This window comes from Artemia franciscana, chromosome 11 (genome assembly GCF_032884065.1).
Source record: "Artemia franciscana chromosome 11, ASM3288406v1, whole genome shotgun sequence".
Taxonomy (NCBI): Eukaryota; Metazoa; Arthropoda; class Branchiopoda; order Anostraca; family Artemiidae; genus Artemia; species Artemia franciscana.
This window is the reverse complement of record NC_088873.1, coordinates 27,378,482-27,484,690: the sequence shown is the minus strand read 5'-3', so window position 1 is coordinate 27,484,690 and position 106,209 is coordinate 27,378,482. Positions and strand designations below refer to the sequence as shown.

The 106,209-nt window shown below is 35.5% G+C and overlaps 2 protein-coding genes and 1 pseudogene across 6 annotated transcripts; 1 reads left to right on the top strand and 2 right to left on the bottom strand.

Moving 5' to 3' along the window:
• Window positions 1–15,299: 15,299 nt before the first annotated feature.
• On the bottom strand, window positions 15,300–40,028 carry LOC136033036 (probable inactive protein kinase DDB_G0270444). Of its 3 annotated transcripts, none has more exons than XR_010618841.1 (2): window positions 39,905–40,028; window positions 15,300–15,514 (listed from the first exon to the last, which is right to left on the bottom strand). XR_010618841.1 is itself a non-coding variant. In XM_065713598.1 (2 exons), the coding sequence occupies exon 2, from the start codon at window positions 17,418–17,420 to the stop codon at window positions 16,692–16,694; it is 729 nt and encodes a 242-aa protein (XP_065569670.1). In that variant the 5' UTR covers window positions 17,421–17,806; window positions 27,119–27,199; the 3' UTR covers window positions 16,609–16,691. The 3 variants fall into 3 exon arrangements, 1 of the variants encoding a protein (XP_065569670.1); XR_010618840.1 differs by lacking the exon at window positions 39,905–40,028 and adding an exon at window positions 27,119–27,199; XM_065713598.1 differs by lacking the exons at window positions 15,300–15,514; window positions 39,905–40,028 and adding exons at window positions 16,609–17,806; window positions 27,119–27,199.
• LOC136033037 (uncharacterized) lies at window positions 20,080–34,380 on the top strand (annotated as a pseudogene).
• Window positions 40,029–58,152: 18,124 nt separating the features above from the next.
• Window positions 58,153–104,455, bottom strand: LOC136033034 (ubiquitin carboxyl-terminal hydrolase CYLD-like). 3 transcript variants are annotated; one of them, XM_065713596.1, is made up of 11 exons: window positions 104,426–104,455; window positions 93,570–93,705; window positions 88,471–88,649; window positions 79,119–79,341; window positions 78,067–78,223; window positions 75,696–75,892; window positions 72,852–73,039; window positions 71,277–71,385; window positions 63,884–63,999; window positions 60,931–61,147; window positions 58,153–58,552 (listed from the first exon to the last, which is right to left on the bottom strand). In XM_065713596.1, exons 2-11 carry the CDS (start codon window positions 93,592–93,594, stop codon window positions 58,359–58,361), a joined length of 1,605 nt encoding a protein of 534 aa, XP_065569668.1. In that variant the 5' UTR covers window positions 93,595–93,705; window positions 104,426–104,455; the 3' UTR covers window positions 58,153–58,358. The 3 variants fall into 3 exon arrangements, with proteins under 3 accessions (XP_065569668.1, XP_065569667.1, XP_065569666.1); XM_065713595.1 differs by having other exon boundaries at window positions 104,299–104,447; XM_065713594.1 differs by having other exon boundaries at window positions 93,647–93,705; window positions 104,299–104,435.
• Window positions 104,456–106,209: the final 1,754 nt, after the last annotated feature.

Sequence of the window (106,209 nt, the reverse complement as noted above, 5' to 3'; positions counted from 1 at the left end):
TAACACTTAACATTTGCCATTTAGATATATGATGAAATATTTGGGAAGTAGCTGGGCAAATCAGATTTTTATTTTGTGCTGTATGTCAAAAAGGCAATAATAATTTTTTTTTTTTTTTTGGTACTTCGGGACTTAGTAAGAAGTTGAATTAGAGAAGAAAAATTTTCCAGATTGGTTGAAAGAAGGAACAAATTGATGTTAAATTAAAGTACAGACATTTTTCTTGAGAATGGAAACCTTGAATCCGGTTGTTTGTTGTGGCAATGGCACACAGAGATCATTTCCTTTTAAGTTATTTTTTTCCTTTTTTTTCATTTGAAAATAATCGCCTATTTTGTCGTTTATAGTTAATAAATAGCTTTAGAATTAATAAACATCATATTAAGAGCCAGATTTGACTTTGTATCACTCATAGGGTCTGATTTTTTTGGCACTCTAATTTATAATTTCTCACCCTAAAGTTTATAGTTAATCAAAACAACTCTAAGCATTAAACTGACGTAAGAACTTTATTCAATACTGATCAATCATTTAAAAAAAAAGAAAAAAAAAAGATCACTTCAAAGTGAAAAAAGTGTGTATCAATCTGAATTGCAATGATCAACTGTTTCTGAAAATTCTAATTAGCAAAAGAATTGCCCGCATATGGCACCGTAAATTATAGTGTCCTTGGGTAATGGCCTCAATTTTCCTCATTGTAAATATAGCTGGGAGCAAATACACAGGGACTCAAGCCTGAAAGGTACAAGTCACAAATACATATACCAATGATGACAAGGGAAGCAGTTTTTGTGGCATTGCTAAATGGGCCTTGTCAAGGAGCCACCAAAAACTATTTTTAACCTAGGATCTAGCTTAGTTGTTGATGGCTCTCATTGGGGGAGGTTACAACTAAAATACTTTTCAGAAATGTTAGTCAAATTTTGTAGAACGAGTTTTGTGGAAATTACGAAGTGGAAAATATGCAAATTGTTTTTCATACACCATAAGAGACAATTGGTGAAATACAATAATTCAAATCTTCCAACTTCCTTTGATTAAATTACTTACTTTTATGACTAAAATAAACATTTTATATAACATGTCCCTGAACTCAGTCTGATTTTAGTATATGCTATGTTCAATATAATTCGCCTGACTTAAGGTTTTTAACCATCCCCCCCCCCCCCCAACAAAGTGAAACTCATGAACCGATTCCCGTCTGCCTGCCAGCCATGAAAATCTTAAAATTTATAATTTAGTCACATCAGGCTTTTCCAAAAATACATTAATTTTGAAAACATAATTGGAAAATATTTTTATTACATCATCTATATCATGATTACATTATTTATACTACATGATTTAGAAAGCTTAATTGGGGTGGTGGTACAGAGGAAAATGATTCCTTCACTTCCTCATGAAAAAAAAATAGATATTATCTATAACCCTAAGGTTTTATACTCCTTGTGATACTCCATTCTGAGAGATCGGACATTAAAACAAATCTCTAACTACATCTTAAGAAGATAATCTCTTTATTCCTCCAATATAACAGCTTTAGAGATCCCTTTTACCCCTTGCTCAAAGAGAATGGGTAACTTATATGAGTGAAAATTGGCACTAGTGATGAGAAAAAGACTATCAGCATCATCTATCGTTGGGCTAGAGTTTTTTTTTTTTTTTACTGTGATAATGAGAATCATCAATTTAACTAGTGTTAAATTAATTATTCGAATTAGTGTTTTAATAGTGTTAAAATAGTGTTAACTAAGTGTTTTAAGTGTTTTTTCTAGTGTTAGCGTTAACTTAGTATTAAATTAGGGAAAGTTTAGGAGTTTCAATTAAAGGAAAAAACTGAAACATATGAATGTTTTTAAAAGGGCATATAAGCAATATCATAGGCAGCACCACTCTATAATAGCTTAAAAATATCACTGAAAATTTTAAAGGAGCTAATTTGATACAAAATTAAAAGTTGTGTGTCCTGTTTAGGAGTAAAAAGAGATTGAAGTGATACGCAAACAGTCCTTCTCTCAAAGCCATTCGTTTTCCAAACGCATCCAGTCAAACTTTTAAGAGAGCAAATTTGTTCAGCATAGTAGAATGGTACAGCAACTATGTCTCTAGGGATATGGGTCATCTCAATCCCCAACAATTATGCAATAGGCCCATTACACTTTGAAACTAAATGTCACTTTAAACTAAATCAAAAGGCATTGCGTTTCTGGTTACCCATAAGACACCTCAGCAATATATCGAGAGCAACTGGGGTCACTAGGTTGAAACTTTTGGGGCTACTACTATTACTACTTTTGCTCTTACAATTTAAATAAACAACAAGAGCTAAGAGCTCATATGGCATTGGTGACGAGGGAAGAAGAGCCAAGAGCTCATATGGTATGAGCTCTGACTAAATTCTAAGAATCAATAGATTAATTTAAAAGGAAAATCAGAGGCTTAATGCCGGTCAGGATTTAAAATAAGAGCTCTGAGTCACGATGACCTTCTCAATATCAAAATTCATTAAGATCCGATCACCCACTTGTAAGTTATCAATCCCTCATTTTTCTAATTTTTCCTCTCCCTTTAGCCCCCCAGATGGTCAAATCTGGGAAAACGACTTCATCAAGTCAATTTGTCCAGCTCCCTGACACGCCCTAAATTTTCATCGTCCTAGCACGTCTAGAAACACCAAAGTCGCCAAATCACTAAGCCCCTTCCACCAACTCCCCCAAAGAGAGCAAATCCAGTACGGTTACGTCAATCACGTATCAAGGACATTTTTCCCTCCAACTCCCCCCAATGTAAAAAGATCTGGTCGGGATTTGAAGTAAGAGCTCTGAGACATGAATTCCTTCTAAATATCAAATTTCATTAAGATCCGATCACCTGTTCGTAAGAAAAAAATACCCCAATTTTCACGTTTTCCAAAAATTCTGGTTTTCCCCTCCAACTCCCCCCAATGTCACAGGATCTGGTCGGAATTTAAAATCAGAGCTCTAAAGAACAATATCCTTCTAAATATCAATTTCATTAAAATCTGGTCACCCTTTCTTAAGTTACAAATGCCTCATTTTTCCAAATTACCCCCCCCCCACTCCACCAAAGATAGCATATCCGGTCCGGTTATGTCAGTCACGTATCTTAGACAGGTTTTTATTCTTCCCATCCAGTTTCATCCTGATCTCTCAGCTTTAAGTATTTTCTATTTCCCCCTTCCCCCCCAATGACGCTGGATCCGGTTTAGATTTAAAATAAGAGATCTGAGTTACGAGGTCCTTCTAAATATGAGTTTCATGAAGATCCGATCACTCCTTCGTAAGTTAAAAATACGTCATTTTTTCTAATTTTCAAAATTAACCCCCCCCCCCCAATAGAGCGGTTCCGTTTCAATTATGTAAATCACGTATCTAAGACTTCTGCTTGTTTTTCCTACCAAGTTTCATCCCAATCCCTCCAATCTAAGCGTTTTCTATGATTTTAGGTTCCTCCCCCCCCCCCAATGTCACCAGATCCGGTCGGGATTTAAAATAAGAGCTTTGAGACACAATATCTTTCTAAATATCAAATTTCATTGAGATCTGATCACCCGTTTGTAAGTTAAAAATACCTCATCTTTTCTAATTTTTCAGAATTACCCCCCCCCCAAATTAACCCAAAGAGAACGGATTCATTCCGGTTATGTCAATCATGTATCTAGGACTTGTGCTTATTTCCCCCCCCCCCCCAAGTTTCCTCCCGATCCCTCCACTCTAAGTGTTTTCCTAAGATTTTAGGTTTCTCCTTCCCAACTCCCCCCCAATGTCACCAGACCCGGTCAGGATATAAAATAACAGCTCTGAGACACGATATTTTTCCAAACATCAAATTTCATTCAGATCTGATCAACCGTTCACAAGTTAAAATACTTAATTTTTTCTATATTTTCCAAATTAATGGGCCCCCTACTCCCTCCAGATGGTCAAATCGGGAAAAAAGAATACTTCAAATTTAATCTAGTGCGGTCCCTGATAAACCTGCCAAATTTCATCGTCCTGGCTTACCTGTAAGTGCCATAAGTAGCAAAACCAGGACCGACAGACTGACAGAATTTGCGATTGCTATATGTCACTTGGTTAATACCAAGTGCCATAATTAGTACAATTTGTTCCGACATCTTTGGGTTAGTATTATTTTTTTTGTATTCCTCATTAATCAATAAGAAAATTGATTTTTTAGTTAACAAGGAAGATTTTGTTTAGAGATTTTATAAGTAAACCAAGCTGTAGTATTTGTTTTCCATGATATAAAAAGTCAAAATTTTGTATTCCTGTAAAACCAAAAAGCTATGCAAAAAACATTCATGGTTGCATATGCTCAGGAAAAAGTATAAACCTACTTTATCTCATTAAAATCTAAGACTATAGGTATCATGCCCTGGCTGATTTTATATAGAATGACCCAAAAGCATATTCTACTCAAGCATTTAAAATATTATAACTAGTGACGAATTGGAACCATGGAAATTGTGGTTTTCAAAGGATCATGATTGTACCCAAAATGGAGTAAATTTTCCTATTTCTGAATTGATTGCACTGCGTAATTCAGCATTTTGTAAACTATGCCTTTCTTTATGGCCAAATAAAGTTATTACTCATAATTCTCTGAGATCCAATAATCTAATGTGTAAGAAGTGCATACAGCAATGCACATGAAGCATTATGCCTAATTATTTATTTACTTAGGACTTCCCACTCCGGTTGGCAACAATGCCTCTCTATGATGACCTCTCCAGCATCTACGGCCAAAGATCATCAAGATATGTTCTTGAAAGCACTGCCTCTTTTTCTAGGCATCATCCAAGTGTAGCCTTCTGTCATCTTTGCCATCAAACTCCTGGAGGAGTCTAAGACCAAACATCATCAGGCAGGCAATTACTGCCATTTCTAACCATGTGTCACCAAAATTGCCACTGACTGCTTATGATTTTATCAATAACGAGTGGTTGCTTAGTCTTCTCTCTGAAGAATGAGTTGGTAATTTTGTCCATCCAGTCAATTCTGATACTCCATTGAAGACAATTATTTTCAGAACTACTTTGGATTCTTTTCTCAAGCTGTTTGGTCACCACCCAGCTTTCAGAACGATACATTAGACCTGAAAGGACATTACTCCCTCAATTTCAGCTTCAAAGAAAATGTGACACCTCTCCAAATGTTTATTAACTTATCAAAGGCACTTCCTGCACATGCAACATGTGTGGCTTATGACTAATTAGAAACTACCACTATTACTACTAACAACTCACCTCAGTTGTTAGTAAGTCATCTTAGAAGAAAAGACAAAAAACAGTAAATTTTGCATCAACCAAATTTTGCCAATTTTTATACTACTACTAACAACTCGCCACATCACCGAGCCACCTGAGACCAACACGGCTACAAACACTCCTCCATCCCAATCTATTAAAAGATTCCCTCTTTAAACCGTCCCAGAAAGTTCCCATTCCCTTAAATCTGTCTTCATGACATCATCCCACCCCAACTGCAGACAACTTGCTTTCTGTTTAGTCTTAGATGATTGGCTGAGAAGGGCGATCTTTGGCAATCTGTCATTATTCATCTACAGAATGGGCCCTTGCAATTTCAAATGTCCTCTCATTAGTCCTAGAAAGCAGGATTGAAGCACACTTTTTGAACACGCTTTGAATTTGTTCTGATATAAATACAAAATCCATAACTACAGCCAGGTATGTACACACGATTTTTACATTGGATAGGTCAAAGCTTCAAAAGCTGAAGAAGCCACTTGCCTAAGCATCCACTTCCCCTTTGTATCTCCCTCATTAACTAATAATAAGCCAATAGTCCCATGATTTTGGATAAACAGATGTTGGTTTTCTGTCATTTATTTGAATTTCTTAATCAAGCTCTACGAGTTATGTCAAGACCACCCAATCAATTCTAAACAAGTTTATAATGGACAAGATAGGATGATTCCTCAAATGCCAAATTACTTTAAGGTAAAAGTAAGCACTATCAAGCAATCATTTACTTATTTTCAACTGACCCATTTCATTTGAGGGCAGTAAATCAAGTAATAATGGATATTTGACTACTCAGCTGTGGATAGTTCAAGTAATAAATTTATTTGAATGAAAGAGACAACATAATGTTGACATTTTAAACAAAATGCTGAATTTCACTGTGAAAATGATTCAAGAATCAAGCAGTTTGTGGTAATGAACTGTAGTAAGGAGCAACCCAGCTTAATAGTAAACAAAACTCTAAAAACGGAATTTTGATACCATACTAAAAGATATATAAAAAGAATTGGATTTTTATGCTGATTTTAAATCTATAGATTTCATCAAATTTAGTCTTACTTATAGAAAGTTACAAGCCAGAGAAAATTTGCCTTACTTTAGAAAATACGGAGGGGGGGAACCCCTAAAAGTCATATAATTTTAACGAAAATCACATTCAGCGTATCAGAGAACCCTATTGTAGTAGTTTTAAGCTCCTATCTACAAAAATGTGGAACTTTGCATACTTACTGTTAATAAAGTAGAATTGACAGAAAGAGTCAAACTTTAGTGTAAAGAGTGCAGCATTGAGAAGAGAACAGCCCCTTTCATACACAGAGTAATTTCTGTTAGTTGTAAGCTTTAATGTTGGTCATTACTTTCAGTTACAAAAAAAAAACGAGTTTTTTTTATTTAATCAGAACAAGAGCCAAGATTTCATATGGCACTTGTGATGAGGTCAGAAGAGCCAAGAGATTCTTCCCACCAAGTTTCATTACGATCTCTCCATGACGTCCTTCTAAATATCAAATTCCATTAAGATCTGATAAACCATTTGTAAGTTAAAAATACCTCATTTTTCTATTTGTTCTGAATTAACTGTCCTTCCACTATTTCATCATCCTAGCTTATCTGGAAGTACCCAAAACTACTAATACCAGGACAGACAGACCAACAGAAGTTGCAATTGCTATTTGTCACTTGGTAAATACCAAGTGCCATAATATTGATTCAATCTCCAAACAAACCAAATATAATGTAATAACCTAAATATAACATCAAAATCTCCAAAAAAAACTACGTGTCTCCTAAAGATATATATAATCAAAAATATCTGAACTAAAGTTAGATAAAACAAACTAATATCTCCTAGGGAGATATTTGTGAACTAAAAATCTCCTAATAAAAACTAAATACTGAAAGCAATACTTACAGATTTTCAAATGTAACAACAATTTCTGTATCAGTAACATCTGTTAAGAAAGCCTAAAAAATAAAGAACAATTGAAAAGCAAAATTTTACACTGGCCAAATAATTTTTTTTTTTCAAAATCACACCCCTCCAACTCAGGATTATTTAGATCAGGATATTTTTGTTTTAACTTGTGTATATGTAAATGACATACCCTAATCTATCCAAAATGTGATTAACACAAAGCTTTTTAGATTCAATGAAGGACAGCAGTTACTTGGAATGGATGGATTATCATCTATGACTAGAAATTATTAACTTTTGAAACTGCTGTTGGACCGAGAAAAGATGGTGCAGTCAATTAATGTTTTCTGAAAACCCAATGAGCAAATGGCTAACCAGTGTGTCAAATGGCTAACCAGTGTGGAAAGAAGTAAAAATTTAAGCAATGTTTAAGCTAGTAAATTAGAAAAAAATGACACTTTTTTTTATTCATTTGATAATTGTGATTTATCATCCTGTAAATAAATAAATAAAAAAAAAAAAAAAAAAAAAAAAAAAAAAAAAAAAAAAAAAAATCAGACTTAAAAGGTTTAAAATAATATATTATTATTTAAGAATTAACGACGCTTCTTGACTACTAAGGTCCCTGCGTCGGCCCTGCAGTGCATTCCTGCAGTGTGATTCAATCTCTGGGTCCCATATTACCAAGCTAAGGTCAAATCCACTATGCCACCACAGGACTTAAAATAATATAATAAATACTACTTGTTAAAATACAAAAAAAAGGCAATGTTGGTTCAAAAATACTGAATTTTAATACATATAAAACTATATGAAATGAACCACTGAATAGGTTTTTTTCTCCTTTTTTAGGGTGGAATTGTCTTAAAGCTACAAAAGAGACAGAAAAAATATTTTATTTCATTTTAGATGGCATATTCATATGAGAAATTAATGCAAGACTAAGAAAGAGAGTAGAGAATATAAGAATTGATACAGCTGAAGCTACCAAGTATATTATTGAAATTCCAGATGAGATGTTGTCCCACTCATCTTGTAATAATGGTGAAAGCATTGAATATCCAGTTTTCAGCTTTGGAGGAACTTCTTTATAACCATGGAGCTGAATTTCAGATATACTAAATGACAGTCCCTTTTATTTACAAAAAAAAAGAAATGAAAGTGGAAAAGAATACAACTGGACAAAGATTGAGAGGGAAGATATCACTTGGAAAGGAGTTTATTGCCCAGTTTCAGAATCTTAGAAGCTACACTGGGGCATATGCAAAAGTTCTTTGACAATGAGCTTCTTGCACTCAATGTTGAACAAAGCAATATTCTTGTATATGAAACTGAAGGATTCAATTGCAAGAATTGTTTTGCTTTTAGGTGTGGCAAATTCTATACTATCAGAGCACTGGGAAGCAATTACAAGATACTCTCAAACTACTGATACGATGGGCAGACAGGTGTTTGACAGAATTAAATGATTTCTTCATTTTTGTGACAATAATAAAGCTAAGAAACCCATGGAGCAATGGAATAAAATCAAGCCACTTCCTTCAGGTTACCTTCACTTAAAGATTCTTGAAGTTACTCCCAAAGAACAACATTTGATAGATGATCAAATGATTCATTATAAGGGGAGGAGTGCCTTGCAGCAGTATCTGCCAAAGAAACCAACTAAATGGGAAATACAGGTGTTTATAAAAGCAGGTCTCTCAAGTATCATACATGATTTTGAAGTTTATCAAGGAAATTGAACTCTTTCAGACAACAACAAATAGCCAGACCTTAGAATGGCATGAAACAGAGTTCTACAGCTTCTTCTTTTGTGAGCAATTTAATTATACAAGATCTGGTAGGGGATCACTATTTCCAAAGTCTGGTGCTGATGAGTTTGCTCAAACTGAAAGATTTTCTGTTTGTTGGAGCATTGATAAAAGTCCAATTAAAAGGGTTGCCCTGTTATGCTGACAAATATGTGTCAGACAACTTCGGATACAGAAATGGCACATGAAATTTTTTTTTTGCTCATTGATACAGCCATCTGTAACAGCTGGCTACTTTTCAATTCAGATATCAGAGCATTTACTTCAAGAACAAATGAAGCAATAGTACTGCAAGCATTTTGGTCCAAAGTTGCTGCAGGACTTTATACATCTGCTTGTGCAATGTCTCAGCATAAAAGTAGGAGACCTTCAGAAGATTTAGAAGAGTCTGGAGTCCAATGTGTAGCAATAAAAGAATCCAATTACGTATTTCCAGGGTTGTTACTAGTCAAAACGTTTAGGAGGGGGGGAGCAAGGGATTTTACTGAATGGCTGGTCATTTTTACCAACTGTTTTTGTCAACAACTAGTATAATGTCCATTTCAGATACAATATGTAAAATCACTCAAGAAGTCAGCAAGACTGCTACATTTACCATCTGAGATTTAGATTTCAGTACATATCATGCCACTACGCTAATGCTCTTTATCTAACCAAATGGAAAATTATGGTAACATCTGTAAACCTATGGCAGGAGTCAGTAAAACTGCTGTGTTTACAAACATGTCATTATTTTCATGGTCTTTATTTAACTGAAAAATCTTCATTTAATGTTGGAAAAATCACAGTGCTTTGCTTAACTATTTTACTGACTTATTTTTTTATCATGTGACTAAAACATTGCCCCCCCCCCCATGAATGGCAACCCTTTCCATGTCTACTAAGTCAGATTGAATTGATCACTGGCCAAGGAAAACCAAAGAAATCATTGTTTTTTGTTTTTTTTTAGCAATGTTTCTAATAAACCATTTTTTTCAATGATAGAACTAATGGATCACTTGGATAAAATTCAGAATTCTCCCAAGGTCTAATAACAGTCCATGAGGGGTTAAAGACCTGATTAACTAATTGGGAAGTTAAAAACTTCATGAATATCAATCAAGGTAAATGTCTAGGGTTAAAAAATGTTTATGCAATGGTTCTCTAGCAAAGTACTATACAAAGTGTACTGAGATAAACTCAAATACATATATTATAGATCCGAGAGTTTACATTAAGAGACTTCAAACTTCATAGCCTTTCATTTGATCAAGATCTGGAAATGGTGCCCTCAAGTAATCAAAACTCTTTAGTTGCTTTCATCTTGCCTCTTTTTCACTGCTTACAAATTTTTGATGCTGCCACTAGGCCTATTAGAGTACAGTACTTTACTTCAGTTTGATGCTCCTTGAACAAATATGTGTAAAACAGTAAATCATGGCATAAATTTAATACAAAAAAGGTCTGCATTGCATATACTTCTGCCACATCTATACTATTACCTTACCTTAAATCACAGCTTGGAGTGATATAAGGATTTTTCATATACAAAAAAGGTCAGCATTGTATATACTTCTGCCACATCTATACTATTACCTTACCTTAAATCACAGCTTGGAGTGATATAAGGATTTTCCATACTTGTGATGCTCCAGTGATGAAAAAAAAATTGTTTGGTGTAGATTGTGGCTGTTGATCTAGACTCTGCAGCTTCCTGATTGTAAAGGAGCTCCTGGCAGAGCCATTCCTTATCAAGGTGGGACTTGAAAGTATCAGTTGAAGTTGCAGAAACTGTTTCCTTAGACAGTTGATTCCACAGATTGATGACTCTTTGGCTGAAGAAACAACTTCTATGTCTGTTTGTGGAATGCTGCAAGGGGAGCTTCATTGAATGTCCTCTAGTACCAGAATACAAGGGCTGTGTAAAGAGACTGGGAAGGGTGTGTTTAAAAAGGATTTTTTCTTATTAAAATAATTTCACCCCTTTTCCTTTGGTATGTCAGTGTTGGCAGCTTCAAACAATGTAGTCTTTCTTTGTATGGAAATTTATTCATGCTGCTAACCATCTTATTGGCATGATGCTGGACATCCTCAAGCAACTTCTTATCTTTTTTGAAAAGGGGCTACCAATGACATTCTGACCTCCAGACATGGTTGTACAAGTGCCTTATATAACTTCATAAGAACTCTTGGGTGTTGGCTGGAGATGGTTCTTTTTATGATACCAAGGGATTTATTTGCAGAAGATGAAACAGACTTAGCATGGCTGCTAAACTTTAATTGGTGATCAACAATAACCCCAAGATCTCTTTCATCAGAACCAGCAGAAAGGAAGTTGCCTTGAAGGAAATACTTATGATGCTTGTTGTGTTTGCCAAAATGGATGACATGTCATTTGTCAATATTAAAAGTAAGGAGCCACTTATTTGCCCATCTTCCTAGACTGTCAATATCTGTTTGAATTGATTGCTGGTCAGAGGGAGTAGCTGCTTTTCCAGTTTTGAGTATTCAGCACAAAGGATAACAAGATTTGAAAGAAGAGTTGGTCGATTGTTAACATAGAAGTTGAAAAGTGTTGGTCCAAGAATAGTGCCCTGGGGCATGCCACTTAATACAGTTGTGGGAGAAGAATAATGAGGAGTTCCTTGTGAATCAAAAACTCTGACACTCTGTGATCTTTCAGAGAGGAAGCCCATAATCCACTGTACAACACATTCATTGACATCTGCAGCCTTCAGTTTGATTAAGAGGAATTCACAACAAACCTTGTCAATTGATTTGGACAGATCAAGAAGAATCATGTTGACAGGAAGACCCTAATCAGGCTGTGTAGTCACTAATTCATATGTTTGAATGAGTTTAGTGTCCACAGTTCTACCAGATCTGAATCCATGTTGTGATGAGGAGAGGATGTTATTGACCTCAAGATGTTCAATTAAAGCTTTGTTAACAAATCTCTCAAGCACCTTAACAACTGTATAAATAATGCTTATAGGACAATAATTTTCTGCAGAGTCTATTTGTCCCTTTTTATAGATTGGGGTTAAATAAGATGTTTTCTAATCATGCAGTAGTTCTCCACTTTAAAGAGATAACCAGAGCAGCATGCACAGGGGGTAACTGAGATCTTTTCAACACTCCTTAAGAAGATGTGGATGAACACTGTCTGGTCCCTTTGACTTAATTACATCAAGCTTCCCAAGGCTATTGAAAACCATTACTTCACTTATTGCAGTGAATTTATTCAGCAAGGCTATTCAATTCTTAAGTTGTTTCTGTATTTAATGTAGCTTTGTTATAAATTGGTATACTACAATTTTGCAAAACTAACATTTATTAATATTTAAATTAAATAATAATTATCCCAACAACCTAAGCTATTTAAATATAATTATTCTACTTCATAATACTTGCCAAATATTAAGTCTGTATGATATTTTTTTGTAACTGTTGTAACAGATCAAATTAATTAACAAACGTGATCCAGCTTCAACTTTGGCTCATTATTATGATGGCCCCTTTCAGCAGAGACTTGATTTTCCCTTAAAGTAACGGGAATAAATTAGAACAGAACCCCTCAGGACTTTTTGGCATCTTTAATACACATTTAGGCTTGGGCTCACAAGTTTTGTAACAGCCTTTTCCCATAGGTAGTTTGAGAAGAGAGGACATTCACGCCGGGAATAGAAATTTTATGGATCTAAATCTGAAATAAATAATCTGACATTTATAATAATTTTTAGTTTTTGAAATTTTATTTTTATTAAAATAAAATAGAGTTCGTAGTTTGCAGTAAGTAACTTACTTATTGTAACACTTATATAATAATACTTAATACTTACTTTAAGCATAAGCAAAACGAAGAGGCGAAAATCATCATTGCTTCCCCCTATAAAATAACCGATGCCCATTGACCATTTGGATGTGGACCCCCTCTTCTCAATAAAAGATCTTGAGCTACGACCCTGCCTAAGGCTGATGGCACCCAGAATAGAATTAACTCTTCCTTCCGTTATTAGTTGAATAATGAAGAAATATCCAAAAGTTAGGTCTTTGCAGCAGCCCCCTCCCTCCACCTGGTTTTGCCCTCATGATACCCTTTGCTGGCTTATGGCTGATTGAATGTCTTAGATTTGCTCCTGTGTTGCTCGTCGTGAAGCTACTAAAATATAAAATGGTACAGGTTTCCTTGTTAAACATTAAATCCAGGGTTTGATTTACAATCTCATCAAGTGTTTTAGCTATAATGAAATCTCACTGTTTTCAATTTTAAAGTCATTTTTTTATTTTGAGTCCTTCTGTAATTAGATTAGTCGCTACTAAAAAATAAAGTGGGTCCAAGAAATCCGATCTTAATGGCAAAATTAAATTTTTATTTTGTCTTGAATGGTTTTACGAAAATATTGCCAGTAATATCTCTTAGTTGATAAATTCGTTTTTGATCATTTTTGGCAAATCTTAGCATTTTTATGCTAATGATAAAACAAAAATAGGATATGTCTATGGCTTTTGGTTGTTACATGCCACCAGCGTATAAGTTGTTACCGGTGTATCCATAGGCTATATTGAATTCTAGAAACCGATAAAAATGTTTCCCGGCCACTGAATCATCGACACAGAAACCTGAGGCCAAAAACGGATGAAATTTGCCAGATGACGAAAAATGCTGGTTTTTTCGTGAAAGCAGAGCAGGGCAAACAAAGGTCCGGCAAACAAGGTAAAAGTGGAGTTAAATTGGAGGCAAAACTTGGTCTTGCTCATTTTAGGCTTGTTTTTCTTCTAGGGCTCACGATTTATTTATTGTTTATTTCTCGCTTACTAGGGCAAAACTTTGTCTTGCTTGAGTTTCAAAGGTTCTGGTGTATTTTTGGCGTGTTTCTTGGCAATTTTTTGTATCATGTTCTGGCAAGATTGCAGTTGTAAATTCAAACGAATTGACGAAGAAGGAAAAATAACTTTTTTGTATGCTGATAGGTCAAATGAAAATCATGGAAATCTGACTAACTTAATGCTCTTACATTAAAAATAGGCTGCACTTTAGTAAGACAAATATTCCTCATCATTTTTTTCAAAATTTACATTATAGCCTAATAATGTCTCCTTATTTACCAGGGATCATTGCTTGCTGATGGTGTCAATGGTTTCAAACAAAATTAGGCTAGGCCTTTTGTCACCTATTTTAATTGTATTTTGGAAACTAAAGGCATGAGGGTACAATTTTAGCCTAGCTAATTTTTGCTGTCTTGGAAAGGGGCAAGTCTAGGAAAATTAAACTTGGGGATGAGTCTATGGACTAAATTGCGCCCTGAGAAGTTATTTTGATTTACCTACCTCCACTCCTTCCCCCTTTAGAGGACATTGACCTAAGATAACCTTTGAAAATAATTGTGTTATAAAAATGAAACTTAGCTAAATAGAACTGCTGCTTAAGTAAGTTATAACAAAACTGTTTTCAGCTTCACAACTTTGCTCAATCCCAGTTTATGGAGTTTTGAAATCTAGAAATACATTTCCTAAAATTTGAGATTTAAAAATCAGGACAAAGTTAACATATAAGTTTGACAATACCTTCCCTGAGTATTCTTTCAGATTGGTTACTGAAAATTTTCTTTCCCTATCTTACCCACATTCCAAGATAGAAAAAGTGGCTAAACCCGAATTTTACTAACTTGAGTAAAATTCTACAGAAGCTACTTTTTACTATCTTGGGAAAAGGGCTAGCCTATGTTAGGAAAATTAAACTTTCAGTAATAAATCCAAGGCCAAAAATATAATCTTAGAAGGTATTACCAAGTTACTTTGTTAATTGTCTTCTAATTAATAAGTCTTAAAGAATTTCCTATTTGACAATTCAATACCTAGCCCATTATAATTTGACACAATAGCATTCTACAATAAATTTAGATTGAGTAAAGTTGTGAGGCTGATGATACATTTCTTGTGCCGCTTTTCAGGATGGCCAAAAGTGGCTTTTGTAGAATTTTGGCAAGGCTTGAAAAAATCTTGATCTGAGTATTTATGTTGCTATTTGCATGTTTTGTGCACATTTTCAATGTTGCATAGTTAAACCAAGCTTGAATAATAATAAAAAAAAAAAAAATACCTTGAAATCCCCTTGTCTAAAGCAAATCTCCCAATTAGGATATTCTCAAAATATCAGGTTTGAAACTAGCTTGGAACAAAGATCATCCTTGCTATTTGCTTGTTTTAAGCCTTGACTAAAACTGGCAACAAGGCAGAAATAATATTATATATTAATATTCTGCAGGTTTGTTAAGTCAGGGAGCCTTTTAGCCCTGAGACACACTTGGCGTTTTCTACAAACCGTTTATTAGAGAAAGCAACATAAAACAAGGATTAAAAGGTTCTTATCCCAGCTGTTGAGCTAATGCTTGTTGATTCTAACTGCTTGGTTATGGCCTCCTCTTCAATACTCTTCAATTGTAATACCTGTTCACATAGATATTTGAAATGCATATCTTTGAAATTGTTAGCCGCTCTCTCAGACCAATCAGCTCAAGACTAAAAAATAACCAACACTTAAACAATCTTATATTGTATATAAATATATCTTGTCTACATGTATTATCTGTAATAAATCTATAAATATCTTTTGCATAGAAAAAAATATTTAGAGAAGCAATATGCAAATGATGAAGTAGGTATGAGAAAAAAGGAAAATTCTTTTTAGTTTTTATTTAAGTAAACACTCATCAGAAGATTAAGAGCAATGGAAGGACGTGTGTAGCTGTGCTGGACAAACAGTAAAACAAAACATCAATTGAATGCAGTAAAGAATAAGTAACTGAACAAAACCAACAATCATCTTAAATATTTAAGGTACGTAAAAATAAAGTTGCTCAATATTATACATATATATAATAATTTATCAATCACATAGTCAGCATATATTATTAATGAAATATATTAATGCATATATAAAGACAAAATATATTAAAGGAAAAATTAATCTGATGTTAGGATTAAATACCCCAAAAAGCAACAAAAGCTAGTTGCATAAAGGACCATAAAACAGGTGCAAAAAATAAGCAGGGCATGAATAAAGAAAAGAGCCTTTGCTAAATTAAAAAAAAACAACAAAAAACAGATGCAGATGCAGATTAATTGCTTGTTCTAATGATAGTTTGTTTCATTAAAGCTAGACATAGTTGATTTAAAAAAAAAACATAAGACACCAAAAAAATAGTCATTCATACACAGTTACTTATTAATTACATTGTTAGTGTTTATGACATATACTTTTAAAGAAAACAAAGCCCCTACTTTCAGACATAAACACTTCAAAAGCAATAAAAAGTCAATTATATGAATGAGCAAGAAAAGGGTACAAAAAATAAGCAAGCTATGAATATAGAAGAGCTTTTGCTGAATTAAAACAAAAGAAAAAAACAAAACAAAAAAACAGGTGCATATTGATTATTCATGCTAATGAAAACAGGTTTCATTAAAGCTAAACATAGTCGATTAAAAAAAAAAAAGAAGACAAAAAATAGTCATTCATACACAGTTATTGATTAATTATATTGTCAGTGTTTATGACCAGTACTTTTAAAGAAAATAAAACCCCGATTTTCAGACATAAACACTCCAAAAGCGAGCTTCTTGAGGGGCTATCTTACGAAAATGTAAGCCTAATCCAATGAGAAGTAGCTGAAACTTGAATGTATATCAAACTTTATTAACACGAACCACTAAATGTGCAGCAATTACAAAAACAGTTGCACACTTCAAAGCTTTTATTGTTTATTTCAAACCTTTCCTTGACTGCTTCGAACATTTCCTTGACTATTTCAAAGCTTTTCTTGTCTATTTCGAACCTTTCCTTGACTTCTTCGAACATTTCCTTGTCTGTTTCGAAGCTTTTCTGGTCTATTACGAACCTTTCCTTGACTTCTTCGAACATTTCCTTGTCTATTTCGAATCTTTCTTTGTCTATTTTGAACCTTTCCATGACTGCATTGAACATTTCTTTGTCTATTTCAAAGCTTTCCTTGTCTATTTCGAACCTTTCCTTGACTGCTTTGAACATTTCCTTTTCTATTACAAAGCTTTCCTTGTCTATTTCGAACCTTTCCTTCACTGTTTCGAACATTTCCTTGTCTATTACAAAGCTTTTCCTGTCTATTTCGAACCTTTCCTTGACTTCTTTGAACATTTCCTTGTCTATTTCGAATCTTTCTTTGTCTATTCTGAACCTTTCCATGACTGCTTTGAACATTTCGTAGGCTATTTCGAAGCTTTCCATGTCTTTTTTGAACCTTTCCTTGACTGCAATGAACATTTCTATTTTTATTTCGAAGGTTTCCTTGTCTATTTCGAACCTTTCCTTGACTTCTTTGAACATTTCCTTGTCCCTTTCGAAGCTTTTCTTGTCTACTTGGAACCTTTCCTTAACCTCTTCGAACATTTCCTTGTCTATTTAAAAGCTTTCCTTGTCTATTTCGAACCTTTCCTTGACTTCTTCGAACATTTCCTTGTCTACCTCGAAGCTTTCATTGTCTATTTTGAACTTTTCCTTGACTTCTTCGAGCATTTCCTTATCTATTTCAAAGCTTTCTTTGTCTATTTCGAACCTTTCCTTAACCTCTTCGAACATTTCCTTGTCTATTTCAAAGCTATCCTTGTCTATTTTGAACCTTTCCTTGACTTCTTCGAACATTTCATTGTCTATTTCAAAACTTTTCTTGTCTATTTCGAACCTTTCCCTGACTTCTTTGAACATTTCCTTGTCTATTTCGAAGCTTTTCTTGTCTATTTGGAACCTTTCCTTGATTTCTTTAAACAAGTCCTTGTCTAGAAATAAGAGATTTCCACATTAATTAATTTTTTTATCAAGCTCTAAAGGAAAAAAAAGTCTGGCCTACTCATTCAAAAAGTCTCAATGAAGCCATAGTACTTTATTCATAAAAAAATCCGCCCAACTCTGTTGTTAATATGCATTTTACTACTATAAGAAAACAGTATTGGCTTTCAAAGAGGTTTTCTTGGTCATTTTTAATCAGCACCGACCAGATTCACACAAACGAATTGGTCTGACGAAAGAGATATCTACATTCCCATCTTTCATTACGCTTGAATCATATTGGCATCCGTGGTGTGGTGCCTCCCCCCTCTGAGATTTTTTTTTCTAGATCCACCCTTAGCCCAAGCTGAAAATTCTGGAGCACAGGAGAGGAACCATTTTGCAAAAAAAAAAAATGCAATAATAAACCTTCCCACATAAAATATTCTTCCCAAAAGACACTTCCCATCCAGACACCGCTTGCCACGTACTAAACCCGTTCCTATATTTTTCCCCTTCTGTTGCTTTATCTCCAGGTATGAAAAAGCCTTTGTCCCCTTCATTACTGATAAAATAAATCACTAGTTTTCCTTTTTTTTTCTTTTGTACTGGTTTTAACCAAGTTCTATGTTCGTCCGATTCTTTTCTTCCCTCTTCCTTATTTATACGTCCTCTTTTAAACCTTTTAACGCTAATTTTATCTCAATCTTTTTTAGTTTTCATTTGGTTTTTACCTTTTTAACTTTCTGATATTTTGCTGCTTAATGTTTTTTTACTAGTGAATTTTGTCTTTCTTATGCTGTTTTTTTTGGCATTGTTTAGCCAGTTCTTAGTTGTTGTGCTAGAATTAAGATTTTTTTTTTTTGATTTTTTCTATTGAATATCAGTGTATCAGCTCTTTGCTAGTTCTGAATATCAGAAAAAAGCAAAAATGGCATCATCAGCCAGCTCACCAACAAGGCTCGTTAGCCAATGTGTATTAGGCTCTCCCCTTTTAACGTGGCTTGACAGTTTGAGCATAATTTATATACATCTGTTACTCAAATCAAATCAAAAATAACTAAAAATAGCTGTTACATCAACCAAAAAAAAAAACAACAGATTCTACAATATTTAAGCTGTAAACAGTTGAGTACTAACTGTAGAGACCCCTCAAAATAGAAAATAACAAATCAATTATTTGTAAACAGTAATATGAATAATTTTCTTCATTTTTGTATCATCAATCTAGATTCTTATCTTGCATTTAATAGAGCAGCACCGTTAGCATGACGCCATATTCAGTGATAAAATTATTTCAAGTTGTCTTAGCACCATGGCAATGCAAATATTATGACGTCATCTTGGAAAACATCATAAGAATAAAGATACCATGACGTCAGTTTTGCTTTATAACTTCGGCCTCCCACTGGTTGCAATAAGTTAAGATAAAAATGACGCTGCGAAACGTAATAAAAATTGTTATTCCAGTCTCGGCTGCTGGATTAGCTGTATGGTATGGGGCAAAGAGGTACACAAATTTGGCGAGAAGGAGCAACTGAAAGAAATCAAGGCACATTCTAATGGAAAGACAGTGATTGGTTTATTTGAAAACTGGCTGGGACCTGCAAAAAAGGAGAGGGGGTGTGAAAAAGACATGCCAAGTTTACGCCCAGCAAGCTTAGATACAGAAAAAGAAAGCTTTGAAAAAGACAAGGAATGGTTTGAAAAAACCAAGGAAAGATTCGAAAGGGACAAAGAAAGGTTCGAAAAAGACGAGGAAAGGCTTGAAATAGACAAGGAAAGCTTCGAAATAGACAAGAAAATGTTCGAAGCAGTCAAGGAAAGGTTCGAAATAGACAAGGAAAGTTTTCAAATAGACAAGGAGATGTTCAAAAAAGTCAACGAAAGGTTTGAAATAGACAAGGAAAGCTTCGAAATAGACAAGGAAATGCTCGAAGAATTCAAAGAAAGGTTTGAAATAGACAAGGAAAGCTTTGAAATAGACAGGGAAATGTTTACAGAAATCAAGGAAAGTTTCAAAACAGACAGGAAAAGCTTCGAAAAAGACAAAGAAATGTTCATGGAATTCAAGGAAATGTTCAAAATAGACAAGGAAAGCTTCGAAATAGACAGGGGAATGTTCGAAGAAGACAAGGAAAGGTTCGAAATAGACAAGGAAAGCTTCGAAATAGACAAGGAAATGTTCGAAGAAGTCAAGGAAAGGTTCGAAATAGACAAGGAAAGCTTTGAAATAGACAAGGAAATGTTTGAGGAAGTCAAAGAAAGGCTAGAAATAGACAAGGGTAGCTTCGAAATAGACAACGAAATGTTCGAAACAGTCAAGGTAAGGTTCAAAATAGACAAAGAAAGCTTCGAAATAGACAAGGAAATGTTCAAAAAAGTCAAGGAAAGGTTCGTAATAGACCAGAGAAGCTTTGAAATAGACAAGGAAATGTTCGAAGCAGTCAAGGAAAGGTTCGAAAAAAAAACAAGAAAAGCTTTGAAATAGGCAAGGAAATGTTCGAAGAAGTCAAGGAAAGGTTCGAAATAGACAAGAAAAGCTTTGAAATAGACAAGGAAATGTTCGAAGCTGTCAAGGAAAGGTTCGAAATAGACAAGTAAAGCTTCAAAATAGACAAAGAAATGTTCGAAGAAGTCAAGGAAAGGTTTGAAATAGAAAAGGAAAGCTTCAAAATAGACAAGGAAATGTTCGAAGCAGTCAAGGAAAGGTTCGAAATAGACAAGGAAAGCTTTGAAATAGACAGGGAAATGTTTAAAGAAATCAAGGAAAGGTTCCAAATAGACAAGAAAAACTTCGAAATAGACAAGGAAATGTTCAAAGAAGTCAAGGAAAGGTTCGAAATAGACAAGGAAAGCTTCGAAATAGACAAGGAAATGTTCGAAGCAGTCAAGGAAAGGTTCGAAATAGACAAGGAAAGCTTCGAAATAGACAAGGAAATGTTCGAAGAAGTCAAGGAAAGGTTCGAAATAGACAAGTAAAGCTTCAAAATAGACAAAGAAATGTTCGAAGCAGTCATGGAAAGGTTCGAAATAGACAAGGAAAGTTTTCAAATAGACAAGGAGATGTTCAAAAAAGTCAACGAAAGGTTTGAAATAGACAAGGAAAGCTTCGAAATAGATAAGGAAATGCTCGAAGAATTCAAAGAAAGGTTTGAAATAGACAAGGAAAGCTTTGAAATAGACAGGGAAATGTTTACAGAAATCAAGGAAAGGTTCCAAATAGACAAGAAAAGCTTCGAAACAGACAAGGAAATGTTCAAAGAAGTCAAGGAAAGGTTCGAAATAGACAAGGAAAGCTTCGAAATAGACAAGGAAATGTTCGAAGCAGTCAAGGAAAGGTTCGAAATAGACAAGGAAAGCTTCGAAATAGACAAGGAAATGTTCGAAGAAGTCAAGGAAAGGTTCGAAATAGACAAGGAAAGCTTTGAAATAGACAAGGAAATGTTCGAAGCAGTCAAGGAAAGGTTCGAAATAGACAAGGAAAGCTTTGAAATAGACAACGAAATGTTCGAAGCAGTCAAGGAAAGGTTCAAAATAGACAAAGAAAGCTTCGAAATAGACAAGGAAATGTTCAAAGAAGTCAAGGAAAGGTTTGTAATAGACCAGAAAAGCTTTGAAATAGACAAGGAAATGTTCGAAGCAGTCAAGGAAAGGTTCGAAAAAAAAACAAGAAAAGCTTTGAAATAGGCAAGGAAATGTTCGAAGAAGTCAAGGAAAGGTTCGAAATAGACAAGAAAAGCTTTGAAATAGACAAGGAAATGTTCGAAGCTGTCAAGGAAAGGTTCGAAATAGACAAGTAAAGCTTCAAAATAGACAAAGAAATGTTCGAAGAAGTCAAGGAAAGGTTTGAAATAGACAAGGAAAGCTTCAAAATAGACAAGGAAATGTTCGAAGCAGTCAAGGAAAGGTTCGAAATAGACAAGGAAAGCTTTGAAATAGACAGGGAAATGTTTAAAGAAATCAAGGAAAGGTTCCAAATAGACAAGAAAAACTTCGAAATAGACAAGAAGTCAAGGAAAGGTTCGTAATAGACCAGAAAAGCTTCGAAACAGACAAGGAAATGTTAGAAGAAGTCAAGGAAAGGTTCGAAATAGACAAGTAAAGCTTCAAAATAGACAAAGAAATGTTCGAAGCAGTCATGGAAAGGTTCAAAATAGACAAAGAAAGATTCGAAATAGACAAGGAAATGTTCGAAGAAGTCAAGGAAAGGTTCGTAATAGACCAGAAAAGCTTCGAAACAGACCAGGAAATGTTCGAAGAAGACAAGGAAAGGTTCGAAATAGACAAGTAAAGCTTCAAAATAGACAAAGAAATGTTCAAAGAAGTCAAGGAAAGGTTTGAAATAGACAAGGAAAGCTTTGAAAACAAACTACATGCATGGACAACCAATATACATATTAACTGCAAGGGGCCATACGTCCCAAATAGTAAAATTGAATTTTCAAGGCAAAAATTGCCCTAGCTCTTTAAATAGCGATACTACAGAGCTTCCCATATTTATTTGGTGCCCTAGAAGGAAAAGAAACATACACCAGCCCACTCCAACCAACAAGTGAATTGACAAACTTATCAAATTTAATGCACTAAGGTCTCGTAATTCCTACTATCCCCACTTAGGACTCTAACCCGTATAATCCCCTACGTAAGACTTTAACTCCTACAATCCCTTTATGAATAAGTTCCCCTCACCAGACCCCATACCTGAGGAAGGTAATTGCATAACTCTCTGACATAACTCCCTATCGCGTGCCCCATGTGCATCTTTAGCTTACCAACAGGCATTCCCTCCTTTGCCATATAGTTAATTCAACAACCATTCCACCCCAAAAGTATACAATAATCAATGATCTTAAAATAATAAATTTTCCTCAGTACTTGCTTAAACAGGCCAAGTATAAACCATCTAATAAATTTGGAAAGTTTGTTGAAAAATTTATTGCGGAATAACAGGTTCGCAATCTAAGCCTGTGTTTTGACCCTAAGAATAAAATTTTTCAACAATTGACCTGGAAATGGTCATTGAACATTGAACAAAATATTGAAATATGTTGAACGAAACTTTCATACAAATAAGAAAATTGCCTTGTTACTGACCGTTTCACATCAGTTACTTATCCTGACACACAAGTTCACTGGTTCCCCGATATATAAGCTACAAAGCAAATTGGACTACTTACCAAGATGCCATTAATATCTAAAATCCCATATTTTCACCCAAAACAATATTATATTCGTAACTTCTCGTGCAAGTATTATGAAGTAGAATAATTATATTTAAATAGCTTAGGTTCTTGGGATAATTATTTTTTAATTTAAATATTAATAAATATTAGTTTTGCAAGATTGTAGTATACCAATTTATAACAAAGGTACATTAAATACAGAAACAACTTAAGAATTGAATACCCTTGCTGAATAAATTCTCTGCAAAAAGTGAAGTAATGGTTTTCAATAGCCTTGGGAAGCTTGATGTAATTAAGTCAAAGGGACCAGACAGTGTTCATCCACATCTTCTTAAGGAGTGTTGAAAAGCTCTCAGTTACCCCCTGTGCATGCTGCTCTGGTTATCTCTTTAAAGTGGGGAACTACTGCATGATTTGAAAACATCTTATTTAACCCTAATCTATAAAAAGGGACAAATAGACTCTGCAGAAAATTATTGTCCTATAAGCATTACTTAAACAGTTGTTAAGGTGCTTGAGAGATTTGTTAACAAAGCTTTAATTGAACATCTTGAGGTCAATAACATCCTCTCCTCATCACAACATGGATTCAGATCTGGTAGAACTGTGGACACTAAAACATATGAATTAGTGACTCCACAGCCTGATTAGGGTCTTCCTGTCAACATGATTCTTCTTGATCTGTCCAAAACAATTGACAAGGTTTGTTGTGAATTCCTCATAATCAAACTGAAGGCTGCAGATGTCAATGAAGGTGTTGTACAGTGGTTTATGGGCTTCCTCTCTGAAAGATCACTGAGTGTCAGAGTTTTTGATTCACAAGGAACTCCTCATTATTCTTCTCCCAAAACTGTATTAAGTGGCATGCCCCACGGCACTATTCTTGGACCAACACTTTTCAACTTCTTATGTTAACAATCTACCAACCCTTCTTTCAAATCTTGTTACCCTTTATGCTGATGACTATAAACTAGTTGGAAAAGCAGCTACTCCCTCTGACCAGCAATCAATTCAAACAGATCTTGACAGTCTAGGAAGATGGGCAAATAAGTGGCTCCTTACTTTTAATATTGACAAATGACATGTCATCCATTTTGGCAAACACAACAAGCATCATAAGTATTTCCTTCAAGGCAACTTCCTTTCTGCTGATTCTGATGAAAGAGATCTTTGGGTTTTTGTTGATCACCAATTAAAGTTTAGCAGCCATGCTAAGTCTGTTTCATCTTCTACAAATAAATCCCTTGGTATCATAAAAAAAACCATCTCCAGCCAACACCCAAGAGTTCTTATGAAGTTATATAAGGCACTTGTACAACCATGTCTGGAGTTGAGAATGTCATTGGTAGCCAATGACAAAAATACTTTTTTGAAACATAAAGGCTTATAGAGATAACCATCAAATAATAGTCAATTAAAACTCATTAGTAGCCTTAACAAAAAAAATTATTACAAATAGTCAAGTGACAACAAGCGTCCTCGTTAATTGTGGTCAAAGCCAAATTTGTACCAATTTACTTTGCAATATTTTTAATTATCATTCCCACACTCCTTTTTGGCACATTCTTGATTCGCTTCTTACTCTTGAATAAATTTAGTGGCACCAGACAAATTAACTTTTAACAAAAATCGTCTTTAATGTAACTATAACTTGCGTACCTAACAGACATTTACATTTGGCATCGAATCCAATTTGTTCAAGTAAAATTAGGACTCGTAATTCTACTCGAATAATAAACCTTTTGAAATTATTGTCGGAGAATTTACCCGATAGAGTAAAAGCTACTTATTATTCACACTAAAAATTCCCTAAAAACCCCATCCAATCCTCCCCGTAATATTAAGGTCGCGCTTAAATACTTTTTCAATATCAATTTTCTTAGTTACTAATTCCAGCTTTATTGATTAATTATCTAATTTCCTCCGTAATTATGGCCAAAGCAATTATAGACACAGAATTTATTTCAATTATTCACGCCAAAGAAAATATCAAATATTCGGCCGCAATGTTAGTCCAAGACGAAAAGAAATATACGCAGAAAGCTGGTACCTAAATTATGATTTGACAAAATTTAAACCTCACACGTATAAATTTGGGCTAAAATTAGCAAACAGCCCAAAATATTGACCCGCAAGAGGGGAAGTAAAAAACGAATATTCGAAGAAAAGCAAAAAAGTGAAGAACTTAACAAGTTTACAATTAACAATAAGAAAATTACAAAAAAAATTTAATATCTGCTACTGGTTTTGCAAAAGCCCAACCCAAACAGACCTCTTTTAGTTGATAAATGTAAAAACCCAAAAATATGCCATAAGATCGAAGAAAATATAAATTGTACTAAGTACGAAGGGGTACATCATCCATTAGAGGAAATCAGGCACTACGCAAAGTTTTTATATGACCCAAGCGCACAAGAATATGCCTTACAGGGCGATAAAATTTTCTTGAAACGAAAAAAATCTAAACAATCAAAAAAGGACGCATACAAAAACATGTTGCCTTCCAAAAAATTTTAAATTCTAAAGTACAAAATATTATTTTTAGATCCGTAAGCAGAAGGAAACCAAATCAGGTCAAAATCCACTCAACTAACCGCTTATACTAACCGGGGAAATGTCGTATAAAAGTACCTTATACAATACAGGTCCTAATGTTCAAAGACCCCTAGAATTCGTCCAAAACCACAAACCCTCAAGACGAGACTTTTGGCTTCCAAATAAAACCTTCTAACAAACTTTAAATAGCAACGAAGCGTCATGAAAGAAATATTTATATCTGATAATAAGTAATTCTATATAACTCTTAACTTTGTTGTCTATTTAGAAAGTAGATAAGCAAACTTGTCAAAAAAAGCCTTTTGTTCTGTGTGATGTGGGCTTATCAATGCTTCAAGTTATCTAGTACTTTTTTGAAAACGTAAGTTACCAAAAAAGCTGGCTTTTAAGACAACTTTTGTTCCAGGCTAAAAAATTATACAGCCTAACGAATAAAATAATTATTATGTTTAAACATAATAATTAATACTCATTTATAAGAAATACTTAAATAATCTATATTTTGAAAACTTCTACTGAACCTTATCTGTTTACATCAAGGGTCCCAGATTAAATTTTACTGCATTGACCGTCCAGTTAAAGCTTTGGATATGCCTACAAGCGCGTCAATTGGGGAGTAAAAGAGGGAAGACTTGCTTCCAACTACTCACTTTGAAAAATACCTTCTTCGGTATTTTCACTGACTCTCTCCCCAATGTTTTAAAAGAGTTGACCCACCTGTATGGCTGTTCGTCATCTTGACGGGGAGGAAGGCGTAGACCCGTGATAACAAATAACAGATTAATGCATTAGTCTCCAATAGCTAATAGTCTTGAAAGGTACTTGAATAGTAAGAAATGCGAGAAAAAATCTCATCAGAATGAAGACCGAAAATTGCTTAAAACTAAAATAAAAATATTAACAAAAAACTCAAAAAACAAAACACTTATCTTAAACCTAGGCCCGATTATTTTTTTTGCAATTCAAATCAGTCCCCAGTCCCCAAATCAGTCCCCAGTCCCCAGATAAAGAGCAAGGTCTCAATTTTATGGAACAATATAATTAAAAAGGACGCAAGTCTGTCAAAAACAATAATTAAACAAACTTCCTTCCGTATTACATTGAAAATGATTCATCTGAAAAATAACAACGAAGTTGAACCCAATACCTAAGCAAGCTTGGCAAAAGCATAAAGTAATGTAAGTAAAAATTGTAAAAATAATCAAAGTTGATCCTTTTTAACTTTAATTATATTTCACGTGCATAATCTTAAGCAAATAAATTAATCATAGTTCCTGCATACCCTTTAAAAAAAATATATATATATATAAATAAATAAATTTAACGATTCTTGCGATAAACAGTAAAATAGAATATTCCTAATTATTTCAGAATCCAAAAAGACCTATAAATATGAGCGAAATAGCCACTTTTATAACAAGGTGGAATGTCATGACGTAAATAAATAAAACCTTCCAAACCTCCCCCCCCACAAGATAATTCAACTTACCTTAAAGAACTAAATTCTACTTTATGGCGAGATAATAAAGGGTAAAATAAAAAAAATATATATATTAAATTAGAATAAGGATAAAAACTTACGCTAAGTCATATCTAAGATTTCTTTAGATTCATCTAAAGAATCTAAGATTCATATATAAGACTTTCATCTGATAATTAAACGTGACCATCCAAAATATTTATATATACAGTCAAGGATTAAAATCCAGTTTTCTTATATAAGTCATTGCCAACGAGAGAAAAAAACCCGGAAGACTAGTCACATCCATACTTATCTGTAACATGGCATCCGCATAATTAATAAAAAAAAAAAACTTGAATAATGTTCAACAGACTAGGTAATTGCGTTAGGAAGGTGTTTCTACCTAATGGAAAAATGCGTTTTTTTTCTTTGTTCAATCAAATTGAAAATGACACGCTTACCTATTTCTCGACTATCCTAAAATTCTGTATAGGGGAAAACTTAATGAGAACAAGTATTTTATGCGCCGTTCACAAAAGCGCCGCAATCCGATGCGCTATGTCCCGTAAAAGACAAGCTTAAGTGAAAAATATTTAATGTGCCTCTACGCGCTGCGCTATGTGCCGCATAAGACTAAAATTAGACGCGCTGCAAAAAAAGAAAACAAAAAATATTTTTTTAATAAATTTGTGTTTACCAAACTACACTATGCGCTGAAAAACTGTGCATACAGTAATAAAGTAATTTAATTTCCTTTTAACCTAAACAAATTAATACCATACTGTTTCTCAATAATCTTCGACGGAGTAGATATTACCCCGTGATAGCTGACCTCATTAGCAAGTCTTATTAAAGAAAACAAAAATTCTCCTTAAAATCATAGGCCAAAAATTATTTTTCAGAAACCTAAATGAAACAAAAATGCTATTATTTTAAACTATAGGCTATAATGAACAACATGCTTAATATACATCTGTGTATGCTTATTGGTATATATATAATTTTTCTTCGCCTACAAAATTTTAGAAGCCAGAATAGTTTATATAACTTCGTCTATAACTCGGTTTGAAAAGTGTGATTTATAACAAATATTTTTTTGAAAGCAAAAGGAAAAGAGGGGAAAGTTGTAAAAACAAATAAATTTTTTTAATTTTTTCTAATAATTTAACTCTTCTTAAATGATTATGATACAATCACTCCTCAATTATGAGACAATGTAAGACCATAAATATAAAGAAACTAATAACCTACGACTTATCATTTAAACTAGGCTAAAATTCGACCGAATTTAAATTAGTGGTTAAAATTTTTTTTTATTTTTACCAATTAGGCTACTTAATTTTGAGCTGGAAGGAGTTAAAAATACAAAAGAACGCTAACTTATCGGAGGTAACATTATACATCAATATGACACCCTCAGCCAATTGTGCTAATTATTTCCCAAAGTGCATACCAAGAAAGCTGTGATCTTCGAGATAAAGTTACTAGGCCTTATAATCTTATTATGTAATAACAAACCCTCGTTTTAAGCTTTAGACTATATTAAGCCATCTGTAATTGGATTTAAACTAGATTCAAATTTAAACCATAAATCAAAAATTTTGGTAACAAAATAGGGCAATAAATTTCTACTCCATAAGAAATTAGTAACTTAAGCTTTAGGCCAGATGCAACTATGCATCTGAAAATTTTGCCTACCGCCCTGTAACCAACATGGCTATATATATGAAAATAATAAAGGTTTGGCACAAACTACGAATCTTATTTATACTAATCACTGAAATAACTTTTCTCGAAATAATGAAGTTGATAACAATATTGATGACCCTGTGCGTCCATTCCAACACACAAGATATCATAAAACATGGAGTGATTTTCAAGCATGAAAACTCACTTCTGACCAGTAACAACGCGTGGAAAATATTTATGAAACTAGACCCTAAACCATTCGAAACTTTATTCCAACAAGTAATACGGCTAGAGAAGAATACCTATGACTTAAAGGAATCAATTTTTCAATTTCTAAAATCGGGCAAGGGACTGCAAGCAAGCAAAAGCAACCACAAAGAAAAGAAAGATATACCTTCCCCTACCTATCCCAAAGTCAAAATAAAGAAAATAGTTGATGATTTTGATGCAAAAATGGCCGAAATTGATAAAGCTATAGGACTCAGAAAAGCCATTGAAAAAAAGAAAAAAGAGATCAACTAAACTAAAACTCTATATACTATATACTCTATATAATCTATATACTCTATAATCTATAATCTATATACTCTATATACTAAATGAAAACTAAAACTCAGATACCGATAAAGAGACCCAAAACATAATTAAACCAATTAAGACCCAACTTAGACAAGGAAAATTTTACGATGGACAATATGCATTATTAAACGAATTGCCCACAGTATGGAATTTCTTCAAAGAACTATGGAATGGAGCAAAACAAGATATCGACGCAGAGAAGAAACCCGTACAAGGAGAAATAAATTTGTCTGAAATAAAGCCAACAGAAGTTGAAAAGAAAGATATAACAAATATTTCCCCAAACACACAACAAACCGCTGCAATTGAAACCCAAACAACAAACATTGTATCTGACCTTGTAACACGAACAAAAAAATACCAGAGATAATAAGGGGTATAGAAAATATTGAAGTAGGATCAAACTCCACCAATGGTACCAGCAAACCAAAATACAAATTTAAATGTCAATACTTCTGTAGAATGATAAACGTTATAACAGAAGCTACCAAAATAAACACGACCTCCCATATTCCACATCTTCTAATACCGAAGAAAACACAAACGAATTAATGGAGATTTCTAAAAGCACCTCAAGGAAATATGAAACGACTACCTTCTGGAAGTACAATACTCAGAACGAGGAAACCACAGCAGAAACTGAATTTACTCCAACAACGATCGAAACTGAACATACCCCAATAACAGAAATGGAAGAAACATTCCCCACATCAAACCCCCCGATTACTGACCCACAACCAATAGAGTTAGACACCTCAATGTCAGAAATTACTACAGAAACTGTCCCTAGTGTACTAATACCAAGTAGAAATGATGAAATTTTAATAACAGTAAGGCAACCATATCGATCAACTAGCTTAATATGGACGTCAACGTAAAGAGGCAGAATACAAGTTAGATGGCAAATCCCTTTCGTTGACACCGATTATAGCAGAACAGAATGCATGGAAGGGGACAAAAAATGCCAAGATGAAAACCACTGGAGAGAATGTTGGACTATAGACGGTAAAAAAAACTTGCGCACGACTGGCCATGGCTGACGAACCAGCGAAGAATGAATTAGAACCCCTCCCGGAATTAACCATGGAAAATGCTCATAAGATATCAACCCATCAGGCATTCCTCATTCTATATAGACAAAGATTGGAAGCATTATTTGAACTATTCAATACAGAAATACAAAAACTCAAACTAAGCACAACACGTATATTTGAAGTATTTTTCCGTAGGTGTAAATATAAAAGATCAACAAGTTTAATCCCAATAGTAGGGGAGCTTGCATCTCGATTATTCGGTTTGTCAACCGAAGAAGATTTAAATATATTAAGAGATAATGTTAAAAGGCTCAACACAGCCATGAATACAACACTCCATGTACAAAAAATACAAGCAAGTATCGCCAACTATCAAAAATACAAAATTGAGGCCATATCCAAGAAAATCTCAAGAACAGTCAACACAATGAATTATTTAAAAAATGAAGGAGACAGAGTAATCTCCGATTCCAGCCTAACAATGGTGTCACTCGACATTGTTATTATGTCTTTGTTGAACTTAGCTACTGATGTCAGTAAATTTGAATTCGCGTTATTTGAATTAACAGGAGGATCCCTTTCTTACGACTTAATAGATCCCTCTGACCTTAAGAACATCCTAAGCGAAATAAAAACTCACTTAACATTTGGTCACCACTTACCGGTAGAACCAGAAGTAGCTAACTTGTTTTTATATTATACCAAACTAAAGGTGCATATCACCGAAATTAATGAACAACTGTTTGCTGTCGTTACAATCCCACTAATTAATCAACAGTCCATATATGATCTATACAAAATATCTACTTTTCCCATTAATATTAAAGAAACCAACTCCTTCATGAGCATTACGCATGAAGCAGAATATATGCTAATTGATTAAGACAGAAGAAAATATGCACTAGCTAATGCACAGGATCTAAAAGAATGCGTCTCTTTTAAAAATTTAGTCTGCCAACTACCGCTACCTATATATAATGTAAAAAGCGGATCATGCATGTTAGATCTCTTCCTAAGGGAATCACAACAACAAGATATTCCTAACTCAAGTGATGCTTTAGTAGGAAGTACAAAAAGGGAAATCTTCATTAATTTACGAAATGACTTATGGCTGTTTACAGTACCCAAAAAGACAGTAGGAACTTTATCCTGCTACAACAATACAGAAAAGATTGACCCCAGTTATCGAACTGAAATACTATTACAGGACGTTGGAACAATAACAATAAAACAAGGTTGCCGACTCGTGACAAAGGAAACAACTGTACAAACACCTTTGATCACAGCTAGCACAAATGTTATGAGCCCAAAAATAATAAATTTCCAAGGAATAAATTTGTCTTATATAATACCGAACATGAACAACGAAGATTCAAAAATATCAATATGGCCCAAGATAGAAAAAATTAAGGGTACTATGCAGTTAGCAAAAATAAAAGAGGCATTAGACCTATAAATACCGTTGTTCACGACCGAAGACCAAAGATTAAAGTACGTGGAAAGTCAATATGGATTATTCTCACCAAATTCGTGGTACAATATAATAATCACAATATTTATGGTATTTCTTATATCGCTAACAATAAGAGCACTACTCACAGTAAACTATGGAAAGCTCTTGAGACGAAAAAAGATACAAAACGATGCAATTGGTGCACACGAAATGCATCAATTGAACCCTACAGCTCCTGATGATATTTAAGCCATTATAAAGGGAGGATATAACAGTACAGGAAAATCGAGGTCTTTTTCCCGTATATTCATATATCCCGTCCCTACCTTAATAAATATTGTTGGTGTAATCCAGCTAAAAGGCTAAGATGCCATTTAATTGTATTTCTTTTTGGCACAATTACATCAAAAATATAAATATTTGGCAGAAAATTGTTATGTAAAATCTAGACCTTTGACAAGTTTAATCACTTGTTCCTTTTTAATATAAACAAGAGAATGGAGGTTGTCTCTTGTAATTTTCGGTATTGTGTTCCAAAACTGAATATGTCTAATACATGACAATAGAAAGGCTATGACGCTATAAAAAGACGTTAAATTTCTACAAAGTCTTGCGTTGGGAGTATAAAGAATTAGAAATATACAAAAAAAACCTCCAAATTAATCATGTGCACAATTATCGCTTTTAAACAGCATTACTTGTTTAATCATATAATCATATACTTATCATATACTCAATCATCCTTGAAACAAGTGCAATTAAATGTCACAATAATTAATGTTATTTACAATGTTCTATACCATCGCTTTCGTAATTATATACTATCATTGTTATTCTGTTTAATAACCATATGATTCTGCCTAGAAATTTTTATTACAGAATTTGGCATACTCTTGACATTGGCCGACGATACGTCACGGTCAAAAAACTGGAAAACACCTATCATGATTCATCAACCGCCGAAGAATGCCCGAAAACACCTGATTCAACCAGAGAGCTATCACCCACATGACACCTCAAATAGCGCCATCTATCGTACTACAATCATTTTCATCTTTCTGACTGAACACCGTAGACTAGAGAAGACGTAACATCCAGCCAGCGGGTACAACCACAAAATACCCACGAAGACACCATAGATGATAACCTAATTCAACATGGAGACCCAATATCAGCAACATCACAGACCTAGATGAAGATTTAGAACAAAACATTCTAATTCCTAATTTTATAAACTTTGGAATCAACTACAAAGTAAGGCTTTAAATACTACTTCAGGTGAATGAATTAAAGACAATAAGAATAACGCTTAAAATGCAGAAGAGAGCGGGAAAGGGACGGAAGAACCGTAGTACCAGCGGTACTTTTGTACTTAAACTGCTGGGGATAGGTGTTCCAAGTCCTGCACTTCCCATTTTGTAAAAGCGTAATAACAAGACAGACTTTACAATTGCTAAAATTTTAAGCAACAAAAACGCTTACGGGTGATAAATTAAAGAATGACTTTAGTTTAATCAGTAAATAGGGCAAGGACACGAGAATTGTGATTGGTGTAAAAATAATATTCAAAAAAAAAATAGTGAACAATTAAAAGTGCCAAATAGTGAATTAATAGTTTAAATTGAATGAAAGTACAAGTGGTAATTCTTTTTTATATAATGTTGTATATTTTACACTTTATTGTAAGAATACCTGGGATCAATTGAAAACTATATAAATACAAAAAAAAAATTCAAATAAAAGACAAACAGTTGGAATCAGGTATTCGCCTATAAACCTTATTCATGTCAAGTGATGTATTAATGTAATTCAAGTGTAAGGTGTAGGTTCAATACAAGGTATAGGAATATATACGTTTTCTTTCAATATTCATTTTTTTGAGGTGAGAGAATTAAAATAAAAATATTTTTACAATAAGAAACTATAAGAAAGATAAAATTTAAGGACAAGGAATGTTTTGATTGACGAGGACGTCAATCTACAGCGGGATAGGGGATATGTGATATATGGACCAGCAGCCCCCCCCCCTTCCCCCCTTACAGAACTCAAAATCAAATCTCTCATTCGTTCACTTTACAAGGTTTGAAAATAAGAATGTCTTATACATATAAAGATTTTAAAGTGTAAATTCATTATCTCATAGGATTTGTGCTTTTTGGCACAAGTTTTATAGCAAGCAAAAAATGATAATTTTTACCTTTGGTACAAATCTTATAGCAAGCAAAAAATGATACTTTTTAGACTATCAAAATTGGATTCAAACTTTTGAGTAAAGCCAATTAGAAACCAGATTTCTATTTCTGGTCTGGTCAACAAACTAGAGGTGAAAACCCTCGTAGTAATAAATCTTTTGCAAGGAGGTTAGGCCATATGTTGGATAATTAAAGAAGAGTTGTATTGCAACATTTCTGAGGTCAGTCTACCCAGTGCTTAATTTAGAAATCTGGGTTGATTCTGGATATATAAGGTAGACCAAAAGCTAGGAGTATTATTCAGTATTAATTCAGTCCTGATTCAGTCTTTATTCTGTACTCAGTCTTTGATGCGCATTATACTGCTATCTCTCATTGAAGTCATTTTACCTGAAGTTGTATATGAAGTAAGAAATTAAAATTATTGTCAATAATTGTGTTTGTCTTTGAGTCAAGGTACCAGGTACAGTTCCTATTGTCTACTGCATCATTCCCAAGGGAATCTGCCCAACTCGGGAGACCTGAACGTCATGATAATGATTTTGTCTCCATAGTTATAGAGACTTGTCAATAGAACCCTCTCAGTCTATGTCCCTTAACTATAAAGCTCCCATGATATAAACCAACTTAACTTTACAAGAAACCCCCCCCCCGTAACAGATGCACTTCTAGAATTAGCATTTCTAAGTGCTCTAAACTGGATACTATGCTGCTTTACAGCATTGTTTCCAGTTTAGAGCACTTAGAATGAAACTAAACATATACCCAGAATATAAGGAAACATATTTAGAAAACCATTCTTACTTCATAATATGGAAAATAGTCCTAGTTAACATATTTCGAGAGGGAGAACCTTTATTTTCACTATACTTCATAATATGGAAAATAATCCTAGTTAGCATATTTCGACAGGGAGAACCTTTATTTTCACTATTTTCCTTGTATTTTCAGTTTTTATTTATATTTATAAATACTTGTATCTATTCTCTAAGTCTTGAAAATTGTTTGTAAGCAAACACACAAGTGCCATCTAAGTAATCCAACTTAATGTAAATTATCAGTATTTTGCTATTAAAATGTTTTAGGTAGATGGCACTAATGGTGTTTAAGTATGAATATAAATTATTGGAAAATCTTGTTGAATATATATTCATTATTTGGATTTCTATTAAAAATAATTGTACAAACAATGAAAGAAGTGAAGGTAAAATTTTTTCCCATGCAAAATATGGTAGCTAGGATTATTCTGCTTATCATGAAGTAAGATTTGTTTTCTTAACTTGTTTCCTTATGTACTGGACTAACCCAATACTTATACCAAAAATTCTCTTCAACTACAGTTTATTCAAAATTATCTCATCAGCTAAGAAGTTTTAAGTGGTTTATCCTAACCAGAGTCCACACTCAATTATTTTCCTCAAAAATCACATTCTGCACTTTGGAGCAAAATTAAGGTCCATACTGGATCTGTTGGGCTCTATTTATTCTAACTGTTGAATTGTCAATGGTTGTAATAAACTCTCTGAAGATATAGTTACTGCTGAATTTGTTCTTGAAAATTTTGCCTGGCATTCTGATGATTGCCTTATTAACAAAAAAGCTTTTGTTGTTCAAACATTATTACAGCTACAGTCAAAACTATCCTTGACCTGCATATGGTTAATCCTACTAGAGCCAGTTAAGTTTATGCCCCAAAATACACTCCTTATAAAGAATTGACAAGCATCAGGCTAATGGAATGAATTCTAAGTAATACAGGGGTTTTGTCACAATAATGAGGCAAAACAATTGTGCAGCTGATGATTTGATACCTATTCTTAGCTTTTTATGCTAACTATAATAATTCATTTTTAACCTGCTACAAAACAATGAAACAGAAGTGGAGTATTAGGAAAAAAGAAACCCAAAGAAACTTCAATATGAGACAAATATAATGCACAAAAATTAACTACAAAACAATCATATTAGTTGGTGGAAACAACCCAGAGAAAAAACAGCATTAACTACTAAAACAGTATTTAATCTTTTGAATAATCCGGAAATATTGATAGCACCATATTTACTAACAATGACATGATTATGGTAAGAACAAGGCAAATAAAGTAGGTACTTCAGGTACCAAAAGTACATCACTTGAATTGTTTTCAGCTGCTTCTTCTGGAGCAGTTGATACATATCAGATATAAATAAAGCACAGTTGTCACAAAATGTACTATAAAGACAGGCAAGTGCTCTACATGAGTAATGACCACAATTAATGGCAATTTTCCTGTAGCTTGTCTGAAGCTTTTATTTAATGTTGACAAGAGCTTTTACATAGAGCCCTGAGAACATACAGCAAATATGGATACCAAGCTGCTTAATAACATTTGCACAATGAATTGAAGAAGATCCACATGGCAGTGCAATACCAAAGCTGGAGATTTTACATTGAATGGTAGGTACTAACATTTATCAATATTCAGAGTTAATCTAATATTAGAAAAAAGACTAGAAACAAGATCAACTGAGTTGCCCAGGCCTATTTTGTTCTGCTGATCAACAATATATCATCTGTGTAAGCAACATCAGAGATATCAGTATAGGCTAGAAAACAGGTAGATTTGATATTAGTCAACTCATGGTGAATGTACATTTTGAATAAATATGTGGATATTACTCCACCTTGGAAAAGGCTTCACCTAACAGGGATATTTTCAAAGACATGTGGCTGCATCTTCAATATATCATAAGAATCACCATACCAAAAATACAACAATAAATGATTGACAGATTAACTCCTGATGCAGCAAGAGGGTGCCAAAGCTTAGCATGGCAAACATAATCAAATGCTTTAGCTATATCAATTGTACAAATTTGAAGTTCATGACCTTTGGTCTGAGTAACCTGCAATAGAGTAGCCAGTGCACAATGAGCTTCTTGACAACCAGCATGTGATTTGACTCCAAGCTGTTTCACATCAAGCTTTCAGTTTCTATTGATATGGGGTAGAAGAATATATTCAGATACCTTACTTAGATAGCAGGCAACTGTAATTGCTGTGTAAGAATTGCACTTCTCAAGGTCTTCTTCATTTCAGTGATTTTCTATTTCACCATCACTGATGATCAACAAAGGGTATACATGATACAACAAGAGAAGAACCATTGTGTTGCTTTTTGCATAGATGGTGTTTAAATATATGAAGAATGAAAGATTACACAATCAAAGAAAAGTTCAGAAATACTTGAAATTTTAAAAACCATTTTGGATTCAGGGAACCCTAACAATTGCTGGTTGACACTATTTTTTTTTTTTTTTTACTGCTTTAAAGGTAAAACCATTGTCTGATCAAAGGTGAGCTGTGTTTGTCGAACAGATATTAGGCGCTCAAAGATCAAACCTCTAGGATGTGGATTGGAGGATTCCTTGGCAAAAGTAGAGAAGAAAAATACTTTTGTACATAGCCTTTTCTGAACTAAACATTACAATAACAAAGGAATTGGCTATTATCATTCAGTTCTCTATTTAAAACTGTTTGCAAATAGACTAGTCTTGGCTAGTAATATCCTAATAGGCTACTACTATTAAATCATTAATGCATCTAACTGCTTAAAGCCAATGCAATTGCAAAATAATTGTTGTAAGTGCCCAGGTTAGTCCAGAACATAAGGAAACATGTTGAGAAAACCATTCTTGCTTTATATTATGGAGAGGAATTCTATTTAAAATATTTATCAGGGGAGATCCTTTGTCTTCACTATTTGGATTGTATTTCTAGTTTGTTTTTTTTTTTCATATTTTTAAATATTTACATCTATTCTCTAAGTCTCCAAAATTGTTTATAAGCAAACACCCAAGTGCCATCTAACTAATCCAACTTAACCTAATTTACCAGTAATTGGCTATCAGAAGATTTTAAGTAGATGGCACTGATGATGTTTAAATATGAATTTAAATTATTTGAAAATAGAAAATCCTGTTGAATACATGTCCATTGTTTCCTGTGGTGGCGCAGTGGATTTGACCTTAGCTTGGTAATACGGGACCCAGAGATCAAATCACACTGCAGGAATGCACTGCAGGGCTGATGCAGGGACCTTAGTAGTCAAGAAGCGTCGTTAATTCTTAAATAATAAATAAATACATGTTCATTGTTCAGGATTTCATGAAAAAAAAATTGTACAACAGTGAAAGAAGAGTGAAATTTTTCGCCCCTGCAAAATATGTTAACTAGAATTATTCTGCATATCATGAAGCAAGATTTGTCTTCTTAACATATTTCCTTATGCTCTGAGCTACTTATACCAAAAATTTTATTCAACAACAATTAATTCAAAAATTCTCTCATCAGCTAAAACTTTTTAAGTGGTATATCCTAACTAGAGCCACTCAATTATTTTCCTCTAAATTACTTTTTGTTGGCATATTCTTTATGTAACCACCCCTCCCACCAACTTAGAACCCAAGCTTCACACTGCATATATGAGAGGAGCTGTCCACTCCTAAATCCCTTGCTTTTCATGCTAAAAATTCTTTGTACTCTAAGAAAGCTTTTTATTCCAGTTAATGGCCATTGGGTTTCAGAAGTTGTTCTTAAAGGACTGGGGAAAAAGTCAGACTTTAGCACAAAGAACAAGGGATTAAGAAAGGGCAGCTATATAAGGATATATGGAATAATTTCTGTTTGTCATAAGTTTTAATGTTGCTCCCTACTTTTTGTTGAAAAATTTGTTTTTCATTTGGTTTTAGATTGTTTTTCAAATAATGCATGGAAATTTACCTCCCTCCTACATGAAAACCCTACCATATAACACAATCCTATTGAAAATGACTGCTGTGTAAATCCTGCCAAAAAATTCTATAGACAATCCTAAGAAAATTTAAACAGAAAAATAATTTATGTTTAAATGAGCCCTCTATCAATCTTGTAGGATGATTGGTTCAATACCATCATCCCTGGGAAAAATAGTAAATAAAGATACATCCGTGATCTTTTGTCCAGCAAAAAATACAAAATTGTATATTTTTGTAGATAGGAGCCTGAAACCTCTACAGTAGACTTCTCTCATACTAGGCATCATTACTAGGCTTCTTCTCTCATACAGTAGTGTCCCTTATGTATAGTTTGTTGCCAAACTGTTTGATAATTGTACTGAGTAGCCTAAATATATATTTTTCATGAATGTTATGCTTTGCATTTGATTCACCTAACCCATTGCTATTTTACTAGGCTTCAGCTTTTGGCTATATTTGAGAGAGTGAAGTTATTTTTAAATTAATAATATTTTATACACCCTTCAAAAGTAGCGCAAATAAATTTTGAGATTTGATAAACCAGCACTTTCGATAAATAACATGCATATAATAAATACATATCAGTACCATTATTTTCCCGTGAAATACATTCAACTTTTACTCTAAACAAAACAGAAATTGTAATATTTACAGTATTGATGGTACATTGGGGGGGGGGGGGCAAATAATATTTACAGTATCGAGGGTACAGCAGGGGGGCAAAATCTATGTTTGCACCTCCCCCCTCCTTCCAAAAAAAACTTATCCAGCTCTGAAAAAGCACAATCCTTAGCAGTCTGTCAGTCTTCATGTGTAAAATGCGGCCTGGCTATCCTAAATTTTCTGTCATTATAGCCCTGGAAAGTAGACGAGAATTAAACCAAGTTTATTGTACAGCCTTTTCTTTTATATAAGGTCAGTCATATGAGTATGGTACCTAAAACTAGGATATGAGCACTGATTTTGAGTACATTGAGACTTATCTACACTTTTATGGCTTTTAATTGGCCTGCCTCATTTAGTATCCAATTTTGGATTTGGACATAAACCTTTCAGTTATGCCTAACAAAATGGCTATCTCAAAATTTTGATTGGATGTCTCTAATGGTAGGGCATGGAAGAAGGTTAATTACCCTCCAACTACATTTGATTCATCAAAAGTGGTCTGGAACTTCAAATTACCAATCGAATGAGTCCCCTCTGAAGTTTTGACAACAACTCCTTCCATAGAAAGCACCTTGGTGAAAAAATAATACATATGGACAACTTTGCTTTTACTTAATCAGTGCTACTGTACTGCTTATGAGAAATTTCTCAAAGGCGTAAAACGTCGTATTCTTGTTCAAAAATGGTCATTTGAATTAAAAAAGTGAAATCCCATACCCTTTACAAGCTCCCTCCTTCCAAAAAATAATGACTCTGGATTGATGCCTGGCTGACCTCTCTTCATTTGGCAAATCTATTTTATGCCAAGCGTGCAATACAGGTCTCAAAGGGGGAGGGGTTGAAAGGTCCCCTTTGATTGCATAGATGGTGGTTTTAGTAGAGAAGACGTTCGATTTTATGTATCAGTATATTGTGAAAAAAGTTGTTCTTAAACATAAATAGACTTTTTGCCATGCATTTAAGAAACTTCAAATTCTTCATTATCTCATGGTCGTAAGCATAGGGGCTCATAGGTCTTAGTTGGGAAGGGGGTATCTAAAAATTCAAAAAATAGTCTAATATAAGTTTATCGTTTTCAGGAGAGGAGGGGACTTTAAGCTGATCCCAGGAAGAGATCCCATGTATATTTTATCTAAGGATTACTCAATGATTACACATTTTCACAACAAATTGGTGGGCTCTTTAAAAGCTTTGCAGATCGATCTTGGTTCCTCAATGAAACATTTTTTGTCTTAGTTCTAAAATTATCTGCTATACCTCAGAAATGATGTACTAGGAACCTCATATGACATTGGGAAGGGTGGAGGCGTCAAGTGGACCGGAAATTTCGACTGTAAGGGGGAGGGGTAAATTGGAAGACATTGTGTGTATCAAGGTTGTCAAAATAGCCTATCTTTAATGTCACAAGAAGGGTCTAGGGAATGAAGTTGAAACTTACAGGCACAGATGAGGGTGGTAGCGAAAGAGGAAGGGGGTGAATAATTTTTGCATCTAATCAACAAAAAACTTTTGCACTATAACCCCTATGGGGAATTCAATCGTTACACAGCTAAGTAGCAATGTCATTCAGTGCTCTGTGTTTCAAGGATAACAAAAGGGTTTATCTGTAATATCTTGGGAACAGCCCGTGGTATCAAGTTAAAACTTCTAGGGAGTGTCAAGGAGTAGGTTTATGCTGAAGTATGACTTGGAGGAGAGTATACAGCTAAATCAGGAGATGATATATATATATTCATTTAATCAAATTACCATGTCTGGAATACCTCGGAATGGAGTTGAAACTTCAGGTAATGTAGGAGAAGAAAGGAGGAGGGATAAAGGGACTTCAAATCTGGTAGGGAGAGCAGGCTGGACAAAAAATTTTCTAATCCATTTAAATATTTTGGCACTGTAAGCCTTTATGAGAGTTACCTCAGAACACATTTTCCCTCAAAAGGAGTTCTTCAAAGAAAGGCTAAAGAGCTATACTAGACCAAAGACGAGCAGAAATAAAGTCAAATAATATTTGAAGCGTAATACAACAATAATTCATTGTCAATAAGTAAATGAACCTCAAAGCGAACAGAAATTATATTAAGGTACCACGTCAAACGTGAAAGTAGCTGAGACTACCACAAACAGGTGGTGGGTTAATGCCCCCTGCCCCTTCTAAAGACCAGAACGTAATTTTGACTTCCGACGTTGAAATGTTCAGAGCATTTAGTTGGACCTTAATGAGGACATTAAATTCCAGAAGAAAATGCGGTTATATCGAATCTTAGTGCATAAAGTTTTACCTTGTTTTTGTTTTATGCTGATATGTTTTTCAGCCAAATTAAGACAAAATAAATTTAAGGATATCCCGTTTATTTATTTGAAAAAAACTTTTTGATAAATGACCTTGTCATGCGTTTTTTTAAACCAGCGAAAAGTTGCAACAAAATTTGATATATAAAGATTCTTTTAATAAAATTGTGCACTAACATGCGTCTATGTTCGAGGGTGTCTGCAGGAGGTGGGTCAGGATAGCTTCAGTACCATAAAGGATATAAATTCTGTAGTAAATCTGTTATTCAAATTCATTACGCGAAACTACTGTTATTCAAAAATTTGACTCTCAAACCCTTTAAATGACTTTGGTGTTCTTGCATTTTATTGGAAACAGAATATATTTTTAACAATACTGTTTATATTTGTGAAATCATCAATAAAAACAAGCAAATAAGATCACCATAGTATCAGGATTACTGGAAACAACTAGTAAAAGCAGACGGGTTGTTTCGTATATAATGATTTCGATCCCTGGAAACTGCATTATTTTTTTTTTATTTTTCAATGTTATAATTGTAAATGAGACAATTTGAAAAATATGTTTTTCAGTCAACTGCAAATGATTCTCTAAGTGTTGAGAAGGTTTAGGGGGGGGGGGGGTAGCTTTATTCCTCCTTGTGGTAATTTTATCCATCTTAAGTTTGACTTGATTATTTATTTTAATTACTGTTCGTTTTAGGAATCACTTATTCATATATAGTTGAATTGCTATCTTTATGTTTAATGTGATTATTCATTTTAATTTTTGTTTATTTTGGAGTTTACATATACATTAATAGTAATTTCTGTTGGTTTGAAGTTTAGTTATTATACGAATATTTCTGCTCGTCTTAGGTTCTAGTATTGTTCTTTACTTTTGTATGTAAAACTACTGTTTTCGAATTTTTTTCTGTAATCAATTTGTTGTACTAAATTATTTTTCTGAGTCGTCTCATCTCAAACAACATTATTCTTGGCTTGGGGATTCCTCGATGACAGTTTTATTGTTAACCTCATGACAAATGTTTAAGGTTCCTTTGCAACCTTAAAACCGTTTCTTGCTCAACAAACTGCTTAACTGGTGCTTCACTAGCTTCAAAAATGGGCCGAAAGCTCATTTCTTACCGGTTCCAAAGTTATGTCCTGAATTCATTGGGCAAAAAGGACCTGTGTTGGTTTACAAGAGCCAAAAAGGTTTTCCCGAATGTCTGGAAACCTACATGTCTAAGTTGCTATACTGAGGAACCCTTGAAGAGGGGAGGACCTACAGTTAAGTTTAATATGTGAGACTACAGAGTTTGGGTAGTGTAGGTCTCCCTAACGGATTTTAGTTAATAACCATAAGTACTATTTTAGGTCCTTCTTTGTATGGTGTCCTTCAAATAGTCAAACAATTTGGATCGCACAAATGTGGACATGAAAAAAGGCCCAAGCCTGGCTCCAAATGCCTCAAGTCAATGGTCAAAGGCAATAACGAAAATCAATATGTTGGTTTACCCGTTATATTGTCCATTTTAACTATGTTAAAAATGAACCCCAATGGATGGGACGGGGGAACCAGGGTGGGCCTGATATTTCCTATATTGTCTTTTCAGCCAAGACTTTCTATCTATTCTTTGTTTTTACAACAGCAAAAATACAAGTGAGAGGGAGAGGGCAATAAATTATCAAATTCTATTAAAAACTCAAGAGAGTTTCAACTAAGAATTGTTTTCAACTAAGAATAGTTTTGGCAAACTGTTTTTAATCAATATTAATAAAAAAAAGTTTTTCCAACGAAAGTAAAGATTTAAGTTGGAACAAACAAACAAATATTATTGCTTTGTCGATTACAAAAGAAATATCAACAAAACTAGCTCAAATGAACTGACTCGTAACATTTTCTAATATCTATAGAATTTTAAAAACCAGCGATTTAGAAAAAACACAAGAACAACCCCCTAAAAAATAGAAAGTTCTCCTAGGAGCAGGCAATTCCAAAACTTGCCTGCACTAAACAAAGACTAGCTTGTAAGTCTCTCAATCGTTTCATGGAGAGAGAAGTTTTCAGGGGGTGAATTTTCCAGGGGAAGTTTTATACTGGGTGAATTTGTAAGAGTTCCTACACGAAATTTCTTTATATGTTTTGCTTTCTCTTTACCAATTCAGTTTTAGTCGTGGAGATGCCAAGGGTAATTATCCAGGGTAAATTTTCGCCCGTATCGAATTGCCCAGAGAATATTTCTGTGGGGAGGGGGATTTCTCCGTGGAGGTGGAGCCAGGTATCCTGACACTATTTAGAAAAAAGATCAGAAACTAAAGTTAAACAAAGCAAGTTTTTTCAACTGAAAGTAAGGAGCAACATTAAAACTTAAAACGAACACAAATTATTACGTATATGAGGGGTAGCCCCCTGCTCAACACCTCACTCCTTACGCTAAACTTTAAATTTTGTCCCAATTCTTTACAAGGGTCGTTTAATTAGAACGATTAGTAACTTTTTTGAAGGTACCGAAAAATTATAGTGTGAAGAGCGAGATGTTGAGAAGTTTGTTTTCCCCTATTCTGCTCTTTTTCCTTTGATTTCCGTATAATTATTTTATAGTCCCAAATTCCAGGGGGGGGGCATGGTCCCCCTGCCGCCCCCCCTGCCGGTGCTCATGCCTTGTAGATCCATAATTTTAGATGTAGTTTGAAAGATTACAGCTGCTTACTTTCCTAGAGGGGGGGGGAGTAAAAAGGGGAGGGTCGCTAAAAAAGAGTTGTCTCAGCAGCTCACTTCAGAGAACATAAAAATAATGACCCTAAAATTAATTTTGAACATTTTAGTTCATGGTTGAGAACTGTTATAAAAGAGTAACCGTTGTCGGTATACACCGAGATTGTAAAGAAAAAACAGTTGTTGGGAACAATATGTGCAACAAGAGAGGTTTGAAAATTTCTGAGTAAATAGGATATGTGATATGATTTAATTACCATTCAATAGGATTAAAGCTGGAATTTCTCTGTAATTGACAATTATCAGTATTTGTTTATTTTCAGGAATTATTTTACGATAAAATCCAGGCAGCGCCAAGTAGGTCTAGGTTAATATGGAAAATCTCGGCAGCTATTCCCAGATTCAATGTGTTCTTTTTTTCTTTAATTGGCGTTCATTAAAAAAATGAAGATTTTGTTGTTAAATATAAAATTTTAGTATCTTTTGAAAAACCTTTACGGGGTTTGAGAAGCTCTGTTCCCTGATTTCATGTGTTTTTTGTTTGATTTTTTCGTTTGTTTTTTTACTTCACGTTCAAAAGAAAAATAATATTTTCTCTTAAATAAATAATTCTTGTATCCTTTAAAAAGCTTTACGTGGTTTGAAGGACTCTCTTCCCTGATTACATGTGTTTTTTTTTCTATTTGGTCAGCGCTCTTTAAAAAAAACAAATATTTTTGTTACGAGCTTTACGGTGTTTGAGAGACACTGTTCCCTGATTCAATGTGTTTTTTTTTTTTAATTGGCGTTCATTAAAAAACAATTTTTTTTTGTAAAATATATAATTCTAGTATCCTTTAAAAGAGCTTTACGGGATTTGAGAAACTCTGTTCCCTGATTCCATGTGATTTAATTTTATTTACTTGGTGTTTGAAAAAAAAAAGAAGATTTTCTCTCAAATATATAATTCCTGTATCTTTAAAAGAGCTTTACAGGGTTTGAGAGATCCTGTTCCCTGATTCCATGTGGATGTTTCTCTTTACTTGGCGCTCATTAAATTTTTTTGTTAAATAAATAATTCTTGTATCCTTTCCAACAGCTTTATGGGGTTTAAGAGACTCTGTTCACTGATCCCATGTGGTTCATTACTTGGTGTTCATCAAATAAAGAATATGTTCTTTTAAACAAATAATTCTCGTATTCTTTAAAAGAGCTTTACGGTGTTTGAGAGACTCTGTTTCCTGATTCTATATGGTTTTTGTGACACTTGGCATCAACTAAGTGACATATGGGGATGGCAAATTTTGTCGGTCTGTCTCTCGGTTCCGGTTTTAATAGTTTAGGCACTTCCAGATAAGCTAGGACGATAAAATTTGGCTGGCGTATCAGGGACCAGACCAGATTAAATTAGAAATAATTGTTTCCCCGATTCGACCATCTTGGGAGGGGGGAGAGTGGGGGGGTGTTTAATTTGGAAAAATTAGTAAAAATGAGGTATTTTTAACTTACGAACAGGTGATCGGATCTTAATGAAATTTGATATTTAGAAATAAATTGTGTCTCAGAGCCAGTGTTTCCACTATGGGGATTTCCCCCCTAGAATAGGGATTTTTCAAGTCTTTAGGGGCGAGATTTTCTTTTTAGGGATCTGGGGATTTTTCCTCTTCCGTGGACTTTCAGGGAATTTTTATTTAGTTTGTTCATCATTATCATCTTCTTGATCAGAAAAGCAGGATAATTTGAATCAGGATATGTTTTTTTGCGAATTGAATCACAGAGAAGTACTTCTTCAGTTACTTAAACATTTTTAATTGCACAAAGATTTTGAGATGTACAGGAGTCAAAAGCAACAAACTGGCAACAAAGAACTGTTTGACACAGCTCCACGCTGATGTAGACTTCAAACGACAATTTCAGCTTGGAATGCTCTCGATTAATGAACTCATATGGTTTGTCATTTTTGGGTTGTTTTTTCATAAGATTATTTGGTAGATAGCAGGCCATATTTTTACAGGTCAGATAAATAAAGTTATAATATATTTTGATAGGTTTATAGGGTACGTAGTTGTTGTTCTTACTATAGTCAATTTTTTTGACAAGCACTGCATGCACGATTTTTTTTTCTCCACAGTGCCTGTATGATGTTTAATATTTTTGTGAAAAATCAAAAAACTTGAACTTAAACCTGTAAGTACTGACGTGAACAATAGAGGTAGGCTTTACCTATTTGAACACCTCTCTTAGCATTTCATTACCTTAGTTTTTAGCAGACAGACAAACTGACAGCCATGTTTTAAGAACAATGGTACATGTAGGAATAAATAGATTGTGTGTTTAAGGCAAGCCCACATACCCAGGAGAAAATCATGCAGCTCTATACTATAATTGGTGTAATTTTGTTGCTCATGTTTTTGACTTACAAATAAAGTGAACATACCATTCGATGCCTTTTTTTATGTTCTTTTGCGAATATAATAATTGCTTCTGTTGCAAATTGAAATTTAAGTACTTTTTGAGCTCTTGAAAATGACCAAAATATTTCTAGTTTTTGGGAATAAAAAGCCTTAAAACATTGGTCCCAATCTTTAAAACATTAGTCTCAATCTTTAGAACCTAGGTCTCAAACTTACTGTTTCATTATAAATCCATTTTTTTTAATTGGATTATGTAACAAATAAAGTATTTTGTAGTAGAATTTGCCTTGTAAAAGTTGTATAGATTCTAGTTATTTCTTTGGCTACCATTCAATATTAGGTGACATTAGCATAAGCAATGTACCTCTACTCAGCTGACACCATCTGTTGCACTAGTCATGTAACAATTGACACTCAGGAACACTATGGCTAGTCAGATGCTTTTGCCCTCCTCTATTATACTAGAATACTTTTGTTTCAGGAGTGGTTAAGTGACAGTAAACATGCTATTTTTTTTTTTTTTATTAAATTGTAACAGTAATATCTAATATCTACATTTTTTTTCTTAATGATAAAATTGGTAAAATAATAAAATATTGATTGTCTGGAGGTATACGATGTTTATCCTAGAAACTTTTGAGTCCCTAAATGTTGATATTTTTCTTAGCTGAACATAGAAAAAGTGCGGTTGATGAATCTGATGTTTGTTCATTACTGACCTCGATCTATAAAACCCCACCAAAAAATAATCAGGCAAAGGGCGAACCTGTACATGGTGCTCGTACACAGTACTGTCAAAAATTTGTTGATCGTTGGCTGACTGACCCACAACGAAAGGCGTTGTTGAAAAAAAGCTCATACCTTGGATACTGTGCAGTTTGTAATACTAACCTCAAGTTGGGAAAGAGCGGCAAGTCAGAACTAGTAAAACATGCAAAGTTAAAGAAGCACCAAACAAGTTTGATGCTGATGCATCCACATCAAAAAATACTCTTGATCAGTTTTTGCAAGGTGAATTCACTGATCAAACAAAGCTTCTAGAGGCCTGGGTCTGCAGTTTTTGGTGGAACATGACCTAGCTATTTCAAAGGTTGAGCCTCTGGTAGATTTTTTGAAATCATTACCTTCAAAGCAGGTGTCCGCCTCAAGAAACAAAAAGCTACCAATGTTATATGAACAGGACTAAGTGGCTTCTATGAAGAATATTTGACTGAAACCCTGCAGAGTCGCTGTTTCTTGTGTCATTATTGACGAATCAACTGATGTATCAACCGAAAAAATTCTTGAAGTAGGAGTTATATTTTGCAAGGATGACCTTTCAGTTGAAATTGACATACTTCATTTAATTGAGTGTCCCAACTCTTCAGCCTAGTCTGTATTTGAGGAGCTGAAGAAGTGCATAGTAGAAACACACAAACTTCCACCTGCTAATTTCATAGGGTTCTGTTCTGATACGACTAACTCCATGATGGGAGCTCATGAAAATGTTTTATCCATGATCAGACAAGAATTCCCTTGGGTAGTGATTGTGAAGTGCTCTTGCCATATGGTACATCTAGTTGCTTCTTACGCATTTAACAAATTGCCGAAATCCATGAAAGACATCCGTCGGTCTATCTATTGCCACTTTACACATAGGGCTAAGAGGCAGCATGCTTTCATTGAGTTCCGGAAATTTATCAAGTTGACATGCTCAGGATTCTCCAGGCTGGACAGACCTGGTGGCTTTCAGTCAAAGCTGCTGTTGACAGGATACTGGAGCAGTGGGATGCTCTTAGCGCCTACTACAAAGTTCTACTAGTTGAGGATCCAACAAAGCTAAACGAGCTTGTCTACACAAATCTGAACCCCCTCATGAACCGTCTTTTGAGTTTGTTGCATTCGTATTGGGCTTGTTGAGGGACTTCAATGTAGCTTTTCAGGCTGACAAGCCACTGTTTTATCACCTTAAACAAGAGACTGAGTCTCTGATCAAAGAGTTGTCTCTGGATTCTGCAGAAGGACTATGGGGAATCAACTAGTGCTTTTGAAATTGATGTGAACAATCAGAAGTTTTAATTTCATCTCGAAAGCATTTACTTGGGTCCACACGGACAATACTCTCTCTCGACGTTAAGGTGAGATACCACCATCCCTCCTGATTCAATCGAAAAAGTCCTCGAAGCTGCACAAGCGTTCTATGTCGAAGCAATACAGTAGATACAGAAAAGGTTCCGTTTCGAAGACGATATTTACAAATATGCTGAAATGGTTGACCTAGTGTCAGCCCAATAACTTCATTCTGCCTCTCTGCTACCTTTTGTTATGAAGTATTGACAGTTCCCATGGGATGGAACCAAAACCGAGCAGGAATGGACGAGGCAGAGCCTCATCGATATTGAAAACGTCAAAACAATTGAATGCCGTGACCTACTGGCGTTTGGTATTGGCGAAAAAAAATGCAGCCGGAACAGAATTGTACCTTAACCTGAAACAGGCAGTATTATTTATTTTTACCCTTCCATATTCAAATGTCACCGTCGAGAGGTTTTTCAGTACTGTAAAAGTAATAAAAACTGACCGTTGGAATAAACTGTATACAGAAACCTTGTAGGGTATTCTAAAAACAAAATATGGACTAAAAAGGGCTCAAGAAAGTGCGGAATATGAAGATGATCAGTTACTTCACCACATGAGAAGGGTTAAAGCTTCAGCCACCATACAAAAAATGGTGAAGACACATCAGAGGAAGATGAGGTCTGATTACGTTTTACAAGTTACGAGTGAACAGTGTTAAACATCTTGCACCGAAATCTACATTACAGTATTACATTTTCTTTTCTATTTGTTTGATATTATTTGAAGTAAATTTGAAGCTATTTGTATTTAGTTGATGATTAAAAGAATTTTAAACGACACGATAAGACATTCTATTATGGTACTGATAGCTAGTCTTCAATCTAAGAAGCCAAAATATGCTACCTTTCACTGGTACTGGTAAAATGAGATAGGGAGAAGCGGTTTAGGGAGTAATTGGAAAATGGGAGATTTTTAGGGATTTTGGAACTGGAGATGGGGATTTTTCAGTTCTTTATTTGAGATTTCAGAAATAAAAAAGTGGAAACACTGCTCAGAGCTTTTCTTTTAAATCTCGACCGGATCCGGTGACATTGGGGGGAGTTGGAGGGGAAAACCAAAAATCTTGGAAAACGCTTAGAGTGGAGGGATCGGGATGAAACTTGGTTGAAAACTAAGCACAAGTCCTAGATACGTAATTTACATAACCGGAACGGATTTGCTCTCTTTGGGGGAGTTGGGGAGGGTTAATTCTGAAAAGTTAGAAAAAATGAAGTATTTTTAACTTAAGGAGTGATCGATCGGATCTTAATGAAATTTCATATTTAGAAGGATCTCGTAACTCAGATCTCTGAATCCCGACTCAGAATCCCGTAACTCAGAATCCTGACCGGATCCAGTTTCATTGGGGGGGGGGGTGGAGGGAACCGGGAATCTTGGAAAAGGCTTAGAGAGGAAACATTAGGATGAAACATGGTGAGAAGAATCAGCACAAGTCCAAGGTACGTAACTGATATAACCAGACCAGGGCTCTCTTTGGGGGAGTTAGGGGGGTGGGGGGTAATTCAGAAAATTCGAAAAAATGAGGTATTTGTAACTTACGAAAGGATAATCAGATCTTAATGAAATTTGACATTTAGAAGGATCTTGTGCTTCAGAGCTCTCAATTGAAATCCCGCCCAGATCTGGTGACATTGAAGGGAGTTTGAGGGGGGAAACTTGAAAACTTGGAACACTTGAAAATTGAGATATCTTTATCTTACGAGTGGGTGATCGGATCTAAATTAAACTTGATATATAGAAAGATCTTATGTCTCAGATGCTCCCTTTTCAATTCGAATTGGATCCGAGGACATAGGGGGCTGGAGGGGGGAAACAGAAATCTTGGAAACCGGAAATCTTGGAAAATGCTTAGAGTGGAGAGACCGGGATGAAACTTGGTGGGAAGAATAAGCATAAGTTCTAGATACGTGATTGACAGAACTGGAACGGATCCACTCTCTTTGGGGGGTTGGGGGGATGTTAATTCGGAAAAATTAGAAAAATTGAGGTATCTTTAACTTAAGAACGGGTGATCAGATCTTAATGAAATTTGATATTTAGAAGGAAAGCATGCCTCAGAGCTCTTATTTTAAACCCCAACCAGATCTGGTGACATTATGGGGAATTGGAGGGTGACACTGGAAAACACTTATAGTGGAGAGATTGGGATGAAACTTGGTGGGTAGAATAAGCAAACGTCGTAGATACGTGATTGGCGTAACTGGACTGCTTCTACTGTCTTTGGGGGAGATAGGGGGGTCCAGTTCTTTGGCGAGTTTGGTCCTTCTGGATGTGCTAGGACGATGAAAATTGGTGTGCGTGTAAAGGACCTGTACAAATTGACTTGGTAAAGTTGTTTTCCCCGATTCGATCATCTGGGGGGCTGAAAGGAGAGGAAAAATCAGAAAAAATGAGGTATTCTTAACTTTCGTAATGAATGAATTTTGATATTTAGAAGGACCTTGTGTCTCAGAGCTCTTATTTTAAATCCCGACCAGCACTAAGCCTCTGATCTTCCTTTTAAATCAATCTATTGATTCTTAGAATTTTGCTAGAGCACATGCCATATGAGCTCTTGGCTCTTTCTACCTCGTCACAAATGCCATATGAGCTCTTAGCTCTTGTTTTCTTTATTTGCGTTCATTAAAAAAAAAAAAACAATTTCTGTTTTAAGCTTTCCAATGTTTGAGAGACTGTGTTCACTGATTATATGTGCGTTTAATTTCTTTACTTAGCGATCGCTAAAAAACGAAGGTTTTCTTCTAAATAAATAATTTGTGTATCCTTTAAAAGAGCTTTATGGGGTTTGCAAGACTGTTCCCTTATTCAATGTGGGTTTTTATGGCACTTGGTATTTACCAAGTGGCATATAGCGTTCCAAATTCTGTCGGTCTGTCTGTCTGTCGGTCCCGGTTTTGCTAGTTTAGGCACTTCCAGATAAGCTAGGACGATGAAATTTGGCCGCCGTATAAGGGACCAGACCCGATTAAATTAGAAATAGTCGATTCTCCGATTCGACCATCTGGAGGGGAGTGGGAGGACGGTTAATTCGAAAAAATTAGGAAAAATGAGGTATTTTTAACTTACGAACGGCAAATCGGATCTTAATGAAATTTGATATTTAGAAGGATATCGTGTCTCAGAGCTGTTATTTTAAATCCCGACCAGATCCGCTGACATTGGATGGAGTTGAAGGGGGAACCTAAAATCTTGGAAAACGCTTAGAGTGGAGGTATCGGGATGAAACTTAATGGGAAAAATAAGCACAATTCCTAGATATGTGATTGACATAACCGGAACGGATCCGCTGTCTTCGGGGGAGGGTTAATTCTGAAAAATTAGAAAAAAATAAGCAATTTTTTACTTACGAAGGAGTGATCGGATCTTAAGTAAATTTCATATTTAGCAGAGCTCGTAACTCAAACCTCTTATTTTAAATCCCGAGCGGATCCAGTGTCATTGGGTGGAGTTTTGGGAGGGAACTGGAAATCTTGGAAAACGCTTAGAGTGGAGAAATCAGGATGAAACTTGGTGGGAAGAATAATCTTAAGTCCAAAATACGTGACTTACATAACCGGACCGGATCCACTCTCTTTGGGGAAGTTTGGGGGGGGGTAATTCAGAAAAATTAGAAAAAATGAGGTATTTCTAACTTACGAAAGGGTGATCAGATCTTAATGAAATTTGATATTTAGAAGGATCTTGTGCTTCAGAGCTCTTATTTTAAGTCCCGATCAAATCCGGGGACATTGGGGGTGTTGGAGTAGGAAACCGGAAATCTTGGAAAACGAGAAAATTGAGGTATCTTTATCTTACGAATGGGTGGTTGGATCTTAGTGAAACTTGATATATAGAAAGGTCTTATATCTCAGATGCTCCATTTTCAATTTGAATCGGATCCGGGTACATAGGGGCTGGAGAGGGGAAAGAGAAATCTTGGAAACCGGAAATCTCGGAAAATGTTCAGAGTCGACAGATCGGGATGAAACCTAATGGGAAGAATAAGCACAAGTTCTAGATACGTGATTGACATAATTAGAACGGGTCCGCTCTCTTTGAGGGATTTAGGGGTATTTCCAGTGCTTTGGCGAGTTCGGTGCTTCTGGACGTGCTAGGAAGATGAAAATTGGTATGCGTGTCAGGGACCTGCAGAAATTGACTTGATATTAGACGTTTTCCCAATTCGACCATCTGGGGGACTGAAGGGAGAGGAAAAATACAAAAAATGAGGTATTTTTAACTTACGAGTGGGTGATCGGATCTTAATGAAATTTGATATAGAAGGACCTTGTGTCCCAGAGCTCTTATTTTAAATCCCGACCATATCCAGTGATATTTGGGGACTTGGAGGGGTACACGGGAAATCTTGGAAAACGCTTAGAGTGGGAGAGATCGGGATGAACCTTGGTGGTAAAAATAAGCACAAGTTCTAGATACTTAATTGACATAACCATACTGAATCCGCTTTCTTTGGGGGAGTTGGGAGGTGTCAATTCGGAAAAATTAGAAAAATTGAAATATTTTTAACTTAAGAAGGGGTTACCGGATCTTAATGAAGTTTTATATTTAGAAGGAACTCATGTCTCAGAGCTGTTATTTTAAATCCTGACCAGATCTGGTGGCATTGGGGGAGTTAGAGGGGGGAACCAGAAATCTTGGAAAACGCTTAGAGTGGAGAGATCAGGATGAAACTTGGTGGGTAGAATAGTCTTAGATACGTGATTGACGTAACTGGACTGAATCGGCTCTCTTTGAGGGAGTTTGAGAGTCCAGTGCTTTGGCAAGTTCGGTACTTCTGGACGTGCTAGGACGATGAAAATTGGCAGGCGTGTCAGGGACCTGCCCAAATTGACTTGATAAAGTCGTTTTCCCCGATTCGACCATCTGGGGGGCTGAAGGGAGAGGAAAAATACAAAAAATAAGGTATTTTTAACTTACGAGTGGGTGATCGGATCTTAATGAATTTTGATATTTAGAAGGACCTCGTGTCTCAGAGCTCTCATTTTAAGTCTCGACCGGCATTAAGTCTCTGATTTTCCTTTTAAATCAATCTGTTGATTCCTAGAGTTTTGCTAGAGCTCATGCCATATGTGCTCTTGGCTCTTATCTCTTCCGATCTCGTTACAAGTGCCATATGAGCTCTTATCTATTGTTTATTTTATTAGAAAGACTTTCTATGCTTTTTGATCCTACTGAAGCAATTAGTGTGGTCAAAGAGATTATTAAATACATCCATTTCGTCTTTATATGTAATTAGTTTGAATAGTAAGAGATAAACCTCTGAGTCTCAAGTAGCTAAGTAACTCGCATATGGCACTGCACCCTAAAAAAGTGTACTGATGATAATACTGCTACTAAAGCTAAGACCATTACTATTAATATTTCAGTTACTATGAGCTAGCGTTCGTTCTTTATTATAATCTTTAATATAAGGTATTGGACGTGATCGTCTCTACTAGGTTGCTAGGTACCACTGAATCCCGGAAATTTTTCATTTAAGATGGGCAATTGTTCGTTCTTTAGTATAATTCGTTCTTTACCATAAAATAGCAATGAAACATGCATAACCCTCATTTATGGTTGACTATACTGATCTTTTATATAATTCTTCTGTATTGTTCACTTTAGACCATATTTTTTCAATGTTTAAAGTCATACGCATTAAATCACGCGCCAAGTGGTTCGAACCTCACAAAAATCAAAACCGATAAATCTGGCTCAAGTCTTGGGAATCTTCTTGCAAAGCAGGTTCCAGGAGAGTCCATATAAACAGAAAAAGAGCAGAGGTGAAAACTTCTCGTTTTACGAAACAGACAGTGTTAGGGAAAAATCCCACTACCGATATTTCGTCTGAATTTGGTGATGATTGAGGATTCACTGGTATATTTGATTCTGCGTCTAACGCAATCATATTCTTTTCAGAAACATCTACAATGATGAGTATTTGTGGAAACGGTTATTTATAGCCATTCTTTGCGTGGTAAGATAGCAGATGACAAGCTTAAATAAATATTGTAACTATGTTATAAATGATAACGTATAAAGTGAATGAATAAAATTTGGTTCATTTTTTCTTGAGCTTTATCTTGAAAATTTTATATATTTTTTTAGGTATATTCTTCTGACACAGGATGAATCTGTGAGAGAAGATGCTAGACAAATCCCTGGGACTCCAATAATATACTTGCATCGTAAAACCCCGACAATGGAACGTCCGTCTTATATGAGCTCTGAAATTGTTAACGAAGAGACTACTCAAAAGTAAAACCTATTTTTTTTTCTACTGCTCTGAACTGACTAAGAATCTTTCCTGGAAGTGGTGATGGGACAATGCTAATATTTTTTGCCGATTTTGGTTAGAATTCCGATGATAATTACAGCTTTCTGATGCATCAGATGCATCTTGTACTAGTGCCTCCTGGCGATATCAATGAATAACTTTTTTTGCACTCAGCAAATTTAATTGACTGCAAGCATAAGTTAATTGCATTCCAAGTACCATCAAAAATTTACAATTTGTAGAATAGTTGAAAAAATCATGTTTCATTGTCTTAGAGCTAGATAAAAAGCTTTTTCCCTGAACAGCTTGAAAATTAAATCCACAAGTCCCCGGGTCAAGGGGACCCGAATGTACAAGAACAATTCTAGTTTTAATACCCTTTCTGAGGGCCAAGTGTGATAGGGGGGGGGAGGGCAAACAGCCCCATGCTCTTTTAACAAAGAATGAACAAAATGAATTTCGAAGGAAATCCAGACCACATTGTTAAGAAAGGGCGCGGCATACTTACATAATTGCCTTACAAAAGTGCGCTATTAAGATGGGGAGGATTATGGATTGAATGGACTTGAGGGTCTGAGGATTAAGCTTAGGGTTGAGGAAGTGGACGAGGAGACATAGGGAAGACAGCTGATGCCATCCTTGAGCGGCAAGATACCGGAGCTGGGGGAAGGGGTAAAGGTTACCCCCATTTTGTCGCCTTCCCCTTGGAAAGGACTCACGGAGGATGCTAGCCCTCGTGAGACTTGGGTAAATGCACCATGGGAAGTTACTTCTTTGTGAGTCATGAGGAACCTCTCTTTAACTAAAGGTCCTCGAGAGTGGGGACAGCCGAGGTAGATGGCCATCGTTAGAAGTCATGGAATAGTAAGGTTTATTTGCAGGTGGAAGGAGGGGGCGCAGCGTTATTATCGGAAAGAGGGACAGGTGAGCTTGGCTACCGGAAGGTGTGGGAGGAAGGTTGTCACCTGCAAAAGTGAAATTTGTGCCACTATCTGTCAAGTCCTTGAACAATTCAAATGGGAGTTTTTCGTTGTAACATTTCCATACCCTCACCCCCTAAAACTTTAGGGAACAGATGTTGTTTGGCAACGCTGGTATACTTATCTTATTACTTGTTCTCTGCTGAACCTTGTACTTACCTTAGGATAGAGATTTTGCCCTCATTAAGACACTCTAATAATGATTAGCTTTCTGGATATGGCTGATTCACTTAATATTTTCAGGAATGAAATTTTTATATCTTTCTTTTAGCTCATTTCCAAGCAAGATTTGGCTTTTTTTTTCATTTAATTGTGACCAAGAATAACCAACTTGTCAGCATTCGTAAAGTTGAAAAGAATCCAAAATTCAGATACGTCTTTTGTGCTTAGCACGCCAGTAATGAAGAAATGATATCCGTTTAGCGGCTTTCGGGTTCCAAATGCATAGAAGTTAAGTTAGACATACACGTCAACACTGATTGGAAAATAAAGAAATATGAACACAGAGGATGAAGATGGTGGACACTAAAGCCTTTTGATTGCTAAATGTGCAACCTTAGACGCGAGTTTCACAGAATGTGGAACTCAAAGCAAGGGCACTTGTGCATACACAGGATTTGTTTTGTGGGGGAGGGGCTACTCTTGGTCAAATTGTCTGGTGAACATGTAAAAATGATGGTATGAGAAAGAGCAGGTCTGATAATTAAAAATCATTCAGATAAGTAACCTATAGTGTCTGTAGTTCGGAGAGAAACTTAATGTAATAGTTTTTCGAAGAAAGCATCAACACAAAATTGAATCCAAAAAGATTTTAAAGATTTAAAATGATGTTGCGTAACAAAATAAAAAAACAAAACTACATAAAATTGTCCTAGGTAGACCCCTCCTTCTTTCCCGCCAAAATTTATATTTTTTTTTCAAGTTTCCCGATAATTTTCATGTAATTCACCTGTTTTACTCCGTTTGAGGGATCCTCTCTGCAAAATGATTGCCCATAGTCTGCTAAACAGTATCGGTTCTGAATCCATTTTAAGGTTTTTATTCTTTCTACGTGTTGCACGCATCTTCAATGCTATGTATATTTGGATTTGCACTTTTTATCTGTTATAAAGTTTCAAAAATATAAAGATTACTTTATTTATAACGCTGGTAGACATTTTTTATTTATTTTTTAAGAATGGATGTATCCGAATTTCAGAAAGAGAGATTAAAAGAGCTTAGAGAGAAAATAATAGGAGAAACTGAGAAGCCCCCCAAAAAGAAGAGAAAGAAGAAAGGAGGACCAAACCCGCTATCTTGTTTAAAGAAGAAGAAAAAACCGTGCGGACCAAGAAATAATACCAAAGTGATTGTTGAACAACCGAAGAAGAAAAGAAGACGAGTTAAAATCGCTAAACACATTAGGGAACACTGGGCGGTGCTGGAGAAACAACAGAATGTGAATCTTACTTAAAACAGACTTTACATATTACTTTGAGTAAACCTGGAAATAGTTGTAAATGGTTGAATGATTGAATTCGGGAATGTAATTGAAACGTGAATATCTAGTGTCTTTTAAAACCAAGATGGTACTGGCCGAGTTTCCTTTCAGTAGAGCTTAACTCATCCGTGGTTAATTGATTCAGGTTTACTCATTTTTCCATTTTAATATATATTTCATAGAAATTTATTAATAAACGAATCTTTGTTCCTATTAAACCATTTTTTTTCTGTTTAGTTACGTCCCGTTGTTTATGGGTTCCCAACCCTTCTGCTTGATAGACAGAGATTCAAAAGGTAATTTGGGAACTTGGCATGATTTTGGCGTTTAATTTTTCGAAAAGAGCTTTTCCAATTTCAGCTTGACTTTTTTGATCTTTTCAGTTTCGAGAGTGATGTTTCACATTCGATTTACAACCGCCGTTCTGGAGAGATTTATCTGTCTACTTATTTAAAGAAGAATAATGTCAATTACTCCTTTCTCTGGAATTATTACTTTGACGGTTTAGCATGACGTTGCTGATATCAAAACAGATAAAAATACCATATAAACTTGGGAACTAATTCTGCTTTAATTTATTCAAGGTCAATTAAGTACAAGATACTCTTTTTAAAGGTCATAAAATCAAATACACAATAACGTCATACAATCCAAACTAAAACTTTTTCATTAATACTGAAAGGCTCAAGTAAAAAAGAAGAAACGCTAATGAGTATGTATCATAAATGTAACTTTGGCTGTCACGAATTAGTTTCACCGATACATCATCACATCTGTACTTTGATATAGGCACAGGTAAGCATCAGAAAATAACCTTTTGACTAGTTCTGGGACACTTTCTCTTCCAACAGGTGAATTTAAAACTGAGTGGTCCCATTCTTCACGTAGCCATTGTCCCAGCTCAGGACAAGGTTGCATTTCAGGGATGTTATATCCATGCTGCTCACCTGTAAGAATTCAATAACAGATAAGCCTAATAATATGTCTCCACAAGGACGGCAAATAGAATTATAATGAAAAAAAAAAATTCAAACAATCGTGTTTCCCCTTTTTCATTTTTTAAGTGTTTAGTTTATGTCTACCCAAAATATGGCCGAATATCTACCCGAAAGGCCTAATATTTTAACTGAAACCTAAACGTTAAATCTTAGTTTGTGTTCCGGTCTTTCGAGTTTGCGTTATGTTGAATAGGTAGGGGTAGTCTCCAACAGTAAATTAATCTAATATTCAAGGATTCCTGCAAAAGCAAGTATAATTTATCATATTTCCGAGTGGAACTTAGAGTTAGTTGTACCCGTATGGTGCTCTTAACTGGCCGCGGAGCTTTCTATAAACTTGCGTATGTACGCTTATAGATTTATGCCAACAAAGAACCAGCTATTCTGAAAGGCTCGTCAAAGTTTATTAAGCTAACTTTACATTTACATATTTGATTGAATTGTTTTTATTTGATTGGTCACAATCATAAGATACTCGAAAGTTCCATGAAACATGTAATGAGAGCAACATCTTCTTAATTGAGTACGGTAGATTGCTTAATTAAAATGGCCCGATCTTTAAGACATGCCTTTTAAGCAAATTTGAAGCGGAAAGGGTTCAGTTCAATGGATCTAAAATCAAAAGAGGGTGAAAAGAAAAATCAGACAAATATGTAAAACAAAATTATAGATAAAATTTTGGTTTGATTTTACTCTTTATCTTCTTTTAATTTTAGATTTCTCCCTATTTTGAATTATTATTTGATTTTTCTTCTTGTTTTGCTTCCTACTCGCCACAGACTCGTTGTTTTGACGATTTAATTATTTGGTTTTGTCATGATAGGCCGGTTCAGCTTTAGATATTTTACTTTATGTATGCAAGAGAGTTGATACCATGTAAGAACAAAAACAGTTTTGCGTTAATCTTGTAATATATTTTGGTTGAACGCCTCAATTTGAACATCAATTGAAATTGACATCAACCTGAAAATACAGTCACTGGACCCGAGCTTCACAGATGTCGGTATTTGAAGAAATGTATAGATATATCTAACAAATGCGTCTTAACAACACATCCGTCAGGTGTATAGTTTTGAATTCTCAATATGTTTGTAGTCTTAATATTTGGTTTTGAAAAAAAAAATCAAACTAACAAACAGTTCAGTAACCACATATTATACAAATACACTCAATGTCGGAAAGTCATGTTTTCTCATTTTTTCCAGAGTCTCAAAGGCTTGCCCTGACTTAAATGAAATAAACCTATCAAGAGGTTCTCTAAGTAGACCCAAGGATCGTTACGTTCGATTCCTAGGCATCTTGCTTGACGAAAATCTTTCCTTTAAGCATCATATTGACCTGATTAAAATGAAAGTCTTCAGGAGTCTCGGAATCCTTAGATAGCTCAAACACATATTTCCAAGGTCAATTCTTAGAATCTTGTTCTGCAATCTAGTTCAGTCTTATGTTTCATACTGTTCTGTTATTTGAATGCCAACTTTTCCCTCGTCTCTGAAGCCACTGTCAAAAATGTATGATAAAGCAAGGATTCTTATTCAGAAAACTAACCGATCTGTACTTAAACCCTTGCTTGATTTGAAATCTCTCTATTTTCTTTCTAATTCTTCTTTCATTTTTTTACAGTTGCACGGCCATCTTCCTGCTGCCCTATGTAATAATATGTTGTTTCTGGTCAATCGACTTATCATCTCCGCACTTACAACAATCTACAGATTCTTCATACTCCATCAGTGAGGTCTGACTTCAGCCCTCTGACAGCTTGCAACAGGATCTAAAACACGCTCCCAGAGTTTCCACGAAGCTGCCACTCGTTCGGTATGTTCAAAAATTATAGGAATTTCTAGCTAGTAAATAAGTTTTTTTTTTCCGGTTTCCCTCGGAGTTGATGTCTCTGGATTGAGTTGGATACTTAATTGAATTGGTGAAATCATGTGCTACTCCCTGCCTAGCTTGTCATTTTTGGGGATTATTAAGGTTGGCGACTGGATTTTTTCGAATTTTGTGTATATTTTTTAAGTTGGTATTTTTTCTCCCTTGTTCTTTGCCGGCCATAGAGCCTTATGGGGGAGATTGTTTTGAAGTAGTTTTTTTTATGAATTTATTGTTAAATAAAGAACTCATAACTCAAAAGAACTCCTTTATATGATCTTGATTCATGCTTCAAACGCAGTGACATAGTAAAGAGAGGTTTGTCTCTCTTGAACTATTTTTTTTTCCGCATGCAACTTTATACAGAAGGGGCTCTCTTTATATTAAAGAAAGGCTACTTTATACTTGTAGTGACATAACAAGTGCAACAATTGTGAAATACTGGGGGAAAATACTACCTTTTCTATCAGCCATAGAGTCAAAGAAACACCATGGCGCATCAGGACCATTGCCACATTTAGAAAATGCAACATAATGGGATGTTGCGATGCAGACAACAGCAAATAATTCCATATATAATCTTGGTAACTGACAATGTTCCTGTACCATGACGAAGTCTGACGGGACAGAGAGCTGCTTAATTTTGTGATTAGCTCGAGTGCGATGTGTGTGAACCTGAAATAATTAAATGACGGTCATATTTAATAATATCTAATATTTAAAAAATTTAATATGGTGATAAGTAGCATGAAAAATGGATATAAAAGAAATTTAATTTTGTCAGGGAATGAGGCGTCTAAATCAAAATTAAAAACTGGTAAAAATGTGAAAATGCTGGAAACGTGTTGATACCAAGATGGGCCCAGGATTCCACAAAATCTCCATTCATACTGGAGGTCCCAGGGACTTCTTCCGGTTCTAAGCCGGCTTATGCTCTTTGATGTAGACCTGAGAAGATGTGTTAGTCCTCGCCCACTGGTTTCGACGACCACTGCTTCTCCTGAGGCCAAAATAATTTCAATGATTTACAGAATATGAAAAATTGAAACTTGGAATGTTACGACGTTAAAAAATAACTATCATATCAACATTCTGATTGACGAATTCCGAAGCTTTGAACTGGGCTTATTAGAAGTTTCAGAAACACATATCCCAGATGAAAGGAAACATGAAATTAGGTGATATAGAATTCATTTAATAAGGCAGGAAGGATTGGGTGTATAGGCAGGGATTAGGGCTCATGATGAGTAAGGAATCTGCTAAGTCTTTTGGGAAGGTATTAATAATAGAATACTAATCACTCATTTTACGACTAAAAAGTCCAGGGTATCAGTCACAGTAGTATAAGCGCCTTTAGAACCAACTGATAGAGATAGTATTGACTCATATGAATTTTACTTATAACTACAGGAACAAATAGACAGGGTTCCAGGTCGTTAGAAATAGGGATAAATGGTACCCTAGCCTAGGTAAATTCGGGGTCGGAAAAGAAAACAGTAATGGCTACAGACTGCTGCAATTTTGTAGGTGTAACAATCTACTTATAACCAATTCAACATTTGGTCATAAAATGGCCCATAAGTAAACATGGTATTCACCTGATGGCAAGACAGCAAACCTTATTGATCTTGTTATTAATCATAAAACGAAGACTGGCAGGATCAATACAAGATACGATGGTACATAGGAGTACTGTTAATTATTTTAAAAGTAAAGATCACTATCTAGTAATGTCTAGGGCTGATATAATACTGAAATTTCAGAAGAATAACTACCTTCCGGAAATTTATGAAGTTGGTGTGCTCCAGGATAAGAATTCCAGAAAAACTTTCCCGGAACGGTTGAATACTAAACTGGAGAGTTTAAAATTCTGAGACTGAGAGATGCTGTAGACAAAGCTTTAAGAGAAGAATAGTGCAGTTTTAGGAAGGGTAGAGGATGTGTCGACCAAATTTTTTACTCTTAGGTTAATAATTGAGAAGTGCCTGAGTTGTCAAACACCTTTGGTCCTAAGTTTTATAGATTACGAGCACGCGTTCGATTTAGCTGATAAAAAAGCTTTGGCGAAGGTTTTATCCTTGTATGGTATGCCAGACATATACATTAAAGTGATTAGCGTTATTTACCAGAATAGCACTGCTGCGGTTAAGGTAGGAAATAAAGTTAGCACCTGGTTTCGTGTCAAATCGGGAAATAAGCAAGGTTGTGTTGTACCCTCATTTATATGGATCATTTTGATGGACTTAGTCTTTAGGAGCAAAGGGAAGGCAATGGGAGAACATGGAATCAAATGGGGAAGAAAAACTTTCCTGGACAGATTATACTGATGATTTGAGCATCCTAGCTGTAAGTGTGAGCAAAATGAGGGAACATTTAGAGGTTTTGCGACTTAAAGGTGCTAGAATAGGTTTGAAAATAAGAAGACTAAGTCGCTAAGTCTAGTAATATGTGAAGATGAGAAGATGACGTTGAGTAACGAAAAGATTGATAAAGTGTACATTTTCAATTACCTTGGAAGCATTATTAGTAAATACGGTGGGAGCAGTGAAGATGATAAAAGTAGAATAGCCAAGTCTCAGGGTGTTTTTTTCACAGTTGAAAAAGTTTGGAAGAATTGGGAGATAAGTCTGGGAACCAAGATAAGAATACTGGAAGCTACAATGGTGACAGTGGTCAAATATGGTTTTTGAAGCATGGGTGCTCCGAAAAACGGAGAAATATTTGCTAGAAATTTTCCAGAGAAATTGCTAACGAATATCAGTTGACTCAGTTGACTGACCGTATTCCAAACAGTAGGCTGTGCGAAAAGTGATGTTCAATCCTGCTTTCTAGGGCTATAATGACAGAAAGGTTGAGAGGGCTAGGGCAAGTTATGCGGATGAAGGATTATCAAAGACTGTCCTTTTCGGCCAACAGTCAAGGACTAAACGGAAAACAGGTCGTCCAGGGTTGGGGATGGAGGATTTCGTAAGTTAAGGTTTAAAGGAAATAGGAACTTTAGGAGAGGGTGTAAAGAGGAAGGCTTTGAATAGATTAGGATGGAGGAGTGTGCTTAGCTGTGTTAGCCTCAGGAGGCTTGGTGCTGCGGAGAGTTCCTAGTAGCATATGTAATAATGTATGTGCAATGATAATTTGAAAATAACTAAAAATACAAAATGAAACAAAAACATAAAGGTCAAAATAGAAACATAAAAAAAGAAGCTGATACGAAATACTAGTCTTTTTGGGGACTCTGGCACACATAATGTAACGTGTGCTAATCTTCAGGTGATCAAAATTGGACTTTTATCTGCAACTGCGTCACTATAAATTCTATTTATTGCTTAACTCTCCAAATGAGGCGTAACCTCTTTCTTTGTTCAATTAAACAGAAAAGTAGTTCAATCTAAGATAAAGACAAAAGAGACTCACGGTTTTAATGCAAGGCTCGCAAAAGGCAGTGCTTTCAAGGCCAGTTCCACACTGACCCATACATTCAATGCATTCCACTCTTGCCAACTTGCCGCAAACTATACACTGTCTGGGAGCTGAAAAACGAAAAAACAATTTCTAGAAATATACAACCAGAACCCAGTACTTCATATTTAGTAAGCATACCGAAACTCAATGCACGTAAACTACAAAAAAGATTATAAAAAGACTTGGGACTGTGACTATAAGTATACTCCTTTACCATCGAAATATCCTTTGGTTTTCGAATATTTTTTTTTCACCGATTGGCTTCAGATTGATAGATCAAGTATTTATGCACAAATGCTTATATACAAATTATATTATATACAAATACTTAAATCATCCTGAAACTTAAGAGGAAAGTAAATCCACCTATTTCACGCGTTTCTGATACATTGAAGGGCTGGGAAATCTGTCTTCATTCAAATGATTACGTAACTATAGACTTATACTTCGACTTAGGTGTATTTAGACATACACTCTAGTACAAGGCGGATGTACGTAGTATTTAAAAAACACAAAAATGGAATCACATTAAATAGCTACAATTTATTATACACTTTCACAAAATAAAGGGCACGTGAGTTTCGATACCGATTTGTTTTGGATCTCGAGGGGGCTAATTTCAGCTTCAGTTGGTTGGGTTATTCTCTGCAGAATCTAGTCGTAAAATGTGGCGGAGCTGAGGTAAGCAACATTTTTCCAAACGGCATTATTAAGTGTCCACGCCTCTCGTAATGATTCAAGCTTCAGATTTTTTGGCGTTTGGATATAACTTATTCCTTCACTTACGGTTATGATTGCTGCTGCTCTGTACTGAATAGCTTCAATTTCATCGCAGAAGTAGCTGGTATTCTAGACAAATAGGCGCCGAACACGCTCAGCGCATTCGAACCACGATCTTGCATAAGTAACATAGGCAGTTTTGACACTGTCGTTATTGAACCCAAATTGGCGCATTACATCAAGAGTTTGGATTGCTACGTTGGCAGTTTTACTAGCTCATTAACACTGGGTAAACGGACAATCAGAAGTAAGAGCAAATCAGAGGATTCTTGACGACAAAAAAACTAGAAATAGCACTGGAGGGAACTCGAGGTCACGCTTTTGGGGACAAAGCCTAATGATATTCAATTTGGAACGGCTTAGAGTGAATTTATATTCTGTGCAACATCGAAGAAGCTTAGGATGTTATCACTTAACTGCGACTCTTTGACTTGGATGAACACTAAATACTTGAGAATAGAAGAGAGATCATCTACAAATTTGAATCGTTCATCAAATTGGCTAGCACAAAGTTTTTTCAGGTAACTGAAGATAAAGCCGGCAAGTTTATTTCCTTCTGGGGTTTCGCATGCTATGTCTGTTCATTCTGAGGTAGTGAACTCTTCCAACTGTGGGAGTAAGCAATATGAGAAAACTCGGAATAAAAGCTAGAGTACATTTGTGGGCACCCAGAGTTTTCATATTCGCGGCCGCAACAAAGTGGCTAATCAAGTCAAATGCTTTCTGAGAGTCCGGTAGTACAAGGTCGACATATGTACTACCATTAATAGGCCATTTGAAGACCATACCCACTAAGCGGTTGGGGGAAGCTACAGTGCCACATACCTTTAGATCACCGTACTGGAAAGGGTCCATATTGTCTTCAGTTGGTTTCAGCAGTTCTTTGCCTGGCGTGATGGGTATCGGTCGCAAATCAAGAGTAATTGCTGAATAACTACAAAATTCGACTCGATAATCTGAGCGAAAGTTACAGCCCAGCCATTGGTGTATTTAGGGAGGGAGGGCGGTCCCCCTGGTATCCCCAAAGATTTTTTTAAGAGTATAAGTTTTTGCTCTCAGCAGTCCCCTTGATTTTTTGTTGTATACTTCGACAAGATATTTGAAGTGATGTCCTTTTTCTGCCTTTATATATTTGTCTAGATCCTACACTTTTAAGATCACTTTTAAAAGTTCAGTTCCCTTGGTCACTCCATTACTTTGCTCAAATCTTCGGCAACTCTTATTTATTACCTATTGTGATTACGTTTAATCAGGTTGAAAGCTGCGTAAGCTTCCTTGTTAGTATTTGACTCAACTTAACTTGGTGATATTTAAAAAGAAAGTGAAAGAAATCAAGTGACTCATTAGAGTTTAAAAAAGGAAATATATTGACATATATCATGATTGCGGAACAAAACTATTAACAATCTCTTATGTTCTTTTCTTCTTTTTTTTCAAAAAGAAATATTTGTAGTCAACAAAGATGGCATTTTGACTCCTACTATTGAGGCAAGGATAGAAGGTAGTCGTCTAATATACTGGTAAAAACCAATCCACTCAAAGAGACATTATCATTCAGTGACCATTTTTGCAGCTTTATACGCCATTTCCGTTTTTTCACGTTTTTAAATGATTGAGAGAGATCGGACGTTAAGAATAAAACAGATCAGCCCTATAACAGCATTGCACTCACACTAATCATCAAGATCAGTATGGGTGCATATCTACAATTATTGTTTAACATTGTTAGCCAAATTGAAAACCTGAAGAACAGTTTAAATAGCTTATTTAATTTCAAATTCTAATTGAAAAGTTTAATTGTAAATCCCAACCTTAATAAAACAATGACTTTCTTTAATAACTTAGAGAAGTTCAGAAATTCTTAAAACTTTTTGTAGGCATGAAGCAGTTGCTGTAAGTCTGTAACTTTACTGGACAAGCTATGCTGTATAGCAGAGTAGTTTCTTTAACAGTGAGTTTTTATCAACTCAGTAGTTTCAGGAAATGAATATATTGGTTGTCTAACTGGTGTTTTTACATAAATTGAAATTTCTTCGAAAGAGGAGGGTTTTTTAATTTTTAGGGAAAGATGAGGTGAAATGAAGACAGATAAAAGAACTAGAATTATGGTGGCTGCATTATAACTACCAACTTTCTAATCTCATGACTCAAACTGAAAAAAACAGCTCGCACGTTTGTTACTCAATTTTAATAACAATATGTGCCATAAACTCCTTGTTAAATAAGGGAAGAGGATTGTCGATGAGCCAAGGCACACATGAAGAGATTGCTGGATAACGGAAGTCGCGTCTTTTTTCCTTATCTTCTGAGGCATTAGTTCATTTTCCCGTTTTTCGAACAAAACATTTTTCTTCTAAGACCTGGAAAAAAAGGAGAAAGGTGACTCTGAGGTCAGTTCTCCTCTCTCCTCTTTGAATTAGCGTAAGAATCAGATAATCTATGAAACATGGCTGATAATTATGTGTCTGTGAGTGTCAAAATTGCAGAAGCAGTTTAAATCATCCACTAAAAACACGAAAAATGTATCTCCTCTAGTGCAGAACTATATCAACGATAGTGTAGGCAACACCATTAGGAACACAATTTAGAATAGAGCATAAAATGCGAAATGCTTTTCGATAGGGCCAACAAGACGATTGAGGTAACTTCAAAAGAACTACTAGTTCTTGTCATCTATTTCCATGACAATCATCAAATAAGAGACAGGCAGAAAAAGGCAGACTATTAAACTGTGCTTAGAGTTTGGATTAGACATGAACCAGCTAGTAGGAATTGGCTTCGATGGAGGCAGTAGGTTTTTCGGTTTGTGCAAGGGCGCTTAAGCACAGATAAAAAAGCAGTAGTCACTTGCCATTTGCACACTTTGTGCTTTGCATTGTTTAAACATTGCCTTAATGAAGGCCTATCGAATGAACCTTTTTCAAATGCTATATGACTAATTGCAGAAGTCGTTGTTTTTCCTCTTCCCCCAAACCAACTCAGTCATTATCTTCTGCACTGCCATCCGTTCTGCCCCATACAAAAAAGCAAAAGCTCGTTCGTTGCTTTCACGATACACAGTGGGTTGACTGTGATAGTGTTATCATGCGCATGACAGTGTTATCAATTTTATAGTTTTTTCTGCTGTTGTTGGAGTATTGGAGAGCTTTGTTGACAACCAGTCCAATTCAGGTCTAGTAACGAAAGCTAACTCCGTAGTAGCAGCAATAGCAAAGTTCAGCTTCATTTTGTCTCTGATTCTTGTCGGAAAAGCATGTTCAATTCTGCTTTCAAATTCCATTTTGTCTTTTCCCCGTACCTCCAGCAACTATGTGAAGAACTCGAAATGAGGGTTCTTAATCACCAAGCTACAGCACTTCAAATCCAACTTCTGCTCCCTCGTTTTATTTTTGATGCTCTATTAGCGGAGGTTGTTACGATGCTGCAAATTCATAAGCTGTTCTGTTTCTCTGAGACTAGTCTGCTTGCTAAACTGATTGTCTGGCAAACAAATTGGAGGTCTATAGGCAAGTCTCATCGTTCTGATAAAGTTACTCATAGAGTGTGCAACAACAGCTTTTTTTTCCAGCCGTGCGTTCACTCTTTATTGTATCCTCCATCCTCCCTGCTACCACGCCATCTGCAGAGCGTTCCTTAAGCATGTTAAAACGTCATAACACATACCTCCAAAATGAGTCAGGAGAAGACAGGTTGAATGGTCTCACACAAATGTCCATCAATTGTGATATTAAGGTGGATATTAACAACATTTTGAGCAACTGTGTGGGGAAACGAAGACGGATTAAAATGTAAGAAGTATTTGCAGTGATTATGTTCTTTTGTATCTGATTTAAGGATTAGCAAGATTATAGCTCTTCAATTTGCTTAATTAGGCCAATTATTTTATCTTTTTTGGTAGCATAATAATAAATAAACTCAAAAAAGGGACTATGGCAGTAAAATACTTTGTTACTGGAAAGTTTCTGAGCTTCTAATAGCTAATAAGCTGCTGCACCCCCCAAACAGAAATCCTAAATGCACCACAGAGCCAAAGCTGAATCTAAGTACAGTACTTCAAGCTGCTCAGCTTGATTTTATTGGATCGGCAGATGTAACAAAAGATGTATTAAGAATTAATAAAAATATGACACTGAATTATTTAAAACATAAAATACCAGGATTTCCTTAGGAACACAAAATCAAATCAGTAGTTCAAAAACAAAAATTGTCGAGCCTCACGTCATCAAGATCACTGACTCAATTTCTTCCTCATTGGCATCTTATATTTCGTCAAGCACCTGTTCTTCTTTTCTTTTTCCTTGAGGATTCTAGGAGACATTAGTACTGGGGTTGCGAGTACGACCCCAATATGAGTCAATAAGCAAACGGTCTTAAGCGCAAGGCAGTTTTGTCACTTCGTTCTGACAACTGAGACAGCACCAACAATGCCTTCGACACAAGCGGGTGAGTGTGGAAGGGACATTATATAGAAAATAAGCCTACAAAACTGCGAATACTTCGCACAGGTAAGACTATTTTGAAGAACATTCAGCCCCCCCCCCCCAGGAAAGTTACGGTCCCTAAAGTTCTGAGGAGGCGAAACGCTTAGATTCAGAATAGATTGACCGCCATTGACAGTCTAATTCTATGGATTATCAGTCGACTATGTTAGTAAACATGAATAGTACTGATGGAAATTCTTCTTCACCGGATAGTTAAGCCGGTTCAATCACTTTCATTTTCTGAAAAACTTACAGGTTGAATTGGGATAGAAGACACAATAAAACCCCTTGCCTAACTTCCCATGAAGATATATAAATAAGATTTTCAACCCATAGTCTGCTTGGGGAGAAATATTTTTTGTGCCACATCAACTTCCAAGTTAACATGCATATCGCACATTTTGAACAATACTCGCGAATGGAGAGATCATACGTACCGAATGGTTTGTCCTTGACTCCCCGCGGACGTGGAAAATCCCTAGAAATAATCTCAGACAATGTGGAAAATCTCCACAAAGGAAGTACGGCCTACCCTCTCCGCTTGAAAAAAAACGGATTCAACTTGGTAAATCGTGGCAAAATGAGCCTAAGAATATGCAATTAAAGCTTGGTATAAACATTTTATACCCTTTTCTTTGGCCTTTCACTGATGGAAACTTAGTGGCATTGAATCCCTCGAGAATACAAACTTTTACTGTTCTTCACTGTTCTAAAATAGGCAAAGCTACGGACTCAAGGGACAGCCAATAGACATAAAATATTTCGAGCAGTCTATGATTTTGCACGTTCTTTATTCTCTAAAACTCTGTGTAAGCTACGATACTATGTGTGAATGCTGAAAATAGTTGTAAAATGCGCATAGAGTCAGTCAAATTCTTGGAGGATCTCGTTGAAGGTACTAAACGTGTATTAATTCAAGCTCTAATATAAAATTTTCAACTTTCTTTGTCTATGTGATAAACATCTTTTGCTTCAATAACTAAACCAACAAATCTGACTCGACAAATTTTTAAATAACTGTCAAAGGTTGCATATGTTGCCATGGTTTTCCATACCTTAGACATGGCATATTCCTGACCTGATCAAAACAACATACAAATAAAGAACTGAGTATACCACTACATAAGTGTTCTCTATAGGTTCAAACTTCAGTGTACTTCAAGAGACGTACCCTAAGGATCAAATCCAAAGGAACGCGTTTTAGAACTTAGCACGTATACTCACACATAAGTGACTTGTAAAATCACTTCAAAGTCACAAAAGAAGAGAGAAAAGCCACGAAGCTTCAAAATTTATACAACAATGAACGGTGAACGTGCAAATTCTGGCAATTGAAAAATATTACGGAGTTTATGTACTGAATTTGTACCATTTAGGCAAAATGGTCCTGAATTTCTGACTTAACAGAAAGTTATATAGGTGTGCAGGCCGGAAAAAATATACTGGTGCATTGAGTACATCCATCGCAATACTGGCTCCAGGGACTAATCGATGCTGAAGAATAAACAAAGTGCTGCTTCCCCTATGCAAAGGTCTCTGCAACACCGCACGTTGCCCGAAAAACATAAATCTGGTTAGGTTAATATTGTAATCACGTAATAGGTCATTGGTGAAGGATAACTTTAAAGGATAAAGCTATTAGAGGATCCTTTAAAAATTCTATAGAAAATTATAGAATCATATGGGCAAAAAACTTTTCACTCTAAGACATTAATATGAGTAAAGTGTATCCTAAAGCAGTTTTTGCACTGGGTACAGTTAACAAATGCTCAAAATTTTCGAGGTGAAATTACTGGTAATACCTTAAATCTGGAAGGCTTTATGAGTGTAGCAGTACGAGTAAACAGAAATTGTGTCGGAGAATATGAAGAAGAGGGGCAAATTTGTCAAAAAAAAAAAAAATTACACTGCGATAATTACAGAGATTATGGAAAAAAGGATAAAAACAATAGGATTGCATTAGGGCTCGAGTCGAGACATCTCCTCCCCTTATGTACTTGACTGGAAATTATTAATTTTTTTCCAAATGTTATCACTTTTTTAAATGCAAATTTAATTTTTAATTTATAACATGACATACTTACAGTCTTCAATAATATCAGTAACGTCCAATAATAAAGATGGCATGACAAACTCGTACATTTTATAAGACTTCCCAAATCGAGGCATCTGAACAATTAAACACGAAGGTACCTACCAAAGAAATGTCTATTAATTTTATCTCCTTATTCTCAGCTGAATACAAAAATAACAAAAATAGGCAAAAGGGAAAGGGTAACAAATAATAAAAAAGGGAAAGAACGGATTGGAGCTAAACCAAAGCACATAACGAAAAAGTCATCTTAGTAGATTGCTACCACAGCAAAAGTGAATATTTCATGAAGAGCATTAAGCTTTCCACTCGTGGAAAAATACCGTTCATTCATTTTTCTTATTGTAATACTTGGGGTCAGGAAAGCCATTGCCCAATAAGCTAAAGGCTGGGAACGGAGCCATACTTGCAGTTCCAATCCAAGGAAGGAGAAGCGCAGTGGCGGTTCTAGGTCTGGGCAGTAAGGACAGCTACTTCCCCTGAGTTCTTCTGACATCTGACATTAGATTCCAATTATTTTGTATTTTATACTCTTATACTCCTATGGTGTACCTTACCCCCCCCCCCCCCCCGATTATGAGACCAACAACCGCTACTGTAAAGCCATAAAGCCATATTCAGGGGAAGTCTAGCGAATATTCAAACATGAAAATTTCCTTTTTATGAGTCCTGATCCAAAGTTCTTTCACCAATTAAAAAAAAAAAAAAAAAAAAAAAAAAAAAAAAAAAAAAAAAAAAAAAAAAAAAAAAAAAAAAAAAATCAGTCAGACGAAAATACATAAGAGTGATAGGAGGGAAAGAGTAATTTTCTCAAAGTCTTGACCTATCTAAAGTGCTTCCTCGCACCAGAAAATGTTGGGATGCAAATTTTTGTTAATTGTCTACTAGCCGCATATCTCACTTGCAGTTTATTTTCGTGCATCATCATCTCCAACTTTTTTAAGTGCCTTTTGCTTTAACTGTTCGGATCTATTCAAAGTCATGTGTAATTTGGCATGACGTAGTAGATACCAAAAACTCCTCTCCCATCTTTTTTCTGGTCATCATATTTTTGCTTCAGTTGCGTTGTATTTCAGTCTTATAAAAACTAAATTAAGATACACCAAAACATCAATACCCAAAGAATAGAGTTATTAGCTTTGAGCTCTTGCAAAGATTAAATAGCCTGAGAATGAAAACGCTGTTGAATAACTTTGACTCGTGGAATCTTCTTTTTTTTCGTGTTTGTTGGTTTCAAATTATCCTAATCATACTTGCACACAAGTAGGCTAAAGGAAGAATGAGAATATTCTGAGGAATCCCTCATGCTCCAAAGCATACAAAAGATTATTTGGACATAAAGTGCATCTTTCGGAGCATTAAACCCCAACCCCTCCAAAACGGAAAAAGAGGCTTATAATCTATGGCGCAAGTTTTAAGTGAGATAAAAACAAAAGTAGCCTGCTCAGGTTGTTTGTTGTTCTGTTTTTCAATGCTAACAAATAATGTTTAAATACCTAGCAAAAGAAAAGGATGAGTGGGCTCTGCAAATTAACAGGCCTGAGCTGTGTCCATTTTATATACTCACTTCTTTCAGTTTGATTCCACTAGTAAGGAAACTGCGTTCAAAAAGGTGCTGAACTGTCGGGAGGATCAAACCTTCTTCCTTTTCAACAAACAGTTGATAGAAATAGGCATCTTGTCCAGAACTCAGTTTCAACAAAGGCTCCACCTTTAACACTTGCGATAGAAGACAATTCAGAAACTCTTCCGGGTCTGTAATAAATATATGTATATACAACATATGATATATGTTTCATTTTTTTTTTCTTTTTTTATATAACGAATGCCTCTGACCAAAATGGATTAAATGTATAAAAATATCGGAGATAATGTTGTGACGTCTGGAGTACCCAGACAATATTATCGTCTATTATTATTAACAATATCATTGGTTGCCTCTTTAGTTGAGATTAAATAGTTGATCCTAGCTTAAGATAAAACGATTTATCCGATTTGGTAAATATCGATAGTTTTTTTTTAAACTAAGATATTCATCGGCAACTCGGTCAGGCTAAATACTTCTTGATAATGTCACAGTTTAATGCTCCAATAATAATAAAAAAGAGGATTTTCCGGGAATCAGCCCACTATGTAAAGACCTCACATAAATTCAATTTACGAATATCATCTTCCGTAGCATTTATCGATTATCAAATGCTAAAAAACAAGAAAATAAAAATGCTACAAATTATACTCGGACACAACTAGTCAACTCAATTTGAATTCACTTGGTAATCGTAGAAAGGAGTGACATATCAATTTGAATGAAACTGTTTCAGCTCTCCTACTCATTGTGGTTTATTACCCGATGTTGAGAGCCTCCCCTCCCCCCTACTGAAGGACCTGACACTGGACTCCGACAAATGGAAAAAAATTGTATATAAATGGCGACTTATTAGCCTCTAGTACCAAAAGATATCGTAAACCATTTGTCCCTTATTATACTCAGCATTTGAATAATACCACCTTAGGAAGTACTAAATATTTCATGTTTGATAAAGTTTCTTTCAGGGATTTGCCTATAAGCGTTTTGGAATTAATTTTGATGTGGGGCATTATTCACTTTACTGTATTCATGAAGAACTACACTTTAAAACGTATTGATTTATATTTATATTTTCAACTGATGTACTCTTTATAAAACATGGTCACTATTATAATCATGAACCGTATGACCTGACTCTTGAAATAGATAAATTTGGTTCGTTCTAATCTCTTGAACTTGAAGCAGCACTTGCTACTTTAAATCTTTTATGCTGCTTTTTTATTTTATTTTAAGATTGATATGGTCATATTAGCTCTGGCTATTGTAGTAAATAAATACATTCTATATTTTATCCATGTAAGAGCAGTCACATTTTCCAAATGATTACACTTCAATCAGCAATTAAATAAAAAAGTGAAATAAGCTTTACGTCTCTCACCACCAAATAGGAGTGTATACATGAAAAAGGGCATAAGCGACTAAAGTCTTTCCTTGGAAGACTCTTTATTACCAAAGAGCGGAGTGAATACTGTAGAAACGCTTTGAGACGTAAAATGAATTATTACTACTTCAAAGGTGGCAAAAAAGCTATCATCTAAGCCATTTCTTGTCTAAACTAAATACTTAACTACCAAATTTTACCAAATTGCATTAAGGAAATATTTATTTGTTGGCTTCTAGTGTAACTACAATATTATGGTGTAATATTCCAAAACATCCTTCCAGTTTACCTGTGCAATTAGGAGCTTTGTCGAGCTTTAATTTAAAGAGCGAGGTATTGACGAGGGGGTGAGCCCCCTCATATATGTAATAAAAACATACGAATATAGAAGTTCGGCGTCATTGAAATTTCAAACGAACAGAAATTACTCCGTTTATGAAAGGGGCTTTTCTCCTCAACGTCCTGCTCTTTACGCTAAAGCTTTTTACTGTTTTAGAAAGTAGAGTTAAGGGAAAGAGTCAAACTTTAGCGCAAAGAGCGCGATGTTGAGGAGGAAAGGCCCCTTTCATATACGGAGTAATTTCTGTTCGTTTTAAGTTTTAATGTCGCTCCTTACTTCAGTTAAAAAAACTTGTTTTTTTTTTTGTTTGATTTTAACAAGGGATTACATTAATTCAAAAATCTTAAGAAAAAGAAAACCAGAAATTTGAAGCTTAGTAGACAATCGGTGTTAGATATCGGACTTGCTTCAACATATGAAACTATACAGTATGATTAAATTCACACTAGGTGAAAAGCAACAACTTGGACCATCACTAGAGGCAAGACTCAAGACTCAAAAAACAAAAACAAAAAGTGTTACGAATGATAATTCGTTGGAATAAATGATTTCAATTTTGATTTCGAAATTAACACAGTTTCGCTTTGATTCACGTTTATAGTTTTAACAGGCTAAAAAGAAGTTTCAAGAAAATTGCTGTAAATTCTTTAAACTCCACGGAATGTTTTCTTTTACTCGTTTTATGATCTTCATATCGAAAAAAAGGTTTAATTTCCACGTTTTCCCGTTACAAAGCTACATGACGCCAATTGCACTGAAAAATTAAAATGAAATAAAACAAAATCAGCATGTTGTTCCACAACACATTTGAAGAAGGCTTATAGAGGGCGAGCCTTCCCTATTGGTCGAAAAAGGTTTTGAATTTAGGAGATGTTGATGTCAGACATTTTTTGAACGCCTGAATTTAGAAGAACAAAAAGAAACGAATCATTTTTTTAGTAGTCTTGTCAGTTGTTCACCATTCTTACCCTTGTTCCATTAGTTTTCTGCATTACTAATTAATAAGAAAAAGGCCAAAGATGGCACTAAAATACATATAAACATTACATTAAACATTCGAAAGATTCCACAGAAAATTGCAAGTATGGTAGCCGATACTAGCCTTTTTCCTCCGACGTTAGTCCAGATACATCCCCCAAATTTTCCAAAAGCGTTCTCAGTTTCATAACTCTGTCTGCACGGACGAATAAATTTGTTCGAAGTGGGTTCACAATATCCTCTCTCAAGACACGCTGTACTTCATTATACTGCGGAATATCTTCTGCCTCTTGGGGACGGTATATCAAAGAATCAAATACACTAGAAGAAAAATAAATATATTCATATTACAAAACACACGCTATTAATGCACACAATATACAAGTAACGGGAGACCGGTGGCTTCGCTAACGGGCCCAGACGACTAAGCGGCAGACTTCTACATATGGATTCTCATTGTCACTTGTCTTCTAGCCGCATAGAATGTGAGCCTCTTGTTGATGTCATGGCGCCACTATAGGTTCGATACAACCACCCTGGGAAAAATATGCATAATAATGCACACAATATACATAATTAACACATATAATTCCACCAGCAATCTATATACTATATAAAAAGGCTGTAAGGTACAACTTAAGATCTCCACACAAGATGATAATGATGTTTCTAAAGATGCGATGAAATTAACCTTGCGTTCTGTACCAGTATCAATTCTAGATTAGAGAACAATATGAACTTTTTAATATATCCTTAGCTTGCATAAGGCACAAAGAATTGGAAAAACAGAAACAGGGCTCTGAAGTCTGGCTACAACTTAAACAATAGAGTCACAGACGTCGTTGAGATAAATATATTGTGCTATGTTTTTGGCGCACTCAGATGGAATTGATTTTTCATCTTGGAAACATAGCAGCTTAGAAAACCTGTTTCTCCAAGGACCTTCCAAAAACTATACACATTCGGTTTCTCATCACAAGTAAACAAGAGCTGTTATTCGAAGAAGGAAACAAAATTGATCACATGATTTGCAAAAGGTGAATGATATAGAATAGCTGATGTGTCAATATTTTGAACTCACTGTATGAGAGATTTTGTAACAATGAGGATTCAGTAGATATGTGTTTTGTAACCACGAATTAATCGTAGATTGTACTATAATAGTTTTTGTCAAAAGGTTCTTAAAAATAAGCTTTAAATTTAGGGTTAATTTCAAATTTTATAATTATCCTAATTATCCTAAATTTAATTATCTAGTTTATATTGAGCTTTAGAAAAGGAACGGGAAATAAAGATTGAAAAAAGGGCTTGAAATTTAAAAAGTTGTTTTAAATTTTATGTTTATCTATTTTGAAAGGATTTTTAGTGAAGGAATGGGAAAACAAATTATTCACATACTCCACTATTAAAGATAAAAAAAAAACTTACATACCCCTTAATCATACGGCCTAACAATATGGCTTTATCATTCAAGCCTATTATCCACTTTGTAGTCTATATAGACTAATAGGCATTGAAAAAGAATCATTTTACATATTTTTAATAAATTATGCCAATATTTAACTAAGCAACAATTCGCAAATAATTTAAGATAAGTAATATGAAAAACCAAAACTGATTACAATATTTACTTGAATCTTGTTGAATTATAATTAAATTGTTATTTACCATTAGATTTAATGTGAGAATGAAGATGTATGAATGCTTTAAAGTACTTCAAAGACGTTTTAACACACAGTTCTCTCGTGCTTTAAGTGATCTTGGACCCCTGTTGAATCCCAAAAGTCCCACAAGATAGATCAGTCCAGGAAAAAACTATGGTCAGTGACATGTTGTACAGGTAAGTTAAAAAGGTAAAAAGTGGGGCATAGGACTTTACAATCCCTACCGGCGGCACTGATCTCTGTTTCATGGCCCTTCAGCCAGTAAAGTGAATGTCGGGGGTTAGGGCCAGCCATCCTGTGCTTTTGCATACCCTTCCTGTTAACCTTCCCTAGATTTCTCCAGGTATCCATTTAGGGTTGGGTTGAATCTGGCTAAGCTTATTGAGTCACACCACTGACAAACCAAATAACCAGCAACACTAGGACTCAATCCCCTGTCGCCACGGGAAAAAGTATCAAGTCGAGTGTTCACCACTCGGCTAGGACGGCTCTGACCGCTCGACATATCGTCGGCTAAGACAGCATTTCTTATTCAGCAGAGTAAGATTAATAGGCGAACTTTGAATTGAACAGTTAGGCTGTTTGCAACCAATTTAGCTTTGGAGTCGCAACACTGATAAATGTGTTTCGTATTGAGCCAAAGCTAATAGAAGAGTAAATACATTAAATACCATGAAACACATCCTCAAACTCAATTTCACTACGACTTTCACAAAGAAGAGAGATAAAGGGCAAACGGTCAAGTACCCAACCACGAGAAGAGAGAAGGTCACACGCAGAGCTTTTATATCACAATGTCAAGCAAAACTAATATTAATAAAGACACCAAACCTTGTAAATGTGAACATACAGAACAACGTGGCATCCAAGTAGCAAGAATTATGGTGACCTTGAATCCCCTTAAATTTGCCACAAATCTTGATGACATCATCGCTTGATACGGGAGGAACAGTTCCAATAACAGCATTACATTCTTTGTTGCCAAAAGCTAAAACAGAAATTGAGGATTAACTGATGTTTATTATCCCAGCAACAAATGTTCGACCGTTTTATGAATCTTCTTACTTTCACTTGCAACCTAGGTGTTACTAAGAGGAGTGGCAACCCTTGAGTCTTCCTTCCTTGACAGTTATTTTAAAATGCATTTTTAAATTTTCGGTTACTAGTGTCTAGAGTTCGTTGTTTACTAGGTTGCAGAGCAGGCTGCAACCTAGAGATATAGCCAGGAAACTGCCACATGTTTATCCTTCGTCTTTAGGTGGATTTGCGTGGTGATGAGTTGTCAGTAGTAGCCTAGTATTAGCAATAAGTGTTCCACAAAAACTTTTTGTCAATCATCGAAACTTCTTCACCAAAAGTAAGGTTCAATCTGTACATATTGTTGTATAGCACATTGAAAAAAAACAACAAACGGACATGTAGTAAAATCAGTACAAGGAAATGAGCGAAGTTCAGGAAAAGAACATTTTTTCAGCTATAGCTTCTCGGAGTTCAGCGACTGGAATCAAATCTCTAATTTTTAGGTTTAATTATGCAAAGACACGTAAATATTTGTTTAAAAATAACTGATATAAGAATTATGATCCATTCTGGTGAAAGCTACTACTGCTCTCAAAGGATATCGCATACTTTCAAAGCAGCATTGACGAACTAGAATTAAGTTTATGAAATAACTGACGAATATTTATAGATTTTAGCAACATTGACACTACAAGAATTTTTAAGATCAGCTTGTCATTCTAAGCTTACTATGACACAATCAAAGAGTAAAGAACAGGCAGGGAAAGAGGAAGAAAAGTAGGAAAGGAGAGAGAGAGGAAGAAATAAAGAGAGAAAGAGAGAGACAGACAGAATGAGAGAGTGAGATAAATTACAATACGAACTTTTTCTCAGGCTCGACTTTGATAACATGCTGTTTGGAGAGCTGGGTGGAACAGAAAATGGATATTGCCAGTCCACCGAGCTCACTGGAGGCGGGAGTGGCGGCGACCTCATGATACACGGTAGACATAAGGCAGCATCAACAAAGTGACCTTTACCAAGTGGGCATGAAAAATAACGACGACCATTGAGCATCCCATCCGTTCCTCCAGGGAAATGTTGGTCCTAAAATTAAAATAGCATCAAATCAACGACAATTTTGGTGGTGAAATATATGGATTTCATAGGATGAATTCTAAAACAGTCTCTGCTGGATTCGACTTTTGGGCAATAATAAAGTAAAATAGCCATCCTTCAGGCTGATTTCAGATCCACGGCTAATTTTCTTTGAACCCACCAAGTAGGTGCACAAAAAGTTCCAAAACAGCCAGTAGCAGAATTCCGAAAGCTGCCAACACTTTAGCAGCAAAAAGTACTTTAATACATGAAATTTGCTGAAGTCACAAATGTAACTTTTAGTGCAGCTCACAGTTGAAAATATCAATAGTTTTCTGAATCACAATTAACAATGTAATCTAGTTCAGAGGCAAGTCATTTACTAACCATAAGTATTATACTCCATAACTCTATATGTACCATTTCATCAAAAGTACTGTATCATATACTGCTATAATCTAATACTGCTAGTGGAGGTACAATATTCAAAGTCTGAAGTATACTGTATATAGTTTACTGCAGTTACTTTATGGATGGAGTTGTACACTCCAATACTATTGGTATTATAAAGATAATGCATACCCAACTGCATACTTGATACTCATTCATCACTATATTACAACTATAAAAAGCACCATTTGATTTTCCGGGAGAACAATATTGATTGGCAGCTTGGCTGTCAGATGCATTATGAAGCTGTGATATTAGTTTTGCCCTAATCTAATCCCTAAAATAAACGGAGAATGGCAGCTATATTCTAGTGTGGCTGTTTTAGGCTACTAATCTTCCATGTCCCAGCTTTCCCATTACCTGCTTTAACTGTATGTACACCTTGATCTCTACCAGCCCTTTTAAGATTTTTTCAAATGACGAAAAAGAATTTTGAGAGAATTTGGCGATTTATGCTAGATTTGGACAAATATTCACTTTCGGTTGAAGAAAAGTGGAATAGGTAAAAAATTGTCCACAAGGAAGAAGGATAACACCGACTTAAAAGTAAATTTTCACATAGCGGCATTGAAGCTCAATGAGCTTTTAGTTTGAACAAGTTTTGAAAAGCAGCAGCGTGAGAAGAGATATTTCCGAAGAGATATATCACTTTGTAAAAAAAAGAATATCAAAAACGAAACCACCTCTTTTTTGTTTTGTAGCTGCTCTTTTTTTTTAGCTTTGGTTCCTGTTGGGTCTAGTTATTTACAGTTCATTATCACAAACTGTCAAATCAATCTTCAAACATAGATATCAGGTAGCAGAGTAGGAAATAAAGACCAACCGTTTGTAAAAAAAAAAGTCTGGAAATAACAAAAAACTTTACACAAGAAAACAATCTGGAAATAATAACCGATTTTTTACTTTCGGCTATAATGTATAATTTTCTATGAATCATGTTTGGGGGTCACTTCTATTTTAATCAACTATTCCCCGAATTTGAACATAATACACAGCTTACGTTTGTCTCATTAAAAGGGGCAGATGGGGAGGGGCTGTAATTTTTACGGTAAGAAGATTATATTTAGGAAAAGCTTTGAATGGCAAACCCAATTCTACCACAATTATTTAAATTCTATTATTTTCATCTCAGGATATAGCCCAGGACTTTTAGCTCAAAAAAGGGTCGAACCCAGACAAAATTGCAATATGAACGAAAATGGGATACAACAATGGATACAAATTGGATACAATTTGAATACATTTGAATACATTTCAATGATGAATACATTTGGGATACAAATATACAACATACTAAAGGTCCCCATGAATCCGAGTGTGGTGAGTACCCGAAAATCAGCGGAAAAGGGGGAAACGCGGGGGAAAATGGGAAAAATGCCAAACATACCCAGAAAATAGTTTAAAGTGGGTTTTCTGGGGTTTTCACATACGCTGAGTAATTAAGTATAGAAAAAGAGTACTACGGAAAACGGGGGAACAGGGTGAAGAGGGGAGAAAAGAGAAGAATACAGGGTAGGGGTAGAAAGCGGTTTGAAAGATATTTTCGGGGTATTCATATCTGGTGATTACGAAATTGAGAAAGAAAATGATATGAAAAAATCGATTAACATAAAACGGGGAAATGGGGGGGGGGAAGGAAAAAGGGAAATATACAGGGTGTATACAAGCGTATAAATATACAAGCGTGTGGAAATGTGTTTTCTGGGGGTTTTCTATCTCCTGATTAAAAAATTGACATCTAAAACAAAGTTCGATAACGAAGACAGGAGATCTATAGAGGTTCAGCTACCCTATAGGTTCGGAAAAGGCAAAAAAATCGAGAAAGAAATACGGAAAGATACTGAAATTACATTATTCCGTATCCCTCGCCGTTATCAACAAGCGCGTGGGTTCGTCAACATAATCCTGTTCTAATTCGACATTCAGGAAGAGAAGCAAGGTAGACTAGTCCCCGCGGAGTTCCTGACGGAATGATATCTAGCGGATCCGATAGTCCCCATTTTGCGTGGATGCTTACACATGTGACATGGTAGCAGGATAAATCAAGGTACGACGAGATTTTTTTGTCAAGTCAAGCATAATTTTGCGTATCGGCTACTCTTCTTTCAGTACTAAGCCAAGTTTAATTCATTATTTTCCCTGGGTGCCCGAATTCATGGTTATTAGTTGCGTTTTGTCAAGATTAAGCCAGAGCGACATCTAGTTTTCAGCTTGTTTTAAGAGTGCTTGTTTGTTTTCAGTTTTTCAGCTTGTTTACAGCGCTGGTCCAAACACGGAAGATACTACGCACAACCGACGGTGTAAGGGAAGCCAGCATCAAATGATCGATTTCAGTTTAGAGATGAAGCTCCAGAAAAAGAAGGAGGAGTTTTTGAGCAACTCTCAGAACAAACAGCAAATTATAAGCTACATCGGGGAAAAACTAGGAGCCAAAGGATTTGAAGTCGTCCATGCTAAGGACGATGTTGACTATCAAATCGTGAAGACTGCCGTAAAGAAAGCAGAAAACTGTGAAACAATAATTCTTGGCAGCGACACTGACCTTCTGATTCTACTCTTGTATCACCTCCCGCCTAATGCAAAAACACTTTACTTCGAATCGTCAACGGATGCAAAAGAAGCAATAACACGGTTCTGGTGCCTCAACGGAGTGCAAAAAAAAATGGGAGAAGTATCCAGGCTGCTTCTGGTAGGGCACGCACTCTTGGGAAGTGACAAGACCTCACGAGTTTTCGGACTTGGAAAGCAAGCTGTGCTACATCTTTCGAAGAAGAGCGAAGTTTTCAGAAAAAAAAATGCGAAGTGTTTCTGGATGAATCATCGTCCAAAGATGAAATTGTGAAAGCAGGTGAATATCTTCTCCTCAGCTTGTATAAAGCACGAACAAACGAAGATCTCACTAAGCTGCGACATGGAATTTTCTTGGAAAAAGTTTCTTCGTCTAATACTACGGCGTTTGTTAACCCTGAAAGGCTTCCGTCAACCAAAGCTGCAGCTTCATTCCACTCCCAGCGAGTGCGCCTCCAGGTATCCCGTTGGAAAGGGGAACCAGCTGACCTCGACCCGGCTGACTGGGGTTGGATCCTCAGAGACCATAAATACTCACCTGTGATGACCGATTTGTTGCCCGAACCTCAGACTCTTTTGAGTGTCGTGAGATGCAACTATAAGACAGGCTGCGAGGACTCACGATACAGCTACAAGAAAAGTTCTTTTTTTAGTTTTGTATTCAACGATATGGCCTTCGAAAGTGCAAATTTTACCTATAATAGCTGAAGTTTTATACTTTGATCACTGCCAAGCGGTTGTTTTCTTTATGTTTAGTAATTCAAATGGTTGTAAGAAATGTCTGTGATTCAAGAAAGTAAAAGTTCGATACTTAAGCGAGTTGTTTTGTCCATAGGCCTACTTATTAACCATTAGCAGCTGGCTCAAGAGTCAGGCCTCCCTTCCCCTTTTCCGTTATTTCCTCCAGTTTTGCTCGGTTTTCATGGTTCTCATTTTCTTTCCTTAATTTTAGGTGTCAGTTTCGTGATCAGCAGATAAGAAAACCCAGAAAACACAATTCAAACTGATTTCTACCCCTGAATTCAATTGTCCCTTTTTCTTCCCCTCTTTCCCCCGTTATGGTGGGGCTCATGTTCTTTATTTCATTTTAGATGTCAGTTTGGGGATCAGCAAAAAGGAAGACCCAAGGGAACATATTTCAAAGTGCTTTCTACCCCTACCATGTATTTTAAAAAATTTTCCCCTCTTCCTCCTGTCCCCCCCCCGTTTTCTGTAGTATTTTTATTCTATACTGAATTTTAGATGTCAGTTTCGTCATCAGCGTATGGGAGGCAGAAACTTACTTTGAACTATTTTCTGGGCATTTTCGGCAGTTTTCCCAATTTCCCCCGCATTTCTCCCTGTTTTTTGGGTACTCGTCCCACTCGGATTTATAGGGACTTATAGTATGTTGTGCAGAATTTTTTTCTCATCATTTTGGAACCATTTTCGTTTATATTGCAATTTTGTCCAGTTCAAACCCTAAAAGTCCTGGACTGATTCTTCCAATGATTTAAAAAAATTACTGTTTCGTTCCACTTTTACCAATTTACCAATATTTTCATATTTTTTATATGAAATATAATGTTAATATTATATTTATTATATTATAATCATTACATATAATATTATAATCATATTTTTCAGGGTCAATGTCCCCTTAAACTAGCTTACAAAGATTCTTTACAATTTTTGAATAAATCCCCTCACTCTGGTAATGCTACTTAGTTGCTTTTGAGTTTTCATTTGCCAATGTTTGATGAACTCCATGTTCAAAGAATATGAGCTCATCTCTTTTTTAGATTTTTATTTTCTTATAAACCACCTCCTCTCCTCTCAGTGACAATACTATTAAAATCCGAACAACACAAAATTTTTTTTTGACGTGAGCTATACTTTGTTTATTACTTAGCGGACAAATTGAGCATACTTCAATGCATCACATACTAATAAAAACGTATCTTGAACCCATTCCATGAGATTTAGAAACTGACTAAGAACAAGAGGAAAGACCATAAGAACAGCGTATTATTACATGAGGAAAAAACAGACATTAGAGTCATTATTGGAGGGAGGTCTTGGAAATAATAAAAAAGAACAAAAGAAACATAAAGAAGAAGAAGAAAAATATCGGAAGAGGTATTTGGTGGGGAGAGCTGTCAGACGCTTGAGGGAGGCAGGCATGCCTATCTTACCTATTTTGAAGTTAAAATTGATAATCAAAATATATGGTCCACTGCCTCATTCAACTAAGATTCCAGTGTCACTTTTCAAAGAATGACACTCTTTGGATATATGGTGATACGAGAATAGTGAAGATCGAAGCCAACAGCGAAGGTAACAAAAGTTAATGAGATTTCGTCCGTAGGGGGTTTAAGCAGCGGGAGTTGAACGACTTGGCACAAAAACGAGGATTCTTTATAGAAATGTTTCAAAGCTATCATAGACTGTCCTTCTATTCCACGGTCATTACATCTCCTTCTCTTCTTCTTCTTCTTGTTTGATTATTCGTCGACTCCAATGCATAATCTCTATACAATTTCAGGCCCTGTGGTAGTATATTAATTCAATTCAAAAGTCCCTCGTCGTCCTAGGGGTTTTTTTTCGACTGGGACATTCTAAGTCCATTTTGAGATCCGGAAATGGTCAACAAGTACTTAAGAGTTGAAATAGGAGCGCTAATAAGTACAACCACGCAGTTTTTACTGAGCGTCATACTTGTCCTTTTTTCCGACGTTATTTAACAAACCAACTGCAAATATTAAATAAATTGCTTACATACAGTTAGCTGAAATAATAGTTATCATTCCTGAATCAGCTTAAAATAGCAATTCTTCCACACTTGACAGTTTTTTTCTCTCAAAAAGCCTCTATAAAGTTCCAGGTACTATAGGCCATCGTTCGCTCTTTACAAGGCTGCAGCCGCAGCTTCAACCAGGACTGCTTTCGAAAACCGAATATCACTTTAATCCAATTACTTTTGACTGTTAAGAAATGTGCTAAAACTTTCAATTTTTAATCGAATAAGCCCTCTGCTAAGCTTCTACGACCAGGGAAAAAAAGAACATGTAGGGACGACATCATTCTCACTTGATGCCCCCCAACTGGGTGTACTTCCTCTCAGGTCGTATAGCTCCAGTTGCCCTTGCAGATCTTGTGCTAATCTATGGAAATTAGTTTAAAACCGGTAAAAACATTAAATGCTTGAGGCTTACACTTTCGGTCTTATTGTGTAGTTCTCTGAACAGATTGACAATTTTCTTAGGTACACCAGTAGATTGAAGGATCACCCACAGTGACTGCCTATTGACAGTGTCAAAAGCTTTGTGGTTCTTCAGCTTTCGTACTGCAGCTTTAGTTTCTTCTGCTGTAAATTCAGTACCATTGGGGGAAGGTGTAGCATTGTCAGCAGTAGCAGCAGCAGTAGTCTGTTCGTCAATTTGGTCGGGTGGGTCTGAGTTTAGTAGCTTCTCGAAGTGGTGTTCCCACTTGCAGAAGCACTGTGATTGGTTGTAAATATTCTCTCCATTGGCGTTACGGAAATACGATGTAGTTTGAGTGTATTGACCTGAGAGCTCATGGAGGATCTTATATGTGGCTCCAATGTCCTTTCTTTAGCAGCCTCTTGGAGCTCGCAGGCTCTTTGGTCAATAAAGGTCTAATGGTCTTTGTGCAGAATGATGTTACTCTCTTTATTTAATTGCCTATACGCTATTATGTCCCCGCGAGAGCGGTCTTCCTGTCTGCGATCAATAATGATTAAGGACTCGTTGCTGATCCAATCCTTTTTCTTACGCTGCTTCATTCTAGCAACGCTAGTTGCAGCTGCAAGAGCATTCTCTTTGAAGACATTCCATACACCTTGATTATCATTGCACTACGTAAGGACCTCGAGTCATATTGGATATTTCGACCTGATACTGCTTAGCCAAAGCGGGGTCTGCTGGATACGGTAGGCATCAATTTTGCGAGGTGTCTGGCTGGTTTTTGTAGCTTTTAGGCGAAACCTGATTTTGGCTGCAACAAGACGATAGTCGGTGTTCAGAGGTTCGGCGCCGCCATCGCCGGCGTATGATGATGTAGTCGAGCATATTCTTCGTTCATCCATCATTGCTATACCAGGTGTACTTGGCTATACTGGGTATCTGAAACCATGTGTTTGCAATGATAAGATTGCAGACAAGTCAGCAGTTGACCGTTCTCTCTCCATTGTCGTTTAGGCTATCTACTGTTACGGTTTCAACAGCGAAATCCCACAGGCAACATTCATTTGAAATGCTAGCATTCATAACTCCTAGGAGGACGGGGTAGTCATGAGGAGGTACTGACGAGAGCTCAGAACTTAAAAGGGTACAATAGTCATCCTCATCTTCTTCCTCGGCTTCATTTGTGGGGGCGTAACAGATAATATTGGTTATTTTTCCATTTTTACCATCGAGCCTTGCTCTCAGGAGCTTGGGTGTTACTAGTACAAATGACAGGAGGGCCTTGCGTGCGGCACTTTTCAGCACTAAGCCAAGGCCTCCTCGTTTCTGGTGACCACCAGACCAGAGCAGTTGCACCCTTCACCAATGTAACTCCTAACCATCACCAAATAGATGTGTTTCGGTGATTCCAGCAATTGTAACGTTTTATTTCTTTAATTCTTTGGCTAATAGAAGCTTTGAATAGGGTTGGTTCAGTGTCAGAACATTCCAGGTGACCAAATTGATGCCACCATGGCCAACGATATTCAGAGGGAATCGTCCTTGGGCGGTCCGGGGCCGAGAAGAGGTTTGAGATGATAAATCTGAGGCTGAATTTCTGGTTCCATTCGTAGCAATAGAAGTTTCAGGAAGAGGACTGCCAACCCAGCCGTCCCTAGGTGCATTCGGTTCTCCAGTACTAGCCAGATATCCAGAGGCACGTGGAGATCGTTTTATATGCGCCAATTTGCCTGGGAACTAACTCTGGACGAGCACCATTCTCCACTTTATGGATTCTTAAGATAAAAAAATAGTTTCTTTTTTCAATGAGCTAGCAATGCCAATCTTTAACCAACCTTTGACTACGGTGGAAAATTTAACAATTTTGCCCGTTTCATTGACTAAAATTCTTTCTTGAGGGAGCTTTTTTTGCCTTGGGGTCCTCTTTGCTGGGGCTACAAACTCTGGAAGTTTGAAGCCGACCCACAAAAATAATTTCTGGTCTATTGAGTCCTTCCGACAAAATTTGGTTTGTTCCATTGGTCACGAGCCAACGATCCGTAGGTTTTAAGCCTGCCAAATATCAAAACGTGTTTTGTACATCAACACCCTTTTGGCAAGCATTATTTGCGCTGTGAGGTCCCCATAGCCCAAGTCTGGTAATTGCTTATGGTCAAAAGATATACCAAATTCAGTAGCTTCTTTCATTCTGGGCTGATCGATAAAATTACAAGCCTAATAACTCCTTTTGCTCTGGGTAGATTTTGAAAAACAAAGTGTGGTTATTCCTTTTGGCATACGTTGATCGGATATATTTTAAGTTCAGTAGCTCCTTTTGTTAAGGGCTGGCTAAAAATTTCAGTCTTCCTTCTCTTGAAGAGATCCATGCTATGGTTTGAAACCTTTTCTTGGATCCCAGGCTGTAGTTCTTTGCATATCTTTCGGGTGATCCATTTTGAAGTATTTTTGTACAATCGTCAGCAAGCGAGGTATGAACACGCACACTTTTCGCTGTTTCAAATCTACTGTTAACTGCAAAGCATAGTGGTATTGGGGATGCGACTAACCTGCTCAATCAGTCTCATGGATGCACAAAGACCTTTCGAAAAATTTCAGCTACTTTTCGTACACAATTCCCAGTTTTCAGTTTAATTTCAGTGGGCCCGGCTGCGGATCGTCTTTCATAATGTCGGGGCCATTGCAAAATTGTGTAAACCACTTAAACACTCTTAAGACTCAGGGCCTCACTGCTGCAAGCAGTTTGAAACAATACGAAAATTTCAGTGGCAGTTTTATCAAATTTAAAACAAAATTTAATGATGGCTTATTGTTTATATTTTTGTGACAAACTTTTAAAAGCCATAGATGGTTCAAAGTCAAAATGCAGTGAACCAGAAACATTTCCAGTGGTTAAGCATTATTTCTTTCGAGAGATAATGTGTATGGAGGAGCTTACCATTTCAATACCGACGGTTAAACGTTGTCCAGTAGTTCCTAAGTAACCAATCCACCGGACAATGCCAGCTCTGTTTTCACTTGTAGCACAGATCTCCACACGGGAACCAATATCAAAATCTAGGCTTTTGCCACTGAAATCATCATTTAATGGGAGCCCAAAACCACTGAACTCGTGCCCTTAAAAAAGAGATATTACCAAGAATCAATACAGCCAAGCTGAATTTGTACGAAGTCAATAATAAGATGAAAAATAAACTACAAACGAATTATATATTACTGGCAGTAAGTTTCCATTTATTATACATTAATGTAGCTCCTCGCACCTTTTAGTTAATTAAATAAAAAAAAAACAAGGTCTTTTCAAACTGAAAGTAAGGAAGAAAATTAGAACTTAAAACGAATAGAAGTTATTCCGTGTAAGAGGGTTCTGTCCCCTCCATAATCCCTCGCTCTTCACGCTAATATTTTTTAGTACTTTAAAAAGCTCATAATTCCAATTAAACAGCCCAAGAGTTTCAGGAGTAATTCTTAAAGAACTGGGACAAAAAGTAAACTCTAGCGTAAAGAACAAGGTGTTAAGAAGGGGGCAGTCCCCCTCGTATACGGTATAATTTCTGTTCGATTTAATTTTTTAATATTGCTCCTTACTTTCAGTTAAAATACTTGTTTTTTATTATTTAATTTCTTATGGTTTTTTTAAATAGGACCAGGAAATCCTCATGCGTAAAATCTTCCCTGGATCTTGTTTTCCCCTGGACAATTCCATTCCCACTAAAAATTCTCCCTGATCAATTTCCTGTAGACAATTCCACCTGGAAAATTCTTCTTGTTTTCACTTGACGAAAGACTTGTTTTTTATCCAATTTCCAATTGTTTTTCAAATCATCTCGGAAATCCCCCTCTGTGGAAAATTACCCCCAGAAATCTCCTTCCAATTGAAGTTTTTCTGTGGAAATCCCCTCTAGGGGAATTTCTCCAGCAAAGTCCCTCTCGGGAAAATTCCCCACAAAATTCCAGCCCAGCTATAACCTTCCACAGAAGCATCTCTACATGTAAAATTGAGTTGCCAAAGAGAAAGTAAGAAAAATATAGCAACTTCATATAGGAATTAGGAAAAAAAAATTTGTATAAGACTTCCGCTGGAATATTCACCCCCTCGAAACTTCCTATCCCACGGAAAATTCTCTCCGTAAGAAATTCTTCCAAGCAGAGCCCCCCGAAAATCCGCATCCGTGATCTTTCTTCTGGCAAAAAAAAACTAAATAAATGCGAAATTCCACGTTTTTGCGGATAAGAGCTTGAAAACTATACCGTATGGTTCTCTGATACGCTGAATCTAATGGTTTGGTTTCATTAGGATCCCTTGTCTTTGGAGGGGGGGGGGTGTTTCCCCTTTAAAAAAATAGGCAAATTTTCTCTGGCTCGTAGCTTTGATGGGTAACATTTAAGTTAATGAATTTATATATTTGGAATTAGTACAAATATTCAATTTTGTTGATGTATGCCTATCTTTTGTTATCGATTCCATTATTTAGAGTTTTGCTTACTAATGGGCCAGGTCGCTCCTTATTTACAGGCTTGTAGGCTTTTTCTTCCAAAGCTGGAGGAGCTTTCATATACAATTAAGTTGCATCTTTTCGATTTGAACAGGCGTTTTCATGGTACCCAAACAAGAGAATTTTGCAATTTTTTTTATAGCATTGAGCATACGAAAAAGATGGGATAAGCCAAAGGGTCTAGAATATTAGGACACAAAAACAATATAAACACAAAAAAGCATAAAAAAGAGAAACATAAAAAGACAAACACAACAAGCAATACATTGCTTGTATAGGGACTGAAAAATACTTGGCACAAACAAGAGCCTACTTTCAAGGGGCCTGTTTCAAATCCGTAGTTATATTTTAAGCAGCCATAAAGTATACGTTTTTAAGTGAGGAAAAATTAGAGGATTTCGTTCACTTTATACCTTTTTTTTTCTATCATTTATTTCGACTTTCAATTTAACTCAAAAGTTAACCTTAGAGCGATCACTAAAGGTAAGCTTTCAAATGGAGCCCTACCCCTTTTTTTAAACGCATCCCTATCTCACCATGCTCCGTGACAGCCAGCAGGTGCATGTTACGTCATAGGGAATATTTTCTAGGGGACACAGGTGTTAACTCTTTGAAGAACCTTCAGGGGCCCGTCAAATCAGGATTTCTAACATTATTATGTTGTAGGGTATGCATGTTTCCTAATACTTTATTTGAAAACCCTTCAGGCCCCCACCAAATCAGGATTTCTCTGGATGTCGCGTGATATATTTTGGCGGCTACCTAATAGAGTGATTTAAAAACACGAAGGGGCCCACTAGTTAAGATGCAAATGTGATATAATAGTTTCTTTTCAAAAACCTGCATCAAATCACGATTTCCTTCAACGTTGTGTTTAATAACCTACGAGATCCCACCAAATCTGGAATTCTAAGATTGTTTTTTTAAAACCTACGAGACCCCCGCCAAATCTAGATTTCCTTTAAAAAACCTTCAGGAGCCCACCAAATCCAGATTTATTTGCACGTCACGTTGTATTGCTTGCTTATTACACAGCTAGTGAAGTAGAGGGGGTTTTATTAAGACATTTTTCCTCAAGATGTTTTTCAAGAGGTTTCAAGACAGTCAAAGACGTTTCAAGACATTCCAAGACATTTTTTAAGACATTTAACACTCAAGAATTACGCTCTGTAAGACATCACCGATAGAAGTTTTTGAAACAACTTTCAAATTCTTTGTTGACGAATTTTTTATTTGAGGTACTACATACTTAAGTAAATCCAGTCCGCTTTGCATAAACACAACCCATCTGTTTCTAAGCCTGATGATTAGGTCTTGTCTCATACATACCCTTTATATTATAACAGCCAAAAAAGGTCAAGTCCCCTACTGCTTTCACACCAAAAAAATTGCGTAACATAAAAATATTACCTAATCTTCGGAAAGACCCGTCTATTATAATAACTAAAGACGACAAAAGCAATTCATTTGTTGTAGTGGATACGACAGACTATTACAACGAAATCCTTTTACATTTAAATGAAATAACTGCATATAAAACAATAACTCCTACTGATCAGTTTGCTAATAATATTATAAATGAATTAAAGCACATAAAACAGAATGGTAAAATCACCCCAAAATTATACAGTAAATTTTCTCCCTGTGATAGTTGCTGTCCAAAAATTCTATGGTTTACCAAAAATACACAAACAAGGTATTCCCTTAAGACCTATCATAGCATGTACTAAAGCCCCCCCCCCCCTTCTAATATTGGAAAATGGCTTTGCACAGCCAAAATTACTATATTAGTAATTCGGCAGATTTAGTTAAAAAACTTAATAACACAAGTATATAAGAAAACAAAATAGTTAGTAGTTTTGATATTGTTTCCATATATACGAATATAGATGTGGCTATTTCTGAGCAATTATCAAAAAAACAAAATAGAAGAAAATTATCACTTCATCAAGGTTATAGCTAGGAATTGACTGTGAAGTTTTAATGACTCTAGTTAAAATTTGTGATCAGTTTTTTATATATATTCAGTTTCGTGATTCCTTTTATCAGCAAATAAATGAGTCACCTATGGGAGCACCTTTATCAGGGCTAATGGCAAACATTTATGTCGAGAACCTTGAAAATTGGGCATTAAATTCTTATTTTTTTAAACACGCCTATCAGGGTCTCTACACGGATGACGTATTTTCGCTTTGGAATAATGGGGAAATTAAACTTCGGGATTTTTTAGATCATCTTAATACTTATGACAGAAATCTGCAGTTTATCCTACAAATTGAAATTGAAAATAAACTACCGTTTTTAGATGTTTTAATAAATCGTAATACTATTAAACTGGATTTCACTATCTATAGAAACCCAACGCAAAAAAATAGATATCTTCATCTTAATTCAAATCACCCCTCACACGTAAAAAGAGCAGTTGTAACTTCTCTCATTGATTGTACCTTGAACATTTGCTCCGATTCGTGTATAAGTGCAGAAATAAACTTTATCAGAGATATTCTTTTTGGTAACGGATACTCCATTCCTTTTGTCAATAATATAATTAACCGTAGACTAAAAAGACGTTCCAATAAAATCAAAGATATTTCACATTATGAGGCTCCTGATAATACCTCAAATATAATCTATATTCCGTACATCCCAAAAATCACAACAAAATTAAAAAAAATTTGCACAAAAAAATAACCTGTATGTAGTTCTCACTAACAACAAATTTCTTAAACTCTGGTAGAGACAAAACCCCAGTTACTCGCCAAAGAGAGGTTTTTCAAATACCACGTGACTGTGGTAAATACTATGTAGGCAGAACTTATCAGAATCTAAAAAAAACGCTACACCAGCATAAAGAAGACATAGACAAAGTGTTAATTTCTAATAGTTCTAATAACTCCTTTGTTTCTGCTTTAGCTTACCATATATTTAATAATCCCACCCACAAAATACTTTTCGAAAAATTTTCTCTCATTAGTAATGATTTGGGGTTAAAACAGGTGGTTCGAGAATCGACCGAAATTAGTCTCAAAATAAATAATAATATTTCTTTAAATACGGACTTGGGGGAGTATTCAATAGATTCTTTATACTCAAATCTAACTAAAAATGATCGAACAAAACATTTTACTAAACCGATCTATAATAGTATTGAACCAGTTACAAAAAGCCTTTGAGATTAGCTGCCAAAAAAGCAAGATTAGCTTTGAAAACTTACATTTAATCATTTTGTTCTGTTTTGTTTGAATGAATCTATCTTTTCACATTATTTTATTTATCAGTCCTGGTGGAACTTTGTTGAAGTAAGGATGCTAGGACTGTTTTAAAAAGTTTTCCAAAAACATTTTTAGTTTTAATTTTCGCATTTTAATGTAAGTTTATATACCTCGTGCACTCAGTAGAACCATATGAAAAAGAAGACTAGAACTAACAACAAAGTTAGAATTAGCATGCATGGTGAACACTCAGATTTTGCATAATGCAACAACTCACGGACTTGGCGGGAACAAGTCAAAAAAGAAAAAAGAATTATAGGGTTAAATACCTTGAAAACTGTTAGATAACTCCATGCTTTAAGAGACACTCACAAGGAAGATTAACTTTAATAAATAGTAGATAGACCTGAAGTATTGAAATGCCATAGAAGTGAATAATCAGCAGGACTAGCCATCATTCAATAGCTAAAAAAGAATACAATAATAAAACATGCAATTAATAAAGATTAAAGACTTAAAATTACATAAGACCATATACAAGTGTTTTTTTTTAATTAAGGTTCATTTGAACATAAGTACACAATGAAAGATTATTTCAAAGAAGTAAATTTATTTTCAGGAAATGCATACTTTACTCTATCTTTCGACATAGTTACCAAGTTTTTTAAAACACTTATCATACCTCTCAATTAATTTTAAAGTATAAGACTTACTCCCTGCTCCAAAAGCCAAGAGTTCACTCCTGTTTTTACATCATTGTCATCTTTGTAATGGTTGCCACTGAGGTGGCAACCAGTTGAACTGGAGACAAAACATGGGTTTCCTATCACGCCTAAATCAAGGCAACAGAACATGAAATGGAAACACACACACTATCCTGAAAATTTGAAGGATGAACATCCTCTCTCCCAGCACAAAATCATGACGTTGGTGTTTGGAAATAGGCATGGTGTTTTTTGGTCAACTTTATGCAACAGAGGAACCACTATCAATGCAGAAGCATGCTGCCTAACCCTAGGAAAGCTGCATAGAGCTTAAAAAAAGAACTTGGCATGCTGACAAAGGAAATTGTCCTTGTTCATGACATTCCAAGACCTCACACTGCTGGTCAGACCTGTAATTTGTTGGACAGTTTTAAATCACTCACATAATCACCCAAAGTCCTGATCTTGCGCCAAGTGATTGCCATCCATTTCTCCACCTCAAGCAACACCTCAGTGGCTAACATTACAATGATGATGACGACTTAAAAACGAACGTGAATTCCTGGTTAGTGGAACAGGTGGCAGGTTTTTATTCAGAGATTACTTTAGAATTAGTTAAGAGGTATGATATGTGTAACAACAAACTTGGCAACTATGCTGTTAAATAGAGCAATGTATGTACTTTCGAAAATAAATTCACTTTTTTTAAATAATCATTTGTTGTGTTCTTATGATCAAACAAATCTTAATTAAAAAGATACCTTACAGATGCAAATTTCCAAGCTTTATACATGGGCTGGGGTGGGGGTTGTCAGAGCATATCCTGACTAAAAGGAATTAAAACCTGGTTAAGGATGTTCAACCATGGTGTATCTGCTGCAATTTTTGGGATTTCAAAGAACTTCATTCTGTAATGCAAATGAGCCCTTAAACAGTTCTCTATGATGTTCCAGTACCCTTCTGGCACCAGAAAAAAAAGACATCAATGACAGACAGGCCAAAATATGATTTTTTTAGGTTTCCCAAAGGTGGCAGGTGGTGAAAACCTCCAGTCAAAGGTTTTTGAAAAAGGAATTTCAATGGTATACTTTTTCTTTTGGTTCACTACCATTTTGAAGGTTTTCAAGCTCTTTTTCAAAATTCTATCAATTTTATTTAGTCTTTACTTGTAAGTTTAGTATGGATAATATTCATCATTCTTGACTCAGTGTCACGTGGTGATTCTTTCGCACATAAAAACCTATTTAAAAACATGTTTTTTACTTTTTGGTTAAATTGGAGGATCATACACACTCTAACACAACCAAAGTAAAAGAGCCATGTACCTCCCATGTGTTTTTCCTGGCTGCTTTGCATGAAAGAAGTGGTTGTAGAAACTTCAAAGGGAGTTTGTTCAATCAAAAATTCAAATTTCTAGTGCCTGTATTATGGCCCACAAGTAGTTGTAGGGCAACCACCCCACATGCATTTTTTTCTACCAAATAGCCACAATGATAGCAAAGACTAAGTGGGAAACACATGACACATCTTTTAACCAGAATATTCTTAGTACCCATGGACAAAATTTCTAAGGGCAATATTTTGTGGAAAATCAATGTTCTTTATTATTCACAGCTGTTTTTTCTGCTTATCTTAATGTAGATATACAGCACTCTAAGCCAAGGTCAAGTGGCTCATAGTACTTTTAAGGTACTTTATAAGATACCTTAAAGTACTTTTAAGGTTAACTGGCTCATAGGACCAATGAAAACTACAAGAGAAAATTAATATAAATAGTCATGTCTGTTAAGCAGCTCTTGCCAGTAAGTAGAATCCAATTGTTCACATATGATAAGTATGAAGGAAGTTGAAATGGGGACATAATCCATCAAAATATAAAAAAATACCACACATGTTTTGTCAGGACATCTGCTAAAATACTTCCATCATCAAAATTAAAATGACAAAACACACACACAAAAAGGAGGAGGAGGATAACTTTAGAATTAAACAAGATGCTGAAGACTGAAGACAAAATGATGAAGAATAAAATAAAAAAAATAATAATCAAATGAGTGGATGAAAAATATAAACTTAAAAGAAAACAAGAGCTAAGAGCTCATATGGCACTTGTGACGAGGCGAGAAGAGCTAAGAGCCAAGAGATCATATGGTATGAGCTCTAACAAAATTCTATGAATCAATAGATTGATTTAAAAAGAAAAATAAGAGGCTTAATGCCGGTCAAGATTTAAAATAAGAGCTCTGAGTCACAAAGTCCTTCTAAATATCAAAATTCATTAAGATCCGATCACCCACTCGTAAGTTATAAATACCTAATTTTTTCTAATTTTTCCTCTCCCTTTTGCCCCCCAGATGGTCGAATCTGGGAAAACGACTTTATCAAGTCAAATTGTGCAGCTCCCTGACACGCCTACCAATTTTCATCGCCCTAGCACGTCCAGAAGCACCGAACTCGCCAAATCACTGAACCCCTCCCCCCAACTCCCCCAAAGAGAGCGAATCCAGTACGATTCTGTCAATCACGTATCAAGGACATTTGTTTATTCTATCCACCAAGCTTCATCCTGATTCCTACACTCCAAGCGTTTTTCCAAGATTTCCCCCTCCAAATCCCCACAATGTCAAAAGATCTGGTCGGGATTTGAAATAAGAGCTCTGAGACATGAATTCCTTCTAAAAATCAAATTTCATTACGATCCGATCATCTATTCGTAAGATATAAATACTCCAATTTTCATGTGTTCCAAGAATTCCGGTTCCCCCCCCCCCTCCAACTCCCCCGAATGTCACAGGATCTGGTCGTAATTTGAAATTAGAACTTTAAAGGACAAGATCCTTCTAAATATCAAATTTCATTAAGATCTGGTCACCCTTTCGTAAGTTACAAATACCTCAATTTTCAAAATTACCCCCCCCCCTCCCCCAATTCCACCAAAGAGAGCAGATCCGGTCCAGTTATGTCAGTCACGTATCTTAGACAGGTTTCTATTCTTCCCATCCAGTTTCATCCTGATCTCACCGCTTTAAGTATTTTCTAAGATTTCCAGTCCCCCCAACTGCCCCCCCCCCAATTACGCTTGATCCGGTTGAGATTTAAAATAAGATATCGGAGTTACGAAGTCCTTCTAAATATGAAGTTTCATGAAGATCCGATCACTCCTTCGTAAGTTAAAAATACGTCATTTTTCTTATTTTTCAGAATTACCCCCCCCCCCCCCGCAATTGAGCGGATCCGTTCCAATTATGTAAATCACGTATGCAAGACTTCTACTTATTTTTCCAACCAAGTTTCATCCCAATCCCTCCAATCTAAGCGTTTCCCATCATTTTAGGTTTCCCCACCCCAAACTTCCCCCAATGTCACCAGATCCGGTCAGGATTTAAAATAAGAGCTTTGAGACACGATATCCTTCTAAAAATCAAATTTTATGGAGATCTAATCACCCGTTCATAAGTTAAAAATCCCTCATTTTTTCTAATTTTTCAGAATTACCCCCCCCCCCCCCCAACTACCCCAAAGAGAGCGGATCCGACCTGGTTATGTCAATCATGTATCTAGGACTCGTGTTTTTTTTCCACCAAGTTTCATCCCGATCCATCCACTCTAAGTGTTTTCCAATTTTTAGGTTTCTCCCTCCCAACTCCCCCCCCCAATGTCACCAGATCCGGTCGGGTTTTAAATAAGAGCTTTGAGCCACGATATCCTTCTAAATATCAAATTTCATTGAGATCCGATCACCCGTTCGTAAGTTAAAAATACCTCATTTTTTTTCAGAAATACCCCCCCCCCCCCAACTACCCAAAAGAGAGCGGATCCGTTCTGTTTATGTCAATCATCTATCTAGGACTTGTGTTTATTTTTCCCACCATGTTTCATCCTGATCCCTCCACTCTAAGTGTTTTCCAAGTTTTAGGTTTCCCCCTCCCAACTCCCCGCCCCCATCACCAGATCCGGTCGGGATTTAAAATAAGAGCTCTAAGACACGATATCCTTCTAAACATCAAATTTCATTGAGATCCAATCACCCGTCGTAAGTTGAAAATACCTCATTTTTCTAATTTTTAAGAATTACTCCCACCCCCCCAACTACCCCAAAGAGAGCAAATCAGTTCCGATTATGTCAATCATGTATCTGGGACTTGCGCTTATTTTTCCCATCAAGTTTCATCCCAATCCCTCCACTCTAAGTGTTTTCCAAGATTTTAGGTTTCCCCCCTCCAACTCCCCCCAATGTCATCAGACCCAGTCGGGATTTAAAATAAAAGCTCTGAGACACAATATCATTCCAAACATCAAATTTCATTAAGATCCAATCACCCGCTCATAAGTTAAAAATACTTCATTTTTTCCAAATTAACCGGCCCCCACTCCCCCCCCCAGATGGTCAAATCGGGAAAACGACTATTTCTAATTTAATCTGGTCTGGTCCCTGATACGCTTGCCAAATTTCATCGTCCTAGCTTACCTGGAAGTGCCTAAAGTAGAAAAACCAGGATTTTAGGTTTTCCCCCTCCAACTCCCCCCAATGTCATCAGATCCGGTCGGGATTTAAAATAAGAGCTCTGAGACACAATATCATTCCAAACACCAAATTTCATTAAGATCCAATCACCCGCTGATAAGTTAAAAATACTTCATTTTCTCTATGTTTTGCAAATTAACCGGGCCCCCACTCCCCCTCCAGATGGTCAAATCGGGAAAATGACTATTTCTAATTTAATCTGGTCCGGTCCCTGATACGCTTGCCAAATTTCATCGTCCTAGCTTACCTGGAAGTGCCTAAAGTAGCAAAACCGGGACCGACAGACAGACCGACAGAATTGGCGACTGCTATATGTCACTTGGTTAATACCAAGTGCCATAAAAATTATGTTGACAACAGAGGAGAAGATTAACTGTGCTATATCTACCCTGTATTCAATGAACTTATTGCAATTAATTTTTGTCATTCATTGAGCAATTATTGAATTACATTCAACAGCACCTACTACTCATTAAATTAATAGCTTGCTGTCCACTAGAGCTCAATAAGCTGCAATTTGTTTTTCTCTGGATAAACAAATTCTTTGTGTATAGTCTATCTGGATAAATTAAAACTCTTCTGATTACAACCTTTCTTAAACAGCACTATGGAGCTGATAAATTTTTAATTCTTATGGGATATTTTTTCATTTTAACTACAATTGCTGTTACAATACAAACAACACTAGCATTTAAAGATAAAAAAGTTAGCCACTAGACTTTGACCAATAAACATGTCCTGCTGGTTGACAACAGCAAACAGAATATTAAGACTATGTTTCGACCAGAGAACCATCAGACAACTTCATACTATAATAGAGTTTGTTATCAGGGCATATGTGCCATCTAGGCTCTGCATCAAAATACATCATTCAATTAAAGATGGCGCTCAACATCTTTACCATTTTATTCAATCATCCAGATACTTGGATCAATTTAATATCAACCCAGGGATTTCACAGAATGCTTACTTTGCATCCTCAGAAAATATTCTGCTTGCAATATTGACTGATAAGAGAGCACATATCAGAGCCCTTGGAATTAAAATAGTCATAAAAGCACAAGAATCAGGTGGAACAGTTGGACACATTGGGATTAGAAAGTTTGATATTCCAAAAATAAACTTTAAAGCAAATGACAACATCAAACTAATTGACTGATTGTCCTGCAAAATAGTTTCACCACCCATACAGAATGTGACTACAGAAGATTTAAAAATTGAGTGGACTTTTACAAAGTTCCCATGCCATACACAAGCTGTGGTAAGAATAGTAAAATTGATTACAGAGGCCTCAAAAAAAGTGTATGGTCATAATAAAAAAAAAAAACAGGATGAATTTATTTGCTCCAATCTGAAATTCAGACAGGCCAAGACTGAATTTAGGTGCAAGAGACAGTACAAAACCTTAAGACCTGACAAAACACATTTTCGCACTTTTAATTTTGAATAGTTATTTCTTATACCTAATAGTATGCAAGAGTATGACAATGCTGGTGTATGTTCAATAAATGTTAGTTAAATATTAAATGTTATAAATGTTCTGGGGATTTCAGGCTCCTTGCCAGAACAGAACATTGTCCAAGGAGCATAAAATTTTGCACAGTAATTAACAATACATAGGTGCAACTTTTAAAACTACTGCAAAGTGTAGTGACATTTAAAAATATAAATAAAACTGGCCAAGTTTGCTAACTTTTTGAAATTTAACGTTGCTTGCCAGAATAGGGGTTTCATGAATTTGAGTCCTGGTGTTGCTGGTTATTTGGTCTGGAACAGGGGTTAATGGTGTGACTCTGTAAGCTCAGCCAGAGTTGAACCAGCTCTAAATAGGTACCAGGAGAAATCTGGGGGGAAATATGGCAAGCATCAGATGATTTGCCCCCAACCACACATTGCATTCCTGGTCAAAGGCATTGAATCAGGAGATTGGTACTTGTGCAATGCAGACCATTGGCCAGCATGCAAAAAAAGTTAAAGGAGAAGTAAGTTGCAAGAACAGAAGACATTATCCTAGGGTGGTGAAATTTGCAGAGAAGCTAATTATTTATAGAGGCAACTTTTCTGCTGTATCCTAAAAGCATCAGAAACACCCAATGCAAATTCAACTCACTGAAATGCCTTGTCTACAATATTTCAGGAATGACAAGAGAGATGTAGTTGAAAGGGGCTAGACAATTGTTGTCTCCAATCTAAATGAAAATAACATTTGTGAACTATAAGCTCCTATAAGATTTAAAATTATTGCATGGTTAAGTAGCAAGATACATCAAAAGTCACTATGTACATCCTCAGGAGAAAAGGCTTGCAGGCCTTAGGAGAAAAAGCTTGGTTCAAAAACCAGAAAATAGATCAAAGCCTCAGAAAATAGGGGATCATACAACTTTAGTTAGCCAACAGTCTTTTCTTGTGTGCCTTGGCTCATTATCCAGGATTAGCCAACAGTCTTTTCTTGTGTGCCTTGGCGCATATCCAGGATTTTTTTAGCAGGGGGCACAAAAAAATATTTTACTCTGATAGACTTGCAAACAAAGAAATACCAGCAATTTAAAGGGAACCTCAACAATTATATTCCATAGGTAGGTTGTGGAAAGGGTTGTAAATTTAATCTAAAATCTACTGAGGGTTAAAGTTCTAATAAATCTGTTGAAATTAAAATGATGTAAAAATATTGATACAAAAACAGTAAGTTATAGAAACCACTCTGCCATAAAAAAAAATTAAAAGCTGTTCATCATCTACAAAAAATATGATATTTGATATGGCAACATGATATTACCCCCAAATCCACAACTACATTAGGGGGGCCCCTGTGCCCCCCACCTGGATTCACCACTGAATCAAATAACAAGTGAGTGAGCTTTTTTTCAGTTTGAATATTAGAAAGTTGGTACTTATAAAGCAGCCAACATAATTCTAGTTCTTGTATTTGTCTTCATTTTACCCTATCTTTCCAAATAAATTAAGTGACTCTCCTCTTTCAAAGTTTTCTCAATTTTTCAAAAAAAAAAATACCAGTTAGACAATCAGTATATTCATTTCCTAAAACTAATAAGTTAATAAGAACTCCGTTGAAGAAATTAATCCGCTACCTAGCATAGCTTCTCCAATAGAGTTACAGACTTGTAGCAGCAACAGCTTCATAACTACAAAAAGTTTTTAGAACTTTTACAACTTGTATTAAGAAAGGCATTGTATTACTAAGGTTAGGATTTAAAAATAAACTATTCAATTACAATTTGAAGTGAAGTAAGGTATTCAAACCATACTTGATGTTTTCATGTTGGCTGACAAAGTTAGACAATAATTATTTATCTACACCCAATAGTAAACTGATCCAGGATGATTAGTGTCAACTCAATGCTGTTATAGGGCTAATGTGTTTCATTCTTAATGGCCAATCTCTCTCAAGCATTTTAAAATATGGGAAAAGTAGAATAGTGCATAAAGTTGCAAAAAAGGTAATTGATTAACAATTCCTTTAAGTAGAATGGTTTTGGCACTAATGGCATTACTAATGGAACAGTAGGAGTCAAAGCACTATCTTCATCAACTACATACACTCTTTTTGAAAAAGAAAATGATAGAGAGATTGTTGATAGTTTTGTTTTGCCATTATGATGTCTGTTAATATATTTTCTTTTTTAAAGCTCACTGAGTCACTTTCATTTTAAATATTACTGAGTTAAGTTGGGTCAAATATTAACAACAAAGCTTAAGTAGCTTTCAACCTGATCAAATGTAATCACAATAAGTATGAAATAAGAGATATTGAACATTTGAGCAAAGTGATGGAATGAACAAGGGAACTGACAACTATCAGTCAGGGACTAGGCCCCTTCTTAAATATAACACTGCTCTTCAAACAACTCATGGCCCTACATACTGCCCTAGGAATGTATAAAAACTAAAAGAAAACACTAAAATTCTTACTTTCTTACTTATATAGCTCTTATTGTATAACTTGCAGGATGTTTGTATCAATCATATTGTCATGTTTGATTGTATTATTGTCAATACTACTTTTGAAAATTGTTTTAAGTAATGATTTGGTAAATAATGTACTTGATCACAGGTGAAGATAAATTCTACACTGAGAGAATAACTGGGTCAACATAAGAGCTAGGACATATTACTAATTAAAGTAATGAGGAAATACATTTGTAGCAGAAATGTATGGAGCCATTAGAGAGAGAGGGGGGTGTATTTCCAGAACAGTTACTATATTGTAAGGGTTGAGACTATATTGATAGAAGCATGGGATGATTGATTTTACGGAAAAATTCTAGTTTATCTTCTTTTTGCTATCTTGGAAAGGGGTTAAGTTAGGGAAATGAAACTTTCAGTAATTAATGCAGGGCCAAAAATATACTCTGGGAAGCTATTGCTAAGCTTCTGTGCTAACCCTCTTCTGATTTCTAAGTCTTAGAAGTTTGCCTACTTGACAGTTTTGACCCATTGAAATTTTGACAAAACAACATTTAACCTTAATTATCAGTTATCACTTTCTTTTCCTCTGGTTTTAGTTCTGAAAATGGAATTCCTGCTGTTTGAGTAGAATTTGAAGCCATATAAATGATTTTTTTTCCCTAAATTTAAGAAATGGGTAAACATTAAGTTTTGTTCCAAGTGCTCTAAACTGGAAACTATTCTGCAAAGCAGCATAGTATCCAGTTTAGAGTACTTAGAAATACTAATTCTAGAAGCACATCCATTTCTGGTTGACCCTCCTCCTCCTTGGGGCAAACTGAAAATGTGCAAAGTGGGCTTTTCTTACAGATAACATTACCAATAGAGTGAAGCATACAAGTCCATGAGCCCTGTGGGCAGCACAGCAAGATCTGTATTCTATATTTATTTAATAAACCTTGTTTGAGGTTTTTTTTAGTTTTATCTCTCTGCTGAAAAGACCTTGCCCCACTGCCTGCAGGGCTCATGGACTAATATGCTTTGCTCTATAGGTAAAGTTACCTGTAAGCAAGCCCACTTTACCCATTTTTACTTTGCCCCATGAAGGAGGGGGGTAAACCAGAAATGAATATGCTTCCCTAATAATGACAAAGAAACAATATGTAATCATCAGAATATTGCTATATGCAGTAATATGCACTTTAGAGCACTTGGAACAAAACTAAACATTTACCAAGAAATATATTTGCAGAACTTTGGAGCCTTATATATTTGGATTGAGCAAAGTTGTGAAGCTGAAAAGCATTTTTTTTTGTAGGCTACTTCATTTAAGCAGAAGATCTATTTTGTAAGGTTTAACTTTTATAACACAAGATTTTCAAAGGTTACTGTCCTCTAGAGGGAGATGTGGTGGAGGTAGGTGCTTCAAAATATCTTCCCAGGACAGAGGCCAACTTAAGTCTATAGACTGAACCCTGAAAGTTTTATTTTCCTAACCTTACCCCTTTCTAAGATAGCAAAAATAAGCTAGAATAAACTAGAATTTTACTCATTTTATTTCTGATTGAACCTTATGGTAGGCTATTTTGGTGTTTGAGTTGGCCTATGGAAAATTTATTATCAAAATTTACTTATAAAAAAAGTGAATTAAATTGGTTTATGGCTATAGAATCTGCTGAGTAGCCTACAATTATTGTGCATATTACAAAGTTGAGACTGCTTGCTTTTTTTGTCCTTTTTAGCATGTTTCCTTCGGGACAATGAAAATCTTAAACTGATACCAGAAACAGCATGAAAAATCATCAAGCAGTGTTTTAACATTTTCTCTTTAACAGCAATGGTATCTTGTACAGAGGTCTAGTTACTGGGACTACCTAAAATCGAGAAGCAGTAAGCTATCAATAGGAGCTTAACAAAACTCACCCAAAACATAATTTAGGTTCAGAATCCATTCCTGCAAGCTTTATTAGTCTACTCTATCTCAACTAGGCCACTTTCTAAGCTAAAAAATAAAACATCTAATTAGATACAAAAAAAAAATATTTAGTACTCGTCGTCTGATGTACTTCCTCTTCTTCTCAAACCTTTTTATTTATTTCGAAAACAAATAAAATCTATGGTTGCTCAAGCAAAAGGCTTTCGTTTGGCTTTCTCCTGAAATTGATTTAAGAAACTTTTTCCACAAAATATGATTTTCAAAGAAAAATACAGAACTCTGTTAAACCAAAAAGAGCAAAAAATAAAAAAAATCTATAAAGGGTAAAACTGCCAAAAATCACCATCAATAGATAAATGAAACCCAAAACGAACAGAAATTACAATAATTTCTAAGCTAAAACAACTCCCTAAAAATTATGTGTATGCTCTTTGACAACTAGGATCCGCTTGCACTCTTTTGATTTAGTTAAATTATAAGAGTAGAAGTAGTAATAGTAGCCCTGAAATTTCCAATTGAGTACCCTCAATTGATCTTGAGATATGGCTGTGCACATTGCCTTTTGCTTTACTTTTAAAGCAACATTTAGTTTTAAAACGGAATGGACAAACTGTATAACTCTGGGATACTGACATTACCTATATCCCTAGATACAAAGTTACTGAGCCTTTCAACTATGCTAAAGAAAATTGCTCTCTCAAAATTTGGATAGAAAGTGTCTGGTAAATTATTTTCTTAGGAGGAGGGTCGCCTACCCTCTAATTACTTTTGGCTCATAAAAAGTGCTCTAGAACTTTTAATTTCCAATCGAATTAACTCCTTCAGTAGTGTCAATGATATTAAAAGCTATGATACGGCAGTGCTGCCTAGAATATTGCTGATATCACAACTGCTGCGTGCTCGTATAATCAATAGTTACAAAAAATCACTTTTACATGCTTCCAATACAGTTTTTCAAGCCACTTTTGTCTGGTGGCAATGAAAAATTTTATCTTTGAAAGTTACTTGGTAAAAAAAAAAAGAATAACCTACCTCGTAATATATTTGATAATTATAATCCCTAAATACAAATTGTGGGCTGATAGCCTCCATAAACCTTTATTTATACAAGGTGTGCACTTAACCCTATCTGGCCGTTTTAATTTATATGTGGTGGTCTTTCAAGTACGGTCCTCTTTGTGCCAGCGATACGAGTTAGGCCGGCAATTTTTTCATATAATTTCATCAGTATCATCATTGTTTACAAGAAAAAAAATTCAGATTTTACAATGAATAAGAGAGGATCTTTATGTGATGGTGAAAAAAATGTTTAAACTGCGGTTGTATTGATAATAGATTTACAAATTCTGTAAGCTTTATACACTAGTGCGATCATAACCCCTCGTTTCACTGAAATAGGGTGGTACGAATGAAAGTTCAAATACCTATCACTGTGTGTAGTCTTTCTATATATTGAGAAAAGTAAATGGAAATCACTTTTAATTAATAGGATATCAAGAAAAGGTAGTTTGTCATTTTCTTCAAACTCCACTGTAAATTTTACATTTTATCAAAACTATTTTAATGCTTATGGAAAAGGTCTAAGGACTCTAAACCGTGTTTCCAAATGCAAACCACATCGTCCATGAATCTGCACCAAAAACAAGGGGAGAGCCTAAAACTGTGCATAGCGGCAGTTTCAGTTGATTCCATGAAGATATTTGCCAACAAAGGAGAGAGAGATGCCCCCATAGTCAAATCAAACATCTGTTTGTAAAATTCTCCTCTAAAACCAAAATAAAGATAATATTTATTTGCAAGGATAACCAACTTGATAATGACTTCAATCTAAAGATGTTTTAAGTTGTCCAAAGACTTAAATTTTGTCGAAAACTTTTTGAAGAATAACCTTCCATCTG

What these genes read in the sequence shown, in the direction of transcription:
- LOC136033036 (XM_065713598.1), bottom strand. Translation starts at nt 17,420, where the DNA reads ATGTTCGAAGAGGTTAAGGAAAGGTTCCAAGTAGACAAGAAAAGCTTC.
- LOC136033034 (XM_065713594.1), bottom strand. Translation starts at nt 93,698, where the DNA reads ATGATGGCTAGTCCTGCTGATTATTCACTTCTATGGCATTTCAATACT. An exon ending in ATGGCATTTCAATACTTCAG is followed by an intron (nt 88,650 to 93,646) that starts GTCTATCTACTA and finishes CTCTTTTTTAAG; the next exon opens with GGCACGAGTTCAGTGGTTTT. An exon ending in GCGAGCCTTGCATTAAAACC is followed by an intron (nt 61,148 to 63,883) that starts GTGAGTCTCTTT and finishes TAATTATTTCAG; the next exon opens with GTTCACACACATCGCACTCG.